This window comes from Dasypus novemcinctus, chromosome 10 (assembly GCF_030445035.2).
Source record: "Dasypus novemcinctus isolate mDasNov1 chromosome 10, mDasNov1.1.hap2, whole genome shotgun sequence".
Lineage (NCBI taxonomy): Eukaryota > Metazoa > Chordata > Mammalia > Cingulata > Dasypodidae > Dasypus > Dasypus novemcinctus.
The window spans coordinates 1,338,519-1,467,958 of NC_080682.1; the positions used below are offsets into that span (position 1 = coordinate 1,338,519).

The 129,440-nt window shown below is 51.3% G+C and overlaps 1 protein-coding gene and 2 long non-coding RNA genes across 5 annotated transcripts; 1 reads left to right on the forward strand and 2 right to left on the reverse strand.

Annotated features, from left to right (window-relative positions):
* Window positions 1-2,979: 2,979 nt before the first annotated feature.
* On the reverse strand, window positions 2,980-8,593 carry LOC105745148 (uncharacterized). Its single transcript, XR_001117965.3, has 3 exons — window positions 8,451-8,593; window positions 4,888-5,029; window positions 2,980-3,694 (listed from the first exon to the last, which is right to left on the reverse strand). It is a non-coding gene; the product is annotated as an uncharacterized lncRNA (long non-coding RNA).
* Window positions 8,594-30,212: 21,619 nt separating this feature from the next.
* On the reverse strand, window positions 30,213-48,185 carry DUSP8 (dual specificity phosphatase 8). 3 transcript variants are annotated; one of them, XM_058304931.2, is made up of 7 exons: window positions 47,906-48,185; window positions 42,552-42,879; window positions 40,778-40,916; window positions 36,209-36,375; window positions 35,509-35,668; window positions 35,258-35,381; window positions 30,213-33,357 (listed from the first exon to the last, which is right to left on the reverse strand). In XM_058304931.2, exons 2-7 carry the CDS (start codon window positions 42,780-42,782, stop codon window positions 32,340-32,342), a joined length of 1,839 nt encoding a protein of 612 aa, XP_058160914.1. In that variant the 5' UTR covers window positions 42,783-42,879; window positions 47,906-48,185; the 3' UTR covers window positions 30,213-32,339. The 3 variants fall into 3 exon arrangements, with proteins under 3 accessions (XP_058160914.1, XP_058160912.1, XP_058160913.1); XM_058304929.2 differs by lacking the exon at window positions 47,906-48,185 and adding an exon at window positions 47,224-47,381; XM_058304930.2 differs by lacking the exon at window positions 47,906-48,185 and adding an exon at window positions 44,627-46,863.
* Window positions 48,186-48,504: 319 nt separating this feature from the next.
* On the forward strand, window positions 48,505-98,859 carry LOC131279949 (uncharacterized). The gene is made up of 3 exons (XR_009187459.2): window positions 48,505-48,562; window positions 88,988-89,184; window positions 98,290-98,859. It is a non-coding gene; the product is annotated as an uncharacterized lncRNA (long non-coding RNA).
* Window positions 98,860-129,440: the final 30,581 nt, after the last annotated feature.

A 129,440-nucleotide genomic window follows, 5' to 3' on the forward strand; every position in this document is an offset into this window, starting at 1 on the left:
AAGTTTTTTACAGAATCGCCGGAGGGGTGGGTTGGAGAACCAGGCTTCTGAGACCCTGCATCAAGGACCACCGTGGTCTCCATTCTAAACCCCTTCTCCCCTGACTTCTTAGTAGTAGAGGCCAAGGAGTGAAACGTCTTAGTTTGCCAAGGCAGCTAGTACAAGTGCTAGACAATGGCTTGGCTTAAGAACAGGACTTTATTGGCTCACAGTTTAGTTTAGGAGGCCGGATGTTCCAAATCAAGGCTTATGCAAGGGTTGCTCTTTTCCCAGGTCAGTAGCGCTCTGGTGATGGCAGGCGTCCATCACAGGGCGTTGTCCTCTCCTAGCTCTTCTGTTGCCCGCTGACTCCAGCTTCTGGCTCCTTCCTGTGGCTCTCTATAATGCCTCCAGCTATCCAGATTAAGACCCACTCTACTTCGGCTGGGCCACACCTTCACTAAAATAACGTCTTCTAGAGGTCCATTTCCAGCTAGGCTCACAGCCACAAGGGCGAGGGGAAGAGTGTGTCCTCCGGGCACCATTCTTCTCCTGCCCACACTTAAAAAGGAAGCGGAGAATGCTGCTACCCCTTACACCCTTGAACGTGTGCCCACCGGGTCTCCTTAGCTCCTGCCAGGGTGCCAGGAGCTGCTTAGCCCTCCAGCACCATCATGTTTGTGAAACTCTGCTACTAACCATGGCCTGAGATAGAAAGAAAAGGTCAAAGGAAAGAGGAGGAAAATCCATCTGCTCTGTACTCTATTGGAAAGGAAGTAAATACAAATAAATACAGGCCACGGTCTTCACTTCTGCAGCTGGGCACAGGGTGCTTGGTGACGTGGCTCCCTTTCTCCACATCCATGTCCCCTTTGCCTTCAGCCAGCACGTCATCAGCCTGCATCTCTTCACCTCATGGAGTGGCCCACCCATGCCAGCATTCCCAAGGGACTCAAGCCCTGAGTAACCCTGTCTGCCTTTGGCATCTGGGTGTCGTCATCGCCCATTTGCTCTTGCCCTTGGACATGGCAGTGCTTGCAGGTCCTGCAGGCAGTCTCCAGGTTCCATCCAAATCCCTTCCTGTCCCCATTGTGTTCCGGCCAGCCTTTGTCCCCTTGATGTCTGGGGTTGAATTCCAGCTCTCCATCAACTAGCTGGGCGACCTGGGCGAGTTATTCAGCATCCCTGTGCCTCCATTCCCTTACGAGGATAATGGAAGTGACGGTGCCCTCAAATGTTTCTTAAGAAATCCTTTATGAGGCCCCAGTGGAGGCTGAAGGTGAGGAGGAGGTGAGGTATGACTCAGCGTGCTGGGAGTGGTCCACCTGCCCATGCAGTTACCTTTGGGCTATCTGCATGCAAGCTGAATCCAAAGCCCCCTGGGAGGAGGGTAGGCTGCCAGGCCTGGCCTACTTTATGGCCTGATAGCACCTCGACTGTATGGCCAGCTTGAACGGCCACGTGACTTTCCGTGGTCTCAGGCGCAGCCTGAACTGGAGCCCAGCAGCAAGCTGGAACTTGCTTCTCAAAGAATCATAATTTTATTTCTTAAGAGGATGTGGCTTTGCTCCAAACCCCGGGGCCCTCTGATCTGAGTCTTCCATTTGCGTTTGCCCTAGTCTGCACACGGCGTCTCCTTGAGCGCCCACTGGGCCTGTTGAGTCCTGAGTGCCGCATACAGACCTGTGGGGACCGCAACCTCCGCGAAACTTTCCTGGAGCTGGAGCACTTTCAAAACTGGCACACTCTGGGGCTTCTTGCTAATTGGATGAAAGCAGCACGGGTCAAGGATTATCAGTTACCTGCCGGAGTGCCATTGCATTCATGATCTTCTGTAGAAATGGAGCCCTGTACAGCATGGCTGGATGAAAAACTGTTTTTACCTGGCTTCCCACATAGGCATGTGGGAAAGGGATAAGTTTAATTTTCACAAAGGGGCAGCCAGAGCCAGCTCTGCTCTTTGAGCAGGTAGAGTAGGGGTTCTAGCGGCTTTGGCATGCCAGGAATTTGAAAAGTGGGGCTGAAACAAAGGGGGGCCAATGGTGTGTGCTGGGGCGGGGCTAAAGCGGGGGCCAATGGTGAGTGCTGGGGCGGGGCTAAAGTGGGGGGGCCAATGGTGAATGCTGGGGGCGGGGCCAGTAGTGAAAGCATGCCCAATTTGAAAAGTGCTGCAGGAGTGAAAACAGCGCTGAGCCCACCCGGCCCTCCAGAGTGTAGGGAGCAGGGGAGCTGGGAATCAGAGCAGGAACGTGTAAGGTAGTTAGGTGTCTTGGATAGGCTGCAACCCCTGAAGTACCCAATCAATGGGGAACAGGGGAGGGACCCACATGTTAGGTTTAGGGTATAAATATCACTGTTTCTTGACGTTTGGCGCACCAGCCATTTTACCCAGGTCGAGGACCCGTTTTTGCAAGATCGTTAATCAAATTCTTTTCTCCTCCACAATCGGGTGACCTATTGTTTTGTTACAGGCGAAGCTTGCTTTCTCACAATCTTGGGGGCTCATCCAGTACCCAAAGCTTCAGAGGGGACCCCCAGGACAGAAAAGGGGAAGGCGCACCCCACTGATTGAGTGGTCTCGGACTCTGCCGCTGGGGGACCGCCTTTCACAGCTGGAAGGACCCAAGACCAGACACTTAGATCTGCCAATTGTAGGTGAGAAAAGGGGAAGGAAAACCTGCCTCTCAGTGACCAGGATGCCCTGTGCACGGGCCAAGGTAAGAAAAGGGGCTATTAAGTGTTGGCTTGGTGGTGGGCAAATTCTGATGAGTCTGGGCTTGAAAGAAGCCCAGACAAGATGTCAACTTTACTTTTATTGTTCTTTTTGTGTTTTTCTCTTCATTCAGTGTATGTTTTAATACCTCTGGGTGCTAATTTTAAATTGACAATGAAAATTCTTAAAAGAGCTCTATTCAAATGGCTAAAACTAAAATAATTTTTTAAAAAAGGAACTTATGTAATAAATAAATAAATAAAGTATGGAAATCTTGAAATGCCTAAATTGAGAAGAATAGTTTATTATTTTTTCACAGAACAGAATGAGGGATATGAGACTTAAGTAGATATAGAAAGAAATAAAAAGTTTATTGGAGTGCTGACTAAAATTTGTTAAGTTTGTTTAAAAGAATGTGTTTTTTCCTAAGATAAGATAGCTGGTTTTCATAAAATCAGGGTGGAAGCATGTAGGACAGAACTTGAATGCATATGGCAAGTTGTAGAAGGTCCTGTAGAAGGTAGCACTGAGTAAGGGAATGTGTTTTGTGAACATGGAATTTGTCCTGAGATGAAGCAACTATTGTCTATGTGGTTATGGATAGTTATAAGAAGTTTGTAGAAGCAATGTTTAAACCAAAATATTTGAATGGCTAATTCCAGTAAGTCATTATTAAACAGAAACTGAATTGATTTTAATAGCAGAAAGTAGCTTCATAACAGGAAAAACTGTCAGAGGCTACCTCAATCTTCATATTAAAGTGGTGGTAAAGGAAGACAATCTTGATTCCATTGGACATCTCTATTGCTGAAGTAAAATACTTGTTACTTAATGTCATCGTGGTAAAGATGTAGAAGTAAAAATCTCCGTGGTGCTGAAGGACGCTGTGCACCAGGCCAGTGGAGTCCTGGAGCCGACCATCCCAGCTTCTCTCTAGAGTCAGTGCTGCAGCGTGCTGGCTGTGTAGGGGACAGGCTAAGTGGAGCAGTGATTACTAGAGTGCTGTGAGCAGAACATAAACATAATTGGCATTATGACCTGCTCCCATGGAGAGACACCTTGTATGGTATTGCAAGCCTGCAGCTTAGCTCTATTAATTGCAACTCAAAAAGAAACGTATGCACTCATTAGTGCATTGACTGGTATTAAGTATCATACCTATATCTCACTTATTCAAGACATATGCTTGATGATTATGGTGATATCTTTTCTACATCATATGCAGAGAGATATTGAACATGTTAAAATGTTCTGGTAACTTCATTTTCTATGTAGTTAATAAACATGCTTAATCCAAGTCTCCCTCCTAGCCCTACTCTAAAACCTGTCCCACTCCTATCCTGGGGAGGACGGGCAAACCCACATGCCATCCTGCCAGGGCTAAGCATTTCCTTACCAGGAAAGAAACAGTAAATGAGGTGGCTGGAATCCACTTCAGCTTAACCCTTTCAAGATAGTCTTTGGGTAACTTTTCCTTACCCAGGACCTAGAAACCAGTTTCTCATGAAAACCTACAAAATAAAGCCCATCAACTTTGAGAAGTTGCAGCTTTTAGGCACCTGGCCTTTTCTATTTTTGTGGCCCAGTATCCTTTCAATGATACCCTATATCCTCAAACTTCAAATTAAGTTTATTTATTCCATCTTGTTAACCATACAGGGATTTCAGCCAGTTTCACTCAGGGTGCCATAGTTGTCTTCCTCCAACCATGATTGAATAGGAAGAGGGTTTCACACCTTGTCGGGAGGACTGAAGACCTTCCTTCCTTAGAATTGAAGATCTCTTTCTTAAGAATTATACACAGGAAGTGGATTTGGCTTAACAGATAGAGGTTCAAACCCAGGGCCTCCTGACCCGTGTGGAGCTGGCGCACTTGCAGTGCTGATGCGTGCAAGGAGTGCTGTGCCACACAGGGGTGTCCCCCACGTAGGGGAGCCCCACATGCAAGGAGTGCACCCTGTAAGGAGAGCCACCCAGCACGTAAAAAGTGCAGCCAGCCCAGGGTGGTGCCACACACACAGAGAGCTGACACAGCAAGATGACACAACAAAAAGGGACATAGATTGCCAGTGCCACTGACAAACAGACAAAGGAAAACACACAGCGAATGGACACAGAGCAGACAACTGGGGGAGGCAGGGAAGGGGAGAGAAATAAATAAAAAATAAATCTTAAAAAAAAAAAAGAATACATACCCACTTTATCCTCTACTTTGTCATCCCTCAGGCATCATGGTTTGCTGGCCCAGACCCGGCCTCTCGAATTCACTGTCCATCAACACCAACCCAGCAGTTTGGTCCTAATCAAGTCATGGAAGGAGTCCAAACTTCAGCCAACCTGGGAAGGACCCCATCAAGTTTTGTTGACAGCTGAAACTGCGGTCTGGACAGTAGAAAAAGGCCGGACCCACGACTCTCGAGTAAAAGGATCAGTACCTGAACCAGACGATAAGTGACCAACAACACTGTCCAAGTCCTGGGAAGAATAACTCCAACTCCAGATCCCTTAAGGATCACTCTGAGAAGGCAGTACTTGGGAGGGCGTATCAGAAAGGGGGAGGGACTGCTCAGACTCTATGTCAGTGAACTTTGCAGGAAGATATCCCTCCACTAGAGAGATGGCTACTATCTACAAACACCTTGTCTAGTGCCTTAAGAGACGAGCAGATGGAGGATTTAATGTTCCTGAAAATGGGAATAATTATACTGACTGTGATGTTTCAGAGTCAGGCCATGACAAACCCTGTTAAACTGACAGTGAATGCAACTGAAGGCCTCGAGCCTCAGCCTGTGCAGTTTGCCGCCTGCCCAGGAAGAAGGTGTAGAGACTTAGGACAGCAGTGGTGGCTGAGTGGGTGAGATAAATATCTATGCCCGGAGTCACCGAGAGGTTATCTCAACCTCCCCCGTCTCGACTGGAGCTTCGTGTGGTGGACTAGCGAGGACAGGGGGGGGACCCCGGGAACGGAGGAGGCCGTACTCACTGGGAACCGTTAGAGGACAAGACGGCCTTTCAGAAAGGTGATACCCACCAGACTGCACAAACCTCCAGTGTGACCTGGTGGTAGGAACCATTAGAAAGGCAGGCAGATTCAGCAACAACAACCACTATTCTTCCCCTGACAGAGTGTATGGGATGGGGGTGGAGGTCACAGGTAAAGCTCCTCTGGGGAGGTTCTGTATTCGAGTCCTTCCTCCCCCTGCAGATGTGACGTCAACAACGTCCCCTCCAGCTCACCCTTCGGAGATGCTAAGGGAAAACCCTCCAAAGGCCAGGTCCCCGATGCAGAATGACCCCAAAGCAGTCAGGATACTTAAGGCAGGGGATTTAAAGCAGACCACAGAAATAGAGACAGGATATGGGGATGGCATTCCTGGGTAGAATGGGTCAAAAATACAGCCCAGAGTCTGAACAAAAGCAACTGTTACGCTTGTGCAACAGGCCGGCCCACTGCTCGTATCGTGCCCTTTACACTAGGTATGCAAACCCTGAAAGGGAGTCTAAGAGCACGGTGTGCCTCTGCCACATGCTGCTCCTGGTCACAATTGAAGTACATTGTCCTCTCTCTCCTCTCCTGCCAAAAAGGGAAACATCAGAGCTGTGCCAGCTTCCCGCCTTGGTCCAGGAAGTCCCTCTGCCTGTCTCTCTAGATGGGGAAAAGAGCTCCAGGACCTCGGGACCGTGGCCCTATGCACACAAGTATGGAACGTGAGTGAGGATAGAACTGGCAAGTTCTCCAGCTTGGCCACACCCCGAGCAGACCTGTGGTGGTAGGTACTGCGGAAAGGGTGTTCTCTGACCGGTGTCACCTGAAAGTGGGAGGAACCTGTGCTCTGGTTCAGTTGGCCATGCCATTCACCCTGGCATTTGAAAAAGAGGAAGAAACACGAAACCAGGGAGAGAGAAAGGAAAGTTTACTTGGTTCCTTTGATGACCAAATTTATCTAGATAGTATAGGAGTTCCCTGGGGAGTCCCCAATGAATTTAAAGCTAGAAATGGGGTAGCTGCAGGATCTGAGTCATTCTTGTTCTGGTGGGTCACCATTAACAAAAATGTGCATTGGATTAACTATATATATTATAGTCAACAAAGATTTTATCAGTTACACTAGGGATACACTTAAGGGAAAAGCAGAACAGTTGAATACTACTAGCCAAATGGCCTGGGAAAATAGGATAGCCCTGGATATGATGCTAGCAGAAAAAGGAGGCATTTGTGTTATGACTGGAGGTAGGTGCTGTACCTTCATCCTCAGCAATACGGCCCCAGACAGGACTATCGCCAAGGCCTTGCAAGGCTTAACAGCCTTATCTGAAGAGTTAGCAGAAAATTCTGGCATTGACAACCCACTCCTGGGGTGGTTAGAGAGGTAGTTTGGAAAATGGGAAGGAGTGGCCCCGTCTGTCCTGACCTCCCTTACCATCGTGGCTGGGGGACCCACAGCAGCTGGATGCTGCATCATCCCACGTGCCCAGGGGTCAGCTCAGAAACTCATTGAAATGGGCCTAAGCAAACAGATGCCCACAGAGCACAAGCTAAACCACCTGCACCCCTGAGAGAGGAAGATCTCCATGATAAAGTGTGAGGAGGCGCTTAGCAGATTTGAGAAAGCAAATTGTGAAAACTAAGAGTCTAAAAGAAAGTGTGGGGATTTGTAGGAAAGGGTTATGTTTAATTTTCACAGAAAGGTGAAGCCAAAGCCGGCTCTGCCATTGGAAAAAGGGTTCCAGCGGCTTTGGCACCAAGAATTTGAAAAGTGGCACCAAAGGGAGGGTGGGGCCAAAGCAAGGGCGAGGCCAATAGCGAAAGTGGCCCCGAATTTGAAAAGCTCTGCCAGGAGTGAAAGCAGCGCCCAGCCCTTGGAATGTAGGGAACAGGGAGTGGTGACTCAGAAGGGGACCATGTGAGTTAATTAGACCTCTCAGACCGTAACTCCTGAAGTACCCAATCAGTGGGGAGCAGGGAGGGACCTGCATGGTAGGTTTAGGGTGTGAATGTCAGTGTTTCTTGCTGTTTTGTGCTCTGGACATTTTATCCAGGTTGTGGGCCAGTCTTGCAAGATCATTAATAAAATTCTTTTCTCCTTCACAATCAGTTGAGCTTTTGTCCTCTTACAAGTGCAGCTTTCTTTCTAACATCTGTCACCCTTTCCTCTACGGTCAGCTGGGCTGCCAGTGCCCGAGCTGCATGGCTACAAGCACGAATGACCAGTACAAGGCCAAGACCGGAAAGTGGACCTGCCCTCTGCCTCACGGGGCTGCGCTGTGACAGAACACGCATGGTGCTGGGTCACGCTGGGCACTTTCTGATGCTGCCAAGAGAAAGGCAGAGGCGAGTGGAAGGAAGCAGGTGAGGGGTGCCGTGGTCCTCCTAGCCGACACCCCAGGGACCTGGGGTTGTCCACCTGCAGCGCGGCCAAGCAGTCCCAGACGCTGGCTCCAAGTTTACCCCGTGCCTGGAACTCCAGCCCCCGTGGCCGACCAGGCGGTGAGGCTGCCAGGGGCCCGGCTGCCAGGGGCGGGCTTCACTCCCGAAATTGCAGGGTGAGCTGAAGCCCTGAGACACCTGACTCCCAGGGGAGGAGTCCCGGCAGCCCCCTGCAGGAGAGATGAGGGCGTGGACAGGCTCCCTGATGGCCTCAGGCTGCCGCCCGCTCCCCACAGCAGGGCGTCTCCACTCTCAGCCTTCAACTCTCCCTCGTTTACCATTGTTTAAGAGAGGGAAGCTGGGGAATAAACAAGCACGTGCGGAACTTACCGCTGGCCTGGATGCTGGTGGTCACAGCCGCCCCCACACCGTGCGGAACGTTTTCTCCCTCCAGGAAAGTTCGCTCGAGCCCCGTGGGGTCAGACCTCCCCAGACCTGGCTCCCTGCAGTCACTGACCCGCCCTCCTGCCTACAGCTTCGCCTTTCCTGAAAGTCAGGCAGGCGGATCCCAGCCCCCGGCCTCTTGTGCTGTCACGTTTGGCAGGGCATCTATTTTTGGAATTCACAAACCTTATCATCCTGCTGCACTGACCATGTTTCCCCCCACTTTCTGTCTTTGCTCCCTGAAAGCTAAAAACACCATTTTGTTGAGCATCTTTCACATGTTTATTTGCCAGTCCTCTCTCTTCTTTGATGACTTGTCTGTTCAAATACTTTGCCCATTTTTATTGGGTTGTTTGTCTTCATATTGTGTTGTAAGAGGTCTTTATACATCTAAATACAAATTCATTATCAGATAGGTGTTTTTAAAAATATGTCTCCCACCTGTAGGTTGTCTTTTTAACTTAATATCTTTTTTTTTTTTTTGAGGTATCAGGGGCCAGGGATTGAACCTGGGACCTTGTATGTGGGAAGCCGGTACTCAACCACTGAGCCACATCAGCTTCCCTGAGTTGTTTTTTTAAAATATTAATTATTTATTTATTTCTCTCCCCTCCCCCCACCCGTTGTCTGCTCTCTGTCCATTCACTGTGTGTTCTTCTGTGTCTGCTTGCATTCTTGTCAGCAGCACCAGGATCTGTGTCTCTCTTTGCTACATCATCTTGCTGAGCTCTCTGTGTGTGTGGAGCCACTCCTGGGTGGGCTGGACCTTTTTCGCACGGGGCGGCTGTCCTTACGGAGGGCACTCCTTGCACATGGGGCTCCTCTACATGGAGGACACCCCTACATGGCACAGCACTCCTTGTGCACATCAGCACTGCACCTGGGCCAGCTCACCACACAGGTCAGGAGGCCCGGGGTTTGAACCCTGGACCTCCCATATGGTAGGTGGACGCTCTTATCAGTTGAGCCAAATCTGCTTCCCCCTTGCTTATTATTTTTGTTTTTTCAGGAGGTACTGGGACCTGAACCTGGGACCTCCTATCCCAGCAGGTGCTAAATGGCTTGAGTCACATTCACTCCCCAACAATGTCTTTTCAAGAGCAGAGGTTTTACATTTTGATGAGGTCTTTTAAAGATTTCTTTTTACTATTTACTGCCTATGCAAGACATCTAACTAACTTTCGTGGGTCCTGCTCTGATTCCCCGTTCCCCATTCCCTACACTCTGGTGGGATGGGTGGGCTCAGCACTGTTTCACCCCCAGTGCGCTTTTCAAATTTGGTGGTGCTTTTACTACTGGCTGGCCCACCCCCAGCACTCACCATTGGCCCTCCCCCTCTGGCCCCGCCCCACACACACCGTTGGCCCTCCCCCTCTGGCCCCGCCCCAGCACTCACCATTGGCCCTCCCCCTCTGGCCCCGCCCCACACACACCGTTGGCCCTCCCCCTCTGGCCCCACCCCCAGCACTCACCATTGGCTCTCCCCACTCTGGCCCCGCCCCCAGCACTCACCATTGGCCCTCCCCCTCTGGCCCCGCCCCCCCACACCATTGGCCCTCCCCACTCTGGCCCCGCCCCAGCACTCACCATTGGCCCCCTTCATTTGGGCGTCACTTCTCCAATTCTTGGCGCACCAAAGCTGCTGGGACCCCTACACTCCCTCGTGGAGCAGCAGAGCCGGCTCCACTTCCCCTTTGTGAACATTACACTTGACCCTTTCCCACAGTGGGCACGTGGGTCTGCCCTGCAGACTCTTGGCCAATGCCGCTTGGTGCTCGCTGGACAGTCCCTGTCATCAGCCCGGCCAGGCCACACAGCCAACACAAGCGCCCCCCCCCCTTAGAAAGAAAGCTGCACCTGTAACAAAACAAAAGCTCACTCAATTGTGCAGGGGAAAAAGAGTTTTATTAACGATCTTGCAATAACGAGGGCGACCTGGATAAAATGACTGGTGGGCCAAACAGCAAGAAACACTGACATTTACACCCTAAACCCAACACGCAGGTCCCGCCCTGTTCCCCCTTGATTGGCTCCTTCAGGGGTTACAGCCTATCCAAATGTCTAACTAAGTCCCCTGGTTCCTGCTCTCAGTTTCTGTCCCGCACTCTCTACACTCCTGCAGGATGGGCAGGCTTGGCGCCACTTTCACTCCTGGCGGCTTTTCAAAATGGCGCTGTTTTCTATATAGGCACCGCGCTTGCTTCTCAGCATTGGCCCTTCTCTATTTGACCCCGCCCCCTGCACTCACCATTGGCTCTCCCCACTCTGGCCCCGCCCCCAGCACTCACCATTGGCTCTCCCCGCTCTGGCCCCGCCCCCAGCACTCACCATTGGCTCTCCCCGCTCTGCCCCGCCCCCAGCATTCACCATTGGCCTCCCTCGTTTCTGCACCACTTTTCAAATTCCTGGCGCGCCAAAGCCGCTAGATCCCCTTTCTTACCTCCCACCTAGAATGGCAGAGCCAGCTCTGGTTGTTCCTTTGTGAAAACTAAACATAACACTTTCACACAACCCCTCCCCTCTTTCTTTTAGACTCTTAGTTTTCACAATTTACTTTCTCAAATCTGCTAATAGCCTCCTCACACTTTATTATGGAGATCGTCCTCTCTCAGGGGTGCAGGTGGTTTAGCTTGTGCTCTGTGGGCATCTGTTTGCTTAGGCCCATTTCAATGAGTTTCTGAGCTGACCCCTGGGCACGTGGGATGATGCAGCATCCAGCTGCTGTGGGTCCCCCAGCCACGATGGTAAGGGAGGTCAGGACAGACGGGGCCACTCCTTCCCATTTTCCAAACCAGCTCTCTAAGCCCCCGGGAGTGGGTTGTCAATGCCAAAATTTTCTGCTAACTCTTCAGATAAGGCTGTTAAGCCTTGCAAGGCCTTGGCGATAGTCCCATCTGGGGCCGTATTGCTGAGGATGAAGGTACAGCACCTACCTCCAGTCATAACACAGATGCCTCCTTTTTCTGCTAGCATCATATCCAGGGCTATCCTATTTTCCAGGCCATTTGGCTAGTAGCAGCCAACTCTTCTGCTATTCCTGTAACGCATCCCTTGTGTAACTGATAAATCTTTGTTGATTATAATGTATATAGTTAGTCCAACCCACATTTTTGTTAATGGTGACCCACCAGAACAAGAATGACTCAAATCCTGCAGCTACCTGATTTCTAGCTTTAAATTCATTAGGGACTCCCTGGGGAACTCCTACACTATCTAGATAAATTCAGTCATCAAAGAAACCAGGTAAACCTCTTTTCTTTCTCTCTCCCTGGTTTCATGTTTCTTCCTCTTTTCCAAATGCCAGGGTGAATGGCATGGCCAGCTGAACCAGAGCACAGGTTCCTCCCACTTCTCAGGTGACACCGGTCAGAGAACACCCTTTCCGCAGTACCTACCACCAAAGGTCTGCTCGGGGTGTGGCCAAGCTGGAGAACTTGCCAGTTCTATCCTCGCTCACGTTCCATACTTGTGTACACAGGGCCACGGTCCCAAGGTCCTGGAGCCCTTTTCCCCATCTAGAGAGACTGGCAGAGGGACTTCCTGGACCAAGGCGGGAAGCTGGCACAGCTCTGATGTTTCCCTTTTTGACAGGAGGGAAGAGAGAGGACAATGTACTTCAATTGTCACCAGGAGCAGCATGTGGAAGAGGAGTGTCATGCACGTAAACTCCCTTTCATGCTCTTCCATACCTAAGGGAAAGGGCACAATGTGGGCAGTGGGCCGGCCTGTTGTACAAGCATAACAGTAGCTTTTGTTCAGAATCTAGACTGCATATTTGACTCATTCTACCCAGGAATGTCGTCCCCACATCCTGTCTCTATTTCTGTGGTCTGCTTTAAATCCTCTGCCTTAAGTATCCCGACTGCTTTGGGCTCCTTCTGCATCAGGGCACTGGCCTTTGGTGGGTTTTCCCTTGGCATCTCTGAAGGGTTGGCTGGAGGGGGCGTTGTTGACGTCATATCCACAGGGGGAGGAAGGACTCGAGTACGGAACCTCCCCAGAGGAGCTTTACCTGTGACGTCCACCCCCATCCCGTAGACTCTATCGACTACTTGGTCCCTGGTGCTGCTCGCAATTTCCAATTTGTCTGCCTCCTTACTAGTTATTACTACTGGATTGTACTGAAGACGTTTGCAGTCTGGCAGGGTATTACCTTCATGAAAGCTTATTTTTACCCCTCAATGACCTCAAAGTTGGTGAGACCCAGCCCATATTCACGGTCCATCCCTTACACTGGGTAGTCCACCATACATCGCCGCAGGACGGGCAAAGGGGGGCTTGACTGTAACCATTCCCCACTGGCTCTGGGCATAGGTGTTTATTTTCCCCACTTGGCCATCGCTGGTCCTCCCACAGTCTATTACTTGGCAGGCGTCAAACTGCATGGTCTGAGACTCCAGACCTTTGGTTACATTTACTATCAGTTTAACGGGGCTTGTCAGCACCTGACTCTGAAACATCATAGTCAGTATAATTATTCCCATTTTCAGAAACTTTAAATCCTCCATCTGCTAGTGTCTTAAGGCACTAGGGAAAGTGGATATAGATAGTAGCCATCTCTCTAAGTGAAGGGATATCTTCCTGCAAAGTTCACTGATACAGAGTCTGAGCAGCCCCTCCCCCTTTCTGATATGCCCTCCCAACTATTGCCTTTTCAGAGTGATCCTTAAGGGATCCAAAGTTGGAGCTATTTCCCAGGACTCGGGCACTGTTCTTGGGTACTTATCATCCAGGTAGGGTACTGGTCCTTTTACTCAAGAGAATGGGTCCAGCCTTTTTCTGCTGTCTGGGCTGCAGTCTCAGTTGTCAACAAAACTTGATGGGGTCCTTCCCAGGTTGGCTGAACTTTGGACTCCTTCCATGACTTGATTAGGACCCAACTACCAGGTTGGTGTTGATGAACAGTGAATCTGAGAGGTGGGGTCTGTACAGCAAACCACAATGCCTGAGGGATGACAAAATAGAGGACAAAACCAGTATATAATTCTTGGGGAAGATATTCTTCAACTCTAGGGAAGGGAGGTCTCCAGTCCTCCTAGGAAAAGGCAAGCCAAAGCATTTCATAAGGGGAGAGTCCCAGCTCTTTCCTAGGGGTGATTCTAATCCTCATTAGGCATTAATCCAGGGTAACAATGTTTCTGAAACCAATTTAGAAAGATGCTTCTTTAAAGTCTGATTCATTCTCTCCACTCTCCCGGAAGACGGCAGGTGCCAAAGTGTATGGAAGTTACCTGGAACTTCCATACAAGTTCCATAACACCCAGGCTTTGCATAATATTCTGGAGCACAGGGAAGTAAAGTAGCTACCGTTGTCTGGGTCTATATTTTCCACTAACTCACAACAAGGAATGATTTGTTCAAGGATAATTTTAGAAGTTCCTGGTGCTGTAGCTGAGACCAGAGGATATGCCTCCACCCATCCTGTCAGATGATCTACAATAACCAGAACATACTTTAGCCGACCCATTGGGGTCATTTCAGTGAAATCAACCTGAATGCTCTGGAATGGCCTGAGGGCTCCTTTCCCCATTGTTCTTGCTTCCGTAAGATTTTCCTATTGACCTTCTGGCAAAACACTGCACTGCTCACTTATTTGTTTAGCTACAGTATAAAGGCCTAGGCATCCAAAATACTTCAGAACCAGATCACACTTGGCCTGTACCCCCCATGACTCCCTTGGTGTAAGATGCTGATGCCTCTCTCATCACTTGTTTATTCAACATTTGCCTGCCATCTGGGAGGGGCCACCTCCCTTGATCATCCAGGGTTGCTCCTAACTGCTCCAGCTCTTTCTCCTCCTTTTCAGAGAATGTGGGGACCCTGAACTCTTTGGGAATGGAGGTATTGGGATCATCAGCTTCAAAGGGAAACCAAGGGGTGCTTCCCTAGCCTCTTAACCTGCTAACCTGTTGCCCTTTGCCTCAAACGTATGACCTTTCCGGTGTCTGTTTACATGCACCACTGGTATTTCTGTGGGTAAATTAGATTGGCCAATACTTGTTTATTAATTCCCTGTGGACTAGCCCTTTTTCTTTGCTGTTAATCAACCCCCTCTTTTCCCAAATTTTCCGAAGGTGTGGACTTTCCAAAAGGCATACTTAGAGGTGGTGTAGAATGTACCATCCTTTTCCTCTAATAATTGGAGGGCAATCGGCCAGCTTCTTTCACCTCACAAGTTAGTCCATCTGCAGTTGTATAGCCATTGTGCCTCCTTCCTTCTAGGACCCTGGAGGACCCGTCTATGAATAATTTTTCCCACGAAGTTCCCTGAGGTCAGATTGGACTCGGGTCTGATACTCAGTCAGGTCTGAACAGTCCTGCTCAGGAGCCTCCCTTTGGTCAGGTCCCTTCCAAAGGAAGGAGGCTGGGTTTAGGCTGTGGTCTGTTGTCAATACCAAGTCATTTTTTTCCATTAGGATAGCCTCACACTTCAGAATTCAGGGATCAGTCAACCACTGTATTTGTCAGCCAAAGGGGTGCTGATGCAAATTACCAGAAATTGGTTGGTTTTTATGAAGGGTATTTATTTGGGGTAGGGGCTTACAGATACCGGGCCATAAAGCATAAGTTACTTCCCTCACCAAAGTCTGTTTGGAGCAAGATGGCTGCCAATGTCTGTGAGGGCTCAGGCTTCCTGGGTTCCTACGTTCCTGGGGCTTGCTTTTCTCTGGGTTCAAGGTTCTTTTCTTCCTGGGGCTGGCTTCTCTTTCCTCTGTGAGCTTACTTCCCAGTTCTTCAGCATCAAACTCCAATATCAAAACTCCAACATCAGAAACCCTCAATTCTGTTCTTTGCCATGTCTTTTATCTGTGAGTCCCCAACCACCAAGGGGTGGGGACTCAATGCCCAGGTATAGATCAGGTTACAAGAATAATCCAATATCTATTTTTGGAATTCATAACCATATCAAACTGCTACGACCACCTTCCCGCTTTCTGACCTGATAAGGGGGGCTAACAACTAAGACTCCTCCAAAAGACAGCTTCACAGCTTGAATGCATCTAGGCCATCCCCTAGAGACAGGATCCAGGATTTTGGAAAGGAAAGCTACAGGTCTCTTTGACTTCTCCAGATTTGGGTCAGAACTCCCAAGGCTGTCCTTTTATCTGCTGTAACAAGCAGGTGGAAAGGTTTCTCTAGGGAAGGGAGGGCCAGATCAGGAGCCTGCACCACTGCCTCTATCTCCCTGAGAGCTCACACCTTCATTCTTACAGGGGTGCTGAAGGACGATGGCCACTCTTCTGTAACCGCTTCCTGCTGGTTAGGGGCAGTGGGCCTTACCTGACAAGGTGTGGAACCCTCCTGCTATTCTATCATTGTTGGAGGAAGACAATTCTGCCACCCTGGGTGAAACTGGCTGAAATCCATGTATGGCTAACGAGATGGAAGAAATAAACTTAATTGGAATTTTGAGGATATAGGGTTTCACTGAAAGGATACTGGGCCACAAAAATAGAAAAGACCAGGTGCCTAAAGTTGCAGCTGCTCAAAGTTGATGCGTTTTATTTTGCAGTTTTTCATCAGAAATCGGTTTCCAGGTCCTAGGTGAGGAAAGGTTACCCATAGACTATCTCGACGGGGTTCAACTGAAGTGGATTCCAGCCACCTCGTTTGCTGTTTCCTTCCTGGTGGGAAAATGCTTAGCCCTGGCAGGATGGCATGTGGGTTTGCCAGTCCTCCCCAGGATAGGAGTGGGACAAGTTTTAGAATAAGGGCTAGGAGGGAGACTTGGATTAAGCATGTTCATTAACTACTTAGAAAATGAAGTTTACCAGGACCTTCTAGCATGTTCAGTATCCCTCTGCATATGATCTAGAAAAGATACCACTACAATCATCAAGCATATATCTAGAATAAGTGAGATATAGGTACAGTACTTAATACCAACCAATGCACTAATGAATATAAGTTTCTTTTTGAGTTGCAATTAATAGAGCTAAGCTCCACGTTTACACCATACAAGTTGTCTCTCCATGGGAGCAGGCCATAATGCCAATTATGTTTAAGTTCTGCTCACAGCGCTCTAGTAATCACTGCTCCACGTAGCAGGTCCTTCACACACCAGCACGCTGCAGCTCCACTGACCCTAGAGAGAAGCTGGGATGGTCGGCTCCAGGATTCCTCTGGCCTGGTGCACAGCGTCCTTCAGCATCACAGAGATGTTTACTTCTACACCTTCACCACGATCACACTTCAGCAATACAGATGCCCAAGTGGAACCAAGATTTACTTCCTTTACCACCACTGTAGTATGCAGATTGAGGTGGCCTCTGACAGTTTTTCCTGTTATGAAGCTACTTTCTCCTATTAAAATCAATTCAGTTTCTGTTTAATAATGACTTACTGGAATTAGCCATTCAAATATTTCAGTTTAAACATTGCTTCTACAAACTCCTTATAACTATCCATAGGAAACGGACTTTGGCCCAGTGGTTAGGGCGTCCGTCTACCACATGGGAGGTCCGCGGTTCAAACCCCGGGCCTCCTTGACCCGTGTGCAGCTGGCCCATGCGCAGTGCTGATGCGCGCAAGGAGTGCCCTGCCACACAGGGGTGTCCCCCGCGTAGGGGAGCCCCATGTGCAAGGAACGTGCCCCATAAGGAGAGCTGCCCAGCGCGAAGGAGGGAGCAGCCTGCCCAGGAATGGCGCTGCCCACACTTCCCGTGCCGCTGGCGACAACAGAAGCGGACAAAGAAACAAGACGCAGCAAAAAGACACAGAAAACAGACAACCCGGGGAGGGGAGGGGAATTAAATAAATAAAAATAAATCTTAAAAAAAAAAAAAAACTATCCATAACCACATAGACAATAGTTGTTTCATCTTAGGACAAATTCTGCCTCCACAAAACACATTCCCTTACTCAGTGCTACCTTCTACAGGACCTTCTACAACTTGCCATATGCATTCAAGTTCTGTCCTACATACTTCCATCCTGATTTTATGAAAACCAGCTATCTTATCTTAGGAAAAAACATTCCTTTAAACAATCTGGCCAAATTCTAGTCAGCAGTCCCACCAACCTTTTACACCTTTCTTTATCTACTTAAGTCTCATCCCTCATTCTGTTCTGTGAAAAAAGAATAAACTATTCTCGATTTAGATTTCCATACCTTATTTAATAATATAAGTTTTTTTATTTTTATTTTTAGCCACTTGAATAGAGCTCTTTTAAGAATTTTCATTGTCAATTTAATATTACCGCCTGGAGGTATTATAGCATACACTGAACGAACAGAAAAACACAAAAAGAACTATGAAAGCAAGGTTGGCACAGAGCCAGTCCTCATCTGCCCCATATTTTGGCCAGACTACATCGGGCGGTCATTTCCTTTCTCTTGGTCTGATTATTATCAGTCCAGTGTTCCAACATCCTCCCTAATGGACTATCTGGAGGAATGTCCCCAGGGGGTCTTACAGATACCCCCTCCCCGGTTAACCGACTGCCTCTGTTCCCCATTCTGAGTCTTGTCTGGGCTTCTTTCAAGCCCAGACTCATCAGAATTTGCCCACCACCAAGCCAACACTTAATAGCCCCTTTTCTTACCTTGGCCCGTGCACAGGGCGTCCTGGTCACTGAGAGGCAGGTTTTCCTTCCCCTTTTCTCACCTACAATCGGCAGATCTAAGTGTTTGGTCTTGGGTCCTTCCAGCTGTGAAAGGCGGGCCCCCAGCGGCAGAGTCCGAGACCACTCAGTCAGTGGGGTGCGCCTTCCCCTTGTCTGCCCCCCGGGGTCCCCCTCTGAAACTTTGGATCTCAGACAAGCCCCCAAGATTGTTAGAAAGAAAGCTGTACCTGTAAGAGAACAAAAGCTCACCTGATTGTGGAGGAGAAAAGAACTTTATTAATGGCCTAGTAAGAATGGGTGAGCAATCTGAATACAATGGCCAGCCCGCCAAACAGCAAGAAACACTGACAGTTATACCCTCAACCCAGCACGCAGGTCCCACCCTGTTCCCCGCCGATTGGCTCCTTCAGGGTTACAGCCTATCCGAGGCATCTAAGTTCCCGGGCTCCACTCAGTCCCCACTCCCACTGTTCCCTACACTTCATGGGCTGGTGGGCTTGGCGCTGCTTTCACTCCTCGTGGCTTTTCAAATTTGGTGCCATTTTCACTACTGGCCCCACCCCCACCGCTCACCATTGGCCTCTGTCTTTGGCCCCGTCCCCACCCCTCACCATTGGCCTCTGCCTTTGGCCCCGCCCCCACCTCTCACCACTGGCCTCTGCCTTTGGCCCCGCCCCCACTCCGCACCATTGGCCTCTCGCTTCGGCCCCGCCCCACCCCTCCCCATTGGCCTCTCACTTTGGCCCCGCCCCCACCTCTCACCACTGGCCTCTGCCTTTGGCCCCGCCCCCACCCCTCACCATTGGCCTCTGTCTTTGGCCCCGCCCCCACCTCTCACCACTGGCCTCTGCCTTTGGCCCCGCCCCCACCCCCACCATTGGCCTCTGCCTTTGGCCCCGCCCCACCCCTCACCATTGGCCTCTCACTTTGGCCCCGCCCCCACCCCTCACCATTGGCCTCTCGCTTCGGCCCCGCCCCACCTCTCACCATTGGCCTCTCACTTTGGCCCCGCCCCCACCCCTCACCATTGGCCTCTCGCTTCGGCCCCGCCCCACCTCTCACCATTGGCCTCTCGCTTCGGCCCCGTCCCACCTCTCACCATTGGCCTCTCGCTTCGGCCCCGCCCCACCTCTCACCATTGGCCCCTCGCTTCGGCCCCGCCCCACCTCTCACCATTGGCCTCTCACTTTGGCCCCGCCCCCACCTCGCACCACTGGCCTCTCCCTTTGGCCCCGCCCCCACCCCCACCATTGGCCTCTCGCTTTGGCCCCGCCCCCACCCCTCACCACTGGCCTCTCCCTTTGGCCCCACCCCCACCTCTCACCATTGGCCTCTCGCTTTGGCCCCGCCCCCACCCCTCACCATTGGCCTCTCTCTTCGGCCCCGCCCCACCTCTCACCATTGGCCCCTCGCTTTGGCCCCGCCCCACCTCACCATTGGCCCTCCCAGCTTTGATGCTGTCCCCAGCACTCAGCATTAGCCCCCTCGTTTTTGTACCACTTTTCAAATTCCTGGCTGCCGAAGCTGCTAGAACCCCTTTCCCTCCCTCCTCCGACATCAGAGCCCGCTGGGCTCCGGCTTCCACTTTGTGAAAACTAAACTTAACCCTCTCCCACCCCCAGGATGCTCTCCTCCGCCTCTGCACACGACGTGGGCTACACACCAGCCCCGCCGGTCTAAGCAGAAAAAATGAAGAGGACTCTGGGGGCTCCGGAATCCCGGGATGGGGGCAGCCAGGCCCAGAGGGGCCCAGCCAAGAACCGGCAGTGGGGAGCAGAGGTGGCTCGGGCGGTTGAGCACCTGCTTCCCGCAAGGGAGGTCCTGGGTTTGGTTTCTGGTGCCTCCTAAAGACAAAACAAACAAATGAACAAAGCAAATGAAAACAACCAATCAGGAAAGCTGATGTGGCTCAGTGGTTGAGCACCGGCTTCCCACACACGAGATCCCGGGTTCTACCCCCAGCCCCTGGTTCCTAAAAAAAATTTTTTTTAAATACAGAACCGGCAGGGAGGCCGTGGCCACCCCTGTGGGCCCCCTCCCCGGAATGCCCCGTGGCCGCTGCCGGGCCTCGCTCCAGGGCCGTGGGGTCTGCAGGGTCCTCGCCCTGACCCCGGGAGGGCGAGGAGGGGAACGTCGGGTACCTTCTGTGGTGGGAAGTGGGTTCCCCGAACCTGGGGCCGAGATGCTGAGGCTGCGGAGCCAGAAGCCGCGGAGGCGGGGCTGCTGGGCGTGGCGAGGGGCGGGCCTCCCGCCTCCTCCCGCACCCCGGGCCTCCCGCACCGTGGGGCCTCCAGCACCCGGGGCCTCCCGCACCCCGCCCGCGTTGGTCAGATGGGAGCGCGGCCCCTGCCCCCGCGCCGTGGACAGCGTGCGTCCCAGAGGAGGGGCTGCCTCCCCCCGGGTGTGGGGACCGGACGCAGCCCAGGGCCCAGCGTCAGCCTCGCCCCGTCCCCGGGCGCCTGCCCGCCCCGCGTGGCGCTGCTGGGCTCCGTGCCAGCGCCAGCTCCTGGGCCGGGCGGCAGTGCTCGCCAGAGACCCCTGAAGGCGGGCGCCTCCCGGGCCCCCCCCCCCCCGGGGACATTCACCCTCTGGTGGATGAGGGTGCCGTGGGCAGGGCGGCCCTGGAGGCGGGGAGGACGGCTGGCCTGGCCCTCCTGGGCCTCTCCCCAGCCCTGCTCAGGCCTGGCCCGGTCCCCAGGCCGCTGCCCTGCCCCGCCCTCATGGCTTCACCTACGGTATGGGGCAGAGGGCCCGACCCCAGCCCCCAGCCCCAACAGCCAATTAGGACGCCGTTGGCGGTCAAGAGTGGGCGGTCCAGCCGCCGCCCTCCAAGAGGCCTCCGCGCGGGGTGGGCCTGGTGACGTGACATGTGACACTTCCCCACATCCCGGAGGCCCTGGAGCAATGGCTTTCTCTCACTAGGAGCGGGTTCTCGGAGGGCTTGGGGCACTCCCAAGTGAGACCTGGGGCAGCGGAGGGGCCTGCCGGGGCAGCAGAGGGGCCTGCCAGGGGCAGCGGAGGGGCCTGCCGGGGGCAGCGGAGGGGCCTGCCGGGGGCAGTGGAGGGGCCTGCCGGGGGCAGCAGGGGGGCCTGCCAGGGGCAGCGGAGGGGCCTGCCTGGGCAGCGGCCCTCTCCGTGCCTTTGGTCCTAGGGCTGGAGGGGTCCTCGTCCCCTGCCCCCTCCCTCAAGGCACCCCCTTCCAAGCCTTCGGCACCCTCTGGGTACCCTCCTGCGGCCACACCCCCAGCCCCCTCCCCGCGGTCCTGGAGTTAATCCTCACTGTGCCAGCAGCCATCGCCCAGGGAGGAGATGTGGGGGGCAGGTAGGCAGCTGGATTCCAGAACAGTCGGCTCCTGAGCCCACACCTACCCTCCCCAGCCTGGCTCCAGAGGGCCTCACGTCCCCCAGGCAAGCAGACTGGGGAGGGTCCTTTCCATCAAGTGGCCGGAGAAGTGCTGGACTGCCTCCTGAGACCCTCAGGTGCAGCCTCTTCTGCATGCACAGGTGCAGCCAGCTGGGGTGCCCCGAGGTGGGACTGCTGGGGGCTCGTGGGAGCAGCCAGGCTCAGGGCCGGGGTCTCTATGGGGAGCAGATCCCAGTGCTTACCCAGGTGAGCTGACACCTGAGCAGGTGTGTGACCAGTCGACACCTGCCGCAGCCCCCAGGTGAGAGCCGTTGGCATCCCTGGGCTACAGGTGCCAGGTTGCAGGGCTGGGAAGCACCCTGAGGGGCTTTCTGCTGCCAGGCCTGTCACCACTGAGCCACAGGCAGCGGGTACACCGCCCACCTCTGGGGCTCCCATCCAGGCCTCTCGTCCTGGCCAGGCCACACCTGGTGCTCCAGGTACTCCCGGCACCTTCTCTAGGTCTCCCCCTCCAGTTAGAGCTTCCTGCCAGCCGAGGCCCACCAAGAACCAGGCACGGCTCAGACAGAGCCTCTGCCCTGGGGAAGCCACCTGCTCTTCCACCTGTGGGCTGCTGGCGTCCGGAGAAGAGCTGGACCTGGGAGGCCGGCAGCTGCGCCTGTGTTTGCTTCCTCGTCCAAAGGCTCAATTCTGTGCCATCCACCCCCATTGCTGACCCCTAGGGACTCATGTTTGCAGGTTGAACCTTCGGGAAAACCTGACTTGGGCTTTGGCGGGGCAGTGCCTCGGGCACAAGAGGCCAAACATGTGTGCCGTGCTTGCCCGGGACGCTGGCACTGCGTGGGGCCCAGGGTGAGGTCACAGATTTACCAAATGCTGTTGAACCGCGGCTTGCCTTCAGGCAGTCATCCCGGGTTAACTGGGTGCTTTCCTCACCAGCCCCCGCTGCTGAGTTTTCCACTCTGAGTTTCAAGTGTCAATTTACAAAGCATCACAGCACAGCTGCCTCTCAGCCTCACAGCTCCCTCCTCCCGCGGCAGAGAGACAAGCAGGCAAACTGCACCCACTTTTCCCCTCAACGGCAGGGAACGTTTTCCTTTTTTTCCCCCAACTTTATTTTGTACATTTAATAAATTAAAATATAAACAATTAAAAACTAAAAAGAGGAAATGGATATGGCTCTACTGATAGAGCGTCTGCCTACCATATGGAGGGTCCAGGGTTCGATCCCCAGGGCCTCCTGGCCTGTGTGGTGAGCTGGCCCACGTGCAGTGCTGCTGTGCACAAGGAGTGTCATGCCACGCAGGAGTGCCCCCGCGTGCACCATGTGCAAGGTGTGTGCCCTGTAAGGAGAGCTGCCCCGTTTGAAAAAAGTGCAGCCCCCCAGGAGTGGCACCACACACACAGAGAACTGATGGAGCAAGATGACACAACAAAAAAGAGATGCAGTTTCCCAGTGCTGCCTGATAATGCAAGTGGATGCAGAAGAACACAGTGAATGGACACACAGAGAGCAGACAACGGGGGAAAGGGGAGAGAAACTAAAAACTTTTAAAAACTAAAAAGAAAACACAGTTGAATAAAAGCATACATTTCTCAATTAAATGTACTGATAACTATAAATTTTTAAAATCATACAATATGTTACATAATATATTTAGTTCATAGTAACACAATCGTACAGTATTTGCTCTTTTTTGTCTTGCTTTGCTTAACGCTGTCCTCCAGGTTGTCACGTGCTTCACGCCTTCATTTCTTCTTACAGCTGCATAATATTCCATCATGTGAACAGACCACAGTTTATCCGTTCCTCATTAATGGACACTTGGGCAGTTTCCAACTTTTGGCAATTGTGAGTAACGTCGCTGTGAACATGGGTGTGCAGATGACCGTGCGTGTCCCTGCTCTCCGTCCTTCTGGGCATACACCCGAGCGGTGCTGCAGGGTCTCGTGGGAGGTCTGTGTTCAGCTTCTTTAGGAGCTGCCGCGCAGTCCCCCGCCGGGCCGTGCCGCCTGCATCCCCCCGGCAGTGGGTGAGAGCTCCTGTGCCTGTGGCTTTCAGCTCCCCTCACCCGGGTCGGCGGCAGCCCTGGACCCACGGGACCGACTGCCGGCCACTCCGGAGCAGGCGGTCAGCGACACGCCAGCTTCGGGACTGTCCCGCTGGTGCGTGCCTGCCACCCTCCTGTCCCGGCGTGGCGCAGCCCCTGGCGGCCCCTCCTAAGGTGTCGGCCCGGCCGCTGCCCCTCCCAGGCCCCACCTCACGCCGGGCCAGCACCCCGCAGAGCGCCTGGTCGCTCTATGACGCGGAGCCCTGGACCAGAAGCGCGCCCCACGCTGGCACTGCGCCTTCTACCTGGGACGCCCTTCTGCCTGGGAACTCCCGCTCAACCCTCGGGGACCCTCGCGGATGCCCTTCCTCCAGCAGTGCACCCCTGCGCTTGCCGGGTGCAGGTGCCACCTGGCTTCTGTGGCTCTGTGGGTTCCCCAAGGCTGTGGGGGGGAAGGGTCCATCCTGGGCAGCCCCCCAGTGCCAGGCACACAGGGCCTGCCTCCCAGGGGGCTCCAATACACGTTGACTGAAAAAACCCATAAACGGGAGCAGGAAAGTTGGTGGGACCCCACCCCACCCCCTTTACAGAAAACCTAAGCCAGAAGAAGGGCTTGGAGGGGTGAAGGGGGCAGGGGAGTGCGCCCCCAGCTCTGTGGCAGCCTGGCATTGCTGGGGCGGCCGGGCCTCCCACTCGGAGACTCAGGGCGCCTCAAGGGCCACCCTGGGCTCCTCTCCTTTGGGGGTGGGGTCCCCAACAACCTCTCAGGGGGAGGGGAGAGGAGGGAAGGCAGGGTCTGGGCCCTCAGAGGCCTTCCTTTCCTACTGCCCTCTGGGGTCTCTTTTGGGGACCCCTTCCTTGCACCCCAGTCCCTCCCTTGCCCGGCACCCCACAAGCTGAACTTGCGGCTTTGGGCTCCTGCCAGCCATCTGGACAGGGAGGCACTGGGGGTCAGGGGTCAGGGCAGCTGCCGGCCCAGGGCTCAGGGTCGCTAGGCCATGGCCTCTGGGAGGATGGGGGACAGCTCAGTCTTCCTCCTGGCTCTCGGGGCCACCAAATGGGAGGTCTCCTCAACCATTGGTGGCAGCTGACTTCTGGATGGGCACCGGGAATGCTAAGTCCTGGGCTGCGGCCCCTGGAGCGTCTGGGAGGCCCAGTAACCTGCAGGTGAAGGTGCTGCTCCGGCAACTCTGAAGGAAGCCAGAAGGTCCCGCATGGAGCCCCCACCCCCACCCCAGGCTAGGAGATGGGAGCGCCTCAGCCTGGGAAGAGGGGGCTCTGCAGACCCCACCCCCAGGAGCCCCAGGTCCCAGAGGGCTCTGCAGACAGCTCAGTGTGGGTGGCACCCGCTGAGGCTGGGCAGCCGCCCCAGGTTGGTGTCACCGCGGGTGACAGGTCGGTGCCGGGGGGGGACGATTCGAGGCCCGGGGTCAGGTTTACAGCCTCTCCGAGGCGGGTAACCGGGGCAAGGGGCGGAACTGGGGAGCTGGGAAGGGGCCGCGGCTCTGCAGGCCGCACCGGCAGCTGCGGCATTTCCGGGTCTGAAGGTCAAGGGAGGATGCGGCTGGAGACCCAGGCGCGCAGGCGGCAGCACCTGCGTGTCCCTGACGCCGTGGGCGTGGGAGGCCGGGGCGGGTGGAGGGTGCGGGGCAGTGGGGGTGACTGGGAGGACGGAGCGCCGCGGGCGGGCCGAGGGGCGGCGTCGGAAGGAGGGACGGGCGGGACTGGTGATGCCCCGGGCCGGGCCCGCGTCCTGCGCCAGCCTGCGGGGCCGCGGAGTCGCCTTCCCCCGCTCGGGCAGCAGGCGGCGCCGGCGGGCTGCTCCCCGTCGGGGGTTGGCGGACGCGGGTGGCGGGACAGCGCGCCCACGCAGCGGCCCCTCTGCGGGCGGGCGGGTTCCGGGGGGCGGCGCTCGCCGCCACCGCCCGGACAGGTGTTTGCCCACCTAGGGCCAAGACCGTGGGAGCCTGCAGGGTCTCTCTGCGCCCCGCGGTGCCCGGGACCCCGAGGAGCCGAGGGGCGCGCGACAGCGGCGCTTTGGAGATCCAGGGCGCCCGTGGCGGGTGGGCCGGCGACCGGGGCGTGGGCGCGACCTTGCCCCGCGTGAGGTCATTGCGCGCGGCCTCCAGCCCTCGGAGCTACGGGCTGCTCTCGGCTGTGCGCGCAAAGGGTGCGTCCGCCTGCGCCGAGACGGATTCCGGGGGAACCCGGCCCCGGAGGGGGTGGCCCCCGCGAGGGCGGGGCTGTGACGAGGGTCTCCGGCGGACGCCTCCCCCGCCTCCGCTGTCCCGGGCTCCGCCCCCAGCGGGCTGATGTCTCCGCCCGGCCCCGCGGCCTCTGCCCGGTGCCCGCGGGACCGCGCCCCCTGCCCCACTGGCGGGCCGCCGCCCTTCCTTCCTTCCTTCCCCCCAACCCCACCCGGGGGAGTCCTCGGCCTCGGGGAGCGCGGGGCAGCCAGCTACCTGCGGGCAGAGGTGAGGGCCCCGGCCGGCTCCTCCCGCTCTGCGTCCTACTGCCCCAAATCCGGCCCTCGCCAGCCTCCCGGCGCGCTTGACTCAGCGCGGCCCGACCCGCAGGGGCCCGCGCCGCCCACGGCTCCTCCCGCGGCCCGAGCTCCTGCCGCCCAGCCTGCCCGCTCCCTTCCCCGAGGGCTGACCCCCAGCAGAGGTCGGGGGGCCTCAAGGGGAGGCGGCTTCCTGGAGCCACCCGCACCCCTGAGCTTCCCGCGGAGCCGCAGCAGAGCCGGCGAGGTCAGCCGGGCTGGGGTCTGCCCCTGCCCCCGCCGCCGCGGGGTGCCCGGGGCTGGGAGGTCGCCCCTCTGAGCCCCGTTCCTGCACCTGGTGATGCCGCGGGGAGGCCCCAGGCAAAAGCACCGAAAGTTCCTTCCCGGCGGGCGCCGGCCAGGCCCAGTTTCCGGGGAGCACGCATCCCTCTGGGGTGGGTGTGCGAGAGGGGCCAGGGGCTTAGCAGGGGCGCGGGGGGACGCGGCACGGGGATTCCTTCCTGCTCCTCCAGGGAGCGGTGGGGAGCCCGAGGCGCTGAGTTGGGGGGACCCGAAGGTGTCTGGGTGGAAGCACCCATCTGTCTGGGGCGGGGCGCTCGAATGGGCTTGGTTTCCCTCCCCAGGCGGCAGCATCCACCCCCTCCCCCCACCCCCGCCCCGGCACCGCCGGGACGCGGCCCCCTCCCACTCCCCTGCCCCTCACCCTTCCCCCCAGCTCTATTTCCAGCTCTCCTTGGCTATTTATAGCTGCGTCGCCAATTGCGTCAGGCCGCGTCTGGCTTCGGCCGGTGCCAGCAGTGCCACCGCGCTCGCTCCCGCCGCCCCGGGTGGGTGTGCGTGGGGGGCACGGCCCGCCGGCGTGCTCGGCTCCCGGGGCGCCCGGCGGGCGTCTCCGGTGCCGCAGAGGAGCCGGAGGAGGGCCGGGGGCTGCCGCGGCTCGGTTCCCGGAGGGTGAGGGGAACCCCCCCTGCTGCTCCCAGCGCCTTCCCTCGGGAGCCCCCCCCCCCCCCCAAGGCCTCGCTCGAGCTGCGCATTTGCCGGGACCTGAGAGCCCCCTGGTGGGTGCGGCAGGGACGGTCTCTCCCCGCACCCAGAAGGAGGGCGGGGTGCCCCTGCCCCACCCCTTCCCCAGGCCGAGGCCCCCTCCCCTGCCTTTCCACTCGCCTCCAGCCAGCACCCCTTCCCTCCCTGCCCCCCCACCTGTCCCCCCATCAGGTCTCTCCCCAGGACCTCGGGCCTTGAAGGCTGTGAGGACAAGTCCTTGCCCCGCAGTCGGGCTGGGCGGAGCCTGCGGCCCCACGGGTTCTGGTGAAGTTTCCGGCAGCGCCCTGCTCTGTGGGGCTGGGGTGGGAGGGGGAGCTCGTCTCGCCCTCCAGCCTCCCGGGGATGCAGCTCTCAGCTCCGGGGCTCACTCCCTCGGTGAGCGCAGCCACGGGGTCCGCGTCCCCTGGCGGACTGCTCCCTTCTCCCCTCTCCCCTCAGAGAGCCCCCCAAGGGCCCCAGGCTGGCCACCCGCCTCTGGGACAAGTGGCCCCATCTGGAGTGGCAGGGCGCAGGCCCTGGGCTGCGGGACGGGCTCACCAGTGCAGACCCCTGCTCTAAAGGACGCGGGTGCTCTAGAGGGGCTCCCGGGAGCCGCTGCTGCGCCGCGTCCGGGTGCTGGTGCCGGCCTCCCAGGGCCCCCCGCGGCCCCCACTGGCCACACACGGCTCTCTGGGAGCCTCATCCACCAGCGCCCCCCCCCCCCACTCCTCGGATGCATCAGAGGCTCCGGCCCTCCGGCCCAGGGCAGGACCCGCAGGGCCGAGCTGTGCTGCTGGCATCGCACCTGGCCCCGGCACCTCGGCCAGCGTGGGGCAGCTCCTGCCCTGCCCCGGCCCTGCCTCTGTGCTGTGTGGCAGTCGCCAGCCAAGCCCGCCTCCCTCCGGACAGCTCAAGTCCCTCTGCGCCGAAGCCCCCGAGAGCCGGGTCTCTCTGCCTTGCCAGTGCTGAGCTGCACACCTGCCCACCCCGTCCATACGGGGACAGGCCCGCGCGGGACCCTGCCAGGGGCAGCTCAGGGGAGCAGGGCTGTGGCCCGGCTCCGCCGAGGTCAGGGCCGCGGACTCGTCCCCTCTCCCTGGACCACGAGGCTGCCCGGGCCTCACGGCGGCTGCCAGCCCTGAAGGGTGTCTTCCAGCTGTCACTGGACACTCGCTAGTGCCTTCCACGTGCCAGAGCCAGCGCCTGTCCCAGACCAGGGGAGCCGGAGGCCTGTGCCAGCCTCTTCACGTGCCACAGGCGGCGGGGGTGCACTACCCCACCCTGTTCTAGCTCGCCCACCCTCCCATCCACCCACTCACCCGCCCACCTCCTCCCCACCCATCCATCCACCCACCCACCTCCCATCCACTCATCCATCCATTGACCCACCCACCCAGCCAGCCAGCCCCTACTCACCCATTCTCCCACCTACCCTTCCATCTACCTACCTCCTCCCCACCTACCCATCCACCCCCTACTCACCCATCCACCCACTGACCTAGCCACCCACCCACCCATCCACCCACCCACCATTCCAAGGCATTTCAATTGCCAAAAGCTCTTTAGCAGGGACTGGGGGAACCCAGAGGGGGAAGCAGGGGTGCCCACCTTTAGGAGACCCCAAGTGGCAGAGACCCTGGACAGTATAGCAGCAAGAGCACCTGGATGCCCAGCTCTTGCTTCACCACTTACCACTCAGACCTGGATGAGCTGGAAATTGGCATCAGCCTCACCCCACTGCCCCCAGGATCCTGAGACCCCTGTGCCCCAGCTGGTCATCTCAGAGGAGCCCTGTCACCCCCTTTCCATAGCTGCAGACATTCATGTGTGTTGGGGGGGCACCCACAGTGGTGGAGACTGCCACCGGCCTTTCCCCCCACCCTCTGTTTTATTGATTCCAAGGGGCTGCCAGAGTTATAAATAGATGTTCTTGAGCTAAAAATAGCCTTGCAGGAGCCGCAGTGCTGGTCGCAGACCAGGGCTGCAGCCTCAGCCTCCGGCGCTGCAGGAAGCAGGGCTGAGACCCCACTGCTGCCCCAGCCCCGCAGCCCAGCTCCGCCCCCTTCTCTTCTTTTGCCTCCTTTTCCTCCCAGGTCTCCAAAACACGCATGCACACATTGTACACACACCAGTGCTCACAAGCACACGCACTCACGCTGCACACATGCGCACTCACACTTAATACACGTGCACCCCCCCACGCGTGCGTGTGTGCAGCACAGGCCATGCACGCGCTCTGGCCTGGCCACCTTGGAACGGGGACGCCCCCCAGGGGCGGTGCGCCAAGGCTCCGGGACGGCCAGGTGGCAGCCAGGCCTCGGGCGCTCGGGCGGCAGGACTTCGCTGGCCCGGCGGGAGGCCAGGGGCTCCCGGAAAATACCCAGGTGGCGCTGGGCACAGGGGAGCACGCGGGGCTTGCCGGCGTGTGATGGCGATGGCCGAGTGGACACGGAAGTGACCCAGAGAACTCACGGGTCGGAGTCTTCCCCGCAGACGCGCAGGCCCCGCGGCCGCGTGCTGCACAACTCGCTGCCCCTGCAAACCCGCGGGCACCGGACGTGGCTGCAAAGACCCTGCCGCAGGGCAGCCCTGGGGGCCGGCCAGCACCCTTTGCCAGACACCCTGGGTACACCTGGGCTTTTGTGCCTTGTGCCCTCTGCCTTCTACAAGTCATTGACAGCGCACCCTAGGGTGGGCGCTGTTTTACTTTCTTTTTTTTAGGAGGTACCAGCGATTGAACCCAGGACCTTGGACATGGGAAGCAGGTGCTCAACCACCGCGCTGCATCTGCTCCCCTGGGCCACACTTCTGCTGAGAGGGGCAGGCGTCCTGCCACGTGCAGCGGGAGTGAGAGGGGCTGATCGGGCAGGGGATGTTGAGGAACAAAACTGGGTTTTTATTTTTAGAGTTCTAAATTATTTTAAACCTTTTTTCAAAGCATGTAGAAACCACAAAGGGGTGCGGCCCCCGGCCTGCGGGGTCTCCTGCCCACCCCCCCCCCGCACGCCCCCCCCCCCCCGCGGCCCTTCTTCCCCCTCCAAGCTCGGCTCTGCCGGGCTTGGGGCCAACTCTGCTTCCCAGACCCAACACACCAGAGCTTCTCTGCCTCCCCCCCCGGAACTGCCCCCACTCCCTCACCTCCTCACTCCCCCGTCCCCCGCCCCCCACCCCCACCCAGAAGAGGCAGCTGGAGGCGCAGGGAAAACATCCATCTCAGGATTTATTACAACACATCGTTTCCAAATACAAAAGGAGGGTACAGGAGAGCAGAGAGTGGCCACGCTGGTGGGGGGGGGGGGAGGTCTGAGGCAGAAGTGGGGGGGTGAGCAGCCCCTTCCCAGAGAGACTGGACCTGGGGCAAGGGGCCATCTCCTCGGCTGGGGTCCCAGCAAACCCCGGGAGGGGGCAGACCCGTTCTGGGGGGAGGGGCCGCGAGGGCGGGAGGGGGGAGGGGAAAAACCACCAGGGGCTCCTGCAGCACACAGGAGGGGGCGGCCGGCCACCTCCCCATCTTGGCGAGTCACTTTCGGGTGACTAGCCCACGAAGACAAGAGCACGGACAGGCCACGGCCCCGGAGGCCCCCGTGCCCCCGCAGGACAGAGGCCCCAAGACACTCTGGCTGGAGAGAGGGGCAGGAGGGGGGAGGGGCCCAGCCAGTGGCCCCAGGCCACTGTCTCCTGGCCAGCGCAGGTGGGGGCAGGCAGGGAACCAGTGCATCCCCACACCTGGTCAAGCTCCAAAACCCAACCCGAGAAGAACGGAGGGGGGGGCGATTTACATAATTAATAATAATAATTAACCAATAATAATAATAAATACTTAAACCTCTAATCCATAGATTGCAAATACAACAATGATAGCTTATCTTCTTGGGGATCCAGGGCGGGGACAGAGGAAACAGGACCAGGAGTTTTGCTCAAAGGAGAGGGGACAGGGACACGTCTGTGGGTCAAAAGAAGAACAGAGAGAGAGAAAAAACAGCCAGCGGGAGGGGGCTGGGGGCCCCTGCCTCCCACTCCGGACTCGGTCCTGCCGGGTGCCCCTCCTGCTGGGCGCCCGGCTTCTCCCCGTGGCGACCAGGCCCCACTGCCAAGCTCCAGGACAACAGAAGGGGCGAGACATTCGCTCTGCCCCCAAAGCCTTGGGCCCCGTGGCCCGGGGGGGTGGGGGGGCGTGTCGGGGGGCAGCTGGGGTTCTTCTCCTGCCCTTGCCCCCAGTCAGGCCCACCTAGGCCAAAGGCGCCTGGGGGTGGGGGCATGCCACCTTGCAGGTAGTGGGGGAGACTTCAGTGGGTGCTCCAGGGGGGGACACCACAGGGACACCTGGGGACTTTATCTGCCTCGAGGTGGTTCTCCCAGGCTCAGGACCCCACCCCTGGAAGCGCCCGGTTGACAGGCCCTTCCCACACTGCCCAAGAGGCCCTCGAGACCCGCTGGTGCGGCCCCAATTCCAAGTTCCTCCTGGGGCTGCGGGAAGGGGTGAGACCCCCCCCCGCTCAGACCTGGGCTCCTGCCCAGCACCTCAGGGTCCCTCCCGCCCTCCTGGTCCCCGTCCTCCACGGGGCAGGTGGTTCTGGAGACCCTCAGCGAGAGAGGAGGGGGCAGCCGCCCCTGCGCAGCCTTTCCGAGCCTGGGGGCAGGCACCGTGGATCCTTACAGGCCCTTCTGCCCGGCCCCGTTCCCCAGTCCCTCTGAAACCCCGGCCTGGTCACCGAGGCGCATCAAGACAGGCCAGGGAGCAGGTCTGGGGGGCAGCGGGGGTGCCCTCGGTGCCACCAAGGCCTGGCTCCTCCAGCTGGCGGGGCCTGGCAGCCCCTCCTCGGCCGCACCCCAGCTCCTGGGGCAGCCCCCCCACCTACGGCCTGGGTCCAGAGCCAAGGAAAGACAGAAGGGGGGATGGGCAGAGAGGGGGCGGCTGGGCCGGGGCGGGGGAGGGGGGGGTTCTGCGGCTCAGTTTGTGGCAGTTTTTTTTTTCTTTTTTCCCCTTTTTCTTATCTAAAAAGTGCACGGAAGCTCTGCAACCCTCTCCGCAACGGCCAGCCTTGTTCCTGCGGGGGCGGAGGGTGGGGCAGCTGCCCCAGGCCGGGCACCCAGCTTGCGACCGAAGGTGGCCTCATATTGCTTAGAAACGTATGTTTCAGTTTAAATACCAGACAGTAAAAATAGAGCCCGAAGGCCCGCCCCGCACTGCCGCCAGTCATTGCCAGAATGAACAGCTTAAATAAATAAAAAAGTGAAATAGTTACTTCTGATAAAAACCGCGGTAAAACCGTTTACCTTTCTTTGTACTCGCTGTAATGCACGCCCGCAGGGGCGCGCGCTGCCAGTCAGGACACCTCGATGACCTCCACGCTGCCCGAGAAGCTGGCCTGCTTGCCCAGGGCGGCCAGCTCCTCGCCGCGCGCGCGCCCGTCCCCCAGCGCCTCCTCGAACTCCATCTGGCAGCTGCGGCGCTTGAACTGCGCCTCGGGGGCCAGCTCGTCGGGCCAGCCCGTCCGCGCGTCCCGCGGCTCGGCCCGCGCCGCCTCCCGCCGCCGCAGGTCGCCGGCGCCCGCGGTCTGCGCGAAGGGCGCGAAGAGCGCGCCGCCCGCGCCCTCGGGGCTGAAGCACCAGGCCGCGTCGGGCGACGGCGTGCCCGGGGAGTGCAGCGGCGGCGCCCAGCCCGCGGGGCCGGCCGGCTGGCCCGGCCCGGGCAGCCCGGGCGCCGACAGGGCCGAGAGGCCGTGCCGCGGAGTCTGCCGGGCCGCGTCGCCCAAGTTCAGGCCGAGGCCGTGCGCCGGGGAGCGCGCGGGGGAGCCGGCGGGGGGCCGGGGCCGCCGGCGGGGCCGCGGGCGCGCCTCGGGGCCGGCGTCCGGGCTGTCGGGGCCCGGCGAGGGCAGGCCCAGCGCGCCCCCCGCCGGGCTGTCCAGCTTGCAGAGCTTGGGGGCTTCGCCCGGGTCGGGGGGCCCGGGGCCCTCGGGCCGCCGGCTCGGGGCGTAGGCGGACTTGATGTCCAGCGAGAAGGAGCGCTTGAGGCGGTTGGTGTCCTGCAGGCGGTCGGACGACAGGTGCAGGCCGCGCAGGCCCTGCTGCAGCGCGCTGGTGGCCGGCGCCGGGGGCTCCCCCGCGCTCGCCGCGCCCTCCCTGGCGGCGGCCGCGGCGCTCCCGGGGGCGGCGCTCTCTGAGGTAGGTGGTGGCAGCGGGGGCAGCGGGGCGGCGGGGCCCGGAGGCGGCTCGGGGGGCCCGGGCGGGGGCGGCGCGTCGCCCTGCAGGGCTGCGAGCAGCTTCAGGCTGCGCTCGTACTCCAGGAGCTGGCCCAGGAAGTTGAAGTTGGGGGAGATGGACGGGCGCCGGTCCTTCACGAACCTGCGGTGCCAGGCGGCGTCACCCGGGCGTCCCTCCCGGCCACCCCCTGCAGCCGCCCAGCCGCGTAGGACAGGCCGGGAGCCACGCCCGCCCCTCCACCACCCGGACCCCAACCGTGGGCGCACCCTGACCCGCTGGGCTGCAGTGCTGGCCGGGCCACCCTAGGGCTGGTGGGGGGGGCGAGGGGCCGCCCCAGGGCTGGTGGGGCGGGGAGAGAGGCCACCCCAGGGCTGGGGGGGGGGAGAGAGGCCACCCTAGGGCTGGTGGGTGGGGGGGGAGAGGGGCCGCCCCAGGGCTGGTGAGGGGGGGGCAAGGGGCCGCCCCAGGGCTGGTGGGGGTGGGGGGAGAGGGGCCGCCCCAGGGCTGGTGGGTGGGGGGGGAGAGAGGCCGCCCCAGGGCTGGTGGGGAGGACGAGGGGCTGCCCCAGGACTGGTGAGGGGGGGGCAAGGGGCCGCCCCAGGGCTGGTGGGGCGGGGAGAGAGGCCACCCCAGGGCTGGTGGGGGGGAGAGGGGCCACCCCAGGGCTGGTGGGTGGGGGGGGAGAGGGGCCGCCCCAGGGCTGGTGGGGCGGGGAGAGAGGCCACCCCAGGGCTGGTGGGGGGGAGAGGGGCCGCCCCAGGGCTGGTGGGTGGGGGGGAGAGGGGCCGCCCTAGGGCTGGTGGGGGAGGGAGAGAGGCCGCACCAGGGCTGGTGGGGGGGGGGCGAGGGGCCGCCCCAGCTGGTGGGTGGGGAGGACGAGGGACCGCCCCAGGGCTGGTGGGGCAGAGAGAGAGGCCACCCCAGGGCTGGTGGGTGGGGAGGACGAGGGACCGCCCCAGGGCTGGGGGTGGGGAGAGAGGCCACCCCAGGGCTGGTGGGGGGGCGGGGGCCGCCCCAGGGCTGGGGGGGGGGGAGAGAGGCCGCCCCAGGGCTGGTGGGGCGGAGAGAGAGGCCACCCCAGGGCTGGTGGGGGGGAGAGGGGCCGCCCCAGGGCTGGTGGGTGGGGGGGGAGAGAGGCGGCCCCAGGGCTGGTGGGGAGGACGAGGGGCTGCCCCAGACTGGTGGGGGGGGGCAAGGGGCCGCCCCAGGGCTGGTGGGACGGGGAGAGAGGCCACCCCAGGGCTGGTGGGGGGGAGAGGGGCCACCCCAGGGCTGGTGGGGCGGGGAGAGAGGCCACCCCAGGGCTGGTGGGGGGGAGAGGGGCCGCCCCAGGGCTGGTGGGGCGGGGAGAGAGGCCACCCCAGGGCTGGTGGGGGGGAGAGGGGCCGCCCCAGGGCTGGTGGGTGGGGAGGACGAGGGGCCGCCCCAGGGCTGGGGGGGGGGAGAGAGGCCACCCCAGGGCTGGTGTGGGGGAGAGGGGCCGCCCCAGGGCTGGTGGGGGGGAGAGGGGCCGCCCCAGGGCTGGTGGGTGGGGAGGACGAGGGGCTGCCCCAGGACTGGTGAGGGGGGGGCAAGGGGTCGCCCCAGGGCTGGTGGGGAGGACGAGGGGCCGCCCCAGGGCTGGTGGGGAGGACGAGGGGCCGCCCCAGGGCTGGGGGGGGGGAGAGGGGCCGCCCCAGGGCTGGTGGGGGGGGGAGAGGGGCCGCCCCAGGGCTGGTGGGGGTGGGAGAGAGGCCACCCCAGGGCTGGTGGGGGTGGGAGAGGGGCTGCCCCAGGGCTGGTGGGGGGGAGAGGGGCCGCCCCAGGGCTGGTGGGGGGGAGAGGGGCCGCCCCAGGGCTGGTGGGGGTGGGAGAGAGGCCACCCCAGGGCTGGTGGGGGGGGCGAGGGGCCGCCCCAGGGCTGGTGGGGGGGGGGCGAGGGGCCGCCCCAGCTGGTGGGGCAGAGAGAGAGGCCACCCCAGGGCTGGTGGGTGGGGAGGACGAGGGGCCGCCCCAGGGCTGGGGGGGGCGGGGGCCGCCCCAGTGGGGAGGAGGGGGCTACCTGTAGGCGTCGTCGGAGGACATGCCCATGGTCTTCATGATGTAGGCGATGGCGATGGTGGCCGAGCGGGAGATGCCGGCCAGGCAGTGGACGATGACTTGGCAGCTGGACAGCTTGGCTTTATCTGGGGGCAGGGGGGCAGTGGGGCTCAGGTGAGGGGCGCCCTCCCTCACGGCCGAGGCCAGGTGCTGCCCGGGGACGCGGCGCGCCCCTCCCCGCCTCCCCGGCCCGGGGCAGGGGTGCGCCCCCACCGATGAACTCGACGGACTTGTCCAGCCAGGGCAGCAGCTTCTCGCAGTAGCTGTCGTTGACCGGGATCCGCATGAAGCGGCTCTCGCAGATGAAGTCGGGCTTGGGGCACGAGTTGCTGGCGTTGAGGACGTAGCTTATTCCATTCTGGGTCATCAGATCCTGCGGGGAGCGGGGAGGGCGCAGGTCGGGAGGCGCCCGCGGGAGACCCAAGCCCGGGGAAGGGAGGAGGGGGCGGCCGGACCACAGGAGAGGCCCCTGGAGTCTTGGGGTGCAGGCAGGGTGTGGCCAGGGCCCCTGGAGCTCGGGCTGCCCCTCACGTAGGCCCGGGCGCGTCCCCCCTCCCTGAAATGGAGCCCCAGGCCTGGGGGGTGGGGGTGGGGGGGTGCGGGCTCCTCCGTAAGCCCCGCCCACAGCCTCTCGTAGGCTCCAGGGAATTTTCTGGGGCGTGGCGTCACCCTTTCCCCTGACACCATTTTTAAAACACGGGATTCTTTCAACGCTGGCCAGGGCCCTGATGACCTCAGCAGCCTGGCATGCGGGTGCAGGGGCGGAGAGCCTGCGTCTCCACCCAGCACCCCACCCCCCGCCAGCCCTGGCCCCCCTCGGGTGCCCCCTGCCCCTAGCCCACGCTCCTCCACGCTGGGGCCCCCAGCCCCGTTCCACCCCGGGGGGCTTCCTCGGCGCCCGCCCCCCTCACACCTTGTTCAGCACGTCTTTCTGCGAGCCCAGGTAGAGGTGAGGCAGGATGCGGGTCAGGCCGACGCTGGCCACCGGCAGGCAGGGCTGGGAGAGGCTCATGGGCAGCAGGGCGGCCGGCTTGCCCTCGCAGAGCCCGGGGAAGCAGGAGGAGAAGGTGGCGAAGCCCCCTGCGTGGGAGAAGGGGCTGCGGGTCAGGCCGGCGGGGACAGGCGCCACAGGGGCCCCCCCTGCCCAGCCCGGACCCCCAGCTCGACCCAGCGGCCGAGCCTCCCGTGAGCACCTGCACTCTGCCCCGGGTGCTGAGGGCCCGCGCAGCCAGCGAGGCCGAGGGCGCCGCCCGCCCGCATTCCTCCCCGTGCTAATTAGGGGCCGCCAGGCGGGGGACGCTGCTGCTGCCAGTAACTGCGTGGCGTGGTGGTGCTGCCCGCGGGGCCAGCCACGGGGTCCCCTGCTGAGGGTCCGCTTCACGGCGGCTGCGGAGGAGAGGCCCCGGCAGGCCCCCCGGGGCCTCTGCCCAGCGCCCACGCAACCTCCTGCCTCCTGCTGGCCGGAAGCCCCAGGCTTGGGTGCCGGCGCTGGGACACGAGGCTGCGGAGTGCAGCCCTGTCCTCTGCACCTGACATCGCCCCTGGGACGGGCACAGCCTGCGGGTCAGACAGAGCAGAGGCTGGGACCGCGGCACGCGGGGCTGCAGTGGCCACAAGTCCCACGTGGGGCTGGCCGGTCCGGTGCCTTCCAGGCATGCCGTGTCCCCCCCCCCCCACCCAAGGCTGGTGGGGGCTCCTCTCTGGGCTGGAGAGGCCTGAGCTCAGGCCCCTGATGTCTGAGTTGGGGATGGAGGGTGGGGGGCACTCCCCTGGCCTCCACGGCCTCGTCCCGCCTGCTCAGGGCATTGTTGGGAGGTCCAGCAAGGCCACGGCCACGAAGACATCCAGAGGCCTGGCCACACAGCTGAGGGCTCAGAGTGGCAGTGCCCGGGGGCCACCTGCCCGAGGCAGGGGAGGGAAGGACGGCCTGGCGGCGCCCCGGGCTGACCTCATGGCTGGGGCATGGGCTCTCCTGAGGCACAGTCCAGGGCCCTCCTGCAAACCAGGGGGCAACTGCCACCCACTGGAAGAGACGGGGGCCAGGGACCCCAGTGCTCCTTTCTGCTCCCGCCCACAGAGGCCAACGCCTGACGCCTCGATGGTGCCGAGGACGGAGAAGCCACGGGCCCTCCTCTGGAGGCCAGTGTGTCCCCCCAGCATGCCTGCTGTGTCCCCAAGGAGGGCTGGAGCCGGGGGCCCTGGAGCTGGGGAACCTCCAGGCTGGGGAGTGGAGGCTCCAGTCCTGGGGAAGGGTCTCTCCTTTGGGACAAGCAGGTGGCTGCCAGCAGAGGGACAGGAGCGGGGCTGGCTCCAGCACTTCCTGCCCCTCCCGCCCCCTCTGGCTCTTCTGCCCGGAGCCTGGCACCTTCCTGGGGGGGTGAAGCCCACTGCGAGCACGGCCCCTCCCTCCAAGGAGGGAAGGCAGGCAGCTGTCTGGACAGGTGGGTGACCTTGGAGTGAGGCCCTGGCGCCCCCAGGCAGAGCCGGGCAGGCCAGCCCCTCACCCCCCAGGCCCCTGGAGATGGAGCTGGCAGGGCTCTAATCCCAGAGGGAGTGCAGCTCAGGGGGTGTGTGGAGGGAGGGCCTTGGGGGGGGCTCAGGGAGGTGTGAGCCCGCACACCTGGCCTCCCCGGAAACTTCTTTCCCAGCCTCCGCAGACCCCGCCCCTGGAGCCCGACAGCGTTCCCTCGCGCCCTCACCAGGAAATCCTGGCCCACGTGCAAGCGTGTGCACCTGGGTGCCCCCCGACCCTCTGCCCGCCCCGTGTTCCCAGGGACGCCGCGGCCACCGTCAGGGTCCCCCATGTCCAGACGTGGCCGCATGGGACACCCGCCGCGTTCCACAGGGCTGTGCCCGTAGCGCGCTCCCCATGGGGCCGCTTAAAGGGCCAGGCTCACATCCCACCCCCGCCCTCCGCAGCAGGGAAGGGGGCTCGGGGGTCTTGAGGAGGGGTCTCACCTCCCCCGCGCCCCTCCCAGCCCCGCCTGCCAAGGGCCCGTCCCAGCGACGCAGTCCACCCCGGCAAATGACCAAAAAGCCAGCCCACGCCCGTGCCCGCGCGCGCCATCCCCGGAAGCCACTTCCGCACGGGCTGGGGGGTGCAGCCCCCTCCCTCCCTCAACGGTTTTCTCATGGGAATTCAGGGCAGACCTCAGGCTGCACCCACTTCGGGTGGGGGGCTCCCTGACCTCTGGGTGCTGACTCTGTGCCATGGCGAAGCCACCCCTTGACCTGGGGAGCAGGAGCTCAGCCCTTACCGGGCAGGGCAGGTCTTGGGGAGCCCCACCCCGGCACACCTGGCCCCGGCACACCTGGCCCCGGCTCCCGCCCCTTCTCCCACCTTCCTAGATTGGCCCACACTGGGGATGGGGCAGGGGGCAGTGCTGCCCTTTCCCGTCCTGGGGGATGACCAGAGGGTGGCTGGGACCCAGGGGCCTGCGGCTCCCCCCACAGGACCCCCCAGGCCCAGTGCCCCCCTTCTCTCTTGGACTGCCCAGCTGGGGATGGGCTCCCTCCAGCAAACCCGTCTCTAGCCTGACCTTCTCCTTACTGGACACCCACTGGCCAACACCTGTTGGGTGCCAGGTGTGGAGGCTGAGCTGTGAGCACATCAGGCCAGTCCCCGGCTCAGAGCCCTGGGGGGTGGGGCAGACATGGGCACGGGAAGCCCCAAGGAAGCTCTGGGCCAGGATGTCTAATCTGGGTGGGCTTCCTGGAAGAGGGCGTATTTGCTTTGACGCCTAAAGGACAAAGAGTGTGGCAAGTGGTGGACCAAGGGAGCAGTGATGGGGGGGAGGGGAGAGGAAGGGAGGGAGAGGGCGGAGGGAGGACGGCTGCCTGGCATTTCCTGGTCAGAGGGAGTCTGTGCACGGCCCTGGGAATCTGGGGGTCGTGTGTGAGTGTGTGTGAACTCTTGGACCCAGAAAGCCACGGAAGTGCAGCTCTTGGCTACAGCCCTGCCCGCTGGGTTCAATGTGGTCCCTGAGAGGGTGGGGACAGGGGACTGCAGGCCATCCTGGGCCTTTTCTGGGTGTCCTGGGAGTGTCGGGAGCCCCCCCCCCCGGCCAGGGATGGAGCCTGGGGGTCTCCCGAGCTCTCCCCAGCAGCCCTCGGGGGCCTGGGGACAGGTCGGGAGGGGCTGAGCCCCTCTGGTGGGGACAGCATGGAGCGAGAGTCGAGGGGAGGCATCGGGCAGAGGACCGCTGCCCCGGGGCCACCGCAGGCTGGACGGGGCTGGAGGGGCTCTGCCGCCGACCCGTCTCCCCAGGACCCTCGGGCTAGTCCCTCCTTCTCTATGAGCCTTGGTTTCCCCATCCACAAAACCCTGGTGGGGGGGTCCTGCAGGTTCAGCCTAGCGAGCCACCCCCACAGAGCGGGGGACAGGGAGCAGGGCAGCCCCGGGACACGAGGGGCGGAGGGCAGGCCAGCGTCGCTGCCGGGCGGGCCCCGCTGACCGCCCGCCCCACCTCTCGCCCCTCCTGCTCTGCTCCCACCCAGGAGCCGCCGTCCAGTCCCGCGGTTCCTCTCCCGCTCGGGGCTCTCCCTGCCTCGTGGCCTTTGCATCTGCTGCCCCAGGGCTTTGCTCAACTGCCTCCTTGACCCCCATCGGCTCTGGGCCCACCCGGCGCCTCCTCCGAGAAGCCCACCCAGCGGCTGCTAATGTCCCTGGCGGGGCCCCCTCCGCAGCTCTTGAGGACCCTCTGGGTTGGAAGCGTGTGCTCCCACTGGCCGCCGGCCTGGCTGCTGGCAGGTGGACTGCGCAGCCCGTTTGGTGGACGTGAGCCCACCACAGCCCCTGGCTGGAAGCCGCAGCCCTGGGCTGTCCCAGGACCACCTGACCTGGCTCTGGGCTGGGGCCACCTCAGGAGACGGGCTTTGCAGGGCTCGGCCGGTGCCCTGGGGCACTGGGGAGGCTGCATGTGGGGACCTTCCTAGACTCACGCCTGTGCAGCCTGGGGGCTGGCTGGCAGGCTGCTTTTGGGGAGCAGGCAGCCCTGGGGGGACTCTGTTTGTCCTCCAGGCAGGGTCAGGCTTGGCCAGGCTGCTGCTAGGCAACCTGTGCTCAGCTGGAGCCTTCCAGGGGTTTGCCAGGTGTGGGACCAGATGTCTCAGATGGGGCCTCCGGGTGGGGGGTCTATGCCTCCCCCCTCAGAAAGGGAGCTCCCCACTTGGGGTCTCGCACTAGCCCAGTGTGTCATATAAGGGGGCCTCCTCCAGGGCACACCTTCGCCCAGGTTGGGGCTCCTGAGAGTGGAGGTCCAGAGGAGGGAACAGAGAGCCCCCGGGAGCTCCAGAGGTGCTGAGACCTGCCCCTGTCCCCCACTATGCCCCAGCCGAGGCTGGTCTCCAGGCTTTCGGTCGGGGGCTCCTGAGATGGGATCCAGAAGCCCCCCTCCGTGGACCCCTCCCTGCTAAGCTGGGCATGGGGGGGAGGGCGCGGACCCAGGCCCCACCTGCAGTGCCCTGGTCGCCCGCAGCTCACCTGTGAGGATGGCCACACTGGCGAAGCAGCCGTCCAGCTGGCTGAGCAGGACGGAGAGGAAGCTGTCTGCGGCCAGCACACTGGCGTCCCGCGTGCTCTGGTCGTAGACCACCACGTCCTGTGGCTCTCTGGCCTCCACCTGGGGGCGTGAGGGGACAGGTCAGGCCCTGCCCGGGCACCTGCTGGACGCCCCCACCAACCGCGGCCAGCCGAGGGCGGGGCAGGGGTTCTGGGGCTGCGGGGGGGAAGGGCAGGGCAGGCCCCCAGGCACAGGCCTCGCACACTCTCCTACACCTGCCCCGGCCCATGGCGTGCTCACACCCGGGCAGGTGTAACGTCACACCGGCAGGCCGTTGGGGCAGGGAGGGGCAGAGGGACACTCGGCCCCTGCACAGCCCCTCCCTCCTGAGCTCTACCGAGGGCACGGACGTGTCCGGGCGCCCACGCAAGGAGAGGTGGGCGCTGCGACCTTACAGGTGCAAGCCGAGCGCAGGGCTGGCTCCCTGGGTGGCTGCAGCGGAGGGAAACTGTTCAAGGGTCCCTGGGAGGCACATTTCGAGGACTTTGAAGGTGGGGTGCCTGAGCCTGAGGCCCCAGTGTGAGCCGGCGGCACACCTGCAGCCCCCCAGCGACGGAGAAAGGGCGCTTCAGCAGGACCCCACCGCAGGAGGCAGCAGCTGGAAGCCCTCCCCCCAACCCAGGTGCCGGGGAAGGGGGTGGGCTGGGCCCAGGGCCCCCAGAGCAGGCGCAGCCCTCCACCAGCTGAGCCGCCAGCCTGGCCCGGTGATGTCACCGGTGGCCAATGGGAGCGCGCGCTGGTAGGAGTCCTGGGGTGATTCATCACCGGGTTCCCCTCCTGGAGGCCGGGCTTCTGGCCTGGGGGGGGGGTTCCCGACGCGCAGCCGCCCTGCCTGGGTCCCCTCCCATCCCAGCTCTTTCCTGCCTGGGTCCCCTCCCATCCCAGCTCTGCCCGGGTGACGGCGACGCCTCCTGGTGGGCCTTGCCCCTCCCCACCCTCCTGGCACACAGGGGGGGCAGCGCAGGAGGAGGTGCTGCCGCCCTCGCGGGCTCCCGGGCTCAGCCTGGTGCCCCCAGCTGGCCTTGATGCTCCGGGGGGTGTGAATCGTCCCTCCCCGGGGGGGATGGAGGGAACACGGGCTTGTCCCACCAGACCTTCCAGGGGACACAGGGGGCTTCTGGCTCTCTGAAGACTCTGGGAAGGAAAGGGGGACCCCGCATAGGGCAGGCCTGAGAACTGGGACCTCTCAACGGGAGCCCCTCTTCCACCTCCCGTTCCCACAAGTCCTTGGGGGGTGGGGGGATAGCCAGCGCTGGCTGCCCTCGCGCCCTGGGCTGGCCACGGCAACACCACCTGCTTTCCTGGGGAGACACTGCGCAGGCCCGCCCACCAGCCCCGTGGGAGCGGGGGGCACCTGGGCAGGGTCAGGAGGCTCTGGAGGGGACGAGGACTATGAGACGTGACCGGAGGCTGGTGTCAGGGGGAAGACCCCCGGGGGGGGGGCGGAAATCTGTGCAGCGGGAGGAGGGGCGGGGCCCACCGGGCAGCCTCTGGCCGCAGTGTCCCACCCGGCGGGGCCCAAGTGCTCCTGCTGCAGGTGGTGGGGGGCTCAGGTGCTTATGCTCCAGGTGATGCACCCCCAGCCACGGGGGGCGCCTGGCCGAGGAGCCCGGGTGCTGGCGCTGCAGGCGACGGCCCAGGGTGGAGGCGTGCGTCCCGGGGGCCGCAGGGCGCGGGCAGGCGCCGGCTGGGTACCTGGCCGCGGGAGGCGGGCTGGATGAGCTCGGCAATGGTCACCTTCCCCTGCTGGAGCCTGCGCTTCAGCAGCTTGGAGCAGCAGATGTTGACGGAGCTGAGCACGTGCCAGCTGTTGTACTCCACGAAGGAGCGGCTGTCGATGACTAGCGGCCCCCCCGGCCCGCCCCGCAGCAGGCTGGCCAGCTTCTTGGCGTCCATCACCTTCCGCGGGAGCCGGTCCCCGGCCATGGTGGGGTGCTGGGCAGCGGGGAGGGGGTGGGCCCTGAGCCGAGGAGGGGCTGCTCCGTCTGCCTAGAAGGCGGACTGGCTGGACATGGCACTGGACCTGCGGGGAGAGGCGGGCGGTCAGCCAGGCGGCAGGCTCCCTGGCCTGGGCACCCGGCCCGCTCCCCCGGCAGGCCTGGGCCGGGGGCACCCGTGGCGGGATCTGAGGCACTGGGACTTTTGCGCCCAACATGCCGGGGGGCTCTCCCCTTGGCATGAAGCAGCGTCCTCCCTGGCTCCCACACGAAACCAAGTCCCTGATAACGTTGGTGAGTGAGCGAGGACCCACGAGCTGTGGAGGTGGGGGCGTCCCTGGGAGGGGTCCTGAGGTCCCACGGCAGGAAGCGGGGGAGGGCTGGGTCCCGGGCTTTGAGCAGCCCGAGTTGGCCAGGGAGGCCCGTGCTGGGGGCCCCTCCCCTGGGCTTCGGGCTCATCGACCTCTCACATTCCAGGACATTCCGTCCCCTTCCCCACCGCCGGGGTGTCTCCCCTCTGGCCTCCACATCTTCTCAACCCCCGGCACCGGGGGCGACCCGGGGCCCAGACGCCCCCCGTGGTTCCCGCGGCCGGGCCCTCTGTCCACCTCCTGGTTTTGACTTCCTGCTCTCCAACTGCCCCTTGGAACCCCCCCTTCAAGCCCCCCGGCTAAAGCCTCCTCTCCAGGCAGCTGCCCAGACCCTGTGGCTGCTGGGATCGGGGGTTCTTGAGGGCGGGCGGGCAGCAGGGGCCCGCGCTCACGATGAAGGGCAGTGGGCCTGGGACCCTCTCGGCATGGCCCCCAGCAAGGGGTGGGCCGCTCTGCTGTCTCCCACACAGGCTGGACAGCGCCGGGGCAGGTGCAAGGCCGGTGGGCCCTGGCTGGGACCCCTGGTGGTGAGACCGGCCCGTGCCACCCGCTCCCGGCTCCCCTAACTCCATGCTCTCATGACCCTCCCCCTGTGCACGTGGCGGCTGCGCCCATTCCCGGCTGCCTCTCCTGTGGACCCGGGACCCTGCAGGGGGCACCCCGTGAGGGCCCGCTGAGACAGACCCCGATTCGCAGCCACCCTGCTCCATGCCTGTACTCGTTTCCCCCACTGAGGGTGGGGGCAGCTGGGGCTTTTCCCGGGACAGACCAAGCAGGCTCCACTGCCGAGGGGGGCCCTGCTTGCTTGCTCAGGGGGGTTCTACCTGTCTACCAGGGGTCCCTGACAGAGGGGTCAAGGCTAGAGACGGCAAGGAGGGCCGGGGGGCCAGAGCAGGCTGGGAGCGTTGGCTGAAGGGAAGGCCTGAGTCCCAGAGAGAATGGGGGGGGGTTGGGGCCAGGAGGGCAGTGGGCAGGGGTTGGACGGGAGGGGAGGGCAGGGGCTGCAGGAGAAGAGAGGGCAGGGACTAAGGGGGGGAGAACAGGGGCTGCAGGGGAGGACAGGTGCTGGAGGGGTGGGCAGGGGCGGCAGGGGAGGGGAGGGCTGTGAGGCAGAGGGGCCCCTAGGCTTTGCACCTGGCCCCCAGCCGGTCCCCCCAGGGTCCCCCAGCACGGCCTATTAACTACTACAGTATTGTTATTTGCAGCCAAGGGGGACTCATTAGCAAGTTAGCACCTCCGTCGTCACCATGGCAACAGCAGAGGTGCCAGGCAACCGCTGCTCCTGCTGCAGCAGCCACTGAGCAGGCTCGGTCTGCAGTGCGGGCCGGGGTGCCCCCTCCTCGCTGGCTCCCAGCCCACCCCTTGAGCAGGTGCCCAGTAGCTGGGGCCCGCGCGGACCCCCGGCGGGGCGGATTCTTCCGGGCCCACCTGAGCTACTCGCCCTCCGCCAGGCACTACCCACCTTGTCCTTTCTTGCCCGCTGCTCACCCTGGTCTGGCCTCTGGGGTTCATCTTCTCCCACAGGGTCTCGTGGGAACGGACCCCTGCCCAATCACCTCCCCCAGACACGATGAGGTGGGGTGCTGGTGGTGTTGGGGGGAAGCGCAGCTCAGGGGGCTGGGCCCAGCCAGGGTGGGTACCATGGGGCCTCTGCCTGCCCGTTCTGGCTGTGGGGGCGGGGGGAGGCAGGTGGGGGACCCAGGCACAGCCCTGGACTCCCCATCAAGGACTTGGAGACAAAGGGCAGCGACTCCAGGGCACAGGAGGTCCCCCAGGCCGCCGTGGAGCCACCCCACCTGACCGCCAGGTACGCGGCTCACCTGGTCTGCGCCGGCGCGTGCGCTCTGTGCTGCTGGGACACCCCAGCATGCTGTGCCTGCCCGCGGGCCCCGGGGCTCCCTATGTGCCCCCCCAAGCATGCACACATGACCGTGTACACACATCCATGCGCTCACTGCCCACATGCCCGAATCCGCGCCCCCACATCCTCACCCTCGGCACGCGGGGCCCCCGAGAGTCCGGGACTTCTGTACCCAGAGCTGCTCACACACCTAGGCTCCCATCCCCGGGGCACGCTCACATCCCTGAGCACACACCTGGCCAGGGACAGCCGGAGTCCTGGCATCTGTCCCAAACCCCCATCGCCTCCAGGGCTCTCCCCAGCCCCTGCGCCGCTCTCTGTGCCCGGGGCGCCCGGGCGCGGTGTCCTGAGGGGGCAGGCGTGGGCCTGGCAGCTGGACCTCCGCGTGCCCACCAGGTCAGCCACCTTCCCCTCACCCCTCACTCCCCGCAAAGGCCGGCGCCCTGCGTGCCTTCCAGGTTCCCAGGCGTGCGCGGAGGTGACCGCACGCTGCCTGGGGCTCGGCCAATGGAAGACCGAGTGAGGCGGCCCCGGCCCAGGAGACGGTGGGGGCATGGCCGGAGCCTCAGACAGGGTGGCCAGGCATGTCGTCCTTGCAAGTGCAGGCTGAGGGAACACCCAGCGTCTCCTGTCCCCACCCATCTGTAGAGCTTCAGCCATCTCGGTCCCCCTAGCACCCAGTGAGGCAGGTCCAGGGCCTCCCCCGGTCACTGACCCCTGGTGCCCACCCAGGGCCAGCCCAGGTCATCTGCTGGTCACTGCCCCGTGGGCCAGGCAGAGGTGGCCCGCCATGCTGCCCTCAAGGTCAGAGTCTGACCCATCCCTCATGGTGGGCTCGGCCCCCTGCTCTGTTTTCCCTGGGAGCGGCTTATCTAGGCGACACAGCCAGGTCACGCTGTGGATTCCCTCCACCCGCCGGTGCCCCCCAGAGTCCCTCTGCCCCGTTGCCCCTTCTGGACCCAGAAGTCAGGCTCAGCCCAGGAAGAAAGGTGGTGCTGGGAAGGGTACGTGGACCTGAAGCATCTTTCCCCTCCCTGCGTCCGGAACTTGACGTTCCTGAGGCTGCCGGGAGGCTCCAGAGGGCTGAGGGCAGGAGGGGACAAGAACCTGCCCAGCAACTCCCCCTCCGGCCCCAGGGCTATCTGCAGCAGGAGGCATTTCAGTCAGACTCCAGGATGAACCTTGGGCCCTGGTCACATGATCTGCCCCTGCACGGCGGGGGGGCCGACTGCATGTCTGAAGAGTGCAGGCCTGGGGGGGGGGGGGGGGCTGTCCTTCCTGGGGATGGTCCTTTCAGCCTGTGGGGCTGCCCCGGGACAAAGAGGGTCAGAGGGAGGCCAGCCCCGGTGAGGCTGTGAGGCCGGGAGGGGAACGGAGGCCCCTGGACGTCTGCCGGGCCCCGGGCCTGCAGTGCCCCCACCAGCTGCACAGCGGAGAGCCCTTGTGATGCCACTTCAGGCCCGGCCACCGGCCCCTCCGCCCCGCAGCCCCGCACTCTGCTGCAGCACCGGCCTCACCTCCCCCTGCAGAAGCTGCGCGTCCAGACTAAGAATTCCCCGGGAAGGGGTGCGGGGCTGGGCCACCCTGGCCGCCTCCCCTCCAGGCCAGATACTCGGCACCCCGACCTGGGCCGTCCCCAAGGTGGGCAGAGACGCAGAGGGAGGCCCCGGGCTCTCAGCCTGGCAGTGCCAGCCCCTCCCCCGCACGGCGGCCTCTGCAGCAGGCGCCTCTTTATTCCGCAGAGGCCGGCCCAGCACCCCGGGGTGGGGGAGCCGGGCAGCCGGGCGGCGGGCACAGCGCTGCGCCGTCGCCCCCGCGCCCAGGCAGGGCTCCCGTCCAGGGCCTCCCGCCGCCCCGGGCCCGTCCAGAGTCCAGGCCTGGGCAGCCCCCCCACCCCCCGGCCGGGGCAGGCACGACCTCCCCCAGCTCGGCACCAGACCGGGGCGCCTAGGTGGGCGCCGCGGCGCGGACAGATCCTGGCGGGTCCCCAACGGCCCCCCGGGGTCCTCCCCGCCGCAGGAAGAGACGGGATTGCGCGAGGAGGGCCCGCGGGGCCGGGAGGGCTGGGGCGGGGGTGGCCGCGGGGGCGCCCCGGCCCGTGTCGCTCACCTCCGAGGCCGCGCTCCTCCTCCCGCGCGCCCGCCCCGCGCGCCCGGAGCGGCGCCCCCGGCCCCGGCGCCCCGGCGAACCCCGCTCACCTGGCGCCGCGCTCGCCGCTCCGGGGCGCACCTGGGGGCCGCGCCGCGCTCACGGCGCCCTCTCGGCCGCGCCGCCCATGGGTCCGGGGGAGACCCGCGCCGCCGGGGCAGGGGCCGGGGGAGCGCGCAGGCCGCGTCGCCGCCGCGGGGAGCGCTCGCTCGGGCCGGGGCGCGCGCACTGGGGCGGGCGCGCGCGCGCGGCGCGCATCCCCCCGCGGCTCGGCGGGCGCGGCGGGCCGGGGCGCGGGCGGGCCGGGGGCGCGGGGGCGGGGGCGCGGGGCCGGCGGGGGCCGCGCGGACCGAGTGACAGGCCCGGGGCGGAGGGCGGGGCGCGGGCGCGGATGAGGTCATGCCGAGCGAAAAAAGGCCCTGACGTCACCTGCAGCCAATCAGCGCGCGCCGCTCCGGGGCGGGTGACGTCAGCGCAGCCCCGGCCCCGGGCGCCGAGGGGAGGCGGCGGAGGGGGGGGTCCCGGGAGGGGGCGGGGGGCGGGTCCTGCCGCCGCCGCCCTCTGCCCTCACCCCTCGCTCGCGGTCGGCTCTTAAAGGGGCCGCGCGGCGCGTCCGGGCCGGGAAGGCCGGCGCGGGGACCCCGCCTCCAGGAAGCCTTCCGGGCCCCAGGGCGCGGCCTCGCCGGGACCCCCAGCCATGCCCGACGCCGAGCCGCGGGGCGTCGGACTCACCGGTCTTGGGTGCTAGGGCCTCTCCCGCCGTCCTGGGCGGAGCGCTCCCGCCTTTGTTCTAGGGGGGCCGCCGCCCGAGCCCCGACACTCGGTGGCAGTTCACCACGGCCAGGCGCGGGCGCAGCCCTGTACGTGGAGCCGCTACCTTCACCCTCTCCGCGACCCCTGGAGGTGGGCGCCGGCGTCTCCATCCTGCTCGGAGCCAACTGGGGCGCAGAGGCGAGGCGGCGTGCCTCAGATCGCGCACCTCGGGAACTCGGGGTGCTGGCATCCGAAGCCCGCGCGCTTCCCCGGTGCCCCGCTGCCCACCCCCACCCCCCGCCCGCTGACCGACGGCCAGCCCTTGACGACCTAGGGAAAAGCCGCCCCAGACAAACAGCCTCACCGGACATGCCCCCACCCCCCACCCCGCAGACTGCGGAGTGGCACCCACCGCCGACCACGGTGTGAACACCCACGTGGCCTGCTCAGGCGCTGGGCGTCCAGAGCGGAACAAAAACATATGTAATTACACCTTGGGCAAATGTTCCGCGGAAAAACAAACAGGGGTGGAGGTGGGAGGTGCGGGGTGGGGTGGGGGGCAGAGGAGGGCGGCGGGCAGCTCCCGGGGCCTCCCGGATGAGGTGGCCGCGAGCAGTAAGTGCCCCGGAGGCTGAGGTGAGGGCTGCGCGGAGGAGAGCTGCGGCAGGGCAGCGCTGGGCTTAGGCGCAGAGGCTGCCCCGCTCCTCTCCTGACTCAGCGGTTGTCTCTGGGTGGGGAGGGGGGCTTCTCTGGGCGGGCCCTGTGCTGGGCGCGGTGGCCACAGTCCTGAGAACTGGACGGCCACCTGCGGGGAGATCCCAGGCCCTGGAGCCTTTGAAGGTAATGATTTTTGGGGTGCGCGTGTGACTGCCAGCGTTCCTCTGGGCGGCTTTTTGGAGAATGGGGATGTGTGGACCCCCCTCTGGCCCCGAGCCCCCAGCCCCTGCGGGACCCCAGGTCTGAGAGGCTTGTGCCTGAGGAAGGTGCCCCTTCCCGGAGAGGGAGGGGGCTGGAGGCGGCACTCGGCCCCCGCAGTTTGGAGGAAGGGCGTGACTGGCCTGTCCCCTCCTGCGCCGGGCACCACGGCTGGAGCTGGGGAGGGCAGTGGGCCGGGCCTGGAGGGTCCGCCTTTCTCAGATCCCACTACCAGGCTGTGCCCACCTTCAGGCTCCACTTTGCATACAGCAGGCGGTTTCTAAATGCTCACGGCCCGAGCAGAGTCCAGGCAGCTGCGTGTAAGGGGCGGGGAGACCTCCCGGCTCAGGGCCAGCAGGGAGGATAAACACAGGGGTTCGCGGGGGAGGTCGGGCTGTGGCCGCTGGGCCTTCTGGGAACCCGGGGGCTCGTGGAGGTGGGCGGGGCTCGCCAGGCCCCTCCTCCTTACCTGCCGCAGCCTGGGTTCCCGCTGGGGATGGGGTCCCTGGCTGCAGGGGTTCCCCAGCTCTGGGAGACACGGCTGGGCGTGCAGGCCTTGCCTCAGGTCCTTGGACACGGGTCAAGTGGGGGTGGCAGGAAGACTCAGGCTGGGCACCGGCGGGGCCAGGGGGCTGGGGGGTACTGGGAGAGTCAGGGACACAGGACTTGGCTTCTGGGGGGTCAGCGACAGACCTCGAAGGGCCTGGGACAGGACCGGTGGTCGAGTGGGTGGCGCTGTCAGCTCTTATCCAGAGGGCTGCCACCTGGGCGGAAAGGCCTGCCCGGGCCCTTGACTAGGTCCTTGCCTCAGTTTCCCTGCTCTGCCCAGCTCGGATATGATCAGCCTGGCAGTGCCCACTGGACCCCTAGGAGTTCCGGGCAGCTCCTAGCCAGGCTGCGCAGGCGGAAGTTTGGGGGGGCGCGGGCGGCACGCAGCTTCCCTCGAGGGCGCAGCGCGCCCTGGAGAGGGGAGTCTTGCAGCCACGGTCGCTTTCCAGTCCTGACGGTGGTGGTTTCCTGATGCAAAGTGGAGGGCCCATGAGCGGGGCCGGGGTGGCCCTCCAAGGCCACGCGCTCTGCGGCGCAGGGTCCCCGGCTCTACGCCTGCGCCGCTTCCAGCTGACCAGGCGCCTCTCCTGGGGCGGTGGGGCCCCGAGGCTCGGGCCGCAGACGGGGTCGCCGCGGCGCGGGGGCCCACCCGGAGGGCGCAGGTGCGGGAGGCGCCAGGCGGCCTGGGGACGCGCGGCGCGCGCGGGGCTGTCGCGGCGACGGTACCAACTCGCGGCGGGGTCGCGGTTCGAGCGCGGGCTGCCCCTGGCCTCGGCTTCCCCGCAGGGTGCAGGCGCCGGCCGCGGGCTCCCTGGACCCAACCAAGCCCGCAGTCGGGGGCGCGGGCGCGTCTCGCGCGGAGACCGCAGGTGCGCCCCGCCCGGCTCCGCGCTCGGCGCTCCGCGCGCGCCCCCTGCCGCCCTCGCCCTCGAAGCGGCCAAGGCTACGGCTTCGGGGTCCATCCCTCACTCGCAAAAAGACAATCTTCTTGCTGATTTGCAACTCGGTATCTCAACTACGCATGTACAGTAAACATTTATCTGAGCCATTACATCTCCCAAAGCCTGGCTTTAAAAAAATGGGATATGATTAACCGAAATGCATATCTCAGCTGTTCGAGGAGATAGTGCCAACTGTATACACTCATGCCATTCAGCACCCATAACAAGACCTCGGGCTCTTCCATCACCCCAGAAAGCTCCCTCGTTCCCCCTTCCACCAGGCCCCCTACCCTTTGACCCGTCACCGTCAATCAGTGTCTCATCTGAACTTCACAGAAATGGGAACCCGCAGAATGTATCTTTTCCTGTCTGGCTTCTTTCACTCAGGAAATGGCTGTAAGACTCGTCCCTGTGTTTGCTTTCTCACAACCTCATTTTAAATGTCTGTATGGAATCATATATCATGGATGGGGGAAGTTATTTGTACTGTCCTTTATTTATTTTTAGAAATTTTATTGAGATTTTCACCCAAAGTGTACATTCAGTGGGTTTTGGCACAATCACAGACCATCCTCTATTTTTATGCATTAGATTTTTTCTATATTTTGGCTACTAAAAACAGTTCTGTATGCTTTTACTAGACATTTCAGATTGTTTTCTTATCTGATTTTTTTATTACAACATATTTTAAACAAATGAAACAAACACAGAGAGCAATATAGCAAATACCCATATGACCCAACCATGTCAACATTTTTTCCAGTTTTGGGATGGATTAGGAAAAACATTGCATATCTTCTGGGAACCCCCTTGGACCGCTCCTTCCCATCTTTCCAGAGGCACCCATCATCCTCACATTGGTGGGATCTGTTTCTGGGTTCACCTTATGATTTTTCTGCATATAAGTGCCCAGGCACAATAGATAGTTTTGTGTGTTTTAAAAGGGTTACATGTGAAATAGAAAAAAAAAAGGCTTTGTATATAAGTGACAGAGTGTCACAGTTCTTCCTTTTCTCCCCCCACTTTCCAGCCCATTTTTCCTTGTGTCAGGTGAGTCTAGTTCATTCATTTTAACTGCTATTTAGTATTCCACTATGTAAGTAGATCAACGTTTATTTGGCCATTCCTTTACTGGCAGACGCTTAATTGGTCTGCAGTTTCTGCTGTAAGAAAGAGTGCGCAGGAAACGTTCCAGCAGGTGTCTCTTAGCGCCACGGCACTCAGCGCCAACCCTGGCCAGCGTCCCTGGGAGCCCGTGAGAAATGCAGACCCTCAGACCCCACCCTAAGGCTGCTGAGTTAGCAAGCTCCAGGAGATTCGTCTACACGTAAATTTTGGGGGGTCGCTGTTTTATTTTATTTTTTTTAATTATCAGAGTAAGATAGACTTTTTTGGGGTGTACAGTTCTATGAATTTTAACCGAGGTTTAGATTCACGGGCCATTGCCACAATCAGAATACAAAACAGCCCCGCAACCCCCAAACCCCCTTTGTGCTCTCTCTTTATAGTCATGCCCCCTCCCCAACCTCTGGCAACGACTGATTTGCTCCCGGTACTATAGTTCAGTCTTTTGAGAAGGTCCTTTGAGTGGAATCATGCGGTGTGTGAGCTTCTGAGGCTCACGGGTGCTGCGTGCAGCTTCTTGTTTTTTACTGCTGAGCTGTCCTCCGCGGTGTGGAGAGCCTGGAGTTTGCCAGTTCACCCACTGAGGGACATTTGGGTTGTTTCCAGTTTTTAGAAATTGTGAATCACCTAGACATACTCATACAGGCTTTCGTGTGAACACAGGTGTGATGGGTCATCTTGTGTGTCAACTCGGTGAGGCCGTGGTGCCCAGTTCCTTGGTCAAACACTAGTCCAGATGTCACCGTGAAGGTGTTTTGTGGATGGGATCGCCTGCAGTCGGTGGACTTTAAATAAAGGACAGCGCCCTTGGTGATGCGTGTGGGCGTCCTCCAATCGGTGGAGGGTCTTACGAGCACCCACTGGTTTCCTGGACAGGAAGAAATCCCACCTCAAGACTGCAGAGCGAACTCCTGCTGAGTTTCTAGCCTGCTGCCCTGACCTACGGATTTCGGACTTGCCAGCCCCATAATCATGAGACAATTGTATAAAATGTCTCTCTCCCCATATATAAAAACAGATAAAATATAAACACATCATGTGAATATATATGCACATACATAAAACCTCCTGTTGGTTGTTTCTCTGCAGAGCCCTGACTGATCTGACACGTTGCCGTTTCTCTAGGTAAATGCCCAGCCATGGGATTGCCGGCGCACATGGCACATGGATGCTTAATTTGAGAAACTCCCGAAATGCTTTCCAGAGTTATCATGCCATTTGCCATAAACTTGGAGAAATACTACTCCATGAACTTGGGCCAGTCTTTCTCTGAGGTGTATGTACTGGGTTGGTTTAAACAATGGAAATTTATAGGTTCAGGATTTTGAGACTCGGAGAAGTACCACGTCAAGGCGTCATCAAGGCAGTGTTTTCTTCCAGGACTTGTGGCGCTCTGGGGCTGGCTGCTGGCCATCCTTGGCCTTGCCTTTTGCACCACATGACGATGCCGCGGTGGCCTCTCCCGCTTCTCCTGAGATCGCTGCCTTCCACCTCCTGGCTGCGCCCCCTCTGGCGTGCTTTCTCTCCCAAAAAGGCCTTTAGTAATAGGATTTGGCCCACCCTGAGTCCCCTGGGCCACACCTTACCTGTTTAAACATCCTCTAAAGTCCTACTTACTCTGGGTTCACACTCACAGGAGCAGATTACGTTTAAGAACACGTCTTTCTGGAGTCCATAGCTCCGAACCACCATAATCCACTCTCCAGACCTCAAAAAACATGTTCTTTCTACGTGCAAGACACATTCATTCCATCACAACATCCCACAAGCCTTAAGCCATTTCAGAAACAAGGCAAGTACAAAGGCCGGTCAAGACCAGTCACGGGTGTGGTCTCTCCTGGGGCCGGCCCCTCTGCCTGCCCACCTGGGAGAGCTGGGTTTCTGCCTCCAGTGTGCAAGGCAGGGACAGGCGCAGGGTGAGCATCCGCACCCCAACAGGGGGCACCTGGAAGGAACACGGGGCACGGGCCAAACCACCCCGAAACCCAGCAGGGCAAATGCTGAGTCGTCTGTGGACCCACGCTTTGTCCTCTGCCCTACCCCTTGCAGGTGCTTGTCCGGCCTCCCCAGACACTAGGGTGAGGGTGCCCCCGCTCCGAGCTTTGGGGTGGCAGCACGCTTCCTGGACAGCAGGTGCAGAGCCTGCCCCCTCAGGTCCAGGGCTGACCTGCCCTTCTGCGCACACAGGGGGTTGCCCTCCTGGCCTGAGGAAATGTCTTTGGGCTAGACCTGGGCTTCCATGGTTCTGCTCGAGCCCCCACAACGCCTTTGGGTTTTCTGCACATATAACCACGTTAAGGTGGTTAAAGACCACCTGGCTTTTTCCATTTCAATCTTCGTGCAGTTTATTTTCTTGACTTATTGCGCGGCTGTTCATGTAATACACAGAAAGGATGCTAGTGGACATCTTTTGTCTTGTTCCTGATCAATGGAAAAATATTAGTATATTGCTAGCTATATTTCCTCCTACTCCTGGTTTGTGATGAGGGTTAACTTTTTTTCAATTTTTAAAATTGTCTTTTTAAAAAAGATAAATGGATCACACAAAATGTTACATTAAAAAACATTAGAGGTTCCCACATACCCCACTCCCCCCCACCCCTGCTCCACCCTCATCAACACCCCCTTTCCGCAGTAAGGCGCGGTCACTGCACTTGGTGGCTACACCCTGTCACACCACGTGGACCACAGTTTACATTGCAGTTCACACTCTCCCCCGAGAGTTAACTTTTTAACATTTTAAAAATTATGAATGGGTATTGGATTTCATGAAATACCTTTTTTATAGCTATTGAAATGATCACATGATTTCTATTTTTTATTCTATTAATGTAATAAATTACATGGATTGAGTCTTTTAAGCTTTTATTTTGAAAATATTTCAAATTTACAGGAAAGATGCAAAAACAATACAAAACCCATACAAAGAGCTCCAGCATCCCCTCCCCTCATTCCCAGACCCACCACCTGTACCATTTTGCCACATTTGTTGAACCATTCTTCCTATCGTTCATCTATCTTCCATCTATCATCCGTTTATTATCATCTATCTATTTATTATATATCAATTTTCTAAACATTTAATAATAGGTTTTATATATCGTACTCCTTGAACACATAATACTTCCATGTACATTTCCTAAGAAAAAGTATATTTACATATGTAACAACCTTAAGTGAAGTTATCAAGCTCAAGAACTTTCATACTGATATAAAACTTTCAGTCTATATTCCAGGTTTTTCATACACCCTAATAGTGTCCTCTGCGCCTTTTCTCCTCCATGATTAAATCCAGTCCAGGTTCATGTATTGCATTTAATTGCCATGGTCCCTTTATTTTTATTTTTTTTATTTTTTAAAGGTTTATTTTATTTATTCCCCCCATTCCCTCCCTTTCCCCCTGTTGTCTGCTCTCTGTGTCCATTCCCTGTGTGTTCTTCTGTGTCTGATTATAGTCTTGTTAGGCAGCTCTGGGAACCGATTCTGGGAACTTCTGGAGTGGGAGAGAGGTGACTACTCTCTCGTGCCACCTCAGCTCCCCTGTTCTGCTACATCTTCTTATTCTCTCTCCTCTGTGTCTCTTGTTTTGTCTTCTTGCTGCGCCAGCTCTCTACGTCGGCCGGCACTTCTGCGCAGGGCGGTGTTCCCACGCAGGGCTGCATCCCCATGCAGGGTGGCTCTCCTGCGCAGGGCTGCATACACGCACGGGCCGGCACTCTGTGTGGGCCAGCTCACCACTTGGGCCAGCTTGCCCTCACCAGGGCAATGCCCAGGAGGCTCTGGGCATTGAGCCCTGGACCTTTTGTATGGTAGACGGGAGCTCAGTTGGTTGAGCCACACCCATTTCCTACCATGGTCTCTTTAGATGCACTTTTAAAAAAAAATTCTGGAAACATCTATACCACATGAACTTCCCCATCTCAACCACTCCAAGAATACCGTTCACTGAGATTAACCGTATTTATGCTGTTGTGCTACCCTTACCACCATCCACTTCCTGATATTTCTCATCCACAGTTATGTATTAACTCTCCAGTCCCTCTCCCCCTGCCTCTGGTAACCTGTGCTCTATTTACTGTCTCTACGAGTTTACATAATCTAGCTATTTAATGTAAGGGGAACCATAAAATATCTGTCCCTGTGACACTGATTGTTAATTTTTCAATCCTGGTCATGCTATTATAATCCTTTAATATAACTAGATTTGATTTGGTAATATTCTGTTTAGATTTTTACATATGATATTAAAGATTTTTTACATATCATTTTTCTTTCTTGTGTACTTATCTAATTTCAGTATCAAGTTTATGCTAACCTCATGAAATAAATTGTGAAGTCTTATTTTTCTGCTGAGTTTGTGTAACACTGGTATATTCATTTCCAATTGCTGCTGTAACAAATAACCACACACTCTGCAGCTTAAAGCAATGTAAGTTTATGACCATGCAATTCTGGAGGTCAAAGTTTAAAATGGGTCTTATGGGCTAAAATCAAGGTGTCAGCGGAGCTGCTCTCCTTCTGGAGGCTCTAGGGGCAAAGCCATTTCCCTGCCTTTTTCAGCGTCTACAGGTTGCCTGCATTCTTTGGCCCATGGCCTGCTCCTCCACCTTTGCAGGGTTGTGCACTAACCTCTGCTTCTGTAGTCAGGTCTCCTCTCTGACTTTGACCCTCTTGTGATTACAGGGTGATCACCTGAAAAATCCAGGACAATCTCCCCATCGCAAGATCCTTAATCACATTTGCAAAGTCCCTTTTGCCATGTGTCTTAGTTTGCCTGAGCTGCTATCACGAATACCACTCCATGGGCTGGCTTAAAAAGTGGGAATTTATAGGCTCACACTTTTGAGGCTAGAAGAAATCCAAAATCAAGATATCAGCGAAGCGTACGTGTTCTCCAAAGCCTGGCCACCAGCCCCCTCTGGGGCTCCTTCCCTTCCTGCCGCAGGGCGATGTCCTGTCCTCCTCTTCCAGGTTCCCACTGACTTCCCCCGTCTGTGACTTCTGGGTCCTCTTTCTAAGGCCCCGTAATCTGGATTAAGACCCCTCATCGTTCAGTGGGGCCGCACCCTGACTGAAGTAGCATGACCAGAGTCCTGCTTGTAGTGGGCTCACACCCACAGGCGGGCAGATGGAGACTGAGAAGGGCTTTCTGGGGCACACGACGCAGTCGGCCACACCTTGTGAGGTAACGCAGTCCTCAGTTCTGGGGACTAGGGCGGCGGCGTCTTTGGAGGATCATAATTCTACCTTCCACAGTCGGCATCACTTCTTCCTTTAGAATTTGGAAGAATTCACTCTTAGAAACTCCTGGTCTGGTGCTTTCTTTGTAGGGAGGTTTTTAATGGTGGATTTGATTTCTTTAATGGCTATAGGACTAGTCACACTTTCTAATTTTTCTCGTGTCAGTTTTGGTCAAATTGTGTTTTTCAAGGAATTTTAAAAATTTCATCTAAATTTTCAAATTATTTGTGTAAATTTCTTCTCAGTACCTAGTTACTGCTTAGGTGCTGCAGGGTATGTAGTGATATCCCCTTTTCATTTCTGGTACTCATAACTTATTTTTTCTCTGTGTTTCTCAATCAGTATTACTAGTGGTTTATAGATTTTTTTACTCTTTTTGAGGTTCCACAAATGGCTTTAACTTCCTCTGCTTTACGTTTTATTTTATTGATTTATGCTCCTATTTTTATTTCATTTATTCTACTTTGTTTGGATTTAATTTGCTTTCCCTCCACACACCGCCCCCCCCCCCCCGCTTTTTGAGATGGAAGTTTATATAATTAATTTTCAACTATCCTGCTTTTCTAAATATATGTATTTTGAACTATAATTTTTTTTTTCTCTAAGAACTGCTTTAGCTGCATCCAACAGATATTTCACGAATTTGTGCAGAGGCCATGCTAATGTCAGTAGCATTCCAGCTGTAGTTGTTTGCTGTGAAGTGAGTCCTTCACCCAACAGATGTTGATGTCATATTTTTATTCTAAGCCCATTTAAAATATCTTCTAATTTCTACTGTGATTTCTTATTTGACTTATGGGTTATTTAGAAGCCTGTGACTTAATTTTCAAATATCGGAGACTTTTGAAAATTATCTTCTCATTGAGCACTAGTTGTTTCCCCCTTGCTGAAGAATTTACCCGGGAAGATCTCAGTGATTTCGGTTTGGTTGGGTTGGTGAATTCTGTTGTTCAGATCTTATGTCCTTTGTTTTCTCTGCTTGTTCTATCAGTTATTGAGAGAGTTTCATTAAAATCCCTAATTATATTTGTGTATGTGATGTTTCTTCTTTTAGTTTGACAATGTTTGATTTACATAATAGAAGCTCTGTTACTTGGTATGTAGAAACCTAGGATTGTTGTCTCTTCCTTTGAGTGACTCATCATCACAAAATGTTCTTTCTTATCTCTAGTAATAGTTTTATCTTAAAATCTATGTTGTCTATATTAATATGGTGACATCAGCTTTTTTTTTTGTTTAGTATTTGCACAGTCTATTGCTTCCAACTTCCCATGTGTGATATTTAAACTGTATCTTTTTTTTTTAAGATTTATTTATTTATTTATTACCCCCTCCCCCGCCCTGTTGTCTGTTCTCTGTGTCTATTTGCTGCGTTGTCGTCTTTGTCCGCTTCTGTTGTTGTCAGCGGCATGGGAATCTGTGTTTCTTTTTGTTGCGTCATCATGTTGTGTCAGCTCTCCGTGTGTGTGGCACCATTCCCGGGCAGGCTGCACTTTCTTTTGCGCTGGGCGGCTCTCCTTACGGGTGCACTCCTTGCGCGTGGGGCTCCCCTACGTGGGGGACACCCCTGCGTGGCAGGGCACGCCTTGCGCGCATCAGCACTGCGCATGGGCCAGCTCCACACGGGTCAAGGAGGCCTGGGGTTTGAACCGCGGACCTCCCATGTGGTAGACGGACGCCCTAACCACTGGGCCAAGTCCGCCGCCTAAAGTGTATCTTTTTAACAGCACATAGTTGGGTTTTCCTTTTTCTTTTCCAATATGACATTTGATTTTTAATTGGGATGTTTATTTTGCTTTTCATATAGTTACTGATATAGATTGCTGATATTGTAGGGCTTAAGTCCACTGTTTTGCCTTTATTTCCTATTTCTTTCATCTCTTCTTTCATCCTTCTTTCTTGCCTTCTTTAAGAGTCATCAAAATTTTTAATTCCATTTCTCTCCCTGTTAGCTTTTGAGTTATGTGTTGGTGTACATATACAGATATATAGAAAGGCCTTTACAACTGTTTAACTCCCTTATCCCCTCCTTTGTGCTACTGTTAAATATTAATATTTTACTTTTACATATGTTAAAAATATGGGACATTAATTTATTGTTTTAAACAGTCAATTTTCTCAATTCCCCACATATTTACCCTTTCCTATGCTCTTTTAAAATTTTCTTATAAGTATGAAACTTCATGAATTTGCGAGTCGTCCTTGCGCAGGGACACGCTGATCCCCGTGTCGCTGCGCTTCCACTCCCGGTGCTGCGGGAGCCGCGCCCTTCCTTGTGTTCGTTACTCAGTCCTGAAGCTCCAGCCCAGCGCGCTTCCTCGGGCGCTTCTCGCCGGCCAGCCTCTTGGCCCCGCACCCTCCTCTGAACGCACCTTTCTCCCAGCTGCGCTTTTGAAGGTGAGGGCAGGCGGGCTGCTGGCGCCGGCCGCGGCTGTGAGCGGGTGTCCTGGAAGCTAAGTCTTGCCGTCTGGCCGCCGGCAGGGGAGGCCTGTTGGCAGGGGCCCGGCTGGGGGGCTGCGCCGTCCCCGGGGTGACTGGGCGTGAGGAGTGGATGCCAGAAGTCAGGGCTGGGGGCTGAGAGGCGAGAGGGACCCCCGGCTCTGTGCCCAGGTCGGGGAGGCCCAGCCCCAGTCCTTCCCCGGGTGGATGTCATCTGGACAGAACCTGGTCTGCCCCCTCCTGGCCCAGCCCTGGACCCCCTCCTCGCGGGCCGGGGTCCCTCTCACCTCCCGTCCCTGCACTGGACCAGTCGCAGGGCCCGCTGTGCCCACTGCCCTGCCCGCGGGGAGGAGGCCGCTGCCCTCGGCTGTTTGGAGCCTTCCTGGGATGACGACCGGCGGGGGGCAGTGGGCGTCAGGCCCAAGGCAGCCAGTCAGTGGCCGATGGTGTGAGGGGCCGAGCCGGGCCCCCGGAGACGGCGGGAATTTGGACGCGCAGTTGAGGCGGTGGGAGGCAAGCCAGAGGTCCACAGAGAGAAACGGAGACAGCTGCGGTCTGAGGCGAAGCCCCCACGGCGAGAGCCGGGCCCTCAGCCCTCCCGCGGCCTCCCCAGCTGCCTTTTCCACGTCCCCGCGAACCCGCCCCAGCGCCCCTCTTCCCACCTTCCCAATAACCCAACTGGGAGCCTCCTGGTCAGGGCGCAGCGGGGCCCGGGGCCGAGGTGGTCCCCAGAGCCACCCCCACCCCCACTGAGCCGGGCCCGGCAAGGCCACCACCTTCCTCCAGGAGTTGGCCCAGTGCCCAGGGGCTCGAGGGCTCGGCCAGGGAGGACCCCCTGCCGGGACGCTGCCTCAGGGCTCCTGGCGCGGGGCGCCCTCGTGGCCCCTGCTGGAACCCGGCCCTGGCCTCAGCCGCCGTCCCAGGGCGGACCCCCCACCCCTAGGCCAGAGGAAAGAAACGGGCGAACACAGCGGCACGGCAGTGGGGCTCTGGGGGTGGCTTTATTGGACACTTAGAGGGCGGGAGTTCAGGTCCGGGACGGCAGGACGAGCGGGGCTGGGGAAGGCCCTTTGCGTCCCCGTGGAGGGCCACCCCGCAGGAGGCGCCGGTGGGACCCGCACGGGCTGGCATTTGCTTTGGTGGCTGCAAAACATCTCCAGAGCCTGGGAGAAGGGACACTAGAGTCATTCTTGGACTCAAGGGCCCAGGCATCTGGGCAGGACGTCAGAGAGAAATGGCTGCACACGGCAAGGGAGGGTGGGAGGTGGGGGAGGGAGGGAGAAAGTCTGGCTTAAAAGGTGCCTGGGAAAAGCAGATGAAGGCTGGGATGGAGCAGTGACCCCTGACCAGGGATGGTGCAGCCTTTGGGAAGAGTCCTTTGCAAACCAAAATTCAGATCTTGCACTGGCAGCACATGGGAACACAGCAGCTGGGCTGGGAGCAGCAGGGCTGATAGCAGCTGGACTGGCCACAGCTAGGCTGGCAACAGCCACAGGAGCCACAGCCCCCCTTGCCACAGCTGGCACAGGAGCAGGCTGGCACACAGCGGCACACGGGCTGGCAGCAGCTGGACTGGGAGCAGCAGGGTTTGCAGCTTCCCTTGCAGCCCCCACAGGAGCCACATCCCCCCTTGCAGCCCCCACAGGAGCCACAGCCCCCCTTGCCACAGCTGGCGCAGGAGCAGGCTGGCACACAGCAGCACACAGGCTTGCAGCAGCAAACGGGCACACAGCAGCCAGAGCTGCAGCCCCCCTTGCAGCCCCCACAGGAGCCACAGTCCCCCTTGCAGCCTGCCTGTGAGCCACAACTCCCCTTGCAGCTCCCACAGGAGCCACAGCCCCCCTTGCAGCCCCCACAGGAGCCACAGCCCCCCTTGCCACAGCTGGCGCAGGAGCAGGCTGGCACACAGCAGCACACAGGTTTGCAGCAGCAAACAGGCACACAGCAGCCGGAGCCGGAGCCACAGCCCCCACAGGAGCCGCAGCCCCCACAGGAGCCGCAGCCCCCACAGGAGCCGCAGCCCCCACAGCCTCTGGAGCAGCCCATGGTTCTGGGGGGTTGAGGGTGGAGCAGGTGAGAGAGCAGGTGGGGAGGGAAGGCTCAGGTGAGGGCCCTGGGCAGGGAGCCTTATATCCCCACCCAAGGTCAGGTGTGCTGGGCACATGGTGGCTTCTTTCTTCCTGTTTGTGCCAATTGTAGAGCTTCTTTCCTCTTGTTTTCCTCTAAATATTAGCCTACAGTGTAGACTCCCACAAGCCACTGCGCTGCTCAGCGGGCACCCCTCCCTTGTCAAATTGGTGCCCAGACTTGAGAGAAGCACCTGGAGGTGCAGCCCGTGCCTGTAATTAGACAGTCCCTGTTAACTGTTTAAAGAGATGTATTTTAAATGCACAAAAGCTATAAAGGATAATATGCCAAATAAAGATGGAAAAATCACTCGGTTTGAGTAAAATTGCTACGCTAGATTAAGTCCGTTTCTCCATCTGGTTTCCCTTCCACCACCCAGACAAATCCCTGCGCTGGAATTTACCACACCCGTGCAAGGCTTTCCGAGCTTACTAAACATGTATGTCCTTAAGTATTTTATGTTCTGTGTTTGAAAACTTTATGTATTTAGTAATACACTGTTGCTCCTTCTACAAATTACTTTTTTTAAAAAAATCAACCATTACTTTGATGAAATTTTGGCAAGGTGATAAGAATGGCTATAGTTTATCCATGTTCTCTGTTCTATAAATATATTGTCCTTTATGTATCCAGTTACCAGTTGGTAGACATTTTGTTTCCTTTTGTTGCTATTTCAAACTATACTGCAACTTTCTTGCCCAAAGCTCCTTGTGTTTTTTTTTTTTTTTTTTTTTAAAAACCAGGTCCAGAGAATGAACCCGGGACCTGAAGCTGGCGCTCAACCACTGAGCCACATCAGCTGCCCTGAGTTGGTTTCTCTGTTTGTTTGTTTTTAGGAGGCACCAGGAACCGAGCCCAGGACGTGCCATGTGGGAAGCAGGTGCTCAGTTGCCTGAGCCACATCTGCTCCCCTCCTTGCACTTTTGCAGTGTCTTGGGCTATGCAGATTTTAACAGCTGTCCTTCAACGGGGTCACCCAAATTTATGTTTCCAATCAGCTCTGAAGGAGAGTTTCCATTTCTCTGGATCCTTACCCAAACTTGGAATTGCCAAACCTAAATATTTGCCAACTTGACAAAATACTGTGTTACTTGGTTTAATCTTGCCAAATAGCCCCTGATTATTCATGACGCTGCACGTCTTTCCAAAAGCTCCCTGGCCATTCAAGTCCCTTTCATGAATTTCCTTTTCCTTTGCCGACTTAAAAAATTAGGCTGTTTTTAATTTTTATTGATTTCTGAAATGCTGTGAATTTTCTGGAATCTAATCAAAATACATGCATTGCAATTTTTTTTTTCCAATTTGGGGCTTCTCTTTGATTTTATTTGTTGAGTTCTAATTATACCAAGTTTTGAAATGTGGAAGTAAAATGTAAAGTATTACTATTTTTTTCTTTAGGGTTTCTGTTTTTTGTTTCTTATTTAGAAGTTCCTCCCTTACCCAAGATCACTCAGATACTCCCCTATTTTTTTTTTTTCTAAAAGTTTGAAAGCTTGGCTTAAAAATTCCACCTGGAATGGAATTTTGTATATTTTTCAAGATAGTGATTCCATTTATTTTTATTTTTTTTTCAGTACATGCAAGCAATCTTGCCAGGCCCACTTGTGTCTGCCCTCCATGTGCAGGGCCAGCCCTCCCTGGTTAACTGTCCACAGACGGGAGGGCCTGCCAGGCTGCCGACCCTCTGGCCTGCCGCCCCGGCCTCTGACCGCCACGTTCCGGCATCCTGTGTCCTCAAAACGCAGCGCTACAAAACAACCGGGTAACCGGGTCGGAGCTCTTGCCCTTCCTCCTTCCATTTACATCTTAGAATCACCTTGTCAGGTTTCACAAAGAATCCCCTTCAGGATTTATATTGTACTTGCTCTAATTTATAGATTAATTTAGGGGGAGAATTTGCATTTTAAAGATTTTGAGTATTCTTTTCCATGAATATTACATATTTCTCAATTTATTTAGAACATCTTTAAAGCTTTGAATAAAATTTTAAAAATTTCACCATAAACAGCTTGCATCAGTTAGATTCATTTCTATTTACCCCGTAGGTATTTTTTTTTGGGGGGGGGGCGCTTTATTTGTTTGTTTGTTTATTTTTAAGATACTTAGATTACACAAAGGTCACATAAAAAATATAGGCATTCCCATATGCCCCGCTTCCCACACCTCCCGTATTTTCCCACATTAACAACATTCTTCATTCATGAGGTACGTTCACTGCAATTGGAGGACACTTGGCAAGAAGATAATGGCCTGCAACTGTCATTGCAGTGTCAATTAGGACGATTCCCATGACCTGAAAACGCCCCCGTATTCACCTGTTTTCCCTCTCCCTCCTCTCAGAACCTCCAGTGGCCACTGCCTCCACATTAATGAAATAATTTCTTTCATTGCTAGAATCAGAGTAAGTCTATAGTAGAATATCAGTAAGTCCACTCTAGTCCATAGTTCATTCCCCAATCCTGAGGGTTCTGGGACGGTGATGCGCACTCTACCTCTAACTGAGAGGGGGCTGTGATCCCACACGGCTGATAGACGGGACTCTCCTGCTTGCAGTTGTAGACTCTCTAGGTTCCTCGGTATACCTCCTTGCTACCTGTGGGTTTTTTTTTCTGTTATAAATTATATTTTCTTACTGTAATTTGTTGAGTTTTGTACATTGATCTTGTTCTCAACAATCTTGCTGAGTTTCTTTTTAGTTTTAATCCTTTCTCAGTGGGTTTTCTTTGGTTTTCAATGTTGACATTCAATCTGCAGTGAATTTTGAAAGCGTTTACTGTTCCTTTTAAATCTTTACACCTTTTATTTTGCTTAATGGCTCACTGTTCTGTACAGAGCAATGTTCTATGGAACAGCAGGCATTCTTCCCTTACTGTGTTTAAAAATAATGCTTCTAACATTTTGTCATTTTGGGAAATATTTTTTTGTACATTTTTGATAGAAAATTTTATCACATTAAGAAAGGACCCTTTTATTCTTAAGTTTCTGATAATTGTTTTCTTTTGTTTGTTGAGTTTCATCAAATGCCTTTCTGCAGCTATCATGATGATCAGATAGTTTTCTCCTTTAACTAATACAGTGAATTTTATGTTAGATTTTAAAAATAAATAATCTCACACTCTTTGGGGTGATTACAACTTGAGAAGTGTATGTTATTGTTTAATCCACTTCTGGGTTGGTTTTGCTAATATATACTTCAAAAGCTTTTTTCTAATTTTTAAGAGGGTGCTGGAGATTGAACCCAGGACCTCGCACATGGGAAGCAGGTGCTCAACCACTGCGCTGCATCCACTCCCCTAATAGATAATTGTTATGCCTAGGTTCATATATATGATTGGTAATTTGGTAATTTTTGTTTCTTCCAATGCCTGTGTCCTTTTTTGGTATTACGCTTATACTAGCATCATAGAATGAGGTAGGTGGGTCCCACACTTTCCACTTGCTGAAAAAGCTTAGGAATTGTTCATTTCTTGACCACTTGGTAGAACTTGACTGTAAAATAATTTGGACTTAGGAGTCTGCACAAGGACAGTAAAGTTTTGCTCATGAAATTTATGTATCAGCTACATTCCTAGCCAGTTTTCTGTCTCTTCTTCTTTTTCATTTTCCCCCTAAATAGCACTTTAAATTTTTACATTTTCTAGTTATGTTATTTTAATTTTAAAAATTAAATTGAATTTATTTAATTTCCTTAATAGACTTTATATTTTTGAGTAGTTTTACAGAAAAATTATGCAGAAAGTAGAGTTGCCACAGACTCCCCCATCAGTATTACCTATTAATTATGTTGATAAACCAGCATTATTAGAATTATATTATTAACTAAAATCCATGGTTTAATTTAGAGTGTATTTTTGTGTGTGTGTTGTATGGTCCTTTGTTGTTGTTTTTTAAATTTTACTGTGGCAACATATATACAATCTACATTGTCCTATTCTAACCACTTTCAAATATACAATTATTTGTTTTTAATTATATTGATAATGCCATTCTACCATCACCATCATCCACACCAAAACTTTTCCGTCACCCCAAACAGAAACTCTGTACTGATTAGGTGTAAACTCTCCATTCCCCAGTCCCATCCTCACCAGGTACCTGGTGCTCTACTTTGTGTCTCCATCAACTTGCATCTTCTAGTTTAGTTTGCTCCTCTTTTTCTAGTTCTTCCAGTTGTGAGGTTATGTTACTGATAGGAGATCTTTCTTATTTTTAAACTAAGCAGTCAGAGCTATTAGCTTCTCTCTTAGTACTACCTTTGCAGCATCCATATGTTTTGGTCTGTTGTACTTTTGTTTTCATTCTCCTCAAGATATTTCCTGTTTTCTTCGTTGACCTGTTGGCAGTTTTAAGAGTGTATTATTTAATTTTCACCTATTTCTGAATTTTCCAGTTCTCTCTCTGTTTTCTAGCTTCATTCTACTGTGGTTGGAGAGATACATTGTATAATTTCAATCTCTTAAAATTTATTGAGAGTGATTTTGTGACATAGCATGTGGTCTAACCTGGAGAAAGAGCCACATGCATTTGAGGAGAATGTCTGTTCTGCTGCCGTTGGATGGAGTGTTCTCTATACAGGCACACAGGAGATACTGTGGGTTCAGGTCCGACCCACCATAGCAGGTGAATGTCAAGTCACAGGAATTTTTTGGTTCCCCAGCCCATAGAAAAGTTATGTTTATACTGTACAGTAGTCTATCAAATGTGCAATTGCATTGTGTCTAAAAAAGCAATGTATATATCTTGATTAAAAATACTTTATTGCTACAAAAATGCTAAGCATTACCTAAACCTTCAGCGGGTCATGATCTTTTCTCTGGTGGAGGTCTTGCCTCGATGTTGGTGGCTGAAGGCTGGGGTGGCTGTGGCACTTTCTTAAAATAAGATGACAATGAGGTTTGCTGCATTAATTGACTCTTCCATCGCAGGGTTATTAGTTGACCTAATATCAACATTGTTGTGTCTCAGGGAATAGGGAGGCCCGGGAAGAGGGAGATGGGTGTGTGGCCAGTTGGTGGAGCCATCAGAACTCACAGCACTTATCAGCGAGGCTCCCCGTCTTACGCAGGTGCGGCTCATGGCTCTCAAACAGTTACACTAGTAACATCAAAGATCACTGACTGCAGAGCACACTAACAGATATAATAGTAATGAACATGTTTGAAATATTGTGAAAATTAACCAAGTGTGACACAGAGACACGAAGTGAGCATGGGCTGTTGGAAAAATGGTTGCCACAAACCTTCAATTTCTAAAACAACAAAAACAAAAGCCAAAATTATAATATCTGCAAAGCACAATAATGTGAAGCACAATGAAATGAGGTATGCCTGTCTGTTAGGTCTAGCACATTTACAATGTTGCTCAAGTCCTTTGTTTCCTTGTTGATTTTCTGTCTAGATATTCTATCCATTGATGAAAGTGGTGTGTCGCAGGCCCTGTTATTAAGGTAGAACTTTAATGTTTGTTTCATACATTTTGGGACCCTGCTCTTAGGTACATATGTTTATAATTGTTTATTCTTGGTGAATTGACACTTTAAAAAAAAAATCAGTATAGTGTCCTTCTTTGTCTCTTGTAAAATTTTTGGTCTTAAAGTCTGTTTTATTTAATATTAGTATAGCTACCCCAGGTCTCTTTTGGTTAGTATTTGTGTGGAATAGTATTTCCTTCCTTTCACTCTCAACTTTCTTGTGTTTTTGAATGGAAGGTAAGTCTTTCGTAAACAGCATATATTTGGGTCATACTTTTTAAAATCCATTTTGCCAATCTCTGCCTTTTGTCTGGAGAGTTAACTCCATTTACATTTAAAGTAACTATTGATAAGGTAGAGCTTACTTTAGCCATTTTTTTTCTATTTGGTTTTTATAAGTCTTATTCCTTTGCTGTCCCTCAATTCTTCCATTAGTGACTAGTTTTAAAAATTGCATTGATCTTTTGCAGTGAACTGTTTAGTATCCCTTCTCATGTCCTTCTGTGTATATTTTTCAGATATTTTCTTCATTGCTACCATGGGCTTAAGTTTAACCCTATAATTCTAAAAAGTCTCATTTGATTTGATACAACTTAATTTGAATAGCCTACACAAACTGTGTTCCTACCTCTCCATTCTCCCACCTTTACACTCTTCTTGTCATAAATTACATAAATTTATATATTACGAATACAAAACCATAGATTTATTTTTTACTTTGTATGCATTTAAAGTTTAGATCCTGTAAGAAGTAAAGAGTGGAGTAACAAACTAAAAACAAAATAGTTCTGGCATTTAAAATTACCTGTGTAGTTACGTTTACCGGTTCTCTTGGTTTCTTTATGCACCTTTGAACAACAGCATATAGTCCTTCCCTTTCAATCTGAAGAACTCCCTTTAGCATTACTTACAGGGCAGGTCTAGTGGTTACGAACGCCCTTAGCTTTTGTTTATCTGGTAACATCTTAATCTCTCCCTTATTTATTTTTATTTATTTGTTTTCCTCATTTAAAAAAAATATATTTTTATTAGAGAAGCAGTGAGCTTACAAAACAATCATGTATAGTGTGCAAAATTCCTGTACATCACTCCTCCACTGACACCTTAAGTTGTTGTTTTGGATCATTTGTTACAGATTATGCAAGAACATCACACTATTACCCCTAACTGTGGTACATAGCTTACATTTGGTATATTTTTTCCACACACCCCTATTATTAATACCATGTATTAGTATTGTACATGTGTTATAGTTCATGAGAGAACACTCTCATATTGGTACTGTTAACCACAGTCCATCATCCAGCACATGTCTCACTGTGTTATACAGTCCCATGCTTTGTATGAACTATCCAAAGTATATATTCAGTGGCTTTCACTTTCATCACAGAGATGTACAAACTGTTCTCCTTTATTTTCGAAAGACAGTTTCACTGGATATAGAAATCTTGGTTGGCAAATTTTTACTTTCAGTACTTTAAATATTTCATCCCACTGCCTTCTTACATGCATGTTTCTCATGAGAGAACATTGCTTTTTTCTTGCACCTTTCAGGACTCTCTCCTTGTCTTTGCTATTTGAATGTTTGACTATAATGTGTCTGGGTGTGGTTCTTTTTAATTTTATCCTGATGATGTCTTGTTGGGCTTTTTGAATGTGTATATTCATGACTCCTCTCTCTTTTTTCCTCTCTGCATACCCATAATGTGTATATTGATATGCTTTATGCTTCCCCACAGGTTTCCTACACTCTGTTCATTTTTTTTTTTTTTTTGATTGCAGACAGGAAGTTTATTGGGAAGCTCACCCAATGGAAGGGGTCTGAAGAATAGACTTCAGCATTTTTTCCCCTTTCTCTCTGGTTGCCTTATTGTCTTGTGGGTGTGTTGCTTCTCTGTGAAGGGGCCTGCACCTCTCCATGCCACGCAGGGACCTGCACCTCACCACGCAGGTCTGGGATGCCTTTCTTCTTTTTTACCAGAAGGCCCTGGGGATTGAATCTGGGTCCGTCACATGTTGGAACAAGATGTCTGCTGATGTCTGTCAAGGGTCCAGGCTTCCTGGGTTCTTTTCTTTCTGGGGCGCCACATGTTAAATGGGAGCTCAATTGCTTGAGTCACAACTGCTTCTTCTGTTTACTTTTAAAACTTTTGTTCTTTCTGCTTGAATACTTTTAATTGTCATCTTCAAATTTACTGTTTCATTTGCCATTTCAAACCTGCTGCTGAAACCCTCTAGGTGGTTTTTAAAAATACATTTTTCTTTTTTGAGGTACCAGGGCTGGAGATTGAACCCGGGAGCTTGTATTTGGGAAGAAGATGCTCAACTACTGAACTACATCAGCTTCCCCAAGTTGGTATTTTTGTTTTTCTTTCCATTGTTTTTGTTGTTTGTTTGTTTCGTCTTTAGGAAGTACTGGGGATCAAACCTAGGACCTCATATGTGGAAAGTAGGTGCTCAACTGCTTGAGTTATTGTGGTCTTCATCTCCAGTATATCTGCTTGGTTTCTTTTTAAAAAATTCTCTCTCTCTCTCTCTCTCCATAATATATATAAATTTCCTTATGTCCTTCAGTTCTTTCTCTATGTTTTCCTTTATCTCTTTGATCATATTTAGGATAATTTAAAAATATTTTTCTGAAATTACCAAAGGTGATCTTAATGTCAATTTCTGAAGTTTTATCTTTTTCCTTTCAATGGGCCATCAATTCTTGTTTGATTGTCATGTAATCTTTTGATGCACTCTGCACATTTTGATATTTCAATGAGTTAACTCTAGGTTTTAGCCCTGGAGCTGTCTGTTCCCTTAAGTTGGTATCCAGCTGGTGATATAACAGAGATTTCCTTGAGTGCTAGGACCTAACAAAAACAAGCAAATTAATTCAGAAAACACTTTCTCCAGTCTCTTCAAACTGGCTCTGTATTGGTTGGTTATCTCTTTCAGAGTTTAGCCCTACTCTTAAGAAGATTAGCATGAATTGGAATTTGAGGGTCCTCTCCATTTCTTCTGAACTGTGTCTTGTCCTGGGCTTGTGTCCCCATTTACAGGAATCAGAATGCTTCCTCTACCTCAAATGAAATAGACTTTCTTCTCTTCCTGGGTGCTCTGTTGTCTGTCTTAAATCTGGTAATCCTCTGCCCCAAGATGCTTTGTCCTAATTGTTTCTTATGCTGCGTTAGCTGCTCACAAGCTGCTTCTGCTTTAGGGAAAGTTCTAGGAGGGTGAACCAGAGCAGAATGTCTAGACAGTGCCATTGGATTGGCACTGTCATACAGGCACCCTAATATTACATGGTCATACAGGCACCCTAATATGTGCGTAAGGTTTACTCTGTTCTCTCTAGAACTGTACCAGGGATCTACAGTGGGAGCACAGCCCAACTCCACACTGCGCCAAAAAGTGGATGAAAGGGGGGACAGCAAGGGTGCCACACGCCTCTCCTACCATTTTTGAGTTGCATTTCCTTGATTCAGAACTCATCCAGTTACTGCAATCCTTTAACTGTTTTCTTGAGTTTTGAAAAAGATGGATCTGTCAGTTTTTCCTAGTTGTTCCAAGATTTTGGGGTGGTATGGAACCCTGGAATACCACTATCTTGGTTGACCAGAAGCCTTTCCTACCATTTTTTACATTTCCTTTTTCTTGATTTGGCATGTGCCTAGTTATTGTAAACATTTAACCATTTTCTGGAGCTCTAGGTTAGCAGTTCTCTCAGTTTTTGCTTGTGGGTTAAAAACTCTAGATGAGGATGGAGCCCTGGGGCATCTCCTTCCACTGTCTTGGTGACATCACTTCCTGTTTCCTCTAATATGTCATTTTATCAAAGTCTTCAAATTAATTGGCACATACTTTTTCATAGTAACCTCTTATTTTTAATAACTGCTGAACTTGTAGTTATATGTCGTTCTTTCCTTTTTCCTCAGTTTATATGTGCTCTTTCTCTCTTCTTTGACCTGATCAATTTTAGTAAAATTTGTTGATTTTCTTAGTCTTTTCAAAGACTGGTTTTTGGTTTTACTGATCATCTTTATTGCATATTTAAAATTTTGTTTTATTTATTTATTTAAAATCAAGAAATGTGGGGAGTGGATGTGGCTCAAGTGGATGAGTGCCTGCTTCCCACATGGGAGGTCCTGGTGTTCGGTCCCTGGTACCTTCTAAAAACAAAAACAAACAAGCAAACAAACAAAATATCCAACTCAGGGTAGTCAATGTGGCTCAGTGGTTAAGTGCCAGCTTCCCGCATATGAGGTCTTGGGTTCAATCCTCAGCCCCAATACCTCAAAAAAATTTTTAAGGAAAGAAATGTGAGTCTTCCAACTTTGTTCTTTTTCAAGATTGTTGTGGCTATTTGGGGTACTGTGAATTTTCATATGAATCTGAGGATCAGCTTTTCCATTTCTTCATTAAGGACTGCTGAAATTCTGATAGGGATTGAATTGGATTTGTAGATCACTTTAGGTAGTATTGAGATCTTAACAATATTAAATCTTCCAATCCATGAACGTGGGAAGTCTTTCCATTTATTTGGGTCTTTACATTTTCTTTCAGAAGTGATTTGTACTTTTCAGTGTACAAGTCTTTAACTTCCTTGGTTGAATTTATTCCTAGGTTTTTTATTCTTTTAAATGTTATTGGAAATGGAATTATTTTCTTTAATTCCTTTTCGGTGTTCATTATTGGCATATAGGAACTCTACTGACTTACTTAGGTGTATTTACCTTGAATGCTGCAACTTTGTTGAATTCATTTATTGTTCTAGTCTCTTTCTTGTGGTTTCTTTGGGATATTCTCTATATAGGATCATGTCATCTGTAAATAGGGGTAATTTGACATCTCCCTTTCCAATTTGGAGGCCATTTGTTTCTTTCTCTTGCCTGACTGCTGTGGCTAGAACTTGCAGTACAGTGTTCAATAACAGTGGTGGCAGCAGATGCCTTGTCTCATTCCTGATCTTAGAGGGAAAGCTTTCAGACTTTCACCATTGAGGATGATATTTGCCATGGGTTTTTCAGATGTGCCCTTTTCCATGTTGAGAAACTTCTCTTCTATTCCTAGTTTTCTGGGTGTTTTTATTATGAAAACCTGTTGGGTTTTATAAAATGCCTTTTGTGTATCAATTGAGATCATCATGTATTTTTCCTTCTTTCTAGTAATGTGGTGTATTATATTGATTTATTTTCTTATGTTAAACCATCCTTTAATTCTGTGAATAAATCCCACTTGATCTTGGTGTATAATCCTCTTAATATACTGCTGGATTCAGTTTTCCAATATTTTGTTGAGGATTTTTTTATCTATCTTTACAAGGTATATTGGGTAGTAATTTTCTGTTTTTTTTTTTTGTGTGTGTGTGTGCTGTCTTTATCTGGCTTTAGCATTTAGGTAATGCTGACCTCATAGAATGAATTAGGAAGTAATCCCTCCTCTTCTATTTATTTTGAAAGCATTTGAGAAGGATTTCTGTTAAATCAGCTTTAAATGTTTGGTAAAATTCAGCAGTGAAATAATACGGTCCTAGGGTTTTCTTTGTTGGGAGGTTTTTGGTTAGTGATTCAGTCCCTTACTTGTTGGTCTGTTGAGATTTTCTCTTTCCTCTTCTATGAGATTAAGTAATTTGTTTGTTTCTAAGAATGTGTCCATTTTATTTAGGTTTTCTAATTTGTTGGCATGTAATTGTTCATAGTACCTTCTTATAATCCTTTTATTTCTGTAACATGGTAGTCCCCACTTTCATTCCTGATTTTAGTTATATGCATCCTTGTTTTCTTTTTATTTGTCAGTTTGACAAAAGGTTTGATTTTATTGGTCTTTTCTAAAAACCATCTTTTGGTTTTGTTGATTATCTTTTCTTTTTCTATTTCTATTTCATTGATCTCTGCTCTCACCTTTACTTATGCTTTCTTCTACTAACTTTGGGCTAGTTTGCTCTTTGTGTTTGGTTTATTCTTCCCCTCTGGATTCATAGGGTGGGCTAGGTTACCTAGGTGTGGTTGATGAAGGGTGTCGCTCAAGGCCTCTATGACTATGTCCTTATTGATCTTTTGCTTGGTATTCCATCATTACTGGGGTACTTTATTGAAGTATCCAACTCCTATTGTAGAACTATCTATTTCTTCCATCGATTCTGTCAATTTTTGCTTTGTATATTTTGGGCCTCTGTTGTGAGGTGCATATATATTTACAATCATTATATCTTTTTGCTAGATTGAACCTTTTATCAATAAAAAACCTCCTTTGTTGTAATCTCCTTTGACAAAGTCTGTTTTGTTTGACAATAACATATAGTCACTTCGGCTCTCTTTTGGCACTTATTGGCCTGAAATATCTTTTTCCATCCTTTTGCTTTCAACCTCTAACATATAGATGGATCATGCTTTTTCATCCAATCTGCCAGTCTCTGCCTTTTAACAGGGGAATTTAATCCATGACACTTAAGGTAATAACTGAGAAGAAGGAATTTACTCCTATCATTTGGGTATTTGTTTTTTGCCTTGTATATTTTTTTGTTCCTTAATTACTCCATTACTACCTTTTTTTGTGCTTAGTTGCTTTTTTGTAATGTACCATTTTGAGTCCCTTCTTCTTTCCTTTTCTTCATAATTTCCACTCTTTTCTTAGTGGTTACCTTTGTAAATACAATGAACATCTTATCTGATTAAGAACCTACTTAGCTCATGGCTACATCCCTCCCTTATTACATTGTTATTTTCTCAGATTATATCTTGATTAGTTGTCTACCCATTAATATAGATTTATATTATCATTTAACACATTTGTCTGTTAAGCCTTATGGGAGGAAAGGCAGTTACAAACCAAAAGTATGACAGCAAAGGAATTTATCTTTACCCATGTAGTTACCCTTACCATTGCTCTTTACTATTTCCTATGGCTTCAAGTTCCTGTCTAATGCCTTTTATTTCAGCCTGAAGGACTCTTTTTATCATATCTTGAAAGGAAAGTCTTTTGGTAATGAATTCTTTTAGCTTTAGTCTATAAATGTCTTATATTCTCTCTCATTTTTAAAAGATAATTTAGCCTTAAAAAGAATTCTTAATTGACAGTTCTTTTCTCTAAGGACTTTGTATGCCATCCTACTTGAGTATAGATTGTATACATCATGTTCCTTGAACACTTAATCCTGCCATGTATATTTCCTAAGAATAAAGCTATCCGTTTATATAACCACCTTTATATATTTCAAGTTCAAGAAATTTAACAGTGATATAAAGCTTACCGTCTACCTTCTAGTTTTTTCATATGTCTCAATAACTTCCTTTCGAGCCTCCTCTCCTCCATTATTGACCCTGTCCAGGATCATGTATTGCATTTAATTGTCATTGTCTCTTTAGTTGATCATTATTTTTTACATAGTGGGAACATATTACAACATGAACTTTCCCATTTCAACCACTCTCAAGCATATAATTCAGTGGGATTCACCACATTTATAAAGTTGCAGTATGCAAACCACCTCCCATTATTAGAATTTTCCAGTATTCCCAAATATAAACACTATACCCATTTTTCATGAGTTTTCCATCTCCCCCATCCCCTACCCCTGCCAACTTTACTCCACTTTCTGACTCTATGACTTTGATATTTTCTTTGTGGTTACCATGGGGCTTAAATATAACATCCTAAATCTATAACACTCTCATATGTTTTGATACCAACTCAACTTCAACAGGATACACAAACTATGTATTTGTCCCCACTGTTATGTAGGTCTTGTCACAAAATGAAGGCTTGTAATTATGAGTCCAAAACCACTGATTTATCATTACATTTTGTGCATTTTCTTTTTAAATCTTGAAGGAAGTAAAAAGTGGACTTACATGTCAAAAATACAATAGCACTTATGTCTACCCCTTTGGTGCCCACACTGAAGAGCGCATCTCTCATGCTGCTTCCACCTAACATTTAGTGCCCTTTCCATTTAACCTGCAGAAGTCCCTTTGGCATCTCTTGTAGGGTGACCAGTGGTGATGAACTCTCTCAGCTTTTGTTAATCTGGGCATACCTTAATCTCCCCCTCATTTTGAAAGACAGTGTTAAACTGGGCATAGAATTCTTGAGGGGCAATTTTTTGCTTTTAGAACTTTAAATATGCCATCCCACCTCCTTCTTGCCTCCTGGTTTCTGAAGAGAAAGCAGCACTCAATCTTAGTGAGGCTCCTTGTGTGTGACCCACTGCCTCTCTCTTGAGGGTTTCAGAATTCTCACCTTATCTTTGGTATTTGGTGGTTTGATTGCAATGAGGACCTCTTTGGATTTATCCTGTGTGGAGTTCATTGAGCATCTTGGACATGTATATTCATGTATTTTGTCAAATTTGGGGGACTTTTCAGCCATCACTGCTTTGAATATCCTTTCCACTTCTTTCTTCTCTTCTGGAGCTCCTACAATGCCTATCTTGGTACACTTGATGGTGTCCCACAGGTTCCTCAGGCTCTGTTTACTTCTTCTCATTCTTTCTTTTCTCTGTTCCTCAGACTGAATGATTTAAATTATCTTCAAGTTCACTGATTCTTTCTTCTACCAGCTCCAGTCTGCTGTTGAACACCTCTAGAAAAATTTTATTTCTGTTACTGTGGTCTTCTGCCCTGTTTGGTTACTTTTCATAAATTCTATTTTTCTACTAATATTCTCCTTATGTCCATTTATCATTCCCTGATTTCCTTTACTTTGTTGTACATGTTTTTCTTTAGCCCTTTGAACATACTTAAGGCCATTTTAAAAAATCCTTTATCTGATATATCCCAGGTCTGGTCCTCCTCATTGATGGTTTCAAATTTTGTCTTTGTCTGGGTCATAACTGTATGTTTCTTTGCATGTTTTGTAATCTTTTGTCAAAATGAAAGCTTTTGATATTTTAATGTTATCATTGAAATTCAGCTCTGAGGCTGTATCCAGCTAGTCTTATGACAGAGCTTTCCGTGCATGCCAGGAGCTAACAAAAAAAAAGAAGGAAAATAAAGGAAAGCTTTTTCCCAATTTATATACATTGACCTGTGCAGTGCTTCCTGTTGGGGCTCATCATACAGTGGGTTTAGAGAAGAGCTCCAGGCCAGAGTGTAGGGCTGCCCTGGTCCTTTCTGCACATGATCTTGTCTTGAGACCTAGGAATTCCCTTGATTATGTGGCTACAAATGTCCCCCCTTCCCTAGGAAACAGATTCCTCAAGGGCCCGGGCACCACACTGTCTGTCCTACAACCAGCAGCCTCTTGCCCCAGGCACACTTGACTGCTCACCCACAGTATCCTGGAGGAGGACTTGGTTAGCTGACTTCTACACACAGGGCAAGTTCCAGGAGAGTGAGCCCCTCAAGCTGTCCCCAGACATACACGCTCCTAGGATGTGCACAATGGCTACTCTGCTCCCTCTAGAACTGGGACCAGGGGTCCACACTGGCCACTCCATGCCAATCCAGTAAGTGGTTGTGAAGGGCCATTCAGGGCACCATGAGAACCTGCCCCTTTCAAGTCATCTTTCTCTTGATCTGGCATTTGTCCTTTTACTGAAGTTTTTACATTGCTTTCTGGGACTTTGAGAAAGATGTTTCTACAAGTTCTTGTTAGGAGTTCAAAGCTTCTGTGGGGAGACAGAGCTCTGAAACATTTAATTTGCTTTCATGTATCTTTTAAAAATCAGCTTTATTGAGATAAAATTCATATATCACTCTGTTCACCCATTTATAGCATGCAAGTCAATGGTTTCTAGTGTTTGTGGAACTGTGCAGCCATCACAATACATTTTAGAACATTTCATCACCTCCAAATGAGCCCTGTATCCATTAGCAGCCACTCCTCATTGCTCTCCAGCCCTCTCTCCCAGCCCCTGCCAACCACAAATCCACTTTCTGTCAATGTGGCTTCATCTATTCTGGAAATTTCCTATGAATGGAATGATGCAATATTGGTCCTTTGTGACTGGCTTCTTCCACTTTGCATAATGTTGTTAAGGTTTATCCATGTTACAGCATGTGTCAGGACTTCATTCCTTTTATGGCCAAATATTATTTCATTGCATGGTTATACCATTTTTGTTTGTACATTCATCAGCTGATAGACATTTGGGTTGTTTCCATTTTTGGCTGTGATGACTAATGCCTCTGTGTAATTTTGTGCACAAATTTTTGTGCAGTTATGTTTTCATTTGTCTTGAGTATATACCTCGAGGTGATTGCTGGTTCATGGGCTAACTATATTTAATCCTTTGAGGCACTGTCAGACTGTCCTCCTGTATCTTAACTGATATTTCCCAGTTATTGTCTTTTGTCTATCAGCACTACATTCTGGGTATTTTTTTTTTCTTTTTTCAAACAAATCAATTTTTATTGATACATAGTAATAAAGCATACAATTCCTCCAAAGTGTACAATGGTATTTAGTATAATCACATAGTTGAGCATTCATCGCTTCAACCATTATTAGAGCATTTTCATTATTTCAATAATAAACAAAAGCCAGACCAAAAACAAATAAGAAAAATTTTCACCTCTCAATCTCTCTATGCTTCTCCTGCTGTACATAGCTGCTATTTCTAGCTATTCTTGCTTATTTATTTATTTAATTTTAAGCAGTTTTATTGAGATATATTCACATACCATATGATCTATCCAAAGTGTATAATTAAGGGCTTTTAGTGTAATCACAATGTTGTGCATTCATCACCACAAATGATTTTAGGACAATTACATTACTCCAAAAATAAAAACCCCACACACTTTAGCAGTACCTCTCAATCTCTTTATCCTTCCCCATTGGTATTTTCTTTAGATTTACCTTCCAGTTCACTTTGTCTCCCTTTGGTTGCAACTAATTTCATGGTTAATCCATAGATTGACTATTTAATTTTCAGAAATTCTTCTTTGTCCTTTCCCAAATGTACATGATCTATTGAAAGTATTCCACACTGTTCCAGTTTTTTTTTAATTTATTTTTTATTTCTCTCCCCTTCCCTGCCTCCTCCCCCACCCCACCCCAGTATCTGCTCTCTGTGTCCATTCGCTGTGTGTTCCTCTGTGTCCGCTTGTATTCTTGTCAGTGGCATCGGGAATCTGTGTCTCTCTTTGTTGTGTCAGCTTGCTGCATCAGCTCTCCATGTGTGTGGCGCCACTCCTAGGCAGGCTGCACTTTTTTGCGCGGGGTGGCTCTCCTTACGGGGTGCGCTCCTTGCACGTGGGGCTCCCCTACATGGGGGGAAACCCTTACGTGACATGGAACTCCTTGTACGCATCAGCACTGCACATGGCCCAGCTCATCACATGGGTCAGGAGGCCCTGGGTTTGAACCCTGGACCTCCCATGTGGTAGGTGGATGCTCTATCGGCTGAGCCAAATCCGCTTCCCTGTTACAGTTTTTAATAATCAAATACTTTAAATGCATTATGTTCTTAAATAAGAATGCCAAGTTGAAGTTCCTGGGGTTCTAGTTCTGCTGATTATTGTTTTGGCCCCCTCTCCTATGCTAGACATTTTTTCCTGTGACATCTAATTTTGGGTTCATTAGTGCTTAAACTGTAGGAATCCTGTGGGGCAGTGCTGAAGATGTGTTCCTCAAGAGAGCTTTTCTTAATTTCCAACCTGGGATCATTTCTGGGTCATGTCACTCTTTACCCCACGTGAGTGAGCCTGAGTTTCCAGGGGGCACATACTCCTTGTCATCTGCCTTTCACATTCCCTGCAAGTGAATGTCCTGGGTTTGTGCAAGGCAGCCCTTCTATCTTCGCCCAATCCTGTCACTTCTGAGGTGAGCATGTGAGTTTGGTTAAGACCACAGGATACTTCTGTTAGCAGAAGCTGCCAGCATCAGTTCACCACTCTGCTCTTTGGCTTAGTCCTTGATTTTGACCTCTAGGCATTTCTCTTACTTATTCTGGTGTAAGACTCTAACATGCTGCTAACTCTGGTGTTGAGTGGAGAGTAGGCTGAAGGAGAAGAGAGACTTGTTAGCCTACTGCGGAGGCAGAACAGGGCAAAGCTGGAGATGGAGCCACAGGCTCTCCAAATCATTCTACAATAGCCCAAGGTCCCCTCCACCCCCAGAGGCCAGAGCTCGTGGCCGTGGTGGCCACAGGTGGTTTTAAAAGTTCCCATCATGCAGAGTGGTGACTCAGGCCAAGCTGTGCCAAGAGGTAAGGTCCAGCAGTGGTCCAGATTCTTCAGGGATGAGGACAATGAGGGAATGTGGGGGTGCTGGGCCAGTTGCCAGGACCTGGCCAGTGCTTGGTCATCCTGGTCCTTAAAGGCAGTTCCAGTCCCCAGGGGCCGGAAGGCTGAGAAGCATGTCCTCGCTGCTAGTGAAGGAGCCAGTCATTGGCATGGGGAGCAGTTGGGGGCCTGGTGTAGGGAATGGGGGGCTACAAAACCCATTCCTTACTCTTCTTCTTGAACCATGAGCAGTGACTACTAGGTATTTCTGGAAAACACAAAATTCCAGAAGCAGTCTATATTAGTCAGCCAAAGGGGTGCTGACACAAAGTACCAGAAATCTGTTGGTTTTATAAGGTTGTTTATTTCAGGTAAAAGCTTATGGTTCTAAGGTCCTCACGAGTCTAAGGCAAGGTTGATTTCTCACCCAAAGTCAGTTGCCACCTGTTGAAATAAGATGGCGGGCCTGGTCTCTCCTTTCTTGGCTGCTCAGCTGCTCTGTTCTCATTGGCTATAAACTATCAGGCGAATGGCACATCTCTCCCCAGGGCCGCAGAATCAAAGTCCTCTTCTGTGTGTGTGGAGCTTTCTCTCTTTTCTTGTGTATCTGCTTCTGTCTCCTTGATTGTCTATTTATACAGCTCACCACGGGGGCGGGGACTCAACCCTGCATGCCCTAATGACATGGTTGAATCAGAGCCTTGATCTTGATTTAATTAAATAAATGTAATACCATCAGAGGGTATCATGCCCAGAGGAACAGACCAGTTTACAAACATAATCAATATCTTTTTTTCTTAATTCATAAATAATCTCAAACTGCCACACAGTCCAAGGAGAAACAGAAAACTTGATAGAATAATAACAATGATAGGAATTGTAATGTTGTTTGAAATTCTCCCTACCATCCAAAACACCAGACTCAGATGGTTTTATTGGTGAGCTGTATTTTATACAAGTTATTCAGAAAACACAGAAGGTGAGTTACCCAGCTTATTTTATGTAACCTTAATAGCAAAACTAGACAAGAACAATATGAGACAAAAGGTATAAACCAATTTGTCTTATGAAAATAAGATGGAAAAAAATCCTAACTCAAATGTTAGATTACAGGTGCCAAATTGAAGAATCATACATCACAATCAAGGAAAGTTTTACCTAAGAATCCAAAAATGGTTCAACATCAGAGAATATATCATTAAACCCACCACATTAATGAAATAAGGGGCAAAAATTATCTAATCACTTCATCAGAGCCTGAAAATGCATTGAATAAAACTCTGTGATAATGGCTCCTAGAAAACTAGGGCAGGGGATAAGATGTAGCTAGTGGCTGAATGTCTGCTTCCCATGTACAAAGTCCTGGGTTCAACCCCTGGTATCTCCTAAACAAGAACAACTATAACAAACAAATAAATAAGCAAAACCTTGATGTAGTAGTTTGATATTATCGATGAATTCCAAAAAGAAATATTGGATTATGTTTGTAAATAGATCTTTTCCTCTGGGCATGTTAGATTATGTTGGATTCAGAGGTTTTCTTGATTAAGTAATCATGTAAACCTCTTGTGCCAACAGTCCAAAGGGTGGGGACTCATAGATAAAAGGCATGGCCAAGGACAGAGTTGGGGGCTTTTACTGTTGGAGTTGTGATATTGAAGTTTGATGCTGAAGCCTTAAGCTGGAGCCCCAAGGAGAGAGATAGAGTCATTTGCCTGATAGTCTACAGCTGTCCTTGTGGCGGAAACAGAGGAGCTGAGCCCAGAGGAGCCCAGGAAGCCTGAACCCTCACAGACGTCGGCAGCCATCTTGCTCCAACACGTGAAAATAGACTTTGGTGAGGGAAGTAACTTACGCTTTATGGCCTGGTATCTGTAACCTCCTACCCCAAATAAATACCCTTTATAAAAACCAACCAATTTCTGGTATTTCACATCAGCACCCCTTTGACTGACTAATACATTAGGGAAACTAAGGAAATAGAAGACATCTATAACCAGTTAAGGGCTGTCCAATAAAAGCTGGCAGGAAACATAACACTCAATAGAGACATTTTTGAAATACTCTCTTTGAGGCTAGGAGCAAGACAAGGATGGCTACTGTTCAACATAGCATTAGAGCAAGAGAAAATCATATTCTTGCAGAGAATATGATAATTTATATTTGAAACCTCAAAGAACCAACTGATAACAAAGTAAATTTAGTATTTTCAAAGTTACCAGATGAACAAACAAAAATCTAGCATTCCTCTTCACAAATAACCAACTAGAAAATTTAACAGAAAATAATTATTTAAAATACCAATGAAATATTATCTAAGAATTAATCATTTAAAATATTAAAAAATGCTTTAAAAAGAACCTGAAAGACCTGAGTAAATGGCAAAATATACCATATTCATGGTTGAAGATCAGATTTCCTGAATATAAACTATTTGGTTCACATTTTCTTTCTTGAGACTCTTAAATATGACATTCCTTTTTCTTTTGTATAAATCATTGCTGAGATGAAGTCTGATTATATAATTTTCTTTTCCTTTTTTTTTTTTTCCTGAATAGATGCCCAAAGGTTTTTTTGCTAGAGTAAGTCCAAGCTTTGGTAGTTCTGGCTCACTGCTCTCAGGTATGTGTGCACATTAAAAAAAAAAAGTTTAATGGTGCCTTATTTACTTATGTAAGTGGCATACAAAACCAGAATTGATTCCTTTTTCTTTCTTTCGCACCAAGATTTTTTCCCCCTGCTTTCGGAAACCCACCCCTCCTCGGCCAGCCCTGGCTTTCTCCGTTTGTCAGGGGGTGTGGAGTGACAGCTCTGCCTTGGAGACTTGTGTGCTCTTTCAATGTGCTGTTTCATGTCTTATTTTATTTTAGAAAAATTTCTTGATTATAGTTTTTAGTATTTTGTTCTATTCCCTTATTTGTTGTTCTACTCTAGAAACTATTTGTATGTTGGTTCTTCTTTGTCATTTTTCAATATTTGTCACTTTCTCTGGAATCCTTTAAAAAAATCTCTTCGTTTATTTTTGGCTTTTAAAATTTGCTGTGCTCATTTGCTCTTACATTCTATTTTGGACTTTATTTCCAAAGTGAGTTTTCTTCTATTTCTAGTTTTCTCCTGAGTTCTTAGGTTTTCTAATTCTGACCGCGCTGTTGATGCCTGCTGTCATTTCCCTTAATGCCCATTTGCAGCTGTCTTCATCTGGTTCTCGGGCATGTCTTTCTGGTGGCTGTTGACTGTGGCTAGCGACTTGCCCAGGGCTCTGCACCCACTCACCACTGGACTCGGCTGAGTACCTGTTGGCTGTTGGAGGGTCTCTCACATGCTCCACTGTTCCTGGTGCTGACGCATGCAGGGCTTGGGGCTTTGCCCCCACTTTCATGTACTTTGGGGTTCATGGGGTTTTGTTATAAATGTAATCCAAGAATTTTTGGTTTTTATATTTAGTTGCTTTGTCTGAGTTTATGTTGGGATGTAAGAATATACAAAAACTATGCTTCCATCACTGGAATTCCCCTCTTTGAATGTTTGACCAAAATATTTTTTACCAATATTTACTTTTTAAAATTTTAAATATATTATTTATTTTTAAAAGATACATAGATCACACAAAATGTTACATTAAAAAATATAGGGGATTCCCATATGCTTCACTCCCCACACCCCCCACTTTCCCCCACATTAACAACTTCTTTCATTAGTGTGGTACATTCATAGAAATTGTTGAACATATTTTGGAGCACTGCTACACAGCATGGATTATAGTTTACATTGTAGTTTACACTCTCGCCCAGTCCATTCTGTAGGTGATAGCAGGATATATAACGTCCTGCACCTGTCTCTGCAATGTCATTGAGGACAACTCCAGGTCCTGAAAATGCCCCATATTATTATACCTTTTCCCTCTCCCTGCCCTCAGCAAATTCTGTGGCCACTGTCTCCACATCAAAATAATTTCTTCTATTGCTAGAGTCACAATAACTCTATAGTAGAATACCAGTAAGTTCACTGTAGTCCTTATTTTATTCTCCGATGCTGAGGACTCTGGGATGGTGACGCCCACTCTGCCCCTTAATTAAGAGGGGGCTTCGATCCGACATGGCTGATGGACGGGATTCTCCTGCTTGCAGTTGTGGACTCTCTTGGTTCCTTGGTGTGGTGTTTGCCTCTCCTCACCTTCTTGCCAGTATTTACTTTCAACATCAAGAAATAAACAATCATCACATTTCCCAGTATGAGAACGTTGGCACATCTTTGTCCCTCCCAAATATATTTGAAATAATCAGAAATTTTGTTTCTAGATTATTTTCTCCTTATATTATGTTTCTTTAATCTCAGGAATCCTTTCTGCAAAATTACATATTTCTCTACCACATTATCAAGAGTTATTTAGATCATGCTATGATTTTTATTGGAATTCCTTGTTTACCAGTGTCTCTTGTATTTTTCATCTTCCTCTATCTTCTCATCATATATTCATTTGCCTGGAGAACTTCCTCAAATAACTTTTGTCCCCAGAAAAGGTGGCGTAATCTCTCACATGTTGCATATATCACTGATTAGAGAGTAGTTTCATGCTGGTGGCATATAACAAGAAATAGTTTTACTTTCCTCAAAATTTCCCCAAATGTGACACGTTGAACTTTCTTTTTTGCTGGGAGGCGATTCACTCCAGGTGAAGTTCTTTGGTTACTTTCAGTTATTAAAGTCCTGTTCAGTTTATATTTTAAAATTCTAATTTTGATTTCGAATCAGAGCTGGACTTGTGACTCGGGAGGGAGGAGTGTCCAGTATTTCGCCCCTTCCCTCCCTGACCTGAGCCTGCTCTGGATCACTTGTCTCCACCTTCCCAAGGACCAACGCTCCTGTATGGGCCCTGGGAGAACAGAAGTTAGAGAGTTGTGTCTCTAACTCACCCGATAAGTGTACAAAGCCCCTCTGGGGTGTTTGGCTAATACTGGGTGCCCACGGCTTCCCGGGCAGGGAGAAGGAGCACGTCTGGCGGCCACGGGACATGTAGAAGTAATTGAATGGTTCTCTGTGAACGTACCAGGTGAGCTGGTGTGGATTCCCAGCCGAGCTGACAGACCCTGCAGCTCGTGTATGAGGAAGCTGCGAATTAGGCTCTACCCAGGACAGAGGCTGAAAAGAAATAATTGCACCAAGTAGACCGTTGGTTTGCAGAGATGGGGAGACTTTATTCAAAGAGAATCCAAATTTTCAAACAGATGAAGCTGGAGCCAGCAGGGAGGAAGGAAGCCCCTTGTAGGGAGAAGTGGGTTGCTGGACCTGTGGTGGAGAAGGCAGGTGATGCCTGTTCTCAGGCAGGCACCCAGCGGCCTCCTGGCCACAGCGGGCCAGCACTTGTGTCTTGCACATCAGAAAAGGCAGAACATGGTGTGGCCAGAGCTGGAAAGCCCAGTTGGCAGCTGGCCGGGCACCTGATTCTGAGCAGGGTCATCTCCAATGTCAAGGAAATACCCTTCTCCTGGTCAAGGGCAGTCCCAGAGGGAGAGCTGAGCCCTCCAGGGAGGTGTGTCCATGAATGGAAAGTAGAAGAAATTTGCAGGTTCCACAGGGAGCATGTGTGGAAAGGAGCTGATTCAGGGAAACCACAGGAATATGAGGCTTACCAAACGCAAGACCCCAAGGGGCTGGGGCCAGAGCCTCAGATCTTGCGCTGGCAGCAAATGGGGACGCAGCAGCTGGACTGAGAGCCGCAGGGCCTGCAGCAGCTGGACTGGCAGCAGCCACAGCCCTCCTTATAGCCCCCACAGGATACGCAGCTCCCCTTGCCACAGCTGGCGCAGGAGCAGGCTGGCGCGCAGCAGCACACGGGCTTGCAGCAGCTGGACTGGGAGCAGCCACAGGAGCCACAACCCCCCTTGCAGCCCCCACAGGAGCCGCAGGCCCCCTTGCAGCCCCCACAGGAGCCACAGCCCCCCTTGCCACAGCTGGCGCAGGAGCAGGCTGGCACACAGCAGCACACAGGTTTGCAGCAGCAAACAGGCACACAGCAGCCGGAGCCGGAGCCACAGCCCCCACAGGAGCCACAGTCCCCACAGCCTCTGGAGCAGCCCGAGCAGCTCATGGTTCTGGTGGGTCGAGGGTGGAGCAGGTGAGAGAGCAGGTGGGGAGGGAAGGCTCAGGTGTGGCCTCCTGTGCCGGGAGCCTTTATAGCCCCCTCCTTCGGCCTCCCAGATCACATGGTCACTTCCCTGTGAGTGTCGATACTGTTTGCAAGAGTCTTATTTTTTCCCTTCCTTTCCAGTGACCTCCTACCGGCTCAGTTTAGCAAGTTCTTCTTTTGTTTCCTAGCGTCATCCTCTTCCCTTTTGTTTTGGCCCTATAATTAGAGCCTCAGCTCCCGGATGTCACAGGTTTCCCCAGAGGCCCAGGTGCTGGGCACCCGTGGGTGACAGCTTCCTGCCCCGTGTCCTTCATTTGCTGTGCTGAAACCTCCCCTGATAATATTAATTTTACATTTTCTAGATTTTGAAAGTAAAACATGGCCTTCAGTGGAAACAATAAAAGGAACCCAAATTATCCACACTTCTGTCACTTAGGTATGAAATTTGGTTAGTTTCCGTGGCCAGGAATAGAGAAGCAGATGTCTGCTTTGCTGGGCTCCCCGAGGCCTTCATCAGCTCCCTGGCCATGTCTTCTGCATTCCTGTCTGAACGAGAACAGTCTGACCCTGTTCTGTGTTTGCAAGAGAGTCCATTCCTCACCCAAAGTATTTCTGAGGGTCCCTCAAACCTGTGCTCACGTCTTCTCACTCCTCCACCCACACCGTCCACTTGTCCTGGGGCAGCCCCTGCCTCTGCTGGGCCCTCTTGCTGAGTCAGCTTTGCTCCAGGGTGGAAGGAGATGTTCCTCTCTAATCACTAAACCATTGCTGGTACCCAGCTGCTTTGCTGAGGGGGTGTCCGCTAAACCTCAAGGGGAGCAGGAGAGTTGAACATTACCCGCTAGAAAAATGAGCTCTGGACACTGCTCCTGGGCTCTTGGCCCCATTCTTGGGAGGCCCTTTTGTTGGCATCTTTTTTCTCAGCTGCCCTTGGCTTGGCTTCATCCCTTTTGCATGAAGATTTCCCTGCTTTTCTTCTACCTCTGTCAGTCCCCACCTTAGGCCCTGGTCCTGACAAGGGATCCTCCAAATTAGCATATGTGATGGTTAAGCTAATGTGTCAACTGGGCCAGGTAATGGTGCCCAGGTGCTTGGTCAAGCAAGCCCTGGGGTGATTGTAACACAAGGGCCCTTCATGGATTTTAACCATCAGTGAGCTGATTCATCTATGGCTGGTTACACCCACAGTCAGCTGAGGAGATGCCATCAGCAGTGAGTGACGTCTCACACAATCAGTTGAAGGCCGTAAAAGGGGAGGTGATTTCAGGATTCAGAGTGAGAATTTCCATCTCTACTTCAGACAGCCAGCATCTCCTGGGAACTCATCAAGGACCTTCACTGGACGTCCTGGTTTCAGCCTGCCCTGTGGAATTTGGACTTGTGTATCCCCATGAGCACATGAGACAATTTAATAAAATAGCATACTATCTACAGATAGTTCCTGTTGGTTCTGTTTTCTTAGAGAACCCTGACTTAATACAGCTTGGTACTTGCAGTGGTTCTTGAGAAACAGAATCTTAAAAATGGGATTTTTGAAGGGGTTCTGGGACTTTTGCAATTGTCTTTCTATTCTGATTAGACTGAAGGACACTAATGACTCTGTTTCCAGTAACCAAGAGGCCACTAACTCTCCATGGTGTGAGTTGGCAAAAGAGGTATGGAAAATATCCCCACTTGATACTACGTCCATGCTTATAGGAGGCAAGGACCTGGATGATAGTGTTTTTTTTTTTTTTTAACATCTTAACAGAGTTTTGTGGAGCTTAAGGTGCAGTGATGTTGACTGGTTGTTCCTAAATATGCTGGATACAGTTATAAAAGAAAGGGATGAGCTGAAGGCTTCAGATTTATTTGCAACTTAAGCACTGCATGAATAATGTGAAAGTCTCTATGTGTGCTCTGAAAGAAAATCTCGTTTCTTGCAGCTGCAGACTTGAGAGCTCTGAAAACCAGACTCAGAGTCTCATTGTGTGAGTAGCACAATTACAATGGAAATTAAAATCTCAACCTTGCAGGGTGTCTGCTGTTAAAGTGAGGGCCTTGATTGGAAAGGAGTGGAAGCCTGAGGACTGGGATGGAGACATAGGGGTTGATGATGATGGCAGTGGGGACACTGAAACCCTAAATTCTGCTAAGACTTTGCCAGATAAACCTGTAATGATCTGCCCTGAGGAGACCACCCAATGTCAAGCATGCACCATCCAAACTCTAGCCTGCCCCAAGGAATCCTTACCTCCTACCTGCCCTGAGGAGTGTACCCTCCAACCTCAAGCCAGCACTACCCAATCTCCAGCCTGCCCCAAGGAGTTTCCACCCCCTCCCAGCCCTGAGGAAACCATCACCCAACCTCCGCCCTGCCCTGGGGCATCTGCCACCCAACCCCCACCTGAAGAGATTAATCCTGTCTCACCAGATAAAACTGCAAGGGAATGTCCTGGGGCAATTGGCTTGTGGGTCACTTCTAATTCTTCTCCTTACCCACCCCCACCTTCCCTCTTCTCTTCCAGACCTATAACTAGACTAAAGTCACAACAAGCCCCCAAAGATGAAGTGCAAAGTGAGATCCATGAGGAAGCATGCTGTACTCTAAAAAAGCTGTGAATTTTCCAACTTGCATAGACAGAAATCAGGGGAGTATGTGTGGGAATGGATATTAAGGGAGCGGGATAATGGTGGAAAGAACGTAAAGTTGGATCAGGCTGAATTTTTTGATATGGGCCCACTACGCAGAGATTCTGGATTCACTGTTGTGGCTCTAAGGGTTGGAAAGGGCTCTAACAGTTGGTTCAAGTGGCTGGCCGAAACGGGGGCCAAAAGATGGCCTACAGTTCCTGAGGCCGAGATGCCCAGTTTACCCGGGTTTACTGTAGATGAGGGGATCCAAGGGCTTAGGGAGATCAGAAAGCTAGAATGGATTCACCATTTAAGACCTGCCACCCACCCCAGGCATGTCCAGAGGACACGCCTTTAACCAGGACTGTGAGGAATAAACTTGTGAGCCTAGAGGTCAGGTATTACTTGGGAACTGCTGTCACAGAACTAGAATCCTTAGGCTCTATGAGGATGATCGAATTCCAGGTTGGAAGAAGCCAAGGAGCAGCCCTTAATGCCCCAAGACAGGTGGGTGCGGTTCAAAACACAAAAGGCAAACTCAAAGCAGCAATCAAGAATCTGAGCTGCATAGACCTTTGGCACTGGCTAATAGATCATGGGGAACCCAGGAGTGAAATAGACGGGCAGTCTACTAAATTCCTACTTGATCTGTACAAACAGAAGAGTTCAGTGAACAAAACCCTAACTAATTCAAGTTATGAATTATGGAAACAGAGAATCACAGCCCCTTAATCATTTCCCAGATTTGAGACAGTTTACAGACCCAGAGCCCGTGAATGAGACCAGGTCCCCTTGACAAAGGATCCTGTTACACTGCCAGTAATTTATACTGTTACTCTTCCTGCCATCTTTCCCCAAAGAGACCTACGGCCTTTTACCAGGGTAACTGTGCACTGGGGAGAAGGAAATGAGCAGACATTTCAGGGGTTAATAGACACTGGCTCAGAAATGACGCTAATTCCAGAAGACCCAAAACGTCCCTGTGGTCCTCCCGGCAGAGTACGGGCTTACGGAGCCCGGTGACGATGGAGTTTTAGCTCAGATACACCTCATTTGGGTCCAGTGCTTATTTTCTCAGTTCTAGAATATGTAATTGGAACAGACATACTGAGTAACTGGCAGAACCCCACATTGGATCCCTGACTTGCGGAATGAGGGCTATAATGGTAGGAAAAGCCAAGTGGAAGCCACTAGAACTATTCTTACCTAGTCAAATAGCCAATTGCAGAGATCAGTGCAGCCAGTAAGGATTTGAAGGATGCAGGGGTGGTGATTCCCACCACATCCCCACTCATACCTCCTACTGGGCCTGTGTAGAATATAGATGGATCTTTTTCTTTTTTTCTTTTTTCTTTTTAGGCAGTTGGAGATTGAACCCAGGACCTAGTACATGCAAAGCAGGCCCTTAACCACTGAGCTCCACCTGCTCTCCAAGATGGATCTTGGAGGATGACCATGGATTATTGCAAACTTAAGCAAGTGGTGACTCCAATTGCAGCTACCGTTCCAGATGTGGCATCATTGCTTGAGCAAATCAACACATCCCCTGTTATCTGGTATGCAGCTGTTGATATGGCAAATGCTTTTCTCTAATTGTTAATAAGGACCACCGGAAGCAGCTTGCGTTCAGCTGGCAGGGCCAGCAGTATACTTCACTGTCCTGCCTCTGGGGTGTATCAGCTCTCCAGCCCTGTGTCGTAATATTGTCAGCAGAGTCCTTGATTTTCTCCTCCTCCCACAAGACATCACACTGGCCCATTATGGGGATGATATCATGCTGATCTGACCTAGTGAACAAGAAGTAGCAATTCCTCTAGACTTATTGGTAAGGCATTTATGTAAGAGAAGATGGGAGATAAATCCAGTAAAAATGCAGGGCTGTTCCACCTTGTTGAAATTTCTAGGTGTCCAGTGGTGTGGGTCACGTTGAGATATTCCCTTTAAAGTGAAGGATAAGCTATTGCACCTGGCCCCTCCTATGACCAAAAAAGAGATACAGCACTTAGTTGGTCTCTTCGGGTTTTAGATCGATACACTCCTCATTTTGGTGTGCTACTCTGGCCCATTTATTGAGTGACCAGAAAAGCTGCTAGGTTTGAGTGGGGACCAGAGCAAGAGGAGGCTCTGTAACAGGTCCAGGCTGCTGTGCAACTACCACTTGAGCCACATAGTCCAGCAGATCCAATGGTGTTGGAAGTGTCAGTGGCAAATAGAGATGCCATCTGGAATCTTTGGAAGGCCCATATAGAAGAATCACAATACAGACCCTTTGGATTTTAGAACAAAGCCCTGCCATCCTCTGCAGATAACTCCTTTCCTTTTGAGAAACAGCTTTTGGGCTGCTACTGGGCCTTTGTAGAGACTGAATGCTTACCCATAGGCCATCAAGTTACGATGAGACCTGAGTTGCTTATCAATGACCTGGATATTGCCTGAAATGGAACCATAAATTTGGGCGAGCACAGCAGCATTCCATCATAAATTGGAAGTGGTATATACGAGATAGGGCTTGAGCAGTTCCTGAAGGCACAAATAAGTTACACGAGAAAGTGGCCCAAATTCCCATGGCCACCACTCCTGCCACATTACCTTCTCTTTCCCAGGCCACATCTATGGCCTCTTGGGAGTTTCCTTACAACCAGTTGATTGGGGAAGAGAAAACTCGGGCCTGGTTCACAGATGGTTCTGCATGACATGCAGGTACCACCCTAAAGGGGCACTGCAGCCCCTTTCTGGACATCCCTGAAGGACGTTGGTGAGCTAATCTTTGCAATGGGCAGAATTTCAAGCAGTGCACCATGTTGTTCATTTTGCTTGGAAGGAGAAATGGCCAGAGGTGCATTTGTACACTGATTCATGGGCTGTTTCCAATAGTTTGGCTGGATGGTCATGGACTTAGAAGGAACATGATTGGAAAATTCGTGATGAAGAGGTCTGGGGAAGAGGTATGTAGATAGATTTTTCTGGGTGGGCAAAAAACATGAAGATATTTGTGTCCCACGTGAATGCTCACCAGAGGGTAACTTCAGCAGAGGAAGATTTTAATAACCAAGTGGATAAAATGACCTGTTCTGTGGCTTATGCTCAGCCTCTGCCCAGCCACTCCTGTCATTGCCCAGTGGGCTCATGAACAAAGTGGCCGTGGAGGTAGGGATGGAGGTTATGCATGGGCTCAGCAACATGGACTTCCCCTCGCCAAGGCTGACTTGGCTACAGCCACTGCTGAGTGCCCAATCTGCCAGCAGCAGAGACCAACACTCAGCCCCCAATACAGCACCATTTCCTGAGGTGATCAGCCTGCTACCTGGTGGCTGATTGACTACATTGGACCACTTCTGTCATGAAATGGGCAGTGATTTGTTTTAAGTGGAATAGGCACATACTTCAGATAAGGGTTTGTGTTTCCTGCACGTAATGCTTCTTCCAAAATTAACATCAGTGGGCTTAATGAATGTCTTATTCATGCCATGGTATTTCACACAGCATTGCTTCTGATCAAGGAACCACTTCACAGCAAATGAAGTGTGGCAATAGGCGCATGCTCATGGAATTCACTGGTCTTTCCATGTTTCCCATTGTCCTGAGGCAGCTCGATTGATAGAATGGTGGAATGGCCTTTTGAAGACTTAATTATGGTGCCAACCAGGTGGCAATACCTGGCAGGGCTGGGACAGTGTTCTCCAGGAGGCTGTGTATGCTCTAAATCAGCGTTCACTCTATGATGCTGTTTCTCCCACAGCTGGGATTCATGGGTCCAGGAATTGAGGGGTGGAAATGGGAGCGGTACCACTCACTATTACCCCTAGTGACCCACTAGGAAAATGTTTGCTTCCTGTCCCTGCAACCTCAAACTCTTCTGGTCTACAGACTTTAGTCCCAAAAGGAGGAGTGCTGTCACCAGGGAACACAACAACGATTCCATTGAACTGAAGTTAAAACTGCCACCTGCCCACTTCGGGCTCCTCTTACCTGTGAATCAACAGGCAAAGAAGGGAATTACTGTACTGGCTGGGGTGATTGATCCTGATATCAAGTGGAAATGAGACTGCATCTACATAATTGGGTAAAGAAGAGTTTGCCTGTAATACAGGAGATCCTCAAGGTTGTCTCCTAGTACTGCCATGTCCTATCATTAAAGTCAATGGAAAACTGCAACAGCCCAATCCAGGCAACAATGGCCCAGAATCTTCAGGAATGGAAGTTTTGGTCACCCCACCAGGCAAAGAACCACGGCCAGCTGAAGTGCTTGCTAAGGGTAGTGGGAATATGTAATGGATAGTGGAAGAAGGTGGTGATAAAAACAAACCATGTGACCAGTTACAGAAACAGGGACTGTAAGGGTCATGAGTATTTCTTCCTTGTTTTGTATGACTATGCTTATATGTGTACATAAAACGAATTCTTCCCTATCCTTTCTTGCTATCATATGACACACGTTGTATTAGTTTCATATTGTGGTATGTAAGGATGTCAAGTTTAAGAGTAAATATTTCCCAAGGACTTCCACCTTATTCTGGAAGGATTTAGTGTGTTTCCAGTTGTATGCACGACAGTTCAATATTATTAGGTGGAAATTTATATTAATCTGTTATTGTTTTATTTAGAGACTAAAGTATAATTTAAAGTGATGTGTACGGCTGCCCAGTTGAATAGGGGTGGGCTGTCATGGTTAGGCTAATGTGTCAACTGGGCCAGGTAATGGTGCCCAGGTGATTGGTCAAACAAGCACTCTACTAATTGTAATACAAGGGCAGTTCAAGGACTTTAATCATCAGTAAGTTGATTGCCTTTATGGCTGATTACATCTATGATCAACCGAGGAGAATGCTATCAGCAGTGAGTGACGTCTCATGCAATAAGTTGAAGGCCTAAAGAGGGGAAGTGATTTCAGCATCAGAGAGAGAATCCCCATCGCTACATCAGGCAGCCAGCGTCTCCTGGGGAATCCAATGAGGCTTTTTATCTGAGTCCCTGGTTTGCAGCCTGCCCTGTGGAATTTGAACTTGCACATCCCTGTGGTCATGTGAGACCATCTTATAAAACCTCGTACTATTTACAGATACCCCTTGTCAGTTCTGTTTCCCTAGAGAACCCTGACTAACAGAGCACACTATGATCATCTCTGCGGAGATGCACCTTAAATAGCGAACGCAATGGCTCAGCGTGCAGCATTTGTGCTTGGATTGCTCTCCTGAGTCAGGGCGTCCTAATGCGTAGTAAGGTGGTGATATCCAGATGTGTCTGTTTGCACAGTTTTTCTGAGATTGAACAATCCATGCATGCATAGAATGAACCCAACTTAGCTACGGTGTATTATTATTCTGATGCACTATTTCTTGACTAACATAAATTTAGAATTTTTGCTTCAATATTCAGAAGTAAAAGTTGGAAATACCCAGAAGGTTGCAGCTTGAACGTGTAGCATCTCTCTACTTCCCACCTGGATTCCAGCCCCTGTTCTTTTGGGGCAGCTGGTGAAGGGACGGGGGTTCTTAACGGGGGTTCAGCCTCAGCCTGGAACCCTGGGCTTGATGAGGTCTGGGGGACAGTCAGACACCCTGGCCTGGGCGAGGACTGGAATGTGATGGGGCCGGGGGGACTTGGACCCCAGAGCGCCATGGAGGAGAGTGGGAGACAGGGTCTGCCCTCTCGGGTGGGCTCCCCTCTTTCTGAGGATAAAGGTGGGATGAGGCTTCTCTACTTGTGACCACATGGAAGCCTGAGGAGCAGAGTGGATGCCCCCGTGCCCTGATGGGGTCTGACCCCTGCCTTCTGCTGCAGGATGGCCCATGGGACAGAGTCCAACGCGCCTTGGACATCTTGTGTAGTGCAGCCATTTCAGGTATCTTAGTGCAGCGGGTACCATGGGGGCTGACGAGGTGGAGGGAGGAGGGGGCTGAGTGCTGGATGCCAGCTCCCAGCCAAATGCACTTCTGGAGGCTATGAAGGAAAACATGAAGAATGAAAAAAAAAACAAACATGGAGCACATTTGAGGCAAGTCAAGTATAGCACACCCCCCACTCTCTTGACGGTGCTCTTTGAATCAAAAAGGTTTTAAATTTTAATGATGTCCATTTTATTCTTTTCTCTTGTACCTTGTGCTTTTGGTGTCCTATCTAAGATCCACAAAGACTTACCCCTATGTTTTCTCTAAGTGTTAAATAACTTTGGCTCTTAAATTTGTGTCCTTGTACCATTTTGGGTTAATTTTTGTATATGGTGTAAGGGTCCAGCTTCATTCTTTTGTATGTGGTTATTTGGTTGTCACAGCACCATTTGTCGGAAAGACCATTCTTTCCTGAATGGTGTTGTCGCCCTGGTAGAAAATCATTTGACCACAGATGTCTGGGTTTATTTATGGGCCCTCATTGATATAAACCTGTCCTTATTTCAAAAACACACTGCCTTGATTACTGTTGCTTTGCAATAAGTTTTGAAATTTAGAAATGGGAGTCATCCAACTTTGTCCTTTTTAAAAGGATTACTTTGGCTATTCTGTACCCTTTCGTGACCATATAAATTTTAGGATCAGTCTGTCAATTTCTAGAAAGAAGCCACATGGTATTCTGACAGGGATTGCAATGAAAATGTAGATGAATTTGGAAAGTTCTGCTCCTTTAAGAATATTAAGTCTTCCAATCCATGTATATGGGATATCTTTCCATTCATTTAGGTATTTCTTAATTTATTTCAACAATGCTTTTTAGTTTCCAGAGTATACGTTTTGAACTTTTTTTGCTAAATTTATTCCCAAGCATTTTATTCTTTTTTGTTTGTTTACTTTATGGTTTATATTTTAGACTGTACAATTTTCTAAATTTTTAGTTTCCTGATGTTTTACATTATGGTTCACATTTTAGCTTATAGAGTTGTATACATTTTTGGTGTACATTGACATATCCTATTTCCATTTTTACATGATCTTGTGGCGCACTTCCATTGTCCCCCAGTTGCCCTGCTTCCATCTGTTTTTCACCTCTCTCCCTCTCTCCCCCTCCCCTCAGGGCCCACAGAAACAATCAATCTTCACTACTTGAGGGACCAGATTTACAGATACTTGCAACAATGCTGAGGGCTTGACATACTAGACTCCCTTAACCCACTGATTTTATTCTTTTTGGTGTTATTATAAATGGAGCTGTTTTCTCATGTGATGTCTTCTTACCCATTCATTACCAGCCTAAGTCACCCCCTTGTTCACACTCTTTCCTTTCATTGAACTCACTTGCAGTTTTTGGTAGGAACACCCCAGAAACATTGTTATAATCTTCTCAGTGCAACAAGTCCAGCTCTGCATGGTGCTGATATGTCTTATTGCTGGTGAAACTGACCTTGAGCAGTTGGATTCAATGGTGTGTGCTGATTTCCTCCACTGTACAATTGCTATTTTTCTTTTTTAGATGCTAAATATATTTGGGAAGATACTTTGAGACTATGTGAATGAACATCCTGTTCCTTCTCAAACTTTGACCCTCTGATTTTGGCATTTCTCAGTGGATCTTGCTGCAGCATCAGTTACTTTAGTGTGTGCCTAACGGTGAAACGCTAAAGCTGTTGGATCATAAGCAGAGACTGGACAGAGTTCTCTGCTATCAGTGTTATTATTTAAAAGTGTCTTGCAGGTGTTCCCTGATGCAATAACTCAAGAAAATGAGAGTCAGTATGTATATCCAGCATAAAATATTTTCTTTTGATGATGACTTGATTATATCCTAAAATACCTAAGTAATTCTAAAAAAACACAGAAATGAAAGAAATGGATGAGTACAAGATAAGTATTCAATAACTGAGTTTTTTTTCTCTATTCTTTGAATAAGTGCCAAGAACTTAAAAAAGAAAAACAAAAGTAATAAAAACCATGAACTGCTAAGGAGTACTTTCAATAAGAAAGGCATAGGATCTCTCTGAAGAAAATTCTGGAGTTTATAAACACAGAAGAAATGAAAATGTAAAATAAAACATATTGTTGGATTGTGGAAGAGTTAACCATATTAATTTCTCTTAAGTTAGTATCTAAATGTTATTCAATTCCAAATAGAAACAAAATAGGGTTTATTTTTGGAATAAAGTGATCTTGCTATTTATTAGAAGTAGAAATGTCTGAAAAAAAAAGATAAATATAAGAAATGATAGTCATGGTGAACTTACCTTACAAGGTATCATTCTAATCACAACAAAGGAAATTCAAGTTGAAATAGACAGAAGATCAGTGGAATGGGAAGAGAATGAAGAAATAGATCTCCTTAATATAGAAGAATTTAATATATTTAAATCTGTGGAAAAGGTGATAGCCCAATACATTCTCAGTATGGAAGAAAATCCAATTAGACCTCTAGTTCATCCTATATACATAAATAAACTCTAGCTGATAAATATTTAGATATAAAAAACTAAACAACAAAAATGGGGAGAAAATCTAGACTACATGTGTTATGGTGAAGAAGAGAATTTCATATACATGATCTGAAAACCATGTACAAGAAGAGAGACATATCTGTGTGTAGAAATGTAAATCTTTTGTTTAGTAAAAGATAACAAACAAATGAAATGACAGGGTAAAATGAAATGCCCATACTGAAATCGAATCCAGGGTGTGCTGTGTAATCCTATGATGTAAAATTTATACATGTGTGTGCATGTACATAAAGAATCAAAAAAGGGTTAGGGCTATTTCTACATCTGCTTTAGAAGGGATGTCTGGTATATGCTTCAGCAAATGCACTCTAGTTGCAGAAAAATGTGGAAAATATAATTCTAATTGGCAAAAATAAATCCCCCATCATATATATAGTATATATATATATACACACTCAGGATTGAAACTCCAGACCTTGTGAGAGGCTGGAGCTCAACCACCGAGCCACTTCAGCTCCCCTGTGTTGGCTCCCTCGTCTGTTTTCTTTAAGAGGCACTGGGGAATGAACCTGGGACTTCCCATGTGGGGGGTGGGCGCCCAACTGCTTGAGCCACATCCACTCCTCCCTATATGTTCCTTCTTTTTTTTTTAAGATTTATTTATTTAATTATTTCTCTCCCCTCCCCCACCCTGCCCCTGTTGTCTGTTCTCTGTGTCTATTTGCTTCGTCTTCCTGTTCTTGTCAGCGGCACGGGAATCTGTGTTTCTTTTTGTTGCCTCATCTTGCTGCGTCAGCTCTCCGTGTGTACGGCGCCATTCCTGGGCAGGCTGCACTTTCTTTTGCGCTGGGCGGCTCTCTTTACGGGGTGCACTCTTTGCGCGTGGGGCTCCCCTACGTGGGGACACCCCTGCGTGGCAGGGCACTCCTTGCGCATCAGCACTGTGCATGGGCCAGCTCCACACGGGTCAAGGAGGCCCGGGGTTTGAACCGTGGACCTCCCATGTGGCAGACGGACGCCCTAACCACTGGGCCAAGTCCGCTTCCGCTCTATATGTTCCTTTTATGTTGCCTGAGCTAGGAGAAAGGGGGCCTGGTTGTACTGTACACAGACCTTAACGCTGGCTGGAGTGGCACTGGGGGTGGCAGGGTAGAGCGGCTTTTTGCCGCGTGTGCACTTCTTACATGTGCAGGAGGTGAACATGTCTGTCTGGCACTGCCCACGTCAAGAATGAGAACATCGCTTGCATTTCAAAAGTTCCCTCCCATCTTTTTCCCTCCAACCCTTTTTCCTGACTTCTAACATCACAGAGGAGTTTGTCTGTTGATCTTTACTCTAATGGAATATTAGAGTAAGTATTCTTTTTCTATTTGACTCCTTTCACTCAATTTTATGTTCATGAGATTCATCCATGGTTGCACACAGCAGTAATTTGTTCATTTTCGTTGTTGTAGTCAATAATACGAATACATCACAATTTATTTACCCAACCTACTGTATACAGTTTACAGTCTAGTTATCCAGTTGTACATTTATCCATTGTATATATACACACTGCATTTTAAAAAATATTTATTTACCCCCCTCCCCTGAGATGGCTCCCTTGTCTGTCTGCTGCTGTGTCTGCTTGTTGTCTGCTCGTTGTCTGTGCTTGCTGTGTCTGCACATCTTCTTTAGGAGGCACTGGGAACCAAACTCAGGACTCCCATGTGGGAGGCGGGCACCCAACTGCTTGAGCCACATCCACTCCCTACATTGTGTTTTGGCTTTTATGAATAATGTCAGTATAAACATACTTGTAGCTATCTTTTGATATGCTTGTGTACACATTTCTTTTAGTTACATCTGGGAAAGAAATTGCTAATTACAGGCTGTGGGTATATATTCATCTTTTAGACATATTGCCAAATGTTTTTGCAAGATAGTTATAACAGTAATCACTCCCACCAGGAGAGTGTGAACGTTCCAGTTGCTCCACATCACGACCGAAACTTGGTGGTTTAATTCTAGCTATTTTTGAGGGTATGTCGTGGTCTTAATTTGCATTTTCCTGATAATCAACAAGTTTGAGGAACATTTCACATGTTCTCATGTCAGTTAGATATCCTGTTTTGTAAAGTGCCTGTCCACGTTTCTTGCCTGAGTATTTGGTTTTCTTACTGATCTTGAGGAGTCCTTTGCTGGCTTAATGTAGTGCAAATATCTTCTACTTTTGGCAAGTCTTTTCATTCTATTAATGGTGTCTTTTATGAGTATGCATTCCTTAGCTTTTATGTTGTCAATTTATTCAATCCTTTCCTTTCAGGTGAGTGTTTCATCATTTTCTCTCGGAGACGTCCTCCTCCTCCCAAGTCATGGATGTTTTCTCTTCTACCAGGCAGACTCGCTGTTGCTGGATTCCACACTCAGCTCTGCTCCCCCTGGAAGAGGTTTTATGTGAAGAACAGGGTCAGCATCTCTAGGGGAATCGCCAGTGGACTTAGAATACTTCTTTTAAAAGCTTATCTTGGGAAGCGGATGTGGCTCAAGTGATTGGGCTCCCGTCTACCATACGGGACGTCCAGGGTTCAATTTCCGGGGCCCCTGGGGAAGGTGAGCTGGCCCGAGCGGAGAGCTGGCGCAGCAAGATGACACAACAAAAAGAGATACAGAGGAGAGATGGTAAGAGACACAGCAGACCAGGGAGCTGAGGTGGCGCAAGAGAATGATCGTCTCTCTTCCACTCTGGAAGGTCCCAGGAGCGGTTCCTGGTGCCACCCAAAGAGAAGACAAGTGGACACAGAAGAATGCACAGTGAATGGACACATAGAACAGACAACCTGGGGGAGGGTGGGAAATAAAGAAATAAATCTTTAAAAAATGTAAAAGCTTATAAGGCTACCTTCCTCATACATCAAGGGTCCAGATACGGGTGGGCTATCCTCGGATGCACTGTATTTTTCTGGACTTCCTCTCTAGCCTTGTGCCACTACCTGCCCTGTCTTAGAACACGTGGCTTTAGAATAAGTCTCCATATCAGGTGCTCAGATAGTCTCACCTTGCTCTTACACAGCATCTTGGCTTTTTAGTCCTTTATGTTTCCATATACATTTTAAGATCAGCTTGTCAATTTTTACATAAAACTTTTTGGAAAATGTTTGGGAATGTTTTGAATTTATAGCTCTATTTGGGGAGAACTGTTAACTATATATCAAGTTTTCTGATTCATTAATATAGTATATCCCTTCATTTGCTTAGGTCTTTCATTTATCTTAGCAACGTTTATAATTTTCTGTATTATACTTTCCTGTTTCTTTTTCTTAATACTAGATCTTTGATTTTTTAAATGCTATTGTAGATAGAGTCTTTTTAAAATTTCATTTTCTGTTTCTCTCTGTTTTAGATTTTTTTGGTGAATATTGACACATCCGGCAAGATTGCTAAACTCACATATTAGTTCTAATATTTTATTTGTTGATTTATTTGGATCTTTGTAGCAGCTTGATATTGTTTATGAATTCCAAAAATAGATATTGGATTTTGATTGTAAACTGGTCTGCTCATCAGGGCATATTAGATTATACTGGATTCAGAGGTTTCACCTTTACTTGATTAAATAATGATGAAGGCTTTCATTGGGCCACAGCAGTAGGACATCGAGGGGCCAGGACTCACTGGGAAATGCACTGCAGAGAAGGGAGGTTGGAGTTTTGATCTGGAGCCCAGGAAGTAAGCACACGGGAGGGAAACGAGCTCCAAGGAGAGAGACGAGAATTATCCCAGCCTACAGCTGACATTGGAAGGAGCTGGGACCACGGAGACTTAAGAGGAAGCCTGAGCCCTGGCAGGTGTCGGCAGCCATCTTGCTCCAACACGTGGCAGCAGACTTTGGGGAGGGAAGTAACTCATGCTTTATGGCCTGGTATCTGTAAGCTTCTACCCCAAATAAATGCCCTTTATAAAAGCCAACAGGTTTCTGGTATTTTGCACCAGCACCCTTTTGGCTGACTAATACATCTTCTACATACACAATCCTATTTCAAATGATGATGGTTTTGTTTCTTCTTTTGTCCCCCTTTCCTTACTTTTCTTGCCTTTTGGTTTTGGTGAAACATTCCATCGCAACGTTGAGTGGAAACACATGTTCCTATCTTGATCCCAGTCTCAGACGGAAAGCTTTTTGAGATGATCCCATAATTTTCTCTTTTATTCTAATGCTATGGAGAATTACTTGTTTGTTTTTTTAAATTTTATTGTAGTAGTATATATACAATGCAATACTCCCCATTTTAACCATTTTTCCTGTGTACAGCTCAGTGGTATTAATTACATTCACAATATTGCACTACCATCCATTTCCAAAACTTTTCAACACCCCAAACAGAAACTCCGTACCCACTGAGGAACAATTCCCCTAACTCACCCCCAAGTCCTGTTAACATGTAATCTCTTTATGTCCATATGTATTTACTTATTTTAGCTATTTCATTTAAGTGAATTAGTAAATATTTGCCTTAATGTGTTTGGCTTATTTAACTTAATGTGATGTCTTCAAGACTCATCCTTATGTGTGTCATATATCAGATCGTTGTTCCTTTTTATGCCTGAATAATATTCCATTGTATGCATAAATCACATTTTGTTTATTTTTTAGTTGCTGGACTTTTGTTTTTGTTCCACTTTTGTATATTATGAATAATGCTGCTAAGAACATATGCACACAAGTATTTTTGTGGACATATGTTTTCAATTCTCTTGGGTATATACTAAGAGTGGAATTGCTTGGTCAAATGTTTAACAATGTTTAACATTTGAGGAAATTTGCCAAACAGTTTTCCAAATCGCTGTACCATTTCACATTCCTAGTAGCAATGTGTAAGGATTCCAATTTCTCCACAACTTCGCCAACACTTGTTATTATCTTTTGACTCTACCCATCATGACTAAAGATACTGAACATCTTTTAATGTGGTTGTTAGTCATTGGCAGATCTTCCTTGAAGAAATGTCTATTCAAGTACATTGTCCATATTCTAATTGGGTTATTTGCCCTTTTATTTTTGAGTTGCAAGATTTCTGTATGATTCTGGATATAAGAATGTTGTCAGGTATATCATTTGCAAATCTTTTCTCCTATTCTGTGGGTTGTCATTTTACTTTCTTGATAGTATCCTTTGAAGTACTAAAGGTTTTGATCTTGATGAAGTCCTATTTATCTAATTTTTATTTTGTTGCTAGTGCTTTTTCATGTCCTTTCTAAGAAACTATTGCCTAATCTAGCTCATGAAGACTATGACAATGTTTTCGTCTAAAAGTTTTATAGTTTTCACTGTTAAATTAGATCTTTAATCCATTTTTAGTTAATTTTTGTATATAGTGTGAGATAAAGGGCTAATTGTCCTGCATGATCTTGGCTGCCTACTCAAAAATCAGTTTTCCACAGATGTAAGGGTTTGTCTATGGACTCTCAGTTCTATGCCATTGATTATCTGCCTAACCTTATATCAGTTCCACACTATTTTGATTATTGTAGCTTTATAGTAAGTTTTGAAATCAGGAATTGTAAGTCCTCCAACTTTCTCTTTCTTTTTCAGGATTGTTTTGTCTATTTGATGTTTCTTGCAATTTCATGTGAATTTGAGGATTGGCTCTTCAATCTCTGCAAAGATGCTGGAATTTTGATGGAGTTTGCATTGAATCTGTAGATCAATTTGGGTAGTACTGATATCAGCACAATATTAAGTCTTTGAATCCATGAACACAACATGTCTTCTCATTTATATAGTTCTTTTTAAATTTCTCTCAGCAATATTTTATGGTTTTTAGTATATAAGTCTTTCACCTCCTTGGTTAAATTTATTCCTAAATATATTATTCTTTTAGATGCTATTGTAAATGGAACTGCTTTTTAAAATTTCTCTTTTATATTGTTAATTGCTGATATATAAATGTGTTGAAACGCCTGTTAGTTCTAACAGCTTCCTTGTGCATTGTTGGGATTTTCTTTAAGTAGGACCATGTCATCTTGAATAGAGATGGTCTTACTTCCTCTCCAGTCTGAGTGCCGTGTACTCATTCTTCTTGCCGGATACTCTGGCTGGAAGCTCAGCGCCAGGCTGCTTAGTGGCGGTGGACGCAGCCGTCCTGCTCGTGTCCCTGATCTTAGGAGGAACGCTGTCAGTCTCCTCCCATCAAGTGTGTCAGCTGTGGGCTTTCCATAAACGCCCTTGATCATGCTGGGGAAGCTCCATTCTGTTCCGAGTGTGCTGAGAGCACTTATCTAAAATGTGTTGGATTTTGTCAAATGATTTTGTGCATAAATTGCGGTGATCTTGTTTTTTCCTTCATTCTAGCGATGTGGTTTATTACAGTGACCGATTCTCGCACACTGAACCGCGCTTGTGCTCCTGGGGTAAGTCCCCCTGGGTCGTGGTGTGCACGTTCACAGGGGGGACCCTGGCAGCCGCGCATGCCTTCGTGGGGACTCGCTTGACGAAATCTGAGCGGTCGAGGGGTCATTTGCAGAGTTTATCGGACCTTGGGAACACAAATTAACGTATATTCATCACGTGAATAACGCGTGGCTGTGTCCCTTTGGGAGCCCAGAGGAGGGAGGGCTGTGGCAAGACGCGCTGGTATCTGGAAGTCCACCCTGCGGATGCAGGCTTTCTTACATGACGAGACACAATTTCTGTACTTTTAGGGAGCTCTTAAATTCTTCTTCTTATAAATAATGATGTGATAAACAACTTTATCCACAATATGTTGTGAATAAACAGGATTTATTACTCAAGATAAATTCTGAGGAGGTATGTATTTGGTTAAAGACTAAACAAATCAAACATTTGTAAATATGGTGAAATTTCACCAGTTTCTCCTCCCATGAAATGTTAGGCAAATTTTTTCATGTGCAAAAGGTAGTAGGAAAAAGTCACAGTGAGAACAAGGGTTGTGGTTGGAGAACCTGTTTATTTAGAGTTTTGTGGGTCTGGGGTAGACCTTGAGAGTCAGAGTGGGCAGGTGGCAGAAGGCGGGCAGGTGTTAGGAGACGACAGGTGTTAGGAGGCGGGCAGGTGGTAGGTGGCGGGCAGGTGTTAGGAGGCGGGCAGGTGGCAGGAGGCATGCAGGTGGCAGGAGGCGTGCAGGTGGCAGGAGGCAGGCAGGTGGCAGGTGGTGGGCAGGTGGCAGGAGACGGGCAGGTGGCAGGAGGCGGGCGGGTGGCAGGAGGCGGGCGGGTGGCAGGAGGCGGCCGGGTGGTAGGTGGCAGGCAGGTGGCAGGAGGCGGGCAGGTGGCAGGAGGTGGCAGGTGGTAGGTGTTAGGAGGCGGGCAGGTGGCAGGAGGCAGGTAGGTGGCAGGAGGTGGCAGGTGGCAGGAGGCGGGCAGGTGGTAGGTGGCGGGCAGGTAGCAGGAGGCGGCAGGTGGCAGGAGGCGGCAGGTGGCAGGAGGCGGCAGGTGGTAGGTGGCGGGCAGAGCAGAGGAGAATGGTTCTGAGGCCTCGACAGCCCCAGGGCTCGGGAGTCTCCTGCCCCCTGGATGGCCCTGGGCTGGCACCGGCTGAAGCTCAGGTGTCCAGGGAAGGAGAGGGGAGGGAGTATTGGGGACGGGGACACAGACGGGCCTGGGGTGGGCACCGCGCTGTCCTCGTCCAGGGGCTCGTGGGCTGGTTTTTGTTGTGCTCAGGCCTCCAGGAGGCTGTGGTAACCAGTGTAGCAGAAAGAGGGCTTAGGGAGCATGAGTGGGTGGGGACACCCCAGATGGACAAATCACGGGGGGTCCCTCGCTCTCCATCAGGGGCTGGTGAGCTGGTGCCCTGGGCGCAAAGCCTCAGGGGTGTTTTACCTGAGAAGAGCTGCACGTCCCTGTGCTTCAGGAGAGGGGACGGGGCACTGGTCATGGCCAGGGGCCAAGATGGGCTGCAGCCATTTGGGGTCTGTGGCCAGAACCTCAGATCTTGCACTGGCAGCAAACGGGGGCGCAGCAGCTGGACTGGGAGCAGCTAGAGCAGGAGCAGGCTGGCGTGCAGCAGCACACGGGCTTGCAGCAGCTGGACTGGGAGCAGCTACAGGAGCCACAGCTCCCCTTGCAGCCCCCACAGGAGCCGCAGCCCCCCTTGCCAGAGCTGGCGCAGGAGCAGGCTGGCACACAGCGGCACACAGGCACACAGCAGCCTGAGCCGCAGACCCCACAAGAGCCGCAGCCCTCCTTGCCACAGCTGGCACAGGAGCAGACTGGCACACTGTGGCACACGGGCTTGCAGCAGCAAATGGGCACACAGCAGTTGGAGCCGCAGCCCCCACAGCCTCCGGAGCAGCCCATGTTTCTGGTGGGTCGAGGGTGGAGCAGGTGAGAGAGCAGGTGGGGAGGAGGACTCAGGTGTGGGTCCCTGGGTCGGGAGCCTTATATCCCTGCCCAAGGTCAGGTGTGCTGGGCACATGGGGGCTTCCTTCTTCCTGTTTGTCTGTTTGTTCAGGATCAGTTTGTACGTGTGTGTGAGTGTGGCTGTGAGTGTTTTCTCTTTATTCATGAACTCCCATTGCACGAACACCTGCTTCTCAGGTTTCTAAATTTGGGCTCTTCCTAGTCTGTATATTCCCTATTATTAGAAAGTTATTTCCAGGACTTTTTAGGAATGGGATCCCTTCTGGTCCACAGGTGGTTTGTGCTTTTCTCTGCCCGGCCCCTGGCGGCAGCACCTGCTCTCCCCAGGAGGCTCAGCCACCTTTAGCCAGGTGGGGGGAGGACCGCTGTGTTTAGACCTGGTGCCCCGAAACCCCTTCTATGGGGATTAATTAGAAGATTTTTAGTTAAGCCCTTTCTGTTTCACTCTATTACTCATTCGTTATTTTAAACAAATATTTATTTCTTCTTGTGGCAGTTTGAGATTATTTAGGAATTCCAAAAAGAGAGATTATGTGTGTAAACTGGTCTGTTCCTCTTTGGTTGTATTAGCCTCAGCTGAGGTGACTTTGATTAAATTATGTTGAGATTAGGGCTTTGATTCGACCATGTCATTAGGGGACTCAGTTTGAGTCCCTGCCCTCTTTGTGGGTTATCTAAACGGGCACTCAATCAAGGAGACGCAGGGAAGGAGACACAGAAAAAGACTGCGCAGAGGGGAGAACTTGGTTTTGACATGGGAGCCCAGGGGAGAGATGAGCCATTCGCCTGATAGTTTACAGCTGACCTTGTGAATAGACCAGCGCAGTTGAGCCCAAGAGAGACGAGCCCAGCGCCAGCCAACGGCTGAGATCAGAAGACGCTGGACGACGAGCCTTGAGAGGAAGAGGAGGGCTGAACCCTCGCAGACGTCGCCCGCCATCTTGCTCCAACACATGGCGACAGATCCTGGGGGAGGAAGTCCCTCTTATGGCACCTTGAACTGGACTCTTTCGGGCTTCATGACTGTAAGCTTCTACCCCAAATAAATCCCCTTTATGAAAGCCAACAGATCTCTGGTACTTTGCATCAGCACCCCTTTGACTGACCACTACACTTACCAACAAGGAGTGGTGTCTGGTTGTGGTTTTGTCTCACATTTCCCTAATAAGTAAAGATGTTGCAGATCTTTTTATGTGCGTATTGGTGATCTGTATATCTTCTTTTAAGATACATCTATTGAATTATTTGTGTATTTTTCGATTGAGTTATTTTTATGTTGTTGAATTGCAAGAGGTCTATACATTTCAGATGTAAGACTCTTGTCAGACATATGATTTTAAAACATTTTCTCCCATTCTGTACATTGTCTTTCCAATCTCTTAAAGGTGTCCTTTGATGCATAAAAGTTTTTTTTCAAACTTTGATGAAGTCCAATTTACCTAGTATTGCTTTTTTTTTTGTCTGTGCTTTTGTTGTCATGTTTAAGGATCCATTGCCAAATTCAGGATCACGAAGATTTGCCCCTATGTTTTCTTCTAAGGTTTTTATAGTTTTAGCTCTTAAATTTAGGTCTTCCATCCAATTTTGAATTAATGTTTGTATATGGTGTAAGGTAGGAGTCTAACTCCATTCTTTTGCGTGTGGATTTCTAGTTTCCCGGCACCATTTTTGAAAAGTCTGTTCCTTCCCCATTGAGTGGTCTTGGCTGTTGGAAACTGAGGCAGGGTGGTCTCACAAGGAGAGACGTGCTGTTTCCATGGCTACCTGTGCACCTAAGGAATTCGGTAATTAAGAGTTCCTGGCAAACAGGATGAAGCTGTTAAAGGCTGAAAGAAAAGATGAGCTCATACCTTTTGTAGTGAATAGAACACTTAGACTTTGTACCTTGAGATAAGATTTTTTCGAGCTCCTTAGTAATGCTGATAGTTAACTGCATGTTGCTGCTTGCTGTCACGTAGACTGGGTCACGTATGAGTCCCTTGTAAACAATAAAGTTGTCTGATGAGTCTCTACTCGCAGACCCCCTGATCCCAGCTCTCCCTTCCTTTCCTTTCCTTCCCTTTCCTTCCCTTCCCCCTTCCCCCTTCCCCACCCCTCCCCTCCCCACCCCTCCCCTCCCCTCCCCTCCCCTCCCCTCCCCTTCCCTTCCCTTCGTTTCTGTCTCCCTTTTCTCTTTCTTTCATTCCGGATACCCTTTGGGTCCAAATCTCCAACACTTGGCGTCTTGTTGAAGATCAATTGCCCGTAGTATGTGAGGGGTTATTTCTGACATTCCTCTTCTACTCCATTGGTCTATATGTCTATCCTTATACTACCACTGTGCTGTTTTGCTTACTGTAGCTTTGATGTAAATTTTGAAATTTGGAAACGTGAATCCTCCAACTTTGTTCTTTTTTAAGATGTTTTTGACTACCCAGGATTTCTTGAAATTCCATTTGAGTTTTAGTATCCATTTTTCTATTTCTACAAAAATTGTAGAATTTTGATGGGGATTGCACTGTACCTGTAGATCATTTTGTGTAGCTTTGTCATTTTAACAATATCAGATCTTCCAATTTATGAACACAGCATGTCTTTCCATTTATTTAGGCCTTCCTTAATTTCTTTTAGTAATGTTTATAGCTTTCAGTATACAGTTCTTGCCCTTCCTTGATTAAATTTATTCGAGGTGTTTTATTAGCTTTGAAGCTATTGCGAATGGAATGAATTCATTTCCCTTTCAGATTGTCCGTTGCTAGTGTACAGAAATACATCTGGTGTTGCATGTTTATTTTGTACCCTCCAACTTGACTGAGTTTGTTAGCTGTAATAGTTTTTTGTGTGGATTTTTAAAGGTTTCCCACCTCCTCTGGACACTACATTCAGAAGCATTCCAGCCACTCCAGCTTAGGAACCTGTTGTGTGTGATTCTCGCATAAAGGAGGTGTTCCCAGGGAGAAGAGGCAATTCCACAGCAGGGGCAGCAGCGGGACCCCTGGGCACGGGCCAGGAAACACCTGCTCACAGGAGGGCTTGGAAGCAAGGCTCTCGGTGGAAACCACTCTAAGCAAGGTGCAAAGGGGAAATGAGTATCAAGAGACCCGGAATGTTCTGGATGGAAAGTGACAGCACTTCCGGCAAGACGTGGTGCAGGCACTCTGCCCTTTGTGCATTACTGATATTCCTTTATCTTCTTTCTCTGAGAAAATGGAAGGAATGGGAAGATGATGTTACAAAGCTCCATCACCCCATCTGTCTCCATACACCTGCGCCCACACATTCTGTCTCCCTGCCAGTCCCAAAGGGCCACTATGCTCGCTCCTGCACGTCACCCTTCCGTGAGCGCCAGATAACCTCCCCTCCCCACCCTCAAGGACGCTGTTCTGGAGATTTCCCTCCCATTTTCCCTGCAGCTTAACTTTCCACTGGATCATCCATATCGGCATGACAATATGCTGTCATTTCCCCCAGACGGAAAAACGACATTCCCCTAAGCCATGCTGCCCGCCGGCTGCCACCACAACCCTCTACGTCCCTTCGTGGCAACATTTCTTAGGGCCGTCTCCTCCCTGCCTGGGATTTTCCTCTTCCATTTTCTTAATTTTGTCTCAAAACACTTATGGCCATGGAGCACACCATCTCTACCTCTTCCTCTGTTTATTGTTTTTCCCTTTTCCACCCTCCCCTCCTTAGGTTGTAAGTACATAAAAGCTGGGCATTTTCTTGCTTCTTCCCCTTTTATATCCTTAGTGCCTAGAAACATATCTGGCACAAAAGTGGACTACAATAATGATTTGTCTAATAAATTAATAGATTTTAGTGGATTCTGATGAAGGAGAGAGATAAGAAAATATGTCGAATATTCCATCTGTTCTCCCAACTTTTTGAAGTGTATACACTAGAAACTTGGACAGGTAGAAATTACGAAACTCCTTGAATTGAACACAAGCCCACATTATGTCTGAGTCGTATTTCAAATCAAACACAACCCTGCTTTAGTTTGCTAAGTGCTGCCAAAACAATGTACCAGCAGTGAGTTGGCTCTTACAATGCGTTTATCAACTTACGAGCTCACAGTCTGATGCTTTCTCCCTAAGCTGCAGCCGCGGGCGCTCAGGCACACGGGGGTGCCGTGCATCTCCCCCCTCTCCTCCGAGCCTTGCTGCTCTCAGCTCTGGCTGAAGCGGCTCCCTCAGCTTCTGTTTTCCGTTGTTTCAAGCTTCTGGCCCCTAGGGCCTTCTCTTGCTGCTTCTGGGATCTCCTCTGCCTCTGAGGCTGTTTTCTGTGTCTGTGGCTCTTTTTTTTTGTTGTTGTTAGGATTTATTTTTTTATTTATTTCTCTCCCCTTCCCCCCCGCCCCACCTTTGAGTGCTCTCTATGTCCATTTGCTGTATGTTCTTCTGTGTCCACTTCTATCCTTATCAGCAGCACGGGAATCTGTGTTTTTTTTTGTTGCGTCATTTTGCTGCATCAGCTCTCCGTGTGTGCGGCGCCATTCCTGGGCAGGCTGCACATTTTTCACGTGTGGCAGCTCTCCTTACGGGGTGCACTCCCTGCGCATGGGCCTCCCCTACGCGGGGGATACCCCTGCGTGGCGCGGCACTCCTTGCGCACATCAGCACTGCACATGGGCCAGCTCCACACGGGTCAAGGAGGCCCGGGGTTTGAACCGCGGACCTCCCATGTGGTAGACGGACGCCCTAACCACTGGGCCAAGTCTGCTTCCCTGTCTGTGGCTCTTTGTTCCTCCATTTATAAAGGACTTCAGTCAGAAGATTAAGACCCATCCAGGGTCACACAATCTAGTTGACGGTCCTTAACTGAAGCAATTTAATCAAAATGTCCCACCTACAGCAGGTCTACAGGAATGGAACAGACAGCCCACAAAGAAGTGAAATCACCACAACCCCATATCCTGTACCCACTTCAAGAAGTAAGCCTTACTAACGTCCTTCCCAATTGTGAGTTTTGATATTATTCATGAATTCCAAAAAGAGATATAGATTATATGTAATCTAGATAAAAACTGGTCTGTTTCTCTGGGTATTATACCCTTGGAGCGATTTAAATTCAAAGGTTTTAAGTTTACTTAATTAAATCAATTCAGGGCCTTTGATTCAACCATGTCAGTAGGGTATGGCTCAGGGTTGCGTCCCTGCCCCCTTGGGACTCAATCAAGACACTCAATCAAGAAGACACATTGAAGTGGAGATGACTCAAGCAGTCGGGCACCTGCGTCCCACATGGAGATCTCAGTTCAGTTCCCAGTGCATCCTAACGATGAGCAGATGCCACAATGAGCAGATGCTGGAACGAGCAGATTTTGCAATCAGCAGACGCTGCACCCTCCACAACCAGCAGATGCTGCAACCAGCAGACGCCGCAACCAGCAGACACTGCATTGAGCAGACTCCACTACGAGCAGATGCTGCACTGAGCAGATGCTGCAATGAGCAGATGCCACAATCAGCAGACGCCACAACCAGCAGGGAGTGGAAGTGGGAGGTCCCAGATTTGGTCTCCTAAAGAAGAAGATGAGCAGACAGATGAGGGAGCTACCTCAGGATGGAGAATAATAATAACAATAATAAAAAGACACACAGGAGAAGGTACAGAAGAAGAAGAGAGAGAACTTTGTTGCTTTTGATCCTGGAGCCCCAGGGGAGAGATGAGTCATTCGCCTGGTCTTTTACAGATGGCCTTGTGAAGGGAATGGGGCAGCAGAGAAGCCCTGAGAGGCGAGCCCTGCTCCAGCCCACAGCTGAGAACTGAAGAAGCCTTAAGAGGAAGGAGGAAGGAGAGAGCAGGAGAGACTGGTGCCATCTTGCTTCAATACGTGGCAACAGAGTTGTGAGGAAGTAACCTTGAGTTGGACTCTTTAGGGCCTTGTAACTGTAAGCTTCTATCCCAAATAAATAGCCTTTATAAAAACCAACAGATTCTGGAACTTCACATCAGAAACCCTTTGACTGACTAATACACCAAAGACTACCCTTGTCTTTTTCCTCCCTCAAAACACCTTCCTGGCTTCTTATACCACAAGTTAGTTTTCACTGTCTATGAACCGTATCAAGGTGGAACCGTGTGGCATATACTTCTTTGCGTTTTGTTCCTTCGTAGTTTTCGGTGTACAAGTCTTGCACTTTCATGGTTAAATTTATTCCTAAGTATTTTATTCTCTTTGATGGTATCATAAATTGAGTTGTTTTGCTAATTTCTTCTCCTGATGGTTCATTGCTAGTGTATAGCTCTAACATATTTTTGCATGTGAATCTTGTAACCTGCAACTTTCCTGAATTTTTTAATTAGCGTCTATAATTTGTGGGTTATTTAAGATTTTCTCTATGTAAGACTAATTAATCTGCTAATAGACATAGTTTTACTTTCTTTCCAATTTGGATGGCTTTCATGTCTTTTTCTTGTCTAATTCCTTGGGCTAGAAACTCCAGGACAATGTTGATTAGAAGTGGTAATACAGGGTTCTCTTTCTTGCTCCTGATCTTAGAGAGGAAACTTATACTCTTTCACCATAAGTATGATGTTAGATGTGGATCTTCATAGATGCCTTTTATTGTGTTGAGGAAGTTCTATTCTGTTTCTAGTTTGCTGAGTGTTTTTTATCATGCAAGTGTGTTAGATTTTTGTCAAATTATTATTTTTTGCATTGCTTGAGATGATCATGTGTTTTTATCCCTTCATTCTAGTAATGTGTTGTGTTAAATTGATTGATTCTCATATTTTTAATCCCATTATATTGTAAGGCAAATCCCACTTGGTTATGATGTATAATACTTTTTTTTTTTTAAAGATTTATTTATTTATTTAATTCCCTCCCTCCCCCGGTTGTCTGTTCTCTGTGTCTATTTGCTGCGTCTTGGTTCTTTGTCCGCTTCTGTTGTCGTCAGCAGCAGGGGAAGTGTGGGCGATGCCATTCCTGGGCAGGCTGCACTTTCTTTCGCGCTGGGCGGCTCTCCTTATGGGCGCACTCCTTGTGCGTGGGGCTCCCCTATGCGGGGGACATCCCTGCATGGTGCCGCACTCCTTGCGCGCATCAGCACTGTGCAATACTTTTATTATGATGCTGCAATTGGTTAGATAACATTTTGTTGTTTTACACCTATATTCATAAGGGATATTGGTCTGTAGCTTTCTTGTGATGTTCTATCTAACTTTTGTATCTATGCTTGCCTCATAGAATGTGTCCAGAAATGTTTCAGTTTCCTTGTTGCTGAAGCAAATGCCTTGCAGTGGGTGGGCTTAAACATCGGGGGTTTATTGGTCACAATTTTGAGGCTGGAAGAAGTCCAAGTCAAGGTGCTGCCAAGGCAATGCTTTCTTTGCTGACGCTCTAGGCCTGGCTCTGGCGATCCTTGGACCTTGGCTCCTGCGTCACATGGCTGTGCACGTGGGGGCCCTTCTCTTCTGGGTTCTGCTGACTTTCAGCGTCTGGCTGCTCCCACTTGCCCCTTTCTATCTCTGCAACCTTCCCTAAAAGACCTTCAGTAATAGGCTCATGGCCCATCGTGGGCCACACCTTCAAAATAACCTCGTGAAAAGGGACCGTTTACAAAGGTTCACATCCACAGGGTTGGATTCAGTTTAAGAACACATTTTTCTGGGGTCCAGAGCTCCACATCACCACCGTCTGCTCTCGGGATCCACAAAAGACATGATCTTTTTACATGCAAAATGCATTCATTCCATCACAACCTCCCCAAAGCCTTAAGTCATTTCAGAAACAATGCTAAATACAGTCTCATCGAAATTGGTTATGGGTGTGGTCTGTCCTGGGTCCCAGTTCCCCTCTCTCTGTGGACCTGTGAAACCTAGAAAACAAGCCCTCTGCTTCCAATATACAAGGAAGGGACAGGCATGGGATAAACATTCCCATTCCAACAGGAATAACTGGAAGGGAAACAGGGGTCACGGGTCCCAAACCATTCCAAAACCCAGCAGGGCAAACTCCATTAGATTCCAAGATCTGAGAGTCATCTGGGCATATTTAGGGCCTTTCCTAAAAGTATTTTTTGGGAATGCCTCAGTCTTCACTGACAGTTTTCACTGCTTTAATTTTCTCCTTTGTCTGGGCCATCACTTCCTGTTTCTTGATGTGCTTTGTAATCTTTTGTTAAAACCTGGGCATTTTGATATTTTGATGTGTTATCACTAGAATTTAGACTCTAAGGTGTCTGTTCCTTAAGCTTGTATCAGCTAGTGTTATGACAGAACTTTCCTTGAATGCCGGGAGCTGACAAAAAAAAAAAAAGAAGAGGGAAAAAAAAAGCACCTCTCCCAGTCTTTGCAGATTGACCTCTGTTAGTGTTTTCCATACAATGAGTTTAAAGAACAGCTTCAGGGCAAAGCACTGGGGCTCCCTGGTCTTTTCTGCATATGCGTCTTGTCTTGGGCATGCACTTGTGGCCCCAGGAATTCCTCCATTTACGTGGTTCTGAATGTCCCCTCTTCCATACTTAGAATTTTCCTCGCAGTCCCAGGCACACCACCGTCTGTCCTACAATCACGATCTCTTGCCCCAGACAGCCCCTTGGCTGCTCTCCCACAGTGTTCTGTAGGGGACCCCGGTGAGCCGCCTTCTACTTGCAGGGAAAGTTCTGGGATGGCGAGTCCCTCAGGCCACTACCAGATCTATTGGGCCAGACATGCATGCTGTCAGCATGTGCGTGAGGGTTGCCCTCCTCCCGCTGGGACCGGGACCAGGGACCCACCGAGGTGGGAGAGGGGCCAGCCAGGGCGCCACAAGATCCTCCCACTTCTGAGGGGACTTTTACTTGATTCGGTGCTCGCTGTGTCACTGCCGTGCTTTAACTGTTTTCACGAGCATTAAGAAAGGTGGTCCTGGTGGGACTTCAAAGCTTCTGTGGGGGGACAGGGCACTGAAGCCCCTCATTCTGCCGTCCTGCCTGGGGTGGGGCCAGCACGCCTGTGGTATTTTCTTGGTTGCAGGTAAGCTACTAGGAAAGAGTCTGATCCTTCCGAGCCTTGTTCAAGGATTGCTGGAGGGACTGCAGCAGCATTTAGTCTAGGTAAGCCTGTCCTGGGCTCTGAGGAGCGTCCCCTGAGGGTCACCTGCCCCAGCCCTGTGTGAGCTGTGAGGACTCTGTCTTTGTTTGTTTTGGGTGGTTCTTTCTCCAGCTCTCGGGGTGTCCTGAGATGTTGGTGCCAGTCATTTCTGTGCTGAAACCTGAGGGAGCTTGTCAGCATATCACTGGCCTTTTGTCTTTGCAGCTCTCTTGTTTCCACCACTCTGTCCTCTGAACTCTGACCACCAGTGTCTCTTCAGCCTCTCAGCGTTGCCTTCTCCACTCAGGAATCGACCTGACCTTGCCTGGTGTGGCAGTTTGAGGTTATTTTATGAATCTCCAAAAGAAATACTGTGTTTTCCTAATCACTGTTTCATTGGACTTACCCAGGTCAGCTAACAGGGCGGAGAGGATGGTCAACCACCACACCAGGGAGCCAAGAGTCCCTACAACTGCAAGCAGGAGGATTGCATCCATCAACCATGTGGGATCTAAGCCACCTCTTGATCTAGAGGTGGAGTGGACATCACCATCCCAGGGTCCACAGGATGGGGGAATAAAATATGGATTAGAGTGGACTTACTGGTATTCTACTATAGAACAGTTGTGACTAATAATAGAAGAAACTGTAGCACTGATGTGGAGAAAGTGGCCATGGTAGTTGCTGAGGGCAGGGAGAGGGAAGAAGAGATGTGATGTGCAGGCATTTTCGGGACTTGGAGTTGTCCTAAATGATATTGCAGGGACAGATGCTGGACATTATATATCCTGTCCTAACCCACTGAATGGACTGGGGGAGAGTGTGGACTACAATGTAAACCATAATCCATGTGGTGCAGCAGTGCTCCAAAATGTATTCACCAAATGCAATGAATGTGCCACAATGATGAACGAGGTTGTTGATGTGGGAAGAGTCGGGGTGGGTGGGCTGTGGGGTATATGGGAACCTCTTACATTTTTAATGTAACATTTTTTGTGATCTGTGTAACTTTAAAAAAAGAAGACAATTAAAAAGAAATGCTGTGTTTTAAACTGGTCCATTCCGGTGGGTGTTGTGGGGTGACTGATACTGAGTCTCCACCCTCTTGCTGCATCTGATGTAAACGGATCAAGAACCTAAATCTAAGACGCAGGATAAAGGAGCCGGCAGGCTGACCCTGCCAGGAGAGAGAGGACTGCAGGATCGCTGCAGCAGGAATCCCCAGGAGGGGGGCCACGGAGCAGCTCAAGGGAGACCAGCCCTGCTGTGCACCCTCAGCTCAGGGCTGAACTTGGGAAAAACGCAGGACAGCCGAGACCGATGTAGGAGGCCAGGAGAGACGAGTCCTGTGCCTGGCTGCTCACAGCTGAGTTCGAAGAGGCAGGGGCCTCCGCAGAGACTGGCGGCCACCTTGCTTCAACACATGGCAACACCAGGATCAACGTAGCGACACTGGGGAGAAAGCACCTCTCACGGAGCCCTGAGTTGGACTTTTCACGGCCTCAGAACTGTGAGCTTTTACCCCAAATAAATATCTTTTATAAAAGCCAACCCATTCCTGGCACTTTGCATCAGCAGCTCTTTGGCAAACGAAGTCACCTGGGTTCTCCCTCCCTCCTTTGTGGCCTGGAATCTTTAAGGCAGGAAGATTAGATGCTCGTGGAATCCTGTCACTCCCCATCTCGGATGCAGCCCTCAGAGGACCCTTCATGCCTGATGGCCGCAGTTGCTTGGGGTGTAGGGTGGATCGGCCCCTGCTCTTTCATCACGGTCCGGGGTCCCAGCCACAGGATTCCACAGGAAAAGCATCAGATGCTGGACCCACCGTCTGGGCTCTTCTCCTCCTCTGAGCTTGGGCTGTGTTGATGGTTTTGAGCTGCCTGCACCCCAGAAAAACATGTTCTTAGACCTAACCCCGTCCTGTGGGTGGGAACCCCTGTAAGATGAGGTGGCTTCAGTTACGGTGCAGCCCAGCTCAATCAGGAAGGGTCTTAGTTCTGTCGCTGGAGTCCTTTATAAGAGACTTAAATTCAGAAAGAGAGAGAAAGCCATGGGACGCAGGAGCTGATGGTCAAGGGAGAGGCCAGGAGAGGCTGCCAGGAGCACTGCTCCAGGACAGAGGAGCCCAGGACTGTGGATCCGGGACCAGAATGCCACAGGTTTTTGGAGAAAGCATTGCCTTGATGACACCTTGATTTGGAATCTTCCCTGGCCTCAAAACCATGAATCATTAAATTCCCATTTTTCAACCCACTCATTGCATGGTATTTGCTTGAGCAACCAAAGAAACTAATAAAACAATGGCTGTTGTATTTCTACTATGCCTTCAATATTTATTTTTACAAAGTATTTTATTCATATTTTATATTTTTCATCAGTGGGAAAATTTTTATCAAGTAATCTTGTTCACCATTGCAAGAAGTAGGTCTCTGTATGATCTGTTTTTTAAAAATTAATTTATTGAAGTTTATCACTCATACATAAACATCCATAAACAATAAGTGTATAATAATAGTTGTGAACTTACAAAACAAACATATATAGCATCATACAGGACTCTCATAACTCACCCCACCACCAACACCTTACATTGTTGTTACACCTTTTTAACTAATGATTAAAGAACATTGTCAAAATATTACTACTAACCGAAGTATTTTTCCCCAGCCAACCCTATTATTATTATCTTTATATCAATTATATATGAACATACATAAACAATTAAGTGATAGTAAAAGTTGTGAACTTACAAAGCAAACATGCATAACATCATACAGGGTCCCATACATCAACCCTCCACCAACACCGTGCATTGTCGTGAGACTTTTGTTACAAATTAGGAAAGAATATTGTCAAAATCTTATTACTAATCATAGTCCTTATCTTACATTTGGTGTGTTTTACCCCCAACCCACCCTATTATTATTTTTTAAATTTATTTTTTATGACAGAAATCGTAAACTTGTAAAACAATCATGCACACATGCAGAATTCCCAAACAACACCCTTCTGTCAACACACCACACTGTGGTGGAACATTTGCTACAGGTAATATCATCTGATTGTTACCATGTCTGACCCGGACCCGCCCGTGGGCCAGGCCAATACGACAGGACGTCTCCCGTCTGACCAAGTTCGGGGATCTAGAAACAAAGCAAACGACACAGAGATGGGGACAAGAGACATGAAGAATGGAGACAAGACAGGATTCTGATCAAGCCTCGTTTATTGGGGGTGAAACACGGGGATATATAGAGAGGGAAGGGAACGTGTACATAGGTGATAGGCTGGTCTTGTGGGTGGCAGACGTCCAAGGAGGGGATTGGCCGACAGTTCGCACCGGGTCCGCGGAGTTTCGCGCCTTGCGCATGCGTATTGCTGTGGTCACCTGAGTAGAGGCGGGAGGGGGAGAACAAAGAAGCAGGGAGGAGAAGAATAAGGAAATGACAGGGCAGATTTGTGAACTCCGCCATGTTGCGGGAGGTTGTAAATAGGTCTCACAGCGGGTGGCTGCCCACACATGTCCATAGTGTACATTTGGCTCACATTTTCCATACTGCCTCATTGTCAACACAGTACATCTTTGGTATAGATACAAGAATATTATATTATTACTGCTAACCACAGTCCATAGGTCACTCCAGCTGTATTTTTCCCATGCTTCTCCACATTCCCATCAACCTGCAGTAGTGATATACATTTGTTCTAGCTAACAGGATACTCCTGCATCTGTACCATCAACCACAATTCTCACCCACCTCTTGGTTTACTGTGCTATTCAGTTCCTAGATTATTCTCTAGCATTCTGTCAATTGGAATTTACACACCTGGACTACCATTTTCAGCTACATCCCCATTTATAAACTAGCTCTTACTCACTATGTGTTACCATCCACTCTATACATTTCCACACTTTAACAGTAAAGCTAATTCAAACTTCTACATACAATATCAGTAGTCCGTCTCAGTCCTCCTTTTGTCTCCTTTAAGAATCCACTACCTACCACCAGGTCTTGAAGATATTTTCCTACAATTTCTTCTAGAAATTTTATGGTTCTTGCTTTTATTTTTAGGTTTTTGATCCATTTTGAGTTAATTTTAGTTTAAAGTGTGAGATAGGGGTCCTTTTTCCTTTTTTTGGCTATGGATATCTAATTCTTTCAGCACCATTTGTTGAATGGACTGTCCTGCCCAAGCCGTGTGGGTTTGGCAGGCTAGTCAAAAATCATTTGATCATACATGTAAGGGTCTGTTTCTGAACCATAAACTTGGTTCCACTGGTCTATGTGTCTGTCTTTATACCAGTACCATGCTGCTTTTACCACTATCGCTAGGTAATATGATTTAAAGTCTGGAGATGAGGGTTCACCTTTCCTTTTTATGATGTTTCTGGCTATTCAGGTCTCCTTACCCTTCCAAATAAATTTAATGTTTGTGTTTTCAATAAAAAAAAATGCTGGTGGAATTTTTATCGGGATTTCATTGAATCTGTATATCAGTTTGAGTAGAATTGACATCTTGATGATATTTAGTCTTCCAATCCATGAACATGGAATGTTCTTCCAGTTATTTAGGACTTTTAAAATTTCTTTTAACATTGAGTTGCAGTTTTCTGAATACAAATGCTTTACATCATTGGTTAAGTTTATTCCTGACTATTTGAGTTTTATCTGTCATATTTTATTTTCACCACTCTTTTGATACTTTTAGTTACTTTTATTGATATAATCTTCATTTCTAGACTCTCTTCCAGGCCTCTCTCTGCTGTCTTTTCTTTTCAGGGTCTAGCACACCCTTTAGTATTTCCTGAAAATTTGGTCTCTTGCTTAGAAATTCTCAGTTTCTGTTTATCTGTGAATACTCTAACCTAACCCTCATTTTTGAAAGACAGTCTTTCTGGACATAAGATTCTTGGCTGGAAGTTTTTCTCTTGTAGTATATTAAACATATCAGACCACTGTCTTCTTGCCTCCATGGTTTCTGGTGAGAAATCAGCACTTAATCTTACTGGATATCCTTTATATGTTATGCATTGCTTTTCTCTTGCTGTTCTCAGAATTCTCTCTTTGTCTTTGGCATCTGACATTCTGATGAGCATGTGTCTTGGAGTTGGTGTATTTGGATTTTTTTGGATGGGAGTACATTGTGTTTCTTGGACAGGGATATCTATGTCCTTCAATAGGGTTGGGAAATTTTCTACCATTATTTCTTCAAATATTCCTTCTGACCCTTTCCCTTCTCTTCTCCTTCTGGGACACCCATGACACATGTTTGCACACCTTTTGCTGTCATTTAGTTCCCTGAGACCTTGTTCAATTTTTTCCATTCTTTTCTTCATCTGTTCTTTTGTATGCTCACTTTCAGAGGCCATTTCTTCAAGGTCACCAATCCTTTCTTCTGCCTCCTCAAATCTGCTATTATGATTCCAATGTTTTTTTAAAATTTCATTTATTGCACCTTTCATTCCCATAAGATCTCTTTTTCTATGTATACTTTCAAATTCTTCTTTGTGCTCATCCAGTGTCTTCTTAATATCCTTAATCTCTTTAGTCAACTCATGGAATTTATTAAGGAGATTTGTTTGAACATCTATAATTAGTTGTCTCAACTCCTTTATGTCATCTGGAGGCTTGTCTTGTTCCTTTAACAGGGCCATAGCTTCCTGTTTCTTGGTGTGGATTTTAATTTTTTGTTGGTGTCTTGGCATCTGGCCTACTAGAGTATTTATTCTGGGTGCAGTTTTTCTCTTTAGGGCTTCCTGCCCTTTCTCCCTTGCTGGTTGTGCAGTAGGAGCCAAGGGTGTAGCTGGTCCTGTAAGCTGTGGAGGCTCAAGCTGCCCTCATTGCCCCAGGGACCAGTGAAGCTTCTCCCAGCTTTCTCCTTTGCCCAGGGTAGGGACAGAGTCACAGCTGTGTGGAATAATCCAAGTCGTGCAGGCCTAGAGTGTACTTGCCCAGAGAGACTGATGAAGCTCATGCCCCTTTCTCCCCTGCCTGGGGCGGGGATGGAGCTGCAGGTGTGGGCAGCAATCTATGCAGTGCGGGTCCAAGATGACCACAGTTGCCCCAGTAGACTTCCAGTTTTCAGTCTGTGCCAGCCAAAGGTACCTGCGGCTACGTGGATAGGCTGATGTAGGGCCCCCAGCCTCCTCCCTGCCAGAGGTGGGGCTGAAGTCAAGGCCAGGGCTGCAGGCTGATCTGGGTGAAAGAAACTGGTTCCTACCATCACGGTGATTTTTAGTCTTGGCTTCCCTTCAGGCTGGGGGCAGAGTCAAAATGGTGGCTACTGGCCTCTTTCCGACTTGGGCAGATTCACACCCAGCTGTTCCCAGGGTTGTATCTTAGTCATCCGAGTCTACCATCAGTAGCCAAAATCGGCAGCCAACTGTCTCCTCCTCTCATTTTTGGGAAACAGAGCTTCCAATTCCAGCCACAGAACAGCTCCTGGGGCAGCTTGTGCCGCCAGAGGAGGACAATCACCGGCCTCCGTGGCTTGGCAGGTAATTTCCCAGAGAGGCTGGTGCAGGTCCCCGCAGCTTCCTCCCTGCTGGAGGTGGCACTGGGGCCTAGGCTAGAGCTGCCACCTGATCTGTGTGGAAAGAAGCCGGTCCCCCCAGGACCGGGATTCTCAGTCCACCTTGCTTCCCCTTGTGCCAAGCGTGGAGTTAAGATGGCGGCTCCTGGCCTCTTTCTGCCTTGGACAGGCTCACACTTTAGCTGTTCTCAGGACTATACTAGACCCTGCTGAATTTACTCCTCAGTAGCTGAAGTTGGTGCCCAACTGTCTCTTCCTCTCCTGTTTTTGGGAAGTGGAGCTTTCAGTCCCAGCCACGGAACAGCTCCGGAGGTGGCTTGTGCCTCCAGTGGAGGATGGACACTGGCCTCCAGGGCATGGAGCCTCTACTTAAGAGTCTTTTCTGCAGATGGGCAGTCTCCTCCTTCCACTCTTTCAAGGATGCTGCGGGATGCTCTTCTGGTCTCCTGGAGCCCCCAAACAGTTGCTTCAGCAGCTCCAGAGAGCTCTGGGTGTTTGCTAACTGCCCTGGCACAGGAGCTGACTCTAGGAGTGCCTTACTCCACCTCTGTCTTGCTGGTTCCTATTAGATCTATTTATACCTTATTGGATTGTAATCAGAGAATGTGGTTTGTAAGCCTCTAAAAATGTATGTTAATGGCTCAGTATAATTTCCATGGACATAAGAAATGAATCTATATTCCTTTCTCATAAGGTACAGAGTTATCAATTTATTAAAGTGATCTAATTATTTGTATTATCTGCATATTATAAAGTGTATATGTGTATCTATATATACTTCTATATGTAATTTATCTACCATTTATCTATATATCATCCATCTAATAATCATTCTTTATCTAGCTATCTATGTAATTATCCATCCATCTATCTAATCATCATTATCTATCTACCTATCTATCTAGCATCATCATCATCATCTATCCTTCCAACTAATAATGTATTTACCTGTGGCTATCCATCTACTCAATCAACTATCTATCCAATCACCTATCTAATCATCCTATCTATCCATCCTTCCATTTAATAATCTATGTTTATTTATCTATCTAATCAACTATGTATCCACCCACCTATCTAATCATATGTATCTATCTATTGTCTATCATCATCTATCTTTCCATCTAATAATTAATCTATGTCTATCTATCTGTCTATCTATCTAGCTATCCATCCACCTATCTATCTAATCGTCCTCCTCCTCATCTATCCATCTGTCTAGCTGGTCTATCTCTATTTCTTTCTTTTAAAAAAAATGTTCTTTTTTTCCACTTATTTTTAAAGAAGCTTTAGATTACATAAATGTTACATCGAAACTATTCCCACATACTCCACCTCCTGCCCCTCCCACACTTTCCCCCGTTAACCACATCCTTCTTTAGTGTGGTACATTTGTTACAATCAATGGACACATACTGAAGCACTGCTGCTAACCATGGCCTGTAGTTTACATTAGGGTTTACACTTTGCACTGCACAATTTTATAGATTTGACAAAATGTATAGTGGCCCATATCCATCATCACAATGTCATGCGGGACAATTCCAATGTCCCCCAAAATGGCCCATGTTACGCTAACCATCGCCGTCATCACCATCATCTATCCGTCTCTCTAGCTGGTCTTTCTATCTCTGTTTCTTCTCTATTCATTGGCAAAGATGTGAATGAAATTCTTCCCCTATGACTGCACCATCAAGTGTTTTCAGTATTTCTGAGAATTTAATTTATTAGCTTAGCCACAGTGTTTGTTTCCTAGTGTAAAGTGTTACGACTGTCGTGGCGTCTTCCTGGACTCCAGCACTTAGGATTTTACGTGTCCATTCTGTCCGTGCACAGGATCGGGCAGCCCTCCACAGTGGAGCCCCCAGGCACGACCTCCCAGCTCAGCAGGACCTTGCTCCTCCCGGACCGCCGGCAGCTGGCGGGACTGTGGCCCTTTGCCGTGGACCTTCCTGGCTTCCGTGGCTGATGTGAAAACCCCTTCTCCCGCTTCCTACGCAGGAGGTCACTGTGCTTCCCTCTTCTCTCCGCTGAGATCTCCAGTGAATCCCGGTTTCCCCCAATGCACCCCGCAGTCGGTCCACCTGCCCATGTCAGGAATGGGGTAGCCTACTGTCTTACACAACGCCCCTTCTTTAAGGTTTGTACTGACAAGCTGATTTCCAGAACCACTTTATGCCCTCATCTGTGGTGAGTAAGCATGCCCATTTCATTGACCACGTGCATCACTGTGTTATAACAGCTTATATTGTAAGAATAAGAATGCCTCGCATGCCCAGGCTGTGCCGAGTCCTTTGTGTTCACGGTCCGTGGCAGGTAGGTGTTATTCTCCTGGTCTGTAGGTGCCTCTGAGGGCTGAGAGGTACTCTCAGATCCCTGCTCCTCAGAATACAGCAGGCAGGTCCAGAACTCACCCAGGAGCTCACCAGGACAGGGCCATGGCAGTTGACTTCCCAAGCCTGCAACCCTAACTAACAGGTGTAATGAATTTGCACAGCAGAAACATGTTGCATTTTGATAGGCAATACTTTTTAACTTGTGTTTCAATTTGCACTAATTCCTTAAATTTCACCAGTTTCCACACCTACAAAGTGTTTGGGAGTTTTCCGACTACCAAAAGTAATAAAAAAAAGATTACAGGAGAACAAGGGTTGTGATTGGAGAACATGTTTATTTAGAGGTTTTGCAGGTCTGGGGTAGACCTTGAGAGTCAGAGCAGGCAGGTGGCAGGAGGCGGGAAGGTGTTAGGAGGTGGGCAGGTGGCAGGAGGCGGGCAGGTGGCAGGAGGTGGGCAGTTGATAGGAGGCGGCAGGTGGCAGGAGGTGGGCAGTTGATAGGAGGTGGCAGGTGGCAGGATGTGGGAAGGTGGCAGGAGGCGGGCAGGTGTTAGGAAGCAGGTAGGTGGCAGGAGGCGGGCTGGTGGCAGGAGGCGGGCAGGTGATAGGTGGCGGGCAGGTGATAGGTGGCGGGCTGGTGGCAGGAGGCGGGCAGGTGATAGGTGGCGGGCAGGTGGCAGGAGGCGGGCAGGTGTTAGGAGGTGGGCAGGTGTTAGGAGGTGGGCAGGTGGCAGGAGGTGGGAAGGTGGTAGGAGGCGGGCAGGTGGCAGGAGGTGGGCAGGTGTTAGGAGGCAGCAGGTGGCAGGAGGTGGGAAGGTGGCAGGAGGTGGGCAGGTGGTAGGTGGCGAGCAGGTGGTAGGTGGCGGGCAGGTGGCAGGAGGCGGGCAGGTGGCAGGAGGCGGGCAGGTGTTAGGAGGCAGGCAGGTGTTAGGAGGCAGGCAGGTGGCAGGAGGCGGGAAGGTGTTAGGAGGTGGGCGGGTGGCAGGAGGCGGGCAGGTGTTAGGAGGCGGGCAGGTGGCAGGAGGCGGCAGGTGGCAGGAGGCGGCAGGTGGCAGGAGGTGGGCAGGTGGTAGGTGGCAGGCAGAGCAGAGGAGAATGGTTCCGAGGCCCCGGCAGCCCCAGGGCTCGGGAGTCTCCTGGCCGCTGGATGGCCCTGGGCTGGCACTGGCTGAAGCTCAGGTGTCCAGGGAAGGAGAGAGGAGGGAGTTTTGGGGACAGGGACACAGACGGGCCGGGGGTGGGCACCGTGCTGTCCTCGTCCAGGGGCTAGTGGGCTGATTTTCGTCGTGCTCAGGCCTCTGGGAGGCTGCGGTAGCCAGTGCAGCAGAAAGAGGGCTTAGGGAGCGTGAGTGGGTGGGGACACCCCAGATGGACAAAGCACGGGGGCCCCTCGCTCTCCATCAGGGGCTGGTGAGCTGGTGCCCTGGGCGCAAAGTCTCAGGGGTGCTTTACCTGAGAAGAGCCGCAAGTTCCTGTGCTTCAGGAGAGGCACGGGGCACTGGTCATGGCCAGGGGCCAAGATGGGCTGCAGCCATTTGGGGTCTGTGGCCAGAACCTCAGATCTTGCACTGGCAGCAAACGGGGGCGCAGCAGCTGGACTGGGAGCAGCTAGAGCAGGAGCAGGCTGGCACACAGCAGCACACGGGCTTGCAGCAGCTGGACTGGGAGCAGCCACAGGAGCCACAGCCCCCCTTGCAGGCTCCACAGGAGCCGCAGCCCCCCTTGCAGCCCCCACAGGAGCCGCAGCCCCCCTTGCAGCCTCCACAGGAGCCACAGCCCCCCTTGCAGCCCCCACAGGAGCTGCAGCCCCCCTTGCCACAGCTGGCGCAGGAGCAGGCTGGCACACAGCAGCACACAGGCTTGCAGCAGCAAACGGGTACACAGCAGCCAGAGCTGCAGCCCCCCTTGCAGCCTCCACAGGAGCCGCAGCCCCCCTTGCAGCCCTCACAGGAGCCGCAGGCCCCCTTGCAGCCCCCACAGGAGCCACAGCCCCCCTTGCCACAGCTGGCGCAGGAGCAGGCTGGCACACAGCGGCACACAGGTTTGCAGCAGCAAACAGGCACACAGCAGCAGGAGCCACAGCCCCCAGAGGAGCCGCAGCCCCCACAGCCTCCGGAGCAGCCTGAGCAGCTCATGGTTCTGGTGGGTCGAGGGTGGAGCAGGTGAGGGGAGCAGGTGCAGTGGGAAGGCTCAGGTGTGGCCCCTGGGGGCGGGGGGGAGCTTTATATCTCTGCCTGGGACTCACGCTGTATATGTGTTGACTTCCTCTTCCTGTTGTGCCACTTCTCCGGTCCTGTACTTTGTTTGTTTGTCCTTGTCCACGTCATCCTGCTGGTGTCTGGTACCTACTTTCTTAGATTTCTAAATTTGATTCTTCTTGTTTTTATTGGTCCCAGATTAGAAACTCAGCCCCCCTCTTAAAGTCCCCCGGCGTCCTAGGAACTGGTCCCCTGCCCTTCCTTACTCCTTGCACGTGACGTGCGAGAGGAGGCCCTGTGCAGAGCCGAGCAGGTCCCCGCCCTCGGGAGCCTCTCACTCTCAGCTGCCGCCAGGAGAGGCAAGTGGCCTGTGGCCAGGAGCAGTGGGGAGGGGCCCTTATTCAGGGCCAGGGCCAGAGCCCAGCTCCTTCTGGATTTTTTAAAAAAATTTCTTTTTCTTTAGTTTTTTTTTAATGTTACATTAAAAAAAATATGAGGTTCCCATATACACCCCACTCCCCTCACCCCACTCCTCCCATCACAACAATCTCCTCCATCATCATGGGACGTTCATTGCACTTGGTGAATACATCTCTGAGCACCGCTGCACCTCATGGTCAATGGTCCACATTATAGTTTACACTCTCCCCCAGTCCACCCAGTGGGTCATGGGAAGACATACAATGTCCAGTAACTGTCCCTGCAGTACCACCTAGGACAGTTCCAAGTCCTGAAAATGCCCCCACATCACATCTCTTCTTCCCAGTCGCCACCCTCAGCAGCTACCATGGCCCCTTTCTCCACATCAATGCTACATTTACTTCCATTACTAATCATAGTAGTTTCAGAATAGAGTATCAGTAAGTCCACTCTAATCCATACTCTATTCCTCCATTCTGTGGGCCCTGGAATGGTTGTGTCCACTCCACCTCTGTATCAAGAAGGGCCTTAGATGCCACACGGATGATGGCTGCAATTCTCCTGCTTTCAGTTGTAGGCATTCTTAGCTCCCTGGTGTGGTGGTTGACCTTCTTCACCTCCCTATTAGCTGGCTGGGGTAAGTTCATTAAACCAGAGGGTAGTAGTTGCAGGTCTGTTGAGGCTCAGGGCCTGGCTATCACATGGACAGTCCAGAGATTCAGGTCCCCTGAGTATACACTAAACCCCAGTACCAGCACCAACCACAGGTCCAATAAAAGTAACAGGAGAGGCTTGTGAGCAAAGATCACATCCGAGTCCAACTCCATCACACTCAGGAACACAAACTCCAAAGTAGGACAAACTGACATGGCACTGAAGTACATCTGCCATGACCATAGAACCTGTGGGTCTCTGCAGCCCTCAGAAGAACCAGTACCTGGGGTTGTATCTACTTTAGCTGTCTCTGGGACTCTGCTGAGGTGTGTGTAAGGGACCTCTCTGATGACCTCCCGGCTCTTTCTTGGAGACTCATAGCCATATAAACTCATTTGTCCTTTCCATTTCCCCCTTTTATTCAAGGTCAAAAAGCATTTTTAACTACTGATATTACATATAGGCTGAGAAATTCTGCTGGTCTGAGTTGACCCTTTTATTCAAGGTTGTTCTCCAGCCACATTATCAGTTGGTACTTGGTAATAATCCCTCAGTGCCAGGGAGGCTCATCCCCAAGAGTCATGTCCCACACTGGGGGGAAGGCAATGCATTTACATGCTGAGTTTGGCTTCAAGAATGGTCACATTTGAGCAATATGGAGGCTCCAGGAGGTAACTCTTAGGCTCCCTGCAGCTCTAGGCCTAGTTCTTATTTCAGGCCCACAGGCCCACAAGCATAGTCATTAGTATCAAGGGCTCATTGCTTGGACCATCCTTCTTTATTGGCCTTAGCCATTGCACTCGGGGGATTGTTGCTGTTCCATTAGGGAATGCGACAGGGCTTCCCCACCAGGAACTCAGCACTCCCCCAGCCATCATTCCCAACTGTAACCACTATGAAAATATCCAAACATTTTTATGCACCCCACACATATGCCCTGGAGAACTCCATCCCAACCATGTGTCCCCCCACCAGTAACACCCCACACCAGTATTCCTCCCCTACCACCATCGAACCCCTCTGTGGTCCAAAACCTCCCTGAAAATGAAGCCCAATATATTGCCAGGTTCCATTAATAGTAAAATGGAATCTAGTGATGGGTTTAAAGGTTAGATATAGAATACATACTAATTTAGAAAAATTAAAGTACAAATAAATTGGGGTATCAAAAAATTAAAAAATGAAAAAAGCTTTGTTTTTGATGTTTTGCCTTCCATCACTGCAATAAGTGCTGCCCTGTATGCACATTGGCAAGGCAACTTCTTCCGTCTCTTCCTCAGTGTCTACGTCCTTTCTTTTTCTTTCTTTTTTTTCTTCTAATTATTAAGCTTGTCTTCACAAAAGTTTAAGACCACAGTAATTCATATATACAATATACAGTACTCCCACATATCCAACATCAGACACTTTGTCCCTTCCCCAGCAATAATCTTTTTACATGTTCATACTATATTTACTGCAACTGATGTACAGATATTGAGACAATAGCTTTCAAACAAGGTTACACTTGGGTTTACATTGTGGTTTATATTTTAGACTATACAATTTTCTAAATTTTCAGTTATCTTATGTTTTACATTATGATTTACATTTTAGCCTATAGGCCCCTATACATTTTTGGTATAATTTAACATGTCCTATATCCATCCTTGCATAATCTTGTGGAACACTTCCATTGCCCCACAGTTAACACTGATTCCATCTATTCATATACCTCTTTCCCCTCTCCTCAGGGCCCACAGTGACAATCACTCTTCATTGCTTGAAGGGCCATGTTCAGAGATACTTGCAACAATACTGAGGGCTTGGCATGCTCGACTGCCCTAATGCTGTGGGAGCCACCATTTCTCTTGAGAAATACAATTCCCTCTATTTGAGAACATCAGTCCTCTCTAGGACGTGGGTATACTTTCACTCTCTTTGTATGGGTCTCCATCCAATGATATAACCCACAATGACAAAATGAGCACTCACACACTCCCTAGAAGCCTGTCCTGTGTCAGATTCTCCCCTTTAAGCATCTTAAACAGGTAACCTTCCTTATTATATTTTTGAAAAAGTTTTCTCAACATTATACTTTCAACCACATACCTGACGAACTCCTATGTTCATATGTTCCCCCACCTTCCCCCCAATTTCTTGGGCCATATTACCTATCCTCCCATCCCTAGCTCCACTCAAGACCACAAAGCCCCACCCAGAGGTATCTCTATGCCCCCATTTTATCCCTTCCTTGTACAAATACTTACCTCCAGCTTATCATAGATTTCACCCAGGTAGGTGTCAACTTGCAACCTTCCTCTACCCCCCAATTCTTTAAAGCCCATTATCCAGTCTCTAGCTCTCTGAGGCAGCTTGGTTTACTTATTTCATATCATTCAGGTCATGTAGTATTTGTCCTTCAATGCCTGGGTTGCTTCACTCAACATAAGGTTCTCAAGATTCATCCATGTTATCACATGTGTACTGTATTTGTTCTTAAAGCTGAGTAGTATTCCATTGTATGTATATACCATATTTTATTTATCCATTTATCTGTTGATGGGCATTTGGGTTGATTCCAACTTTTGGCAATAGTGAACAATGCTACTATGAACATTGGTGAGCATATATCGATTTGTGTCCTTGTTTTCAGTTCTCCTGGGTATATACCCAGCAGTGGAATTGCTGGGTCATATGGCAAATCTATAGCTAGTTTTTTGAGAAACTGCCAAACTGTCCTCCAGAATGGCTGGATCCTTCTGCATTCCCACCAGCAGTGGATGAGTGTTCCCCTTTCTTCACATCCTCTCCAGCCTCTGAAGTCTTCTGTTTTTTTCATAGCTGCCAATCTTATGGGAGTAAGATGGTATCTTATTGTAGTTTTGATTTGCATTTCCCTAATAGCTAGAGATTTGGAGCATTTTTTCATGTGGTTTTTAGCCATTTGTATTTCTTCTTTGGAGAAGTGTCTATTTAAATCTTTTCCCCATTTTTTAAATGGGTTGTTTGTCTTTTTATTTTCAAGATATAGGAGTTCTTTATATATGCAGGATATAAGTCTCCTATCAGATAATATGGTTACCAAATATTTTCTCCCATTGTGTAGGTTCTCTTTTCACTTTTGTGACAAATTCCTTTGAGTTCAGGAAGTCCCATTTACCTATTTGTTCTTTTGCTGCTCATGCTTTGGGTGTGAAGTTCATGAAGCCATTTCCTATTACAAGGTCCTGTAGATGGTTCCTTACACTGTTTTCCAAAGTGTTTATGGTCTTAGCTCTTATATTTAGGTCTTGGATCCATCTTGAGTTGATTTTTGTATAAGGTGTGAGTTGGTAATTCTCTTTCATTCTTTTACATATGGATATCCAGTTCTCCAGGCACCATTTTTTGAAGAGGCCATTCTCTCCCAGTTGAGAGGGTTTGGTGGCCTTACCAAATATTATATAACTGTATATATGAGGATCTGTATCAGAACTCTCAACTCAGTTCCATTGGTAAGTGTGTCTATCCTTGTGCCAATACCATACCGTTTTCACTACTTTGTAGCTTTGTAGTGTGTTTTGAAGTCAGGTAGTGTGATTCCTCCAGTTTCATTTTTCTTTTTCAATATGTCTTTGGCTATTCTGGGTCTCTTTCTTTTCCAAATAAATTTCATAGCTAGTTTTTCTAGTTCCTTAAAGAATGCTGTGTATATTTTTATTGGGATTGCATTGAATGTGTAGATCAGTTTTGGTAGGATAGACATCTTGATAATATTTAGTCTTCCTATCCATGAACAGGGAATATTCTTCCATTTATTTAGGTCTTCTTTGATTTCCTTGAACAGTGTTGTGTAGTTTTCTGTGTATATCTTTTACATCTTTAGTTAAATTTATTCCTAAGTATTTGATTTTTTAATTTACTATTGTAAATGGTATTTGTTTCTTGATTTCCTCCTGAGATTGCTCATTATTAGTGTACAGAAATGCTACTGA

What these genes read in the sequence shown, in the direction of transcription:
- DUSP8 (XM_058304931.2), bottom strand. Translation starts at nt 42,782, where the DNA reads ATGGCCGGGGACCGGCTCCCGCGGAAGGTGATGGACGCCAAGAAGCTG. An exon ending in AGCCCGCCTCCCGCGGCCAG is followed by an intron (nt 40,917 to 42,551) that starts GTACCCAGCCGG and finishes TCACGCCCCCAG; the next exon opens with GTGGAGGCCAGAGAGCCACA. An exon ending in CAGTGTGGCCATCCTCACAG is followed by an intron (nt 36,376 to 40,777) that starts GTGAGCTGCGGG and finishes TCTCCCACGCAG; the next exon opens with GGGGCTTCGCCACCTTCTCC.